The 121,896-nt window shown below is 41.4% G+C and overlaps 7 protein-coding genes across 21 annotated transcripts in view; 5 read left to right on the plus strand and 2 right to left on the minus strand.

Annotated features, from left to right (window-relative positions):
- Window positions 1-3,147, minus strand: part of ubr5 (ubiquitin protein ligase E3 component n-recognin 5) — a 43,680-nt gene extending 40,533 nt beyond the window's left edge. For 9 of the 10 annotated variants that reach the window (XM_023964132.1, XM_023964136.1, XM_023964138.1 and 6 more), the window contains exon 1: window positions 2,896-3,147. In XM_023964132.1, the coding sequence (XP_023819900.1) occupies window positions 2,896-2,957 (62 nt within the window). In that variant the 5' untranslated portion in view covers window positions 2,958-3,147. The remainder of the gene's footprint in view (window positions 1-2,895) is intronic. The other variant, XM_023964139.1, reaches the window with a different exon arrangement.
- A 13,002-nt stretch (window positions 3,148-16,149) lies between these two features.
- Window positions 16,150-20,768, plus strand: LOC101166161 (Krueppel-like factor 10). Its single transcript, XM_004077627.4, has 4 exons — window positions 16,150-16,310; window positions 19,122-19,275; window positions 19,356-20,148; window positions 20,236-20,768. The coding sequence occupies exons 1-4, from the start codon at window positions 16,288-16,290 to the stop codon at window positions 20,505-20,507; spliced, it is 1,242 nt and encodes a 413-aa protein (XP_004077675.2). The 5' UTR covers window positions 16,150-16,287; the 3' UTR covers window positions 20,508-20,768.
- A 91-nt stretch (window positions 20,769-20,859) lies between these two features.
- azin1 (antizyme inhibitor 1) lies at window positions 20,860-30,383 on the minus strand. 3 transcript variants are annotated; one of them, XM_011484902.3, is made up of 12 exons: window positions 30,205-30,383; window positions 28,555-28,673; window positions 27,518-27,729; window positions 27,194-27,367; window positions 25,523-25,695; window positions 24,509-24,643; window positions 24,215-24,296; window positions 23,194-23,268; window positions 22,638-22,803; window positions 22,193-22,308; window positions 21,869-22,086; window positions 20,860-21,794 (listed from the first exon to the last, which is right to left on the minus strand). In XM_011484902.3, the coding sequence occupies exons 3-12, from the start codon at window positions 27,617-27,619 to the stop codon at window positions 21,680-21,682; spliced, it is 1,356 nt and encodes a 451-aa protein (XP_011483204.1). In that variant the 5' UTR covers window positions 27,620-27,729; window positions 28,555-28,673; window positions 30,205-30,383; the 3' UTR covers window positions 20,860-21,679. The 3 variants fall into 3 exon arrangements, with proteins under 3 accessions (XP_011483204.1, XP_004077676.1, XP_011483203.1); XM_004077628.4 differs by lacking the exon at window positions 30,205-30,383 and adding an exon at window positions 29,240-29,499; XM_011484901.3 differs by lacking the exon at window positions 30,205-30,383 and adding an exon at window positions 29,240-29,499 and having other exon boundaries at window positions 28,551-28,673.
- A 5,558-nt stretch (window positions 30,384-35,941) lies between these two features.
- On the plus strand, window positions 35,942-45,166 carry atp6v1c1 (ATPase H+ transporting V1 subunit C1). Of its 2 annotated transcripts, none has more exons than XM_004077629.4 (13): window positions 35,942-36,099; window positions 36,508-36,669; window positions 37,104-37,171; window positions 37,930-38,015; window positions 39,029-39,123; window positions 39,251-39,342; window positions 39,410-39,508; window positions 39,604-39,672; window positions 39,824-39,916; window positions 40,291-40,384; window positions 41,585-41,682; window positions 42,577-42,703; window positions 44,614-45,166. In XM_004077629.4, exons 2-13 carry the CDS (start codon window positions 36,538-36,540, stop codon window positions 44,710-44,712), a joined length of 1,152 nt encoding a protein of 383 aa, XP_004077677.1. In that variant the 5' UTR covers window positions 35,942-36,099; window positions 36,508-36,537; the 3' UTR covers window positions 44,713-45,166. The 2 variants fall into 2 exon arrangements, with proteins under 2 accessions (XP_004077677.1, XP_020565609.1); XM_020709950.2 differs by having other exon boundaries at window positions 35,950-36,099; window positions 36,512-36,669.
- A 927-nt stretch (window positions 45,167-46,093) lies between these two features.
- spire1 (spire type actin nucleation factor 1) lies at window positions 46,094-93,980 on the plus strand. Of its 2 annotated transcripts, XM_023964198.1 has the most exons (17): window positions 46,094-46,644; window positions 52,860-52,888; window positions 60,757-60,993; window positions 63,174-63,299; window positions 75,283-75,351; window positions 75,532-75,696; window positions 79,000-79,086; window positions 79,876-80,005; window positions 85,897-85,947; window positions 86,612-86,775; window positions 87,034-87,127; window positions 87,274-87,416; window positions 87,777-87,914; window positions 88,561-88,631; window positions 89,476-89,503; window positions 89,688-89,962; window positions 90,868-93,980. In XM_023964198.1, the coding sequence occupies exons 1-17, from the start codon at window positions 46,323-46,325 to the stop codon at window positions 91,121-91,123; spliced, it is 2,385 nt and encodes a 794-aa protein (XP_023819966.1). In that variant the 5' UTR covers window positions 46,094-46,322; the 3' UTR covers window positions 91,124-93,980. The 2 variants fall into 2 exon arrangements, with proteins under 2 accessions (XP_023819966.1, XP_023819967.1); XM_023964199.1 differs by lacking the exon at window positions 85,897-85,947 and having other exon boundaries at window positions 46,095-46,644.
- A 3,388-nt stretch (window positions 93,981-97,368) lies between these two features.
- On the plus strand, window positions 97,369-100,833 carry iqcg (IQ motif containing G). Of its 2 annotated transcripts, none has more exons than XM_004077630.4 (10): window positions 97,369-97,510; window positions 97,713-97,845; window positions 97,927-97,961; window positions 98,209-98,298; window positions 98,403-98,487; window positions 98,555-98,695; window positions 98,784-98,858; window positions 100,201-100,332; window positions 100,403-100,492; window positions 100,574-100,833. In XM_004077630.4, the coding sequence occupies exons 2-10, from the start codon at window positions 97,717-97,719 to the stop codon at window positions 100,682-100,684; spliced, it is 888 nt and encodes a 295-aa protein (XP_004077678.1). In that variant the 5' UTR covers window positions 97,369-97,510; window positions 97,713-97,716; the 3' UTR covers window positions 100,685-100,833. The 2 variants fall into 2 exon arrangements, with proteins under 2 accessions (XP_004077678.1, XP_020565613.1); XM_020709954.2 differs by having other exon boundaries at window positions 97,716-97,845.
- Window positions 100,834-107,658: 6,825 nt separating this feature from the next.
- On the plus strand, window positions 107,659-121,427 carry LOC101165584 (E3 ubiquitin-protein ligase RNF144B). The gene is made up of 8 exons (XM_011484906.3): window positions 107,659-107,932; window positions 110,410-110,657; window positions 111,205-111,309; window positions 111,844-111,904; window positions 112,969-113,182; window positions 115,352-115,481; window positions 115,555-115,644; window positions 120,536-121,427. The coding sequence occupies exons 2-8, from the start codon at window positions 110,487-110,489 to the stop codon at window positions 120,680-120,682; spliced, it is 918 nt and encodes a 305-aa protein (XP_011483208.1). The 5' UTR covers window positions 107,659-107,932; window positions 110,410-110,486; the 3' UTR covers window positions 120,683-121,427.
- Window positions 121,428-121,896: the final 469 nt, after the last annotated feature.

Here is a 121,896-nt window from a genome sequence, read left to right on the forward strand (position 1 = left end):
TGTAGCTTAAAGGCTAAAATTGTGAAACTACACTGAAACACCCCCACCCAGTCTGTTTTTTTTTGTTTGTTTAAAAAAAACCACAAAAAAAAAGAGAGAAAATGAGTTGGTTCTGTTTCAGCCAACATATACTTAGAACTTGTCACACAACTGATCGGACGTTTCCGTTTTAAAAGATGAATCCAGTGGTATGTTCAAAGAGTAAAACCTATAATCATCGCTACTGTCCAATACAGAAGACGGATGTCTTCTGTATTGGACAGTCATACACCTACTTGTCAGTGTGTTGCTAGCAGCAATCCATCACTGTATTTAAATAGGTATCCAGCCATTATTTTACAGCTCTGTAACATGGGAGACATTTCCTTTTGCAGTGCTACAACTACACACTCAAAGGAAAAAGAAGAACTTTGTGTTGTCCTAATATTTTTAGTTCCTGGCCTCCATTTATTTTAACAATATTTATAGCTTTTCTGTGCTGGCTCTTGACACGATTATGTGGCATAAATTATTATCCAAACCCAGCTCACAGAAAATACCCTGATAAATAATTGCTACAGAAAAGCACCATCAAAACTTGCCTAATATTTCCCCACTAGAAAAAAAACAGGCCTGTGGCTGTAAAACACACAACCTGAAACTTGATTTAAATCACCCTGGAGGTCAAACCATTTCTGAAAGAAACAAAATCAAACAGAAATATGAATAAATAGAGCAGAACACAAACGGCTTCTTCACCACCACAAGAAATGTCATTTCAAAATGAAGCATTTTGTTTGGAAAAGGTTAATAACAAGAACGTATAAAGAATTATTACCAATTTTAAAATCAATCAAGTAATTAAATGCAGAGTGGTTTTGCCCAGATATAATCATAAGATGTCCTTTTGACATACAGAGCTTTTATTACTGGGATTCGTTCAGTTATCAGTACTCCAAGTTTCCACGAAATACATTTTTTTTCACTAAACAGAAAATTATTCCAGACTCCACAGAAATAAAGATCCCCTTAAGGTTCAGCTGAGACTTAAACATTTAAATCTTACTACTTAGAAAATAATTATGTTCTGCCTCATATAGTAGAACATGATTCTTCACTGGGAAAATGTACATAAACAAATCAACTTCAACAAGGATAATAAGTTTATAACACAAAATATTCGAAAACTAATTAGAATGTTATTCTGATAGGTTTTGAATTTCCCTGAATTTGAAATACTCCAAAAATATCTCCTGTCTCCTGGCAAAGGCCTGACAAAATGCTAACTCAATGTGACCTCAAGAGCCATTGTGATTTAAAATAAATAGAACACTTCAGAGTAAAGAACAGTAAACTGTGCAGCGAGGTAAAAGGAATCAGTCATTTACCACTTAAATGGAAGAACACTCTGCTCAATAAACTAGGTATCATTCACATGAACATACCATACAATGATAATTTTTTAAGTGTTTTTTGCTAAAACTATTGATGATCTTTAAGAAGAACTTTGGTTTTTCTTCCCTGAATGACTAACTGAGCTCGATCTATCCCTGTTTGAAGCAGAATCAGATGCCTGCTTTGACAACTGGAGATCACTGATGGCTGAAAGAGAGCAGAGGCCTCCAAGCAGCACATGGTGACAGCAGAATGCAACAGCAGGCATGACTGGCTGGAAATGCCATAACCTCTTTCAGGAACCAATGTTTCATACAACCATGTGGCTCTAGTGAGTCTGTAGAAAACAGCCTCCTAATTACCAAAAGTCAACTGACAGCCTGAAAGCTACTTAAAATTTAAATAATCTATACCCATGTCCTCTTAAATGTCTTTATTTTTAGTTCATTGTGAAAAGAAATTAAGACTCATAAACTGATGTTAAACAACATATTTTAGGTACATTTAAACCCAATTATTATTTAAATTAGATATAAACCTATATAATGAAATAAAGCCAAATAACAGGTCGCACGCAACGTCCTGGACCGTCCTTCCAAATACCAATGGCTGATAATCTTGCTTAAGCAACAAAACCCGAGTGTGTACATAGGAGAAAATACCAAGTTACTTATAACTGCTACGCGAAATAATAGCAACTTATTCAAGTCAAAGGCACAATTAACATGAAAAATTGGAACAAACGCATCGACCAACAAGATAGCTTGTAAATTATAATATAGCCGGATAAGAAGTCGATAACCAAATTATGTGACTATATCATGATCATGTACTATTAGCTAACGCAGTTTGGCCGCATCTTCAGGATAACAACAAGAGAAGACGATCATCATACATTCGAATATCATGGTGATCAAACGCGGCTGTAAGATTTAAGACTAAGAGGGGAAATTTAAAACAAAGACTCAAGTTCTAACATTTTCCTTTGTCAACGCATGGTAACGAATTACTAAGCTAGCTGCTCTCGGCTAGCTGACGTTAGCCACTTCATTGGTCATAATAATTAACAAGACAAACCGAAAAGAAAACACGGCACGTGGTAAAAGAGGAAATGTGTGATTTGTGACACAAAAAAAGGGGAATCCGGAAAAAAGTTACTTCTATGAAATACATTTTGCCCCTCTCACCCATCCCCCAACTCGCATTGTCTGTCTCAACATTGACTGCGAGCCAACCCTTCAAGAGAACCAAGAATGCAGCAGCTAGCTTTAGCCGTATAGACTGTTAACGGGTTAGCATGTAGCATGCTAACAACCGCTTGGAGCAGCAAGCTAACAAGGACCGTTCAAAATGCCGGGCCTTGTATCACCCCTGAAGAGGTCATTAAGATATGTTAAAACCAAGCGCACGTACATGACAATATCGTCATCTTGAACAATTTAAACTACAAAGATAATATAACTAATGTGGTTCATAAATATTTATTCTACTCGGTCTTTTCTGTGGGCTGCAACAAAATACCTGTCATTGAGCTGATCCTCGGTCCCGGGCAACGGGTGGACAACGAAGTGTATTGATGTCATGGGCTCACTCTAGAGTTATACACAGGCGAGTAGAAGAAATGGAAATTGTTATTCTTCGATTATTGTGCGTGCGTGATTTCATAAAAATCGTTTTAGGGCGAAAAATCCTTCAGAATCCCAGCCTCCTCAGCCACATGCCGCCATCTTAACTCCACCAAGCTCCTTGTGTGTGTTTGTGAGTGTGCGCGCGCGTGTTGATGAGCGCACATGCAGCCGCGCGGCTCTTCTGCTGCTGCTGCTGCTGCCGCTCCTGCTGCTGCTGCTGCCTGGAGTTTCGGCCACAAACAGGAAATGTGTTCAGCGGGATAGTCAGGGCAGAGGCTGAGCTAATGGGCGAAACTAATCTAAAGAGACGAATTCATAGACACTGGCAGGGCAGCTGTGTTCAGAAAGCTCTTTTCCGACGACACAAACTACGTCTTTACCGAGAACTGCAGCAGCATTCTCGAGAATTACTCAGAAGGGGGAAAAAATATACCAAAAAAGACTGGGAGGTCTGTATTTTATACAATAGGCGAGCAGAAAAGAACACATTTTGGATTTAAAACCAAAATTACAAGTTAGACCCGGGTCTGCAAACCTTTAACACAAGAACCATTTGGGTCGATTTCTCACTGGCTTATTAGAAAACTCTCAGACCCTGACTTCTATTTATGTTAATGTTACTTTTGTGATAAATACAATTGAAATTTAGACAGACACACAAAGGCAAAATATCATTGTTTTTTTTATGTGAAATAGTTTATAACTTTTGACAGAGGTTCACATGATATGCCCTTTAAAAGTAAAAGGCCCCCCTGTGTCACATAGGACCAACCCAGTGCAGCAAATGTAGTAGTAGGCAGTGATTTAAAAACATGTTTATTTTATTGTTTGTGGTGCTTCTCGCCGAGAAATGTGTAAATATTACGAACCAAAAGTAAATCAAAGCTAATTAAGTAACCGTCCATCCATCAATTTTCTTAACCCTTGTGCTATTTTGTCGGATCCAGATGACCCCACTCCCAACGTCAACGTCCCTTGGAGGCATGTTAACGTTGGGAGTGGGGTCATCTGGACCCCACAAGACAGTGCGCAGAACCTTTTATCTTGAATGATTTGTGATCTTCACTGGTGTCAATGGATTACATGAGATGCTCTCCACCTTTATCCACCTTTGTCATTGTTGGGATAACACGTCAATGTAAGGGTGGGGTCATCTGGACCCCCACAAGATAGAACAAGGGTTAACATGCTTTATCCCTTTTGGGGTTGCGGAGCTGCTGGAGCCTGTCCTCTCCACTGTGGGTGCGGTAAATCCTGGACAGATTGCCATTCTGTTGCAGGGGAACACAATCACACAATCACACACTCAAACTTAGGGACACTATAGAGCAGTGGTGGGCCAACAACGGCCCGGGGGCCATATGCTATGCCCTGTACACTATTTCATTTGTCGTGGCAAACTGAAATAAATTATACAGGTAATCATTGAAAATGTTTTATTTTCTCTGCCATTCTGGTGTCTCCCCATAGATCATGTTCTACAAATAGACTTCACCTTTGTTTAGATGCAGAAAGTTGTTCTCCAGTCATGTGGTGTTGGAAGCGTTGTTGTTTTTCCTACGTTCATTTGTGTTTTGATCATTCCAACACCACGTAAATGCACCCTAAGTTTGCTTTTTTCCCTGAGGGGACATCAACTTATTGGTGTAATTGGCACTAAAATGAGAATAAATGCCACACTTTTGAAATGAAATCCTAAAATGTTCTGTTTTAAAATATATATATATATTAATTTTTAATTAACAGTAAAGCATGTTTGTGTATCGATTCCATGTTATTTCTTTTATTTGAGAGGAAGATTATCAAAACACTCTACACATCTGCTCCTGGTCCAGTCTTTCAGTCAAATTTTAGAACCCTATATGTCCCACAAATCAAAAAGTTTGCCCACTCCTGCTTCAGAGTTACCAAATCACCTACAAATCGTGTTTTTCTTTCTTAATTTTACTTTGGGAGGAGGCTGGGGTGTCTAGACAGAGCCCACACAAGCTCAGGGAGAGTACACAAGCTCCACACAGGGGGGTCCTAGCTGGGATTTGGGCCTGGGCCCTTTGGGTGTGAGCCAAGGGCACTGACCACTGCGCCATCATGCAGCCCAAATTAAGTGACCCTTCCAATAATTTTCAAACTTTAAGGCACATCTAAAATCATTGAGTTTGTTCCAAAATAGAAAATCTGCCTCATAATCTGGTAAGCATGAATTCTGGTTTTGCTTACTGACCCTCCAACTGATTGTCTGTGGTATACAAGGCGCTTCAAATCTAGCCACAGGGGTTGCAAGCCAGTTGCCTCTGTGCCGGTCCCAAGCCCGGATAAATAGAGAGGGTTGCGTCAGGAAGGGCATCCGGCGTAAAAATTGCCAAAATAACCATGCGAATCATCCACAACACTTTAGACATACCGGATCGGTCGAGGCCCGGGTTAACAACGACCGCCACCGATGCTGTTAACCTACAGGGTGTCGGTGGAAATTTGACTACTGTTGGTCGAAGAAAGAGGGGAGGCAGAAGGGCCCGTGGCCAGAGAGAGAAGGGAAAAGGCAGGAACATAGGTTTGAGAATAGGGACTCTTAACGTTGGCACAATGACAGGGAAAGGCAGAGAGCTGGCAGACATGATGGAGAGAAGGAAGGTAGATGTACTGTGTGTGCAGGAGACAAGGTGGAAGGGCAGCAAGGCACGTAGTATTGGAGGAGGATACAAACTGTTCTATCATGGTGTTGATAGGAAGAGAAACGGGGTAGGTGTGATTCTGAAGGGGGAGTTTGTAAACAGTGTTCTAGAGGTGAAAAGAGTCTCAGACAGGATGATGAGCTTAAAGTTAGAAATCGAAGGGGTGATGGTGAATGTAGTCAGTGGGTATGCGCCACAGGTTGGCTGTGACTTAGAAGTGAAGGAGAGATTCTGGAGTGAGTTGGATGAGGTCATAGAGAGTTTTCCCAGAGGAGAGAGAGTTGTTATTGGAGCAGACTTTAATGGGCATGTTGGTGAGGGCAACAGAGGTGATGAGGAGGTGATGGGCAGGTTTGGTGTGAAGGAAAGGAATCTGGAGGGACAGATGGTGGTGGACTTTGCGAAGAGGATGGAAATGGCTGTAGTCAACACTTACTTCCAGAAGAGAGAGGAACATAGAGTGACATACAGAAGTGGAGGTAGGAGTACTCAGGTGGACTACATCCTATGTAGACGAGGTCATTTGAGAGAGGTTAATGACTGCAAAGTGGTGGTAGGAGAGAGTGTAGCCAGACAGCACCGCATGGTGGTGTGTAAGATGACTCTGGAGGTCAGGAAGAAGAAGAGACGGAAAACAGAAAAGAAGACCAAGTGGTGGAAGCTACAGAATGAAGAAACTTGTGAGGAATTTAGGCAGAAGTTGAGACAGGTCCTGGGTGGTCAGGATGAGCTTCCAGAGGACTGGGAAACTACAGCAGAGATTATCAGGGAAACAGGTAGGAAGGTGCTAGGTGTGTCATCTGGAAAGAGGAAAGACGGTAAAGAGACTTGGTGGTGGAATGAGGAAGTACAGGAATGCGTCCAGAGGAAGAGGTTGGCTAAAAAGAAGTGGGATGTAGAAAGGACTGAGGAAGGTAGACAGGAGTACAAGGAAGCGCAGCGTAGAGTGAAGAGAGAGGTGGCAAAGGCCAAACAGAAAGCTTACGATGAGCTATATGACAGGTTAGACACAAAGGAAGGAGAGAAGGACTTGTACAGGCTAGCCAGACAGAGAGACAGAGATGGGAAGGACGTGCAACAGATAAGGGTGATTAAGGACAGAGATGGAAAGGTGCTAACAACCCAGGAGAGTGTACAGAAAAGATGGAAGGAGTATTTTGAGGAGCTGATGAACGAGGAAAATGACAGGGAAAGAAGGGAGGAAGATGTGGTTGTTGTGGAGCAGGAAGTAGCAGAGATTGGAAAGGATGAGGTTAGGAAGGCTCTGAAAAGGATGAAGAGCGGAAAGGCCGTTGGTCCTGATGACGTACCTGTGGAGGTATGGAAGTGCTTAGGAGAGACAGCAGTGGAATTTCTAACGAGGTTGTTCAATAGGATTTTAGAGAGTGAGAAGATGCCTGAGGAATGGAGGAGAAGCGTTCTGATTCCGATCTTTAAGAACAAGGGTGACACGCAGAACTGCAGCAACTATAGAGGAATAAAGTTGATGAGCCACACAATGAAGCTGTGGGAAAGAGTAGTGGAAGCCAGGCTTAGGAAGAAGGTGGAGATCTGTGAGCAGCAGTATGGTTTCATGCCCCGTAAGAGCACCACTGATGCCATTTTTGCTTTGAGAATGTTGTTGGAAAAGTACAGAGAAGGTCAGAAGGAGCTGCATTGTGTGTTCGTAGATTTAGAGAAGGCGTATGACAGGGTGCCGAGGGAGGAGCTGTGGTACTGTATGAGGTCGTCTGGAGTGGCAGAGAAGTATGTCAGAGTAGTTCAGGACATGTATGAGAGAAGTATGACGGTGGTGAGATGTGCTGTAGGTCAGACAGAGGAGTTCAAGGTGGAGGTGGGACTACACCAAGGATCAGCTTTGAGTCCTTTTTTGTTTGCTATGCTGATGGACAGGCTGACAGACGAGGTAAGACAGGAATCTCCCTGGACAATGATGTTTGCGGATGACATTGTAATTTGCAGTGAGAGTAGAGAGCAGGTGGAGGAACAGCTAGAGAGGTGGAGGTTTGCTCTGGAAAGAAGAGGCATGAAGGTCAGTCGTAGTAAGACAGAATACATGTGTCTGAACGAGAGGGATCAAGGTAGAAGCGTTAGGTTACAGGGGGCTGAGGTGAAGAAGGTGCAGGAGTTTAAGTACTTGGGGTCAACAGTTCAGTGTGATGGGGAGTGTGGAAAAGAGGTGAAGAGGCGAGTGCAGGCAGGTTGGAGCGGGTGGAGGAAAGTGTCAGGAGTGTTGTGTGACAGAAGAGTGTCAGCAAGACTCAAAGGAAAGGTGTACAAGACAGTGGTGAGACCAGCTCTGCTCTATGGGTTAGAGACGGTAGCAGTGAGACAGAGACAAGAAGATGATTTGGAGGTAGCGGAGATGAAGATGTTGAGGTTCTCCTTAGGAGTGACCAGGTTAGACAGGATAAGGAACGAGTACATCAGAGGGACGGCTCATGTTGCCTGTGTCAGCGACAAAGTCAGAGAAGCCAGACTGAGATGGTTTGGACATGTTCAGAGGAGGGATAGTGGATATATTGGTAGAAGGATGTTGGAGATGGAGCTGCCTGGCAGGAGGGCAAGAGGACGGCCAAAGAGGAGATACATGGATGTCTTAACAGAGGACATGAAGTTGGCTAATGTTAGGGTAGAAGATGTCCATGATTGAGTGAGGTGGAAAAGGATGATTCGCTGTGGCGACCCCTGATGGGAAAAGCCGAAAGAGAAAGAAGAAAGAAGAAGATACAAGGCGCTTCACAATGTGTCAAACTGTTTTAGTTCACCTTATGATTTGTACTGTCCTTCAACTGTTTGTGAATGAGTTGAATAAAGTTTGAGTTGGTTTACTTTACTTTTTATTTTACTTTTTACTTTACAAATACTTTTTAAAATTAAAATCTTTTTATTTTTCTTTAACCAGAAAGTCACAAAGAGCCCCGATCTAGATGGTAAACTTTATTAGAGGAGAGCCATAGGACTGTGTCCACTGCCCTTTGGACCAAACATCACTTCAAAAATGTGTTTGATTAGTCAATGAAAATAAACAAGTCGCCAGAATATGTCAGAAAAAATAAATAAATGCAAACCCTTTAGGAAGTCTGGTGAAGTTTTTTGCTGCAGATCTTTGACAACAACCGGTGCCTTGAAAAATAAATAAAACTGAAGGATGTTAAAGAGGTTTACAGGCAGAACTAGAGATTGAATTTATTTACTATGCTGTAGAGAAAATGCAGTTAGAGCTTCAAATGTAAAAGAAAGAGTTGTAAAAAATCTGATATAAGTTGAACTTGTGACCAGTCCAGGAAGTTCCTAACAGGTAATGTAGTTCATTCTTTGAGTGGCAGTCAGAGCTCTGATCGCTGCTAGTTGGATGAACTATTTATAAAAAAGCTGATGTTTTAAAAATTAAGTGTGATTAACACAAAAGATATGATTATTAAGTAAATGTATCACGTCCCTTTCCAGTAATGTGATCACAGCATTCTAACCCTGTATTTGTTTACTGATTCAAAGGTTGCTTAAAGTAATTGTCCAGACCCGTCTAAAGTTCTCCGGAGACCATCTAGAATGATTCAGAGGAGGATTGGGAGGAGGTCGTGAGGTCAGATGAAATCAAGATGGAACTCTTTTGTATTAACATCACTCGCCATGTTTGTAGGGAGAAGAACACTCATGCTCTCATCCCAAGAACACCATGCCCACTGTGAAGCATGAAGGTGGAAACATCATGGTTTGGGGCTGTTTTTCTTCAAAGGGACAGGGCGACTGATCAGTATTAAGGAGGGATGCTGAAAAAAAAAAGAATTGCCAATGTGTCGCGATATTTTATTTGGCGATATTTGTGTCGATTTAAAATACTGTCAGGACGATATTTGTGTATTTATTTATGAGCTGACTCTTGTTTTCCACTTAAACCACCGACCGGTAGTTGGCAGCAGAGTGCACTGAGTCTCTTTAAACAGCTCTACACACAAAACAACAACAAGATCACAGTGAAGCAGCTTGATTTGTTATGAGACATGAACTACTTAGTTTTTACTTATGGCTACCGAACCAAAAACTCTGAGCCACTTTGCTGCTAGTATCATATAAAAACGCAGATTGCTGGGCCTTTTAGCTCAGATTAGAACCAGGGAAGCACTGCAGCTGTGCAGAGGCTAATGCACGGAGCATCAGTCAAAATACTGTCGGCAAAGCGGATTAAGGTTCTGCAGAACCTCACAGTAATAGATTCTAGTCCAGCAACTGAGTGATGTGTACAATGGTCTGAAAAAGGCAGAGATCGTGGCGATGACCGTTACCAGTTCACGTCAGGGTGTGAGACATATAAATAAGCATCTTTGCCACATTAAAATGTCTCCTTCATCCCGTCATGCTGCTGCATCACACTTGATTGTTTCTAGAAAGAATTGGTGTGTTTTTGTTTTTTTTCCTTTATTCTTGAAGCACCGTTCAGATTCCTGAACCGTTTAAAAGTACTGGAGAAGCTACATTTAGCAATATTGGAAATAAACATCACTTTATTTTCTCAATCATACTTTTGTAACCATATTGGTTAAGGCACATTCATTCTATTTTGTTTTCTTTTACTGAAAAGTATTTAGTTGTGGAAATTAGACGATGTTGACTGTTCCCTTTAAGAATAAATATATTTTAAGTTACCAAAATAAAAGCACCACGAATTTTCTTGGATAAAAGCAACTTACATATGAGATACAGTTGCAGTGCTTAACATTGTGATCATTAAATAAAATGAATTTTACCATTTTTATGACAATGAAAGGCGTATTAATATCAAGGTAGAGTTTTTCTAAATCGTACTCTTTAGAAAAAGAAAAAAATGTCCAGATACAAGATCGGGATACGTATTGTACTGTGGGACGCGTATCGGGATATGTATCATTTTGCCAGACTCTTGCCAATACACACCCCTAGTATTAAGGAAAGGATGAATAGAACCATGTATGGTTAGATTTTGGACAGAAACCTCCTTCCATCAGTGAGAACACTGACAATGAAACGTGGAGGACCTTCCAGCATGACAATAATCCCAAACACATCGTCCAGACAAAAACGAAGTGGCTATGTAAAACACATTACAAGGTTCTGGAGTGTTGAAACCAGTCCATGGACCACAGAGAATCTGTGGAGGGAGTTGAACCTCTGTTTTTTCCAGCAACAGCCCCAAAACACTTTACAGCTCTTGAAAAGATCTGCATGGAGGAATGGACCAAAGTAGCAGCCGTAGAAAACCTACAGGAAACCGTTGACCTTAGTCATACATGACAAAGCATTAAGGGGCCTACTGCACCTTTATACTACATTGTCTACACCATTTTTATAAATAAATTCTTTAAAAATCAATCAATGTGATTTCTGGATTATTTTTTACATTCTGTCTCTCAAAGTTGAAGCGTTGGTATGAGGAACATTACAGACCAAACTCAACTTTTTAATGGGTCAGCTTGCAGAAACACTGACAAATACTTTTAGCTCCATTGAGTTTTTGCCATCTATCAGCGTTCAATCCAGTAGATTCTCATTTTCAGCTCCAGGTTAATTGGACTCCTTTTATGGTCAAGTTTGTAAGATTTACATCTCCTTCCCATTTTCATATTTGTATAAAAGTATTTTTGCATAATTGACATCACAACATATTCTGTAATTTTTCATGCTCACAGCACAACTGTACTGTTCTCTAGTCCAAATAACAGAGACACGCCTCTTTCAAATCAAGCACCTCCCCTATCCTGGTCCTCGAGATCAACCACCCTGCCTGTATTCCAGCTCTCTCAGCAGTTCTTGAGTGAACTAATCAGCAGAAAGCAGTGCATAGAAACCTTAAAACAGGTAAGGCAGTCAGAGAACAGGGGTTGGGCAGTCCTGGGTTATGGTGTTTTTGTTAAAGTAACAACTAAATAAAGTTTTGTTCACTTTTTTCCATTTATATCATATATAAGAACAAAACTCTGAATTTGTCTAAACTGTATATTGTCAGACAGAGAAGTTGACGGCTTGGAATGAAGTGTTTTGTACCTTTCGCCTGATGACGCTTCAGTCACATTAGTCAAGAAGGCTAATGAGAGACTGCTCTGGTGACAGACCAGAAATCTGGCTGTTGAAGGATGCTTGGTGTAATGAATTACCGTATGTTGTGGGCCCTTTGTAATGTGCAGGAAGAAGAGGGCCATCAAGACCAAAGGGGGAGGAAGCTGGAGTGCCAGAGGAGAGCCCCACGCATGCAGGGAGCATCCTCACAGAGTATACCCAGTCAGGATTTGAACCAGAGCCTTTTTTTACTGTGAGACAACAGTGCTAACCACTACACCACCATGCAGCCCAATCATAGAGCATGGACAATCAAAACTGCTCCCACAGCTGGACTAATAGTCATCTTTTCTGTCAGATTTTATTTTTATGTTTTGCTGTTGTTGCTGTTCTTTATTTTGGTGTACAATCCATCCCGTGTAAATTAAAGATGTTTCAATGTAATCTTTGTATTGCCAAACAACTTCAGATAAAACTGAGCCTTGGCAATATTTTTTATATTTTTAAATATTTAATAATATGCACTGCTCTTTAAATAATATAATAAAAATAAAATACAGTAATACTTTTTTTTTTTAAAGCAGGCCTACATTTTAACAATCATTTGTTTTGAAGTTAAACGCAAATCAGAGCAGATTGTTAGTGATTAAATGCTGGGAATGTTTTCAATATCACCAGCAGGTGGTAGGTTTGATCTCAAAATGCATCAGTGCAGTCCTACTCCTGCACTGCACTGAGTGCATGACAGTGAACAGCCTGGAGATCAACTGACAAACACTGCGGATTGAAAGTCATATTTTCTGAAGTCTAAGCTGGAACTCAAAGCAGTTGAGCTGTAATTAAAATCTAAACTGCGTTTTTTTCTTTAACTTCAGCTCTATCAGCAAAAAGTAGTATATTTAGATGTACTATACGTACACTTAGTTTACACTAAAAGGGCAGTTTAGTTTCTATATACTATCTATATTATTGTAAACTTAAAACATACCAATTTAGTCTGAAGAAGTATTCAGTTTGTGTACTTCCTACACTACACAGACATGGTCTATAGTAGACTTGCAATACTTATACTCAAGTATACTTCATAAAAAAAACTTTAGGTTTACTACTTTTTACTAAGGGTTCACTTGTCTGTTACGTTTGTTCAAGAAAAATTTAAACTGGACTGAATACAAAGTGATTCTACTTAAGTCACTTGGCCTTAAACTACACAAAACTCCATGTCAGACTTGAGAAGAACTGAACAAAAGCAAAAATGCCACACACACACACACACACACACACACACACACACACACACACACACACCCCACACACACACACCCACACACACAAATCCATCAGACATTTTTGCCTTAAATCTATATATGTGCTAATGTAAACTTTTAATAAAATCTTAAAAGAACAGGGGGATGAAGAGATTCGATTCTCTGTTTTTAGGCTGTGAACTTCTTCTATTTGTAACACGTCAAAAAGGTGTCGATGTTCTGAATTCAGCACAAAGTTGAATGCAGCCAGGGTCATTGCCTCCACAAGAAAAAAAGTACCTTTATTTAGGACGGAAGTCAAACAAACCAAAGAAATATCCACAACTATTTTTAGATACCAGGGCACCAGGTTATCAAGTGACCTCTGCTGTTGATAGATATGAGAGCAAAAAAAGCCAGATAACTGGTTTGTCATTGGAACTGCTCTCAAGGAAAAAAATAGGGAGGCTTTAGTGGTAAAAGATGATTTTTTTTCCTGTTGGAAAAGTTTGTAGTGTGGTATTCTAATCTTCATTTTCATATTCTTCAGTAATTGAGCACCGGCTGCTGTCAGCCATGCCAGGAGTTACACAGACCGGGGTAACTTGATCAGTGGTTGCACAGTTAGTATTTAAAATAACACATCATAGTGCAGGCAATTAAATATCCTGGAGATTTGGGACAGTAGCTCTGGAAGCTGGCTCTTCACTCTGGGTGTCATGGATCCATGTATAACATGGGTCATTTTGTTCAGGGACACCTTTCATCTGTTCAAATGAATCCCTTTCTGCAGTATGAAGGATACGCTTTTGTTGCTACTTCCTTATCTGCTGTGGAGCGACATTAGCAACCCAGGTGAAGCCTCCAGTTGAGTGAAGATCTCTCTCTGTCAACAGCACAACATCATGGAAGGCTTGCCAAGTTGTGCTCACAAAAGCTTGGAAATGTCACAGGCACAGCCAGGCATGAGAACCCAGGTCCCCGATGGCGGATGGTTGCACAACTGAGCCGGTCTGATTGGCTGGAGAGCAGATTCATTTGCAGAACCAGAGATCGGGCTTGGCATGTATGATAACGAATTTGAGTTTTACAAGTTGTTTCCTTTGCAACTGACAGTAATGTATAATTTTGCTCAAGTATCCTTTTATTTGGTGCACAAACACAACAGAGAATGTCTAAAATAAAGTGGATTCATCGTTGGACATGTAGGAAGACAAGAGCTTTCTGGACCACTTTTGGGGGAACATCCTATTCTGGACGTGATCAGGTTCTCTGAGCATCTTTGTGTTTATTTGCCGACTGTGTGTGTGAAGCTGATTGTTTATTTTAGCGCTCTGCTCTGGGTGAGGTTTATACAGCTGAGACCTCATCCATGGAGCTGGCTGAGGGCATCCGGACCCCTTTCAACCCTGGTGCTTGAACCCTCTTTCGTTACCAAAGATGACACTCCTAAATACTCCCAACAAACAATATTCTTTTTGAAAAAACATATATTTATGATGAAATTCCTAAAGTTTTATTTTTTTAAATAGATAGGCACTTTGGAAACAGCATCAGTGTAAAAGAAAGTTTTACAGTGACATGGATCTTTGATTGTCAAACCCCTTCCCTTGGGCAAACTAACATGACGTGTTCAATCCCAAGAGTCAGGCTGTACCTGGATTCCCTCTCTACACCTACAGAGTTAGGTTTTTATTCATTTATTTTTAAGTAAAAACATTTTTTTAAATCCTCCTTAAGCAGTTCAGGCTAATTAAAATGAGCGTTTTTTAAAGATGTCACAGAACGAAAGGTAATGCTCACCTGGTGGAGATATCTGAAAAACCCCACACGCACGGGGAGAACATCCAAACTCCTGTAAAGACTCTAACATCAGTCAACAAAACCAAGTGTTTGTAAAGTTTTAACATTATCTCATGGGTAGAATTACTTTCTTACTTTAGGCTTCTAAAGTAACTGCGGTGGCCCTGAAGTGCAAATCACACCAAGAAATCACTCAACGCAAAAACATATTGAAGATCTCAACAACAATTTAAAAAAGCAGAACAAATGATAAAAAAAACACAAAAGTACATTTTAGAAATCAAAATAAAATTCCAAAAATCACAATACAATTCCACAAAACAGGAAATGCATTAAAAAATGAAATTTTTTAGAAAACTAAAGTATGTTCCATAAATCAAAATGAAATTTTTTAAATTGAAACAAAAGAAGAAATTAGATTGCTGATTGGATAATGATGTTAGTCCATGATGATGTTAGACATAAAGCGATTTAGAATTTTATCATCCAATCAGAGATGTCCCATAGTTCCTACCATTTCTGGTTTCATATTGTTTTTTTTACATTTCATTTCTGGAAATTAATTTTGTTTTCTGAAACGTTATTTTGTTTCTTATTTTTTTGATAATTGTGGTTTCTGGATTTTTACTTTTTTGTTTTGTTTTTAAATGTACATAACATTGGCCGTGTTAGGGGTGGTCGACCCTTTATTTAAATATTCCAGGTTTGATTCCTGCCTTGCCCGTCCATGTGTTGAAGTGTCCTTGGGCAAGACACTGAACCCCACCTTGCCTCTGGTGAAAGGTTGCCACCAGTGTTCGGCAGTGGAACACAGGCGTGTAAATGTTTGTGTGAATGGGACTGTGACTGTAAAGCGCTTTGGGCCTTCAAGGAAGATATAAAATGCTATACAAGTAAACGCCATTTACCATTTTATTATTTGCTTTGATATTCTAATTGTTGTTGTGATCTTTAGTGTGTTTCTGCGTTGAGTGATTTTGCTGGTATGATTTGCACTGCAGGCCCACATAAGCAGCTCTTGTGTTTGTTTTTTAAAGTTAAAATTCTGTCTCTGCATTTCAGGGGGTGTGGGGCTGGGCCCCCCCGTGTTTGGAGCTCTCAGAGACGCCCCTGCAAAGCACTCATGAAGATATGTCGGTGAAATAAAAAGGCAGAACAGATGTCCAAACGGTGAGTCTGCGCAGACAGGAGTATGTGACTCATCACAGATGACACAGGGACAGAGGCTGTGCGCGCGCGCGTGTGTGGGAGTGGGTGCGTGGTGCTCACACGGTCAGTGTGTTGTGTACCACGCAGCCTCCACGGTGTCTTCAGTCCCTGATCACGCAGCGGCTCCTCCTCTCATTGGTCAGCTCCTCTGCACACCTTTGTGCTCCATTGGTCCGTCTGTAGCACGCGCATGTGCCCCCCCCAGCATTTGATGAATGGAAGGAAACCAAACTGATTTGGATTTCAGATTTCTGTCATCTGTCAAACTTTGTCTCGAGAGCACGAGGGCTCAACTCGGACGACCCCCTTACCCTCACAATAATGTCACACTTTGACTTGAAGCCGTAAGTATTTGTTTACTTGTTTACTAGAAATGAATTTGTTTACAGGCTTTTATTGCATTTCCGGTTTCCGGTTTGACAAATTGACGGGATTAATAGTGAAGATGCTTAATGAATGACGTGCAGCTCCTTCAGATCATCACAGAGGAGGAAGATGCATGTGCTGTTGTGTGTACTCATGTGTGCTGTTGTATACCCATGTGTCCTGTTGTGTATCCAAACAGACACTGCTGTGTTTTCATTTTTGTCCTTTTCCGAACATGAACACAGAGAAAAAGCTTCATAATGTGTGAATGAAGCAGTTCTGACAGAACACGTGACCCATCCCTGCTCCTCCTGCCTCATACCAATGTTTTCTGCAGGGAGCAAAGTTCATGATTATAAAATGTTTCTGAGAAGACGGTCTATTATGTAACCTTATCAATAACTACAAAGTAAAATGGACTAAACTTAAAAAAAAATGGAAAACAATATTTGCTTTTTTAAAACAAAAACGTGTCCTTCCTGCACAACTTAAACATCTCAAAATGTCAACGTTTAAAGGCTTTGGCACATGTCTGAGCCTGAAACCCCCGAGTCTGTACAGGTAAAAATGAGGCTATATAGGAAATCATTATGTAAATGTATTTATAATTGTTATATTTTAATACAAAAACGTGCTTTAAAAGAAAATCAGTTCATGATTTTCTGAATGGTTTGAAACCTTTAAATCCAACTCCTACGAATCAATAACATGTAAATATTTGTATTTAATGTGATCAGTCATGATTTCTTTCCACTGTTCTGCACTTGCTTGAAGCTTCAAGCTGAAGCCTCATGTTTGCATTGTTGAGAGAACACCAGCATTATGGCAGAGGTGGAGGCTCCCATGCCCCACTTCAGCTCCCCTCTCAGTCTTTGGGGTTTTTGCACAGCTTTGCTTAAAAAACAAGGCCGGTCCATTTTCCCAGCAGCTTAAATCGGCTTCTTTTCCCCGAAGTGCTAAAAATACGGCCCTCGGTGCAACCAATACACTAAATGCCACATTGGAACCGGATTTCCAGCAACTTTTTTGATTTTGATCTGGAAGTTATTTTAGTTTTTCAGAAGAACGTCCGATTTTCATGATGGCACCAGACGGCGCCACCGCTCTGCCAAACAAACAAACAAACAAACAAACAGTTTTTGTAGCCGAAACAGACGTAAACAACAGAACAAGGACATTCCAAACAAAGCAACGTTTCAGAGAGAAAACTGAGGTTTTTGATAAGATGTGTCCTTAATCAGGAAAATCTTTAAACTGCTGCTCCAAAACTTGCTTAATGCCTCCTGAACAGTAGGTGAAAGGAGGATGTGGAATGGCTCATCGTGCTCTCCTCACATGCTGCTTCTCCTGCAGGCGATGGTGTCTTCCTAAACTGTGAAGGATGCAGAGGTTTTTAGGTGTGATTAGCATGTTCAGACCTGCCTGAGGTTGTTATGGTACTGAAAGACCCACTCCATGTTCTTGTGGCAGTTTTCACATGATGGAGGACATGTATGAAGAAAATTAAGATTCAATTTGCATTTGCATTGAGTAATTTAAATCATTGTGAATCAGGAGCGGATGAAAAGTATTGTATTTGTTACGTTAAAGAATCCACTGGACGAGCCACAAGCTCCCTGCTCCGCTCCATTCTGATGATCCACTTCCAATCAAACTGATCCATGAACGTCTTTGTTTTCCTCGTCTGAACTGGAATCTGGATCAGGACTGTACGGCTCGATGGCTCATGTTAGGTTGGGGTTGTGAGGGACTGTAAGCAGGCGGGAGATTCAAGATTCAAGTTTTATTGCCGTTTGCACATGCGGTACATCGGAATTTTTCTTTGGCATCTCTCATGTCAGGATAAGTTAAAAAAGGACAAAAGAAAAATTTGAAGAAGAAATAATAAAGAAAATAAAAATAAATAGAATAAAGTTAATAGTCAAAATTAGACAACAAATTTACATGGTGTAGAAAAAATATAAATATCAGTAAAATATGATAATGAATATTGCAGAGACCCAATCTGTACAGTAGCATTATTGCACATAGAATTATTGCACATATTATTGTTTATTGCACTTAGTAATGAGAGCATGCAAACAAAGGCATGGTGGGAAATTAGTGCAGGTTCACTCACGCCACTGTCCACAACTCAGAGGGGAATTTGTATTAAACCCCTGCCGCTCTGCAGAACCTATGGAAGTGTCCGAATTCCCTCACTACTCACTACATAGTGCACTATACAGCGCACTATGTAGTGCGTTCGCCATTTTGTAGTGCTGTCCGAATCTACAATTCCATTGCACTAGAAATTTCCCAGAAGTCCCTGTTAAAAACCAGTGCGCATTGATGCTCATTAGATCGGCGAATATAGACCACAATGCATTGCGTCGGAACATTTTTTACCAGAATTTAAATGTATTTTTTTGATAAACCTACAATGTTTTTATCTTCAGAAGACAGTAGATTCATAAGTAATCGTTGCAAAACACTCTAATTAATTAGATTTTAACTTTGATGAAATCGATGACGTCGTAGCCGCTTAAAAAAAAAAGGAGCGAGCTTGGTCTCCGAATTGCTTTTAAAACTCAGGGCACTACATGATGTCGCACTATATGGTTTTTTAGTGGTTAGGGTTTAGGGTGGGAGTTTGGACACAGCCTGTGTCCCAGAAACAACACAGTTTTTTAGATTTAGACTTAAAATGGCATCTTCATAACTAAAAGACCACTTGATGATCAGAGTGGGACTTTAATAAAAGAAGATGCTGCATCGTCCTCATGTCTGCTTTTGCTGGTTTGTCAAAGGCTGAGGGCGGCAGAGGCTCTGGTGTCCATAACCGAGCTCTGGAAGATTGGGAATACCAGGCTAAGACACTCTAGACCCCTAACTCCCTCATCGGACAGCTCCGAGGACGACTGGGCCTCACCTGTTTCTGCTTCACAGCAGGATCTTCCTTTTGTAAGTGAGCCAGAATGAGCATTTCGCTAAAACAATTCATCACTAATTGAATCTCACTAAGATTGTGCTTTTGCTTCCAGTGCATGACCCCTCCGCACAGCCCACCCTTCTTCCAGACCCCCGGGCCAGCATTCGTACAGATTCCGCAGCCCCCTGCAGAGGACACCGCTGTTCCCCGCAGGTTCCAGTGCACCAGCGTCATCCGACACACGGCACATGTGCAGCGCCTGGCCTGCAGCGCTCGACAGCCGTTGCAGGGAGGGAGGTCCGCTGCAGAGGACTCTCAAACGGCTGTAAACTCTTCAAATGAGTTCAGTAACAGACTCTCTGAGGAGAGCACCACCACAGAGAAAACGGTCCCAAATGCTTCACAGAGTTTAAAGGAAATGAAGACCCAGATGAGTCTGTTGGGCGATGAAGTACCTCCGTCTGTTCCAGCCTGTGGGGCTCTGGTTCTTCATGTTCCTGCCTTTTCTTCCTCCTCGAGTATTCTTCAGAAGCCAGCCGGGGCCTCAGAGAATCAGCAGCAGTCAGCGCTCACCTCCTCGCAGACACCAGATCAACAGCGTGGATCACAGGGGGGTTCCCCTCTGCAGGTCGTTGTTGTTGGAGCTCCGCTGGCAGAAAGCCCTGTAATGCTCCTAGTTCCTCCACCAGCTGCAACTTTATACGTTCAGCAAACACCAGCGACCTCTGGTGGCACCAAGTTTGTGGCTATTGCCCCGGCACCTTGTGGTTCCCCTTCAAAGCAGAGACCCAGCCCACAACAAATAGGGGTGGTGAGAGTCCGCAGACACGCTTGTCCCCAGGAAGACTGCGGGAAGACCTACTTCAAGAGCTCCCATCTCAAAGCCCACATCAGAACACACACAGGTGAGAGAAGAACTTTAGAGTTATGCATATTTATTCAAGTTTACCTGGACAAAACATCCACCTGCATCACTGTCTGTACCCCCACAGGTGAGAAACCCTTCAGATGCAAGTGGGAGGGCTGCAAGAGGCAGTTTGCTCGCTCCGATGAACTTTCCCGGCACCGTAGAACCCACACTGGAGAGAAAAAGTTCTCTTGCCCCGTGTGCCTGACCCGCTTCATGAGGAGCGACCACCTGGCCAAACACACACGACGTCACCTGTCTGCTAGAAAGACCCCCTGTTGGGCCTTTGGGATTAGCCAGTCTGTAGATCTGACTGCAGGCAGCCCGACTGTCTTCAGCCTCTCCGTGAGAAAATAGAATCTCTGAGGATTGCAGGTCCATTTTTTTTACACGGAGGTTCTGAACGCAGCTAAAGGGCTGAGCCTCACAGCCATTATGTAAAATCTATTTCTTTCACACCAAATTTGCTTTCAGATTTGAATCACTTCTTTCTCCTTCCCCTTCCATTAACAAAAAATACAAATGACAGATTATATTTCATAAAACATTTTATTTTAACATCTCCTTTGGAAGTTGACCTAAACACAAAGTGCCATTAAATGCAAGCTGTAAAAATAATAATTTGTCCGTTTTTTTGGTGACCCGCTGCTAGCTTGAGCATCTTAAGGGGAAAAAAATGTTTTTTTTCTAAAATGAAGCATTGAATCGGTCAAGTCAAAAGGGCTTTATTGATGTCATGAGCACAGCTACAGATTAGGAGCAGTTAAGAGCCTGATAGTTACTCAGAGACAAGTTTACAGATAACGCATGCAGCACCTATATAAGTATTCTTTTGAGTTGAAAGAAATGTTAAAAGTGTCACATTTATAGTCTTTAAATCTTGAATAGAGTCCTGCGGATTTCCAGCCCTGCAACACGGGGTCCCCTATTCTGTCAAGAGATCTGCTCTGCTGGCTGCAGTCACCCGATGGCCTCACCAACAAAGCTATGCTGGTTCAGCCGTCACCTTCAGCTTTTTCAACACAATCGTGACCTTGGTTTTCCAGAAAAAGCCTCAGTGTCGACTCTGAAGACAGAAAGATGAAGGAAATTCCCCTGCAGATTCTGCAACACTGTGGTACAAGTCCCATTGTCAGACACAAACAAGTACTATTGCAGCTTTTGCCACAGATAATAAATAACAGAACAAGTTCAAATCATAAATAGACATTTTGTGGCAAATGGTGTTATTTCAACATCATCTAAACAAAGAATCAGCATCTAACTTTACAAAAACGGCAGCAGCAAAGCTTTTTCTAAAGCCAAAGCAATAGTGGGAAGGTTTTTATTGCTGAAAGCATGTTTGGAGTCATCCGTGTTGTTGCAATACTAACAGATGGTGTCCAGGTCTTATCACGTGTTTTACATGGAAGTTCAGGTGAAGCAGGTCTAACATTGTGTGCACATTTGGTTGAATCCATCACTGCACATCAAGGGATGGTAGCAGCATGAACCAGCGACAGACACTGAAGCCTTCCTGCCCAGGTGACCTAAGCTGGCACCGACAGCGCAGCTCCAGTTTGGGAAGAATTGAAAAAGTAGGGGACCAACGAAAGGTTCTTTAGCGTGGTGTCATGCATGACACCCGTGTCCTGCATCTCAAACCTGCAGGGGAACATTGATCATCCGTTAGTGGAAGCAAAGCGACAGCATTTTCAAATGCATCTGAAAGCCCTCACCAGTCTCTGGAGAAGATGAAATAGAAGATGGGGGGCGGTGGTGAGTCCGTGGAGGCCAACAACGGCTGACCCAGACTGAAGGCCCCGGCATGTTTGAACACAAGCCAGTCTCCAATGTGAAGCTCGGGCAGCAAGCAGTGCTCCACCACCTGGTCCAGATCATCTCCTGAAGGACCCCACAGACTGCTGCTGAAGAGCGGAGCGTCCACCAACGTCTTCTGTTCACAAAGGACCACAGAAGGGTTTTTGAGCCCAGATGATCGGAGGAATAAAACGGAGTTCCTGCTTTGTTGTGTTAGAGCAGAGAAAACATTTGGAACTTGCCTTGTGAACAGATGGAGCCCCGATCGGTGTTTCGGAGAGTTTGCTGGAAAAGGATCCATACACCCCCTCGTTCAGGACGTACTGGATCTCTGGCTCCTCGTCGGGAGACGGCTCTTCTGCTCAGGAGAAAGGCTGTGACTACACTAAACGGCACTTTTAACCCTTGTGCTATCCTAGGCACTTTAACATTGGGAGTTGGGTCATCTAGACCCACTAGACAGTGCTCTGAACCTTTTTTCTTCAATGATTTGTGATCTTCACTGGTGTCCATGGATTACATGAAATCTTTCCACTTTTATCCACCTTTGTCATGGTAAGAATAACACGTCAATGTAAGGGTGGGGTCATCTAAGATACCACAAGGATTAACAGAGCTGCTGTTCCCATCACAGAAATGGGGTTAGTCACATGAAAGACTCACTCACTGCAGTACATCGTCACTGACCTCGTTCCTGGTCTTTGGCATCGCGGGCCACCACCTTCTTGGAGATGACGCTGACCGCCAGAGTGAAGGCAGAAGACACAAAGAAGCTGCCAGGCTCAGCAATGAGGGAGACTCCAGATGAAGAAGGGAAGTACAGGTCCACCACAGACATGACAGCACTGTGAATCTGAGGAGACAAAAAAAACAAAACATTCAATAGTCACATAACCAAGTTTTAAATCACGATCACTGTATCAAAATAATCTACACTTTGAGGAAGCAAAATCATGAGAGGATTTGCTATGGTTTACATTTTAAGGCAAAAAATGGCTTTCTGTTGTTACAAGTAGTTTAATCTTTTTATTTGTTCAAATCAATAGTTAGGATTCAAACTGGCAGCAGTGATCTTCAGCTGGCTTTCTGATCAAACTCCCACAAAAAGCTGCTCATAATCAAACGCCTCACTTTGGGGAGCAGTACAGACCCCAGTCAACACGTTAACTACAACATGAGCGCATACTGGTACGACTGGATCTGAGGCAGACTGATGTAAAAGAGCAGATCAACGGATAATGACCAGGTCCAGCTGTGCCTCAGCGCCGTTGAATCCACCTCCAATGTCCAAAATGTTCACGTTGAAGCCCATTTCCGCCTGTAACACACAAACGCACCCTTTCAGACACTGAATGTTAGCGACACACACACTTGCCCCCGAGTGTTATATGTAAGGCATAGTGCCCAACAAGGTGTCCGTTATCAGAAATGATAAAATGACATGCAGATGTGAACTATTCAAAGCTGAACGGGCGGCAGTTGCTTCCATTAATTTCTTATAGGGGACACCTCTTTGGGCATTATCCTGCTTATTCAATGGTCACTTATGAAAGAAATAAATATTCAATCAGTTAAATCAGTAATCAGATTTTATTTTAGGTTTAAATCTTTATTTTTTTTTTAACTAAAGCAAACTATTTGATTCGTGGTGTGACACGTCATGGTAATGCTCTGCAGCAGCAGAGAAGTGGTAGGCTGACCATCATTAAGGCATCAAAGCATCATTTCAGAGGTAACGATCTCCTCTTACCGTTGGTTTTTGTCCAAATGATGAAGCTAAAATTTGTTTCTAGAAAACAAGTAGTTTTCTAGATCACTTTCAGTGCAAGAAATATCCACATGATCAATAAATGTGGATCAACAGATCATTAATTAATAAGAGAATTATCCATAAACACTTATCTACTCTCTTTTAAGATATGAGGGAAACAAGACAAAGACACAAATTGAAGTCAACATTACCGTTGATGTTAAATTCCCTTCCTGTCATGTCCATCACAGAGACATGTGAAGGACGGAGGTCTTTTCTACTGTCCTGCTCTTGTGATAAACTGGAACAACGTCAGTCCACCTATGCTCCAAGTTTGGGTTTTTACGGTTACCAGCTGGCGTTTAGATCAGTGCAATAGTAGAGAACATTCAGACTATGTGATCGGACCTTCTTCTAAAATGATCATGATCACTTTTTAATGGAGACTCTGCAGCCAATCAGAATCGAGTATTCACCGTGGCATAAACAGAAGTAGATGGTTCTGATCGCTCACCCCCAGGTCATAAATGCAGCGGGCATCAGAGATGGCACGAAGGTAAACCTGGTCGTCCTCACAGGAGCTGGAAATGTTGGACCTGCAGAGAGAAGGAGGCGGTAAAGGTTCAAAGGATGCGCTTTAAGGAGCCAACGCAGTTTGTACAGAACTACTAGTCTTGTGTCTTATGTCACCCTTGTTTCAATTTAAAATGTAAAGAGTTCCAGATTCTTTTAGCACAAAGCAGAGATCTGACAGAAAAGGCCCCTCCCTGCTAACAGCACATGGTCGTACAGTTTATGCAGGTCTTACCGGACCCCCACCACCTGCACTCCAAGCTCCTTAGCTCTCTGCAGCAGACACCTGCTGTCCTTCAGAGAACAGCCAAAGGTCACACTCGTCCCCTCCTCTGGGTTGGAGGCCTCTGTGGAAACCTGCAGCAACAGCCTGATGCAACACAAAAAGAAACTCTGAAAACAGACCAACAACGAAAACACTGTTGCTTATTAAACCGTAATTCAATGACATCTTTGACCAGATTTACTTGATTACAGTAACAACGCTGATACTTTCAAAACTCATCAACACTAAGCGCCTTTCATTTAAAGCCAACAACCTTCAGTGTGGATTGATTCATTTGCTTCTATTTTAAGGGGGAGGTTACAGGGAGCAGAGCGGAGGTTTGCTCCGGAAAGGAGAGGAGTGAAGGTCAGCTGCAGGAAGACAGAAGCGGAACGGTGACGTAACAGAGACGAGAGGTGGAGAAGGAGGAGGATCTGAAGTTCACAGGGTTAACGGTCCAAAACAACAAAGAGTGTAGGAAAGAGGTGAAGATGTGTCTGCAAGCAGCCTGGAACAGGTGGAGGAAGGAGTGTCATCAAGAATGGAAGGAGGGATGTAGGAGACTGTGGTGAGAGCAGCCATGACAGGAGGCAGAGCTGGAGGTGGCCAGGATGGATCAGGAATGAGGAACATATCAGGAGAGATGTTTAGGACAAAGAGGAACCAGTAGAAACCATTTAGATGGTGTCTTAAGGACAAGGCCACAGTAAAAACATCTAGGCTTTGATAAGACACAGAAGAGAACAGTCTTCTCACTCAAAGGACAATCATTTTATGTCATGTCTGTGCCGGTCAGAGAAATATTTCAGGTTTGGTGAAGAAGGTGGGAGTATCACACAGAGACAAAAACCTGAGGTTGTAAAAGCTCCGAGAACAAAACAATGACTATCTGTGACAACAGGTCAAACGCAGAAGATCTCTAAAAAGGACTTTTGTTTCCATCTAAACACTAACATGCAACTCAAACTGTTATCTATCACCTACTTGGCTCCAGGGTGGCAGCGAGAAATCTTGCGCAGTTCCGCTTCGTTATCACACACCAGGAGGTCGATGCCATTGGTGGCAGCATATTTTATGTGGGACACCTGTTTACAAACACCACTGTAGATGATATCTTCAGGGGAAACCCCGTGACTCAGCACCAGTTCAAGGTCGGACTAAAACGCACAGAAAGGCAAAGAAAACACACTCAAGAACAGAGAAGTCATCAAACCATTTACAGAAAGCAGACTTTTGGATGTGCGATGCTAAATGTTGAATGCCATCCTTGGAAATGACTTCCAGCCTGTGGATCAGAACCATTGAGTGTTAAACTAAAGTGGGATTCTACACAGAGCAGCAAAACTAATTCAAGGAATGAATACCATTTTTAAAACATTTCTAATACCATCAAAAATCAATGGAAACGACAAGCTCCACTGAAATAATCCCTTCATCTTTGAGAGGGAACTGATCACAGTCGACTAGACGCAACAAAGATCCGCTGCAGAGAAGCTTTCTGTTTGACTCCCAACATGGCAGAGAGGGCATTCAGGCAGGTGCTGTGATGTCACGGGGATGATTATACCACAATACCTCTCTCTGTTTAAAATAAAGAAGCTTTCTTTGTGATAGGTTTTAGAGGATGACTAGTATTAGAGGTGTGACGATTAATTCATCCATTGATTGATTTATACAACCAGATCAACCTGTGTGAGGCAGGTTATTAATTAAACTTGATTTGATTTTTTTATTTTAAGCAATCAAAGCAAGAATAATGCACAAAACAATACAATCAGCATTCATACATTTACACAAAACGTATCCAACTTAGGATAATTTGACATTAAACTGAACCAAACCAATAAAAACTCGTTTCAAAATGAAATGAAATGATCTAAAATCGATAATGGAAAATATCATTTGGATCAAGACACAGTAGGTTTATTTTACTATAAAGTAAAAACAATCAAGTGCATCACAGCTGACAACACGCATGTGATGACATCAGCAAAAACTGATCAACCATCATTCCAGTCCAATGTGTGGAAACACTTAATTTAGTAAAGTCATGTGACCATCCAGTGTGCTAGAATGTTCTAAGAATGTTCTCTTTGTATTCTTTGGATGTGGAAAAACAACAGTGAACTGAACTTTAGGAAACTAAAATGTGAATGGATTTGACATTCATTCTTGTTTACTTGTTTATTTGGACACATATTTAATTTACACTTGACTATCTTGAATGTGGAAAAGTTCACCTGCACTGTTCAGTACCAGATATTTCTCTCTGAGTCTCTCTGGTTAAAGTTTTGGATAAAGATCAATTTCAGATCAAAGAATGAGATTGTTTCAAATGAATCAATGTCTACTATGAATCGGATTGTCATCCACAAATTATGATATGAAACGAATCCTTGCACCCCTGTTAAGTATCATTAATAATACATATCGTTTGCTAAATGATAAAAAATGTTTTGAGGCTGCACAAATGCAGAGTTCTTGTTTTTCTATTGAGAATTGTTGGGATTTCTCTCAATGCAAGTCTGTATGAAATCTGTATTTTAAACAACTACAAGTAGTTGGATAATTGGTCTATCTTTAAAATGAACATGCATTTTACACAAATGAATACTTTGGTTAACAGTATTCCAACCAGCCAATGGATGATGTTACCTTGTTGGAGCATGTGAATCCAGAGCCAAGGGAAGCAAGCAGTTCAATCACAGCTGGGCTGCTGTTGCATCTGACAGCGTAGTACGGTCGGATGAGGGGCATGCGGGTTCGCCAGCGAACATGCTGCCTCATTACAGCGCCCAGGTCTGCTACAAAGAACGCATTCTTCTCAGACTGGGATAGATTAGTAAACAGAAAGAAAGACAACTGTCAATACTCAGACCCCAGTGAGGCCAGAACACAGCATATCCTCCGTCTTTTCCAAACAATACGTATGAGCCGTGTGTTTTGATAGATTGCAGTTATTAAAGGGAAAGCCCTTACCACAGTTTGTTCATCAATGTAATTGTCAATCACGTCACAGAGGGCAGTGCCTCCATCGAGAAGCCCCACAGAATACTGAGGCTCATCTGCAATTCCCTTCATCCTCTCAGCCGTTTTCTTGGAATCCGACGGGCATAAAAAATGTGGATCGTCCTAAAAGACCTTATTTCCTGTTCCCTTGAGCCCCTGGGGTCCTGGAGCTATGCAACAAACTAAACAAGAGAAAAACAAACACAAAGTGACAATGGAGTCCCATTACATTAACAAGATGCCCGAGCCGTTTCAGAGCATTCTCTATCTGTTAACCTTGTACTCATTTATACGTGTTTGGCAGCATGGATTTGAAAAGGATTTCAGTTTAAAACATTATTTTAAGGAGACATCAGTGCAGAAAACCGATGTCAGCTTAAAAGCTAAACTGTTATAATAAATTCATCACCTGACAGCATAAAGTCCAGGCTGCATTTGCGTAACTATTAATGGTTATAACAATCGTCCTTAATGTTTTATTAGCTAAACAACTTTTCATTAAACTTTTAGTTAAACTTTTCATTAAACTTTTCATTGTATTATCTAACATACAATGCTGGCTGTGCTTTTGCCATAATTTGAGCTTCAATTGAATCTGAGGTCAAGTCTGACCTGGACTGCAAAAGCTAGAAATGTGCTTTGGGAGGGTGGTCGCTATGAGCAACACCACCAGATAGTTTGAAGAGAGAAATATATCCTTCCAATGCCTTCTTAAGGGATATTTTGAAACACAAAAATGTCCATGGCACATAACTGAAGAAAAGTGGTGCATTAAAATGCACAGAAGTCTAATTTTATTCATTTACTAAATCAAGCACAGACAAAAACCCTAAAAATAAAAGATGTGCCAAGCGCTGTCAAATTACTTTACATAAATAGATCTGAAGGCATCTCAAATAAACACAGACAGGTTCATTGGGGACATGTGGTCTGTGGTCTTCTAAAAAACAGTCCAGGGAGACAGCATTAAAGAAACCCCACTGAATCTGCGCTGTTGATTTACCCACATGGAGGGGTCCCGGGCTGAAGGCGTCCAGTATCAGCTCGGATCCCAAGGCGGCTCAGCGTTGAAGTCAAACGGCTCTCTGTAAAGAGCCGCCCCTAGATCTTCTGGGTAGTTGTACACCTGCAGAGGCGCAAATGAGCACAAGAATAAAACATAATAAAAACATACATCACATCCGGACAACAACACACTTCTACCGGAGGTACAAAAATAGAGAAAAATATCAGCTTTTCAGCAGCACACACACACACACACACACACAAAAAGTTATGATCTTTCACAGAAAAACTTCAAGAAAATCGTTTCTGCTCATCTGTTTTGGACAGTAATGCGTTTGATAAATGAAAACAGTTGACAAAAAAGTTGAAACATTATTTTCTGATGTGAAAAGTCAAATAAACACAGCAGTTTGTCACAACCGCAAATAAAGAATAAATTGACTTAATCTCAATGAGCGCATAATTATCTCACTAGCTTGTTCTATTTTAACCTTGTCTTGTCTTGACAGCTAGCGTTGGTTACATGCCAGGAAACCATTTATATTACTATTTAGCAAACATTACTTGCATAGCTGCAGTTTAGCTTGTTGTTTTAGTCAAAATCGTTACTATAAATTGCTATGTTATGGGGTTCACATGCTAAATAATAATGTGGAGCTAACAGCATCAATAGCTAGCATGACTTACGTTGGGAGAAGACGCGCGAGGACAGGGGACGGAGCGCTTTTTCTTTTTAGACGGAATTTTTAAAGAGTGGTGGGGCTACCAGAAGGGGAAAAAAATACTGCCATGGACCGCAACAACCAAGTCAGCGCCAACTGTGTGTTTCAGGGAGCAGGCTAATGCCGACCATGAGCTAACGGAGAACGATGGCAGAGCGGCGATAAGGCGCAGTCAGACGGACGGAGAATGTGACGGAGCCCTGAACGCACCAAACCTCCGGATGAGCAACGTAACGGTCCGGGTGGAAACCAGCCGTTTACGAATACACTTTTTAAATTCTAAGCTTAAGTGTTTTAAATTAAAAACTGAAGAGCATTAATTACTATTTAATTAAAAAAATACATCGACAAATTAATTAGGGTAAAATTACAGACATTTAAACTGCAGACACCTGCAGACTAACTTCCGGTGTGAGGATGATCTCGTTTAAAATTGAAAAGTTCCGACCTTTCTTAAAAACAGTTTTAGGTCCAAATCTCTTTGCCCCTTAACAACAAGAATAATCCTGCCTTTAAACTTAGTTTTTAAAAAATTAACTTAACTGTTGTATTAATCTTTATTTAATTAAATTATATCAATCCTTGAACACAGTTGCCTTTACACGGATTTTTACATTTTTTAGATTAAAAACTGCAACTTATTTTATTGACTTTAATGTTTACATTTGTTTCTTTTGCTAACACTAGTTGTTAGAAAAAAAATGTAATACCAGAAAAAGAAAAAAGGAAAAAAAGAAAGAAAATAATTTGCATTATGAACGTGTGAATAAAAACATCATTTTGGCAGTGAGACACGGCGCTTCTTTTATCATGTTTGTGGTTTTAAAACCTTTGGTGTACTTTTATCTGAACTTTATGAATGATCAAATCAATAACCTGCATCTAAAAACAAATATGACTTACAATGATCAATCAGTGTTCAGTCATTACCTGTGTTACGTCTTCATTGTATTCCCCATAACTCAGTGATGACAGCAAAAGCCTGTCCAAGGAAAAAGGCACAATTGTCCTTTTTTTCTGGTACAGCCAACAATCCTGTAGTTTCAGTGTTTGATGGATGAAATGACCCACATAGTTTTGGGTTGAAGCTCAGGCTCAGACTGGATGTCTCTGTCCTCCTGATGCAACTTTGAGAAGTTGGGACTCCCTCTTTTTTTTTAACAAGATGCATTTGCATGTCTCCCTCTTCAGCAGGGGAAGAGGAGGGTGCCAGGAAATGCTCAGCAACTGTTACTGTTTTTCTGTTCAGACTCCACAAAATGGCTATTCAGTTAATATGAGTTTATTATGAGTAGATGTTATAATGGTCCAAAAATTCATCTGTGGTTTTGTGTCACAAGCTCTGTTCTCATCTTTGATAAAGGAAAGTTAGTCTTTATTGGGAATATTGCAAAAGTCAAAAGATTTTTAGAGACAAACTTTTGTTTTTTATTAGAACCTTTTTTTGTAAAGAAGTACTTGGTCTGAAAAATTGTAAAAACAATCACTGCTGATTTAAACAGGTGGGGAGCTATTTAACACTGTAACCTTATCTGCAGCCCTTGTTTGCAGTAGCCCTCTATATTATATATATTTTTTCAGTTTAAATAATTTCTTGATTAAATGACATCATATTCTTGTTCTTTAGTGAAAGTTCACAATGTATTTCATTTCTTTAAGCCGCATATCTGAAATTTTTTAGATGGCTTGACAGGCTCTGAATGGTCCTTTGGGAAAAAAATACACAATAGCAATGTTTGTTTCACTAATACAAGTGTTGCTGAGGGCCCATTGTGACGGCTGCAGAAGCTGCGTCTTTCCTCAGAATGAAACAAAAACAGCTGTTCCGTGTTTTGTGCCGGCTTTCTCCAGCTATGCTCACGTAAGGCTAATCACACATAGCATCTGAAGTGGTTTCCAGTAAAGCGTGGCTTTTAATATCCATTGTTTGGATTATAATAGGCATCACAGCCACATACCACCCACAGTGCGGGCAAATACTCCAGTGACTGCATTGTGCGGCACACATTTTGTGTTTTTTGCAAACATTACAAACTGATGACATCAGCTCAATAATTTAGTCTAAAATATACTTTATGTCCAACAAAGATAAACGGCTTACAACAATAAGAAATATTAAAATAACATTTGATCAAGTCAACATGTGGACCTGCATATAAACTGGCGTTATGCAATGCTCTGGATTTGCCCCCTCTAAAGTGGTTTCTCCCCTGTTTGCCAGGGAATGCTGCTGGGTAGAAAGAATCCCCAAACAAACCTGTCCTCACACTGACCTGAATGTTAAGCAGTGAAAAATAAAAACAACAGAAAGCTCCTCAAAGAAACAGAAGCCAGAAACGAAACGAGAAAACCTATAAGCTATTCTGAAATAATCACATCCACAAAAACATAAACAGAAATTCTTCTTTTCCTTTAAAAAAAACACCCTTTAAATAAAAAAAAGAAAAAAAAGAACATTACTTATCCGTGGGTTCTCCATCATATGTCATGTAGCACAATAGTATCAAAGGGGTGGAGAAATATAGAAAGATATCCCATTCTGGTCAAACAATAATACATATAAAAAATGTGTTCATTTCACCTTTATTTCCTTTTTACAGAGACACATTTCTTACTTCAATCAAAACTTCCTCTACCTTTGAGTTATGAACTAAAAGTAAAAAGTGTAGGAAAATCAAAGCTGTTGTTGAAATTACAAACATGTATTTATTACTATAAAATGCAGCACTTTGACATGTGAAAATTGAGGAGATTTTTGCCAAATATTCCATAGTGTGAGTGCTGCCAGTCCATACAGTGTGTGGGCAGATCATCATGACCGGTTTAAATAGCAGGACTGCTCGCTGTGAGGAACCATCCCTCTGAAATGTAATAAAACACCTTTACGTTGCATTATTTTTCAATAAATCATTATTCCTCATGTCATTCTAAAATGTAGATAAGACAATGAAAGGGCCTACAACACACTTTTTAAAAGCCTCTTCTTAGGACTGATTACTTCATTCCAGATCGTTTTGTGATACACAAATAACAGGACATGTGAAAAAAACTCTGCTAATGGTCCCATTTTCTGTCATTGAAGTTGATGGGGCCAGGTTCAATTCCCAGCACAGCCTGCCGTCTGCACGATGCCCGACTGCACCGTGTGTGTCCCGATAACATCTCTGCAGACTGGCCTGTTGCCAGCCATGGGCAAACTCAGCCCCGTCGTTTGATGTCAAGGGTTGGCTCCAGACAGACCAAGCATTGTGTCTCAAACAATGAACCCCAGACCCACTGAACCATAAATATGTCCCTATGGGGGCGTTTCCCTCAGTTTCTGCACAGGAGACACCCATAGTCAGGAAGCCTGACCCAACTTATCTAACTTTAGCAACTTTGCAGCCTGAGGTGCTGCTGACTTAGCACCCATCAAGTTTAGTCTCTTTATCTAATGCAGGATGAAAGCTGGTGGGATGTGGAGCATGGCTCAAGTCCGGGGTGGAGGTCTTCAAATCCAGGATATTTAACAAACAAACATGTACTCTACTTGCAATGGCCTGCTTACTTTTCTCAATAGGTTTAAAGGTTGTCATATGGACTTGTTTTGTTTTTTGTCAAGTTGAAGACATTTCACCTCTTATCCAAAAGGCTTTGTCAATTCTGAAACTTTCAGAATTAACATTTCAAACAAGTCCAGATGACAACCTTTAAACCTACTACTGTGATGGAATCTACCTGGATGAATGAGAGTCTTCATAGACATGCTTACTTTTCTCAAAATGAAGTAATTTCAATGTCATTTCTGTCATGTAACAACTTAGTAGGGTTCATTTTTACAGAAACCTGTCCAGGTTGAGCCTAGAATCAGGTGAGCAGAGGAAGCTCAAGGTAAAAACTCATCTTAATTACTAATGAATCACAGAAGAGATGCATTTAAAGATTGGTAAAAGTTCCCTGAAAGTCATAAAAGCTAAATTAAAATGGTAAAATTTAAACTACCTCGTAGAAGACATACTCACAATAAGTTAGGGATAGTGTTTATTTCACGAGTGCTTTTCCTATTTGGTCTGAATTTTAATTAAATACTGTTACGATTAGTGCAGGGTAGCAGTATTGCCGCATTTTAGGTATTTAATGAGTGGTCGGTTGGTTTTTCGATGTCTCAGTGTCCTGTTTAGTCCTGACACCTTGTTGATATTTTTGAGTCCTATGCTTGTGGTGAGTTTTTGTGTCATTAAACATTTCGGTTCTCCAACTATTTGGATTCAAGTCCTCCCTGCTCCTGGGTTACTTCTTGCCTCAAGCTTTAACAAATACGTAAAAGTTACCTTTTAGTATTACTAATAATGAATAAGAAGAAATTAATAGTAAAGATAGGCCCAAATAACAAACATCAACCATGTCAGTGTTTCCACCATTTGCTGCAGTGACAGCGTGACAGCAGTGTCTCCTGCCCCTCACCAGGCTCATGTTGCTTTACTGAGGTATCCCGGTTTTCCACAAGTGATACATGCAATTCTCCCAGGTCACTTGGGGGAACCATCATCCAGTCTCTGCTTCAGCTGGTCCTAGACGTGCTCTGTGGGGTTCAGGTCAGAGGTCATTGCTGGCCAAACCATGTGAGCCACTCCCACATCCTGAAGTTCGGCCGTGACAATTCTTGCACCACGTGGTGGAGCATGATCATCCATGAACAGAAGGTTGGTGGTGTGCTGGTGGAATTGGAGGACGATGATGGTTTTGTGATATCTCTGAGGAAAGAACCTGCAGTGACTGGACCATCAACAATAACCAAATGGGTTTTATGTTGACCAGTGATGCCTGTCCAAATTGTTGCATCTCCTCCACCAAAGCTAACCTTGGGCACCAAGTTGACCTCGACGTATCGCTCACCTCGTCTTCTCCAGCAACGCTGACGACCATCATTTCTATGCAAGGTGACCCGACACTCATCAAAGAACAGGGTGGTAGACCATTGCTGCATTGTCCAGGTCACATTATTCTGTGTCTACTGTAAAGTGGACACCTGCAACAGTCGTCTTTCATTCCAGTCAAAGCGGTGGTCTTGGTTGTGAATGGTTTGTCTGGAAACCCTAGTCTCCCTCACATCTGGGAAACAGGCCTGGAGCCTGCAGTGTGGCGTTTGCTAAACCATGTCTGAGGGCAGAGGTCCTTACTGGTCATGGTTGTGATCTGTCGCTAACTCTGACAGTAGTTCTGGACCTTGAAGCAAGTCTGCTGATGACACTTTCAGACAAGTTCACCTGTGACATCTGACTGCCCACTACCAACCTGAAGCTGCGCTGTGGATAGATGGTGCTGCTCGTCCGGTAAGCGGCGTGGTGTGTTTATGGCTGTTTGAATGATGATCTTGGTGTGACTTACTGGCAAAATCAGGTTTTTATACCCAAAGAATGTTGACATTGATACCACATTGGAAATGTTTTTCTTTTAAAATGTTTGGTTTGGGCTCCAATAAGTTAGACACACTGAACACAGTGAGACAAGAATGTGGGAAACACTAAATTAGGTGTCTGTCACCACAATACCATAACCACCCTATCCCCAAAATTTGTGCAGTGAAACAAATGACATCCACTGAGGTTTTCACAATATCCCTAACTTACTGTGAGTGGTGTATCTTGGTTATAAGCAGTTTCTGCAGAAAGATGCACACAGAGCTTCTGCAAAGAGCAAAGAGCAAAAAGTCACCATAGTATGAGAAAAAGATTCCTCACTTGCGCAATATGAAAAGGGATGCAAGAAAAAAAACCCTACTGACAAAACACACAAAGAAAAACAATCAACCTTCCCAAAAAAATAAAATTAACCATGTAAAAGACAGAAACACAAAGTAGAGCCTAACCTAATAATTAAACCTTAACATCAAAGGACCACTCTGATCATTTTTTGATCTACTTTCATTTGTTATGCCGTTTTTGGCTAAAATCTAAAAACTTTTGTTGTTTTCCAGGACATAGTTTGAGAGTGGCAGGAGTTCATCAGAAATTCCCGTCTGAGTTGTGTGGGGGATCACTGGGGTGGAGCAACCCCGCTCCCCTACTATCCCCATTGTGGAGCGGGGCCATGAGCTTGTGGCCCACCCATTGTATTTACTATGTCACAAACAGCCACCTTTTTCAAACAGGGTTTTTTTTGCTCCCGAATCACGATGATTTGAATAAAGAAATACTCAAAACTGCAACTTTGAGCTTAATTTTCTTAAAATATGTCCTCCAGCATTAGAAATATGCCACAGGAACATGTTAAAAACACAATAAATACAAATTTCTCCAGAGCAGGACTTCAGAGCATTATTGACGTGAATCAAACTTGGTGAGCAACAATTGTAAAAAAAATAAAAAAAATATTTAAATAAGATAAGAAATAAAAGTCAAAGAGGGTAGACTTTCCAAACAAAATCTGTCAGGGTTGTGAAAGAATTAGAGATTGTCATAGGTTAAAAACTGAGGATAGATGGCACCTTTCCATTTTTTCTAAACATGAACTGCTCTGGCATGTTCTAATTGGCTGGACACACTTGTTCCAGGTAATCGGCCGTAAGTTATGCAGACACTCCAGCCCTGGAAGTTCTGTCATCTGCTCACGAACGAGGCTCAACGCGACGCTGCAGAGCCCGCGGCGGCCAGCAGAGGCCGCTGTTGGGTTCGTCGGCGCGTGAGAGAGAGGCCTTCCGGTTCCTCTCCAGCAGATCAGCTGACTCTGATGCTGCTGTCAGGAGACCTCACGATCAACTCTGAATGGCAGCTATGAAAATTATCAAGCCGTAAAACATTAAAGACACACATTTCGACACGTAACGCCCACGCCTTTGATATACGGGTGAGTGAAAGCGTTCGTGACGACCGACCGCCAGCTTTGTTGTTGTTGTCAGAGGAACTAGCTTAGGGGGCTAGCGTTAGCTAATCCCTGCTGGATGCTGCTTGACCTCAACCATCTTTTGCGGCTGTTGCTGTGTTTTTTTCTGAGGTGGTTCAGGATTTATTACGGCTTTGTAGCGTCCCTTGACTGTGATGAAATAGGCTGTATAACTGTAATAGACATTTAAAGGGGATCAAAAGGCTGCTTTAATCATGTCACCCAAAGTTCTGAACAGACATGGACACATTATTATCGCAGAACCACAAATATAGCTATAGCCTCGCCGTTAAGACACACGGTTCTGTGGATGACTAGGAGCGGGTCATCTAGAAGTGGCACCATCATCAACATAATCCATGTTTCCTTCAGGAAGTTTCTAGCTGCTCCACTTCTGCAAACATGACAGAGTTTTGGCTGATTTCCGCCCCGGGGGAGAAGACCTGCCAGCAGACGTGGGACAAAATGATGGCAGCCACCACACGGACCAACAACCTCTCCGTCAACCACAAGTTCAGCATCCCAGATCTGAAGGTACGTTTCCCGTTTCGCCACAGCCCTCACCTGTGGATCCGCCGTCAAGCTCGATCAGCTGGTCCGTCTGGAGAGCACTGTCTGCGCAGACCGGCCGCCTGCATGTTGAAGATGACAGTTTATCCAGCAAACCGCCCAGCTCCACGGCTCGATGACTCTGTGCAGAGGCTGCAGCCACCCCGCTGACCCGGCCTCCATGCCAGTCTGTCAAGTCATCGTGGAACAGTTAGCCATGCATGAACAGGTCTGAACAAAAAGGCGCCATCCTAAACCTACAAAGGCCCCTGGACGTCACTGTAGGCTGCCTGAGCCTCAGATGTTGCCAGTTAAAAAGAGACTCACTGATCCTACTTCAAAATTACATAAATCTCTGGACTTGCTGGCCATTAGTGGGAAAAATGACTTTTTGTTGTTTGTTTTTTGTCCCCAAACAGGTTGGAACTCTTGATGTCCTGGTTGGGCTTTCAGACGAGTTGGCCAAATTAGATTCCTTCGTTGAAAGGTATGGAACTTGGCTTTTCTGATTTCTGGAAGTTCATAGAAATCTTCCATGTTCTGGTCAGCATCTGTGATGGAGCCAGCTCTCTAACCTCTAATCCCTCCTGACCGTGCCACGACGAGGAATTTCACAGGGAGAGTCTGGTGGGCGCCGCTTTCTGAACGTGTCCACTTACAGTTGGGCGGGACGTTGGCCGCTCTTTCTTTAGTCCTATTTATGCAGCATGACTTAGATGGTGTTGTTGAGGAAATACTGACACACAGCTTTGCTCCTCTTCCTCTGCGGACATTCCCACCACTGTGGGAAAGAAAGAACAACTTTAACACGTTTGTGTGTCTGGACTCTGGCATCTGTCTAGTTTTATTTGGGGAGAGGGCAAAAAGTAAAAAAAAAAAACGGATTAAAAATGTCCTGAAACAATGTGTCAGATTGATTTAACACAATAAAAGAGGAACATTTGTTGTGAAACGACAAACTCTTTGTCTTGGCTTCACACTGAAGTCCTGCTTTGATGTGTCAGGAAAAACTGTTGAACTCTCTGTCATCTTCTGGTCTGGCCCGAAAATGACTGCATTAGGAGTGTGTGAATCCTTCTGATGTTGTGTTCTATTTGGAGGTGAGGAGCTGCAGAAGGGCCAGTGCAGCCTGCAGCCGCTGTGTGTGTGTGTGTGTGTGTGTGTGTGTGTGTGTGTGTGTGTGTGTGTGTGTGTGTGCAGCCTGCGGTGGCGTGACTTGACCTGCTGTCTCTTGACTGTTGACAGTGTGGTGAAGAAGGTGGCTCAGTACATGGCCGATGTGCTGGAGGACAGCAGAGACAAAGTGCAGGAGAACCTGCTGGCCAACGGAGGTCAGTTTGACACTCTGTGACCCAGGGTAGTTCAAGTAAATGGAAATAAAAGGTTTATGAATGAAATAATGGACCTGCGAAACACGGAAATGTGTTTTTTATAGAATTTAAAGGCTTTTCTTTGTTTTAAGTGTTTCCAAACAAATCTAAAGTAGTAGAGAGTTCAGCGTTCTTCTCCGAGACTTTAGCAGCTGCAGGAACGTTCTTATGTAGTGAACAGATTTCCTGCAGAGATGTTTAAAAAAAAAACTCAGAGTGGTTTATTATTAAAATAAGTTTAAAGCTCTCATGCTGTTCATAGTCAAAAGACTCTTAAAGTATAAAATTGCATCACAAAATCTAACTGCAAGTAAATTTGCTGCAGCAGGAGGATCCTGTTTGACACTGGATGTATTTTATTTTGAAAAGAACACGTAAATGCTGCTGTCAAAAATAGTAGAAGTTAAAATTGTTATACATAGAAAATGCAGCACTGTTTTAATTCAGTTATTGGAAAGATGTCAAAGCTGTGGTTCATAACTGAAGGGTTCCATAAATACACACATGTGAACATCCGACACACCCAACTGAATTCCTACACAATTCAGATTTCTATTCAAAAATATTGACAGATGTATCACTGCTTGTTTTATATATGTACATAGTTATAAATAATCATTTATTGGTTCTTAAACTGCTTTATATTAGCTTTAAGTGTGAAGTGGTTGTGCTCCACACATAGATACACATAATTGTTTGTGTTTGTGCGTGCCTTGTAGAATACATTTACTTTTTCCCCTTGAAATTATATCTATATATGAAATTACTTTTGCATTAAATTGTTTTCTGCTTTGACTATTATTAGTACTTTGTAGTATTCTTCCAAAATTACAAAGTTTGAGTTCAGATTATTTGCAATATTTAGGAATTGTGAACAAAGGGGAATCAATCAATCAATCAAACTTCATTTATAAATAAAAATGAACCTGAATGTACCGGATCAACGCCTTACTCGTGTTGTTTTCTGCCTGCAGTTGATCTTATCACCTACATCACAAGATTTCAATGGGACATGGCCAAATATCCAATCAAACAGTCACTCAAAAACATCTCTGAAATTATCTCTAAGGTGAGAAACAAATGATTAGATTTGTCTTCATTAAGTTTTCTTTTGTTTATTTAGGTTTAGCCTTATTTTGGTTTTAGCCAGATATTTCCTGTTCTATCATTTACCTGCTTTTTCATGTTTTTCACAGCAAGTCACCCAGATTGACAACGATTTGAAGGCCAGAGCTTCAGCCTATAACAACCTGAAAGGAAACCTGCAGAACTTGGAGCGGAAGAACGCGTAGGTGCTGCAGTCTGGCCAGATGTGTTTGCATATTTGTGTTGTTGTAACACCGATGTGCCACCAGGGGGAGCCTGCTGACCAGGAGCCTGGCCGACATAGTCAAGAAGGAGAACTTTGTTCTGGACTCGGAGTACCTGATCACTCTGCTGGTGGTGGTCCCGAAGTGAGCTCGCAGAATCCCGACCTGATTTAGTCTGAGATGGTTACACAAAGCTGCTGTACGTCGGTGACTTGCATCACGCCGTTCTGTCATTTTAGGACGTCGTACTCAGACTGGCAGAAAACGTATGAAACTCTGGCTGAGATGGTGGTGCCTCGATCCTCAAAGTGAGTCAGTGAATGGAGCCGTTTTTCTACCAAAGCACTGATTTTAATCCTCACCGGTGCTTCTATTTCTCCCCACAGATGAGTTTTGAAAGTATATTTTTTTCTTAGCTAACTTCTTTGCAGAACTAAAAAGGATTATTTGTGTGTTTAGTTTGCTGTATGAGGACAATGACAGCGGGCTCTTCAGTGTCACTCTCTTCAGGAAAGCCATCGATGACTTCAAACACAAAGCCAGGGAGAACAAGTGAGAGTTCAACCGTCACACAAAACGTCTGCTGAAGGTCTCAGAAGTCCAGAAACAAATCTGCTTCATCTGACTCTAGAATCCTCCCGTGTACATTCACGGAAAGTACCAGACACAGGAAAGTGTCTGATATAGATGTCAGGCATTCAAAGCTTGGATTTTTTCTTACATCTTTCCATTGACTCTGCAGAATTTGTTGCCTCTTTAAAATTGATCAGGTCAAAGACGAACTACATTGAATCTGCTTTTCTATCACGTCAAAGAAGGCTAAGACATCCGCGCTTCAGACGCTGTAGAGGAAAGCTGAGACATTTCTGCACCAAGAGCCGGTGTGTGTGTTTGTGGCTGAATGGAGGAGATCTGTTCCCTCACAGGTTCACAGTGAGAGACTTTCAGTACAACGAGGAGGAGATGAAGGCAGACAAGGAGGAGATGACGCGGCTCTCCACCGACAAGAAGAAGCAGTTTGTAAGTGGAGGGAGCAAAGGGGAAGTTTCACAATCGCCTTCAGATTTAAAGCGGTGCAGTCATGTGTTCTTTGCTTCCTGCATCATGCTTCTGTCACATCCTCTGGAGCTCCATTCTGATTTGGTCAGGAACGTTGCTTTAGATCCTTAGGATGACTCTGACGGATCCTGGAAGTCAGTTTTCTAGAACACTTTCTGTGTTCAGGAAGATGCATTTTAAGAAAATGTATCCAGTGTTCCCTCGGTATATCGCGGCTCATCGTTCTCAGTGTTGCTATTGTGCAGATTTTCTTTGTGCAGCTTCACCTGCTTTTTTTCCCCCAGTGCTTTATGTTCTGCATCCTGATTGGGTATAGACCTTGTCAATCCATCTCCTCTGTGCCGTGTCTCCTGTCCAGAATGTGTTCAGCTTGCCAGATTGTCATAATTCTCTTTATTTTCGTTCTTTAATCCTGGACGTATTTTTCTATGAAGGTTTGAACTTTAACAGTTTAAACCAGAGAGAAACGTGTGAAAATGTTCATGTCTGTCTGAGAAAAGTGGAAAAAGTTTGTAGTAAGGAGTTTTACAAACTTAAAACATCTAGAGTCCCACTTCCTAGATTCTACCTCCTGTGTTTTTTTTTTAGAACGTAACGCCCTGGATAAACGAAGGAACACTGTACATTAAATCAGGCTTTCTGTGCAAAACATTCCTACAGAGAAAGCATTATTCTTATTCCAAATTATACTTGAGACTTTTCTCATGGCTGCAATTATATTAGAGTAGACAAATTAGAATGTAAATGAACGGATCCTTTTATGGAGGACTGTTTTGTAAAAAACCTAAAAAGCTTCTTTTAATCCTGGAGAACTCAATCAATTTTGGCCACTGTTGCTTTAAATAAATAATAAAAGGCTTATTTTTTTTTGTTTTATGTGTTTATTGTGAATCCTTTGGCCTTTGTTAATTTTTGCTCCTCAATACAAACAAAAAAATGAATCCAGCTAACTTTAAAAACCCAGAAGAAAATTGTTCTTCTGTTCTCCAGGGTTAAAAAAAAAAGGAATAGTTGAAGCAATTGGGTTGTGAAGCCCAAACCACTCAGCCTTTTCTGTAAGCTAAAAGTTTTTCCACTTGAAAGCTTCTTTTGAATCAGATCAGCTGTCATTTTAGGAGAACTGACAGTTGATGATGAGGTCCATGCTCCTCCTCTCTGCAGGGTCCCCTCGTTCGGTGGCTCAAAGTGAACTTCAGTGAAGCCTTCATTGCGTGGATTCACATCAAAGCATTGCGGGTGTTTGTGGAATCGGTTCTGAGGTATTTATCCGTTCACCTGCACAGCTGTAGTCCAGTATGACTTGCTACTTTTTTTTTAGGAAACTGATCAATCTTCCAATGTCAAAGTTTATGATTTGGCTTTCTTTCTTTTAAATCCGTGGTCCCAAACCCCCGGGTTGTGGGACATTCGGTTCCCGGGCCGAAGATGAAAAAAACACGACATACATGTTACATGCAATTTTATATCTAATCTGATTCTGAAGGAAGTTTTATTTTGGAAAACTACTGGATTCTCTCCACCGCATTCACTAGTGGGTCACGTGTAGAAAATACATCCTCTACTTTCTTAAAGCGGCTCCGTCCACTAAGTTAAAACCCCCAAACTAGCAAAGTAAACAAAAAACAAACATTTTTGGAAAGTTTCTTTTCGCAGAAAGGATCCAGAGAGAAAACAGAAGAAGAGCCTGGACTTCAAAATAAAAGAGATCTGCATACAACAGAAAAAAACCCAAAAGTCTTTACTCTAAATACAGATTTATTGGGTAATTGTTTCCACAGACCATAATAATAACGCAGACTGTTCATTAACCGCCTGTTTAATGTTACCAGGATGCTGCTAATAAAGTTTTAATGGCCATTTTCCGGGCTTGGGACAGGCACAAGCACACTAGTTATGCACTGCCTCCTGAACACAGAGGATGATCCACCATATAATAAACTCAATTCATGCAAACAAATGACATTAAATGTACTTTTTAGTAGTAGTAGTTTAGTTCGACTCTTCTTTTAAAATCCAGAACACTTTTAACCGACCATCATGGCTTTTCCTAGAGGATATTCCACGTTTTCCATCAGTATTTCACTTACAACCTGTGAGATGAAATGAAAACACTGTCTCCCTTTCTGCTGCTGCCCTGGGCTCTTCTCCTCCAGATACGGACTGCCGGTGAACTTCCAGGCGATGCTCCTGCAGCCAAACAAGAAGACGATGAAGAAGCTGAGGGAGGTGCTGAACGACCTGTACAAACACCTGGACAGCAGCGCAGCAGCGATCATGGATGTGAGTGCTTCACTGCACTCCAAACAACACTTAAATGAGAGGATTTTACAGGGAATTGGATTAAGAGGAATCTGCTTCTAATCCTAAAACAGCAATTATTAAAACACTCTGTGGAGAATGTCTCTAATATATTTCCTAAAATATGGGAAACATTTAAAATGAAACACCAGGAGATTCTTGTAGTTGAGTTCATCCTGAGGTGGGATGGGATTGTTCAGTCAGCGGGAATCACTGAATGTGAGTGTAGAGGTTTCTTCATAAAACTTTCATCTTCATTAAATCTTCTTGTTTCGTTCGTTTTAATCCTGAACCCAGAGATGAAAGTTTAATGAAAAAAACTCTACATTAAGTAAAACAACTGAATTTATTCTAAATGAACAAGCTGAACAAAATAAACATTTCTGAAAAGTTCTTTTTTCCAGAAGATCAAAAGGAAATGTTAAAAATTGAAACACAAGAAGAGACTGGAAAAGGTCGGTACTATGGGACATCACTGATTGGAGGATGTATTTGAACACATGAGATAATCAATGTTTATATTTGGTACAGTAGCCTTTGTTTGTGACTCCACAGCTCAAACGTTTCCTGTAGTTTTTCACCAGGTTAGCACAAACTGCAGGAGGGATTTTGGCCCATTCCTCCACACAGATCTTCTCTAGATCAGTCAGGTTTCTGGGCTGTCTCTAAGAAACAGAATGAGCTTCGTCCAAAGATGTTCTTTTTTTTTTTAACTTGCCCTGTCCAACAGCTGAGCAAACAGATGAGAGCTGAAGGCCTCTTGTGTTGGACAGATTTTACTTTAACAACAGGGGTTATGAATCTTCTGACAAACCAGAGGTATGTCTGAATAAACCCCTTTTGTAATCGAGGCCAAACTTTATTCATTTTAATCATATTTGAAAATCTTTTGTGTTGGACGGAAAAGAAAAGGAGGGACGAAGAGAGAGGGATATTAGAGAGGGGGGGATAGGAGGGTGATTATAGGAGGGGGGGGTAAAACCATGTAGCAGCATAAAGTAACAAGTTGCTGGATGGTTATAATCATTACAGTGAGGTTCAGATGTAATACACGTCTATAAGGCTGGGGCCTGTCCACACATACACTCAAACACATACCTGATGGCTCCAAAAATATTAACATGTCAACATGTACACAATACAAATAATGTTCACACACGCATACTTATGCCTTCAAACCAACTAGTGTGAAATATTTCATTCAATCACGCAAACTATTAGTGCAAAGGTGAGCCTGTGACACCTGTGCTCAAGTTATTGTATATGTTATTCTTAAATGGATGATGGAATGTAAAAAGAAGGAAGGAGCGTGCCCAGTCATCCCCACACCAAGACCCCCACCATAGCAGCAGCGGTAGCTAGAAAACCCCCAATACCCACATAGTAGCAGAAAGAGAACAACCGCCCCCCGGGCAATCCCATTCGCCACCCAGGCCAGGGCCTGCAGGACTTTGGACAGCTCTTTGGTCTTGGCCATGTTAGTAGTTGGAGTCTTACTGGTTGTATGCCGTGGACAGGTGTCTTGATGCAGCTGACCACCTCAAACAGGTGCTTCTAGTTTAGGATAATAAAGGTGGACTATTTAAAGGTGGACTAACAGGTCTTTGAGGGTCAGAATTCAAGCTGAAATATAGGGGTTCAAATACTTATTTGCATACAGTAGCGTAAAAATAAACCATTAAAAAAAATCATTCAATGTAATTTTCAGACTTTTTTCAAATATTATGTGCCTCACATGTACCTAAGAAAATGCCAGACCCCACCATGATTTCTAAGTGGGAGAATTTGCAAAGGAACAGGGTGCTAAAATATTTATGTGCCTCATTGTTTGTGCTCAACAGTTCCTAATCGTTCTCCCACAAATATCTGAAGTGTTTTTTTTTCCTCCTCAGACTGCCATGGACATCCCAGGCCTGAACCTGAGCCAGCAGGAGTATTATCCCTACGTCTACTACAAGATCGACTGCAACCTGCTGGATTTCAAAGTGTAAACTCTGGCTGACCGTGGCGTTTTTCCCTCCTCCCCTCCTGCTTCTGTGGCGTCCATCAGCCCTTTCCTCACCCAACCGCTGCATGTTCATTCCTCGTGGTGAAAAGGCTCATCATCAAGCTTCCACCACTTTTCCAACCAAACATCACTGAAATGTTTTTGTTTACAGTCTTTGCTCTTTTGATGTGAAATGAAACAAAAGAATCATAATAATGAGATGTATATTTGCTGTCATTCTGCGTGTGTGTTCATAGCTTTGCTTGTGTTGCTGTTGACATGATGGGATACTGGTGCTCAGAGAACATGCTTCTGGGAGCACTGGGGACCACCGCCTGTGTTGTAAAGCAGAGGATCTTGTTTGAGTGTTCGTTCTGTGTATTTGCTGTTCAACAGATCTATATGTGAATACTGTGTAAAACCCCTAAATGAATAAATATGATTTAAATAAAGACGAAGCTGTGGCTTTTCTCTGATGTCATGCTAGAATCCGTCAGGTTTGTGCCTCAGCGCTTGCCGTGGAAATGGTGGAGAGCCCCGTGAGTGTGGTGCAGAGCTGTAGGTAGATTCTAGGAGAACTCAACTTTTGTCAGATATTACCTACAGCACCAGAATTTCTTCACTTTAAAGACAACTGCGTGACTTTCTAGCTTGGTTGCATCTTTCGTTTGTCAGGTTCTCGAAGAAAAATCCAAAATGAACCATTGAAAGCAAGCGAGTGATCCGCATCAGGCCCCCAAACTGGATTAGAACCAGCAGCTGCTCACTGTAAAGCACTAGTACCCATCAGACACTTGTATTCTCCGCTTTTTAGGGGTAAATTAAAGAATCATTTGGATCCAAACTCCCAATATGTCATACATTCGTTGGAAGATGTGATTATTATTAATGAACTTTAACTACTGTGTCTGCTGACTCTGAGCTTCTCAACTTTGTCTTTGCAGAATTTCAATTTTAACATGGTTATGGTTTTGCCACTTTCACCGTACCTTTCATTTATTTTGTTGGTTATGTTTTGTGTCTGTTTTTGGCTTTTTGGTAATTTTCTTTCTTTAGTTAATTGTGGATTTTTGCAGGCCTTCACATTATGGGGGGCGGTTACATCATTCAGGGGGCCCCGACTTGCCCAGGCCTATATCCGGCCATGCACATAAAGGTTTTGTGCTGTAATCAGACTTTTGTTTGGTCTGAATGAATATAATTCACTGTCTGATCTGGATCAGACAGTGAAGTTGAAGCTAAAAAGAGGATCAAAAACTTTCTGATTCTGCATTATGGACTTCTAGTGTGTTGAAATCCTCCTCCTGAGTGAATGTGAGGGAGCTTAATATATGCAGTCAAAACCTCCGTGAGGACCCAGATGGACTGAGGCCTGCAGGCTGCAGGAGGAGGAGGAGGAGGAGGTATAGAAGAACAGATCATGTGATGAAGGAGGAGAAGCTGAGGCTCTCACTGCGCAGACTCGGATCATCAGAGCCGGACTGACGCCTCAGCCTGACCTGGTGGAGCAGCCCCGCCAGGAGTGCAGCAGCATCGATGCCCCCGCGCCTCCTCCTCCTCTCGGGCCTGGAGCTGCTCTCATCTTCGCTCCTCCTGCGCTGAGAGAATGAAAGGATGGCGGAGCGGCGACCGACGGAGGCTGCCGCCGCGCGCCGGGAGGAGCAGCATCAGCATCCGCGGAGCGGCATGAGCTCCGCGGAGGAGGACCTGCCTTTGGAGGAGATTCTGCAGCTGTACAGCCAGCCCATCAACGAGGAGCAGGCATGGGCGGTGTGCTACCAGTGCTGCCGGACGCTGGCGACGGGACACCCGGACCGGAGGAGCGCGGCGGCCACCGGAGCCTCACCGGCGGCAGCTCCGCGCAGGATTTCAGGACCGCGGGATGTTCGGATCCAGAGGGACGGGTCTGTGAGGATGGACTACCAGGACTGTGAAGGTACGACACTGATCCAAAGCATCGCAGCTGAGTCCATCACCAGGACCTTATGGTGTTCTTTGGTAAAAAGGCCCAAAATCAACCGAAATGGAGGAGGAGAGCTTAAAAATCCTCTGTTATGGTTTATGGAGAATTACTGCGGTAATTGGGACTATTCAGGCAGCCAGAGTAAGCTCCTATTTAGGCTTTTTAAAATGTTGGTGCTCCAATCTAGATTGGTGGGTTTCAGTGCTTCAGTCCATCCACATGAGCTGCTGACAGGTAAACAAAGGAATGCCCCCCACTCCATCCCTGCTGGTGTCACCCCCGTCACCTCTCTGTCTGAATTCCCCTGTTTTCCTCCATCATCTGCTGCCACGTGGGCTCTCACCATGTGATCTGATCTGTTTGCCCCTTTGCCACCTCAGATCAGATCTGGGTGCTCCTTGGCTCAGCTGTTCAGAGCGTGTGACTACAGAATCCCCCCTGTACCTCTGGAGCCTCCTGCGGGGGCCTCACACAGCCGAAACCCCCAATGATTAGATGTGCTGCCTCATAATTGCCTCTTGATTCAAAGAGAAGCTTCTTCAATACGGTGTTTTTCTGTGGGGAAGCATTGGTTTCATTTGGAGCACAGCGGGTGGATTTTCTTGATGAGATGGTCTTTTCATTAAGGGCTGAAAGGAATCAAGCAGAAAAGATGGCTCTGGTGTGCAGCGTCCCTCCTGCCTCATTCTGCTGGTGTGTCTCTGAACCCAGACACTCAAACCAAAGGCTTGTTTCTATCAGCCTCATTGAACAATCTAAATTCATGCTCTATTATTTCTCTTTGGAATGGTTTACTTGATGGATTTGGGGTGTGTGCAATACTGCTGAGCCCGTTTTATTGCCTCGCTTTAAACAGCTGCCCCACGAGCTTTGTCTCATTAACCCAAAGGGGTAAATCTGAGCCTGACAGACGCAGCAGATGAGGTCTGATGCTGATTCTGGATGTGAGCAGCATCTTTGAGCTGCATGAATGGGCTATTTTTAGAGTCAAGGATGAGACCACTGGAGGAGGGGGAGTCTGGTCTTTCATTGCTTTGCATAGGAATTGTCACTTTGTATAATTATAGACATGACTAATGCATATCCAGTAAGTAGATGCAGTACAACTTCATGGTTTTGGTGTCTTCCCTCTGTCCTTCATGATACAGATAAGTGCCACTTCAGGAAGGTTGATTATCTGCAGCTTAGCTCCACGTCTAGAGCCATCAGAGACCTCTAATATCTTTACATTAGTGATTGTTCTGTGCCTTTATGAAAGCTTAGGTTTCACTGAAACCACATATCAACCCCACATCAGTTTATTCAATTTAACTATGAACTAATCCATACAAAAGCAATTAGGCAGAAGCTGCAAGACAACATTTTTAAGGCTTGTAAATGTTTTGATTTCAGATAACTGGAAAACTACAGTTAAACCTTCTTGTGTGTTGATTACATTTAGCTCATTCACGATTCTTTATATTTTATTTTTTATATGTTGACATTACAGCTTTCTAAATCCCTCACTTGAAGATACCTATAGATAAACTATTTGATCTCATCTTCAACTTTGTATTTATTTGTGACTTTAAACTGAAAACAATGATTTCTTTTTATTTCCAATAAATTACATTTGAATAACCTAAATGTAGGATGCTGAAAGTATGACTAACTCTTTTTAGTCATCTGTTGCCATGCAACCCTTCGGTTTAGCAAGAAGTCAAAAGTTCATTTTAACAGCAAAGTAATCTATTTATCAACTTTAAAATCAGAGTTGAACATCACTCTAGGCTATATTAGCAAGGTTTTTATAAGTTTAGAGCCCCATAGGGAAAAATCTAATCATCTAAAAACATTGGACCTACCAACAATATAATTCATATTTTATCTTTGTTCAGTCTATAAAACTAAGTTCCATCCAGATCCAAAGATCTTTGGATTGGTCCAGTAAGAGTTGAACAGACCTTTAACCCTTGTGCTATCCTATGACCCCTTACATTGACGTGTTCTCCCTACCATGACAAAGGTGGATAAAGGTGGAAAGATTTCATGTAATCCATGGACACCAGTGAAGATCACAAATCATTGAAGAAAAAAGGTTCAGAGCACTGTCTAGTGGGTCTAGATGACCCAACTCCCAATGTTAAAGTGGCTAGGATAGCACAAGGGTTACAGAATAAGAGATTGGTGTATCATCTGCATAAATAGTCAGTTTGAAAAAAAGACCTCATCTGCAGCATTTAAACACCACTCCAGTGAAAATGGGGTTTTAGTGTTGTTAACACGTTCTTGTAATTTTTTTCTGATGATGGAGGACAGATATATAAAGAAAATTCAGCTTATGATTGTGTTTCTGAGAATTTCTTTTCCCTAATCCGAGCGCAGCAACCGGAAGGGAAAGGGGGGTCGGGGTTAATGGTCCGGCCCACAATTTTCTAATGAACTCCTGCCACTCTGCAGAAATTATGCCCTAGAAAACAACACAGGTTTTCTTTGTTTTTAGCTAAAAATGGCGTAATCATATTTAAAAGACTACTGGGAACACTCTGAAAATAGATCAAAAGTAGTTTAGAGTGGGGCTAAAATAGATCCCTGAGGCACCCCTCAACCAGATTTAGATGCAGCTGAGTGGAGTGGCCGGAAATCAGTTCAGGACTCCGTAATGTATCATTGGCAGCTGACAGATGATGATCTGGCATATTTAGCAAGGGGTCATTCGTCATGTTCAGAGAGGAATTTGACTCTTTTCCTTCCAGTGCAAGAACAGATGAAACACTAGCAAACAATTAAAGTGTTTTGGTAAGTATTGTAAGTTGTTAAGAAATTGACAACATTTGAAAATGTATCCTGAAAATAAGTGCAAATGAAATCATCTACAGGCCCTGTTTTCACCAAAATCCACATCCATCCCGAAGAATTTCTGTGACTGTTGACGATTCATATTCAATTAAATCCCTTCATTGAGAAACCTTCCCCATGAATTATTTTTCAACAAGATGTTTTTGGTGAAGGTGGTATTTTTGATTTGACTGCAGCGTTCAGAAATGAGGCCGCTTACCCCACAGCAGCATGTCATTTAAATCTGCTGAGGCTGAGGTCATGCTGATGCTGCTGGGATGTTGCTCTGCTGCGTCGTCCAGGATAAAACCTCTCATTGTCAAAGGGGGTCATCTGTTAGCCTCCTGTCTGCTCATAAAGTAAAAGCTGGGCCGACTTGGCCTGGAGAAATATTTAAAAAGTGTCTGAACTTTGAAGGGAGAACATTCATGCTTCCTGAAGAAAGTATTAACTTCAATGGTCACATGAACTTCAAACTGATGAAACGATCAAAACCCAAACAGAGCTTTTATTCAAACTAAATTTCACTAGAAGAAGTAATACATGAAGACCGGCTGTATAGATTCGTATGCTTCCACGTACAGGTTCAACTCAAAAAATTACAATACCTGGAAAAAACTTGGCTTTTTTTGTCAGTTAATTCAAGAAGTGAAACTCATGTGTTATGTAAAATCATTACATTTATTTTGAAACAATTTAAACCTGCTTTTCTAGTAATATTGAGGATTACAGCTACAGACAATGAAATCCTAAAATCCAGTGTTTAGAATAATTATGTCCTAAAAAAATGAAGTTTTTGGCACAAATGTTCGGTGGTCCTGAAGTGCAAATCACACGACTGACAAATCACTCAACGCAAAAAAACACATTAAAAATAACAACAATACAAAAAAAACACAATATTACAGTGTAGAAATCAAAACGAAATTCTAGAAACAAAAACACTGTTCTAAAAAAATGAAATGAAATAAACATTTTTAGAAAAAACAAAATTTCCAGAAATCAAACAGAATAGTTAAAAAAACGAAACACAATAAGAAACCAGGAAAGGTAGATATTTAGGTTTCCTTATTTGTTTTTTATATTTTTAACATTTCAATTTAATTTCTTAAATCATTATTTTTGTTTTCCAAAATGTTTTCTTTATTTTTTACGGAAATCTGAAAAGGTAGGAATTACGGGAAAACGCTGATTGAATGATGAGGTTTGTCAATCATTTCAACAGAAAATTACCTGGCATATAGTGATTCTGGATATCATCTTCCAAGCAGTGATGTCTCATGGTACCTACCTTTTTCGGTTTCTTATTGTGTTTTATTTTTCAACATTTCATTTCGATTCATGGGAAATATTTTTGCATCTATAAATGTATTGTAACGGGGGAGAAGGGAAGTACCCAGGCGCAGAGAGGAGAGGAGGCAGGAGGATGCAGGGAATGGGGGTTTAATAACAAAAACTACAAGAAAACCAAAACCACTGCTTCAGCAGGCTAGAATACTCGAAATACAGAAACACTCAAAACCAGGGAACAGCACAATTACAAACTATGGACCAGCACAGGAGGAAGGGAATGACAAGACTTAAATACATGCAGACAAACGAGACACAGGTGGAAACACTCAGGAAGGATGGGGACCAAAGTAAAACTCAAAACTACAACAAACCAGGAAACACTACAAAATAAAACAGGAAGTAACTCAAAACATGCCAGAACAAAAAGGAAACAAACCACAAGGGCAAAGAAACAGAAACCGTGACATGTATTCATTTTGGGAGGAATTGTGCTTTGGCTTAGAATAAAATGTACTGTTGCTTTTTTACTATTTATTTTCCTTTTCAAATTGTTTTTGTCATCTTTAATGTGTTTTTGTGTTGTGTGATTTATTTTGATTGGCACTTCAGGACCATCGTACAAATGTCAATCAAACATTTTAAACGTTGGACATTGGGGCCAGCAGGCAGCACATACTTACATCAAGGCATCTGATTGGTCTGTTTATAACTTGGATAGCATGAACAACAGAAAAAATATGAAAAGAAATTATCAAGAATATGCTAAATGAAGGTATCAGAGGTTATTCTGACCAATAGAATGACTGAGTAATAGCTGTTTACTTCTCTTTTGAAGTCTATCGAATTTTGGCTTCTTGGAACCAGCAGGTACTTCCTGTTTGGAACGCCAGGGGGAGGAGTCATTCAGCCCAGTTTTCAGATACAGTCAATGCTCTGTACCACCACGGTCATTGGAGCTACTTCTGCATCTTTGGCAGTGTTGCCAGGTGCCAAGTCCTGCTGGAAAATAAAAATCAGCGTCTGCATACAGTTTTTCAAATAAAATTTCCTGGTAGATGTCTGCATTGACGGTGGACTTCAGAAGACCCAAAGGACACCAGTAGAAGATCAGTCTCCTAAACCATCACTGATTGCATAAAGTTTCACCCTGGGACCCATGCTGCACCTTTTCCTGTCACACTTTTTCCTCTCACTCAGTTTTCTGTAAATCGGCTTGAAAATAGCACTCTGTGAACAACCAGTTTATTGAGGAACAACCTGCAGAAGATTGTCCTCCTTGTGAAGGGTGTCGATGACTGTCTTCTGTGAGCAGTCTTTCTTATCATTGTGTTGGTACTGACCCAGACTGAGAGACCATTTTGAGGCTCAGGAAACCTTTGCAGGTGTTTTATCCTTTGTGCTATCTTGCTGGGTCCAGATGACCCCACCCTTACATTGACGTGTTCTCCCTACCATGACAAAGGTGGAAAGATTTCATGTAATCCATGGACACCAGTGAAGATCACAAAACATTGAAGAAAAAAGGCCAGCGCACTGTCTAGTGGGGTCCAGATGACCCCACTCCAACGTTAACGTGCCTTGGAGGCACGTTAACGTTGGAGTGGGGTCATCTGGACCCCACAAGATGGCACAAGTGTTAAGGCAATTAGCTGATTAGAATGTGAGACCATGAGCTTCCGACATTGACATTCTTTCACAATGTGCAAATGTACTGAGACACTGCATTTATTATCTAAAGGCCATAATCATCACAATTACATGAATTTAGGATTTGAACTATTTTAAATCTATGTGTATTCATCCTTTATAAAATAAGGCTTTTCTTATTTAATTAAAAATGGCACCCAATGGTTTAATCTCCCCGTTCCTTGACAGGTATATAGCGTATAACATTTGTTCAATGGAGTTGTCTTAACAGATACTACTGGGCATAGTGTATTACTGAGACTAAAAAAAGGCAAAATTTTGTTCAGTTGTTCATGTTTTTATGTTGAATTTCAACTGCATGTGTGTAATGTTTTTATGCATTTGTAAATCAGGCTGCTGCTTGTTCTGATGGTTGTCTTCTCTCCTTACAGGTAAACACAGTCCTTGCACAAGAGCCGAGGTGAGTAACTTCCCTCTAATTCTGCTGAATTGGTGACATTTCAGCATCAACACAGCAGTGCAATGTGAACATGTTTTTCCTTGTGTATCAGCCCGTGTGAATGCATCACTTGCAGGCTTTTATGGATCACATTAAGGTCTATATATCTGTATCTGAACAAGCAAACGTAGAAAAATTTACTGACTTTATGTCTTATAAACTCTGCTGTGATGCCTGTGGCTGCTTTTGTTGGCTTTGATTTACTTTAACTATCATGAGGGAAGATGCTGAATTTGGTAAAATGGAAATGGAGACACCAATTAGAGAAATGTTAATAACAAAAATAAAATCTACACACTTGTTTGTACATTGCAATACAAACCTACATTTATTTAAGTACCAGCATTTTTTTAATCAATTAAACTTTATTGTACTGATGTGACTTTGATGGCTGCTGGACGCTTCTGAATTTGCACTGAGACATTCCAAATGCTTTTGGCTTTTACTTCTTCCTTCCTGTTCCTGCTTTATTTTCTAGTGCTCATTCTGGTAGTATTTTCTACATCTTTATTTGTTTGTTTATGCATTTTGCTTTTATGTGTTGCTCCGCAACTATTTCTTAAACATTAATGACTGTTGTTATGTCATGAAAACATGTAGAGATGGTTTTTGCTTGGTTGTAATCCATGTCATGTTTAAAAAGGTTTTCTTAAACTAGAATGACTGTTTTACCGTGATGAAAAAGCATCATGGTGATAGTAATGGTGATAGGGCTGCAGGGTGGTGTAGTGGTTAGAGAAACCAACTAGAGTCACAGTATGACAGCACCCTTGCCTGACAGCAAGAAAGCTCTGGTTCGTTTACCTTTCTGTGTGGAATTTGCATGTTCCTCTCATGCATGTGTGGATTTTCTCCAGCTTCCTCCTACAGCCCCAAATCACGCTTCATAGGTTAATTGGTGTCTCAAAATTTCCCCTGTTCTGAAATTGGATGGTTGATGATGACGACATGGTTGGTGTTCTACAATTAGCGTGTAAAAACAGAGCAGAACAGATTCGTTTGGCAAAACTTCTTAGCTTTTGATTTTGTCATACATTTTAAGAATTGGGGGGGGGGGGGGGGGGGGGGGGGGGGCTTCACGGTGCCACAGTGGTTAGCGCTCCTGCCTCACAGCAAGAAGGCCTGGCTGGGGGACCTGAACCAGAACATCAATGGGGGACCTTTCTGTGTGGAGTTTGCATGTTCTCCCCATGTATGCGTGGGTTTTCTCTGGGGACTCTGGCTTCCTCCCACCATCCAAAAACAGGCTTCATAGATTCATCGGTTACTCTAAACTGTCCATAAGAGTGAATGTGAGTGTGACTTGGTGTGTGATTTGTGGCCCTCCGACAAACTGGTGACCTATCCAGTGTGTACCCAGCCTTCGCCCATGAGTGGCCGGGATAGGCTCCAGCAACCCCGTGATCCCAAAGGGAACAAACGGTACAGAAGATGTACGTTTTAAGGATTGGCAATAGAACTTTACCACATTTTAATTACATGACCGTGGAAGCGCTTTGGTTATTGCAAAATTCTGAGCAGGGATCGTCTTTATCCAGTTGGCCAAATCGGACATAATGTTTGCAGCTACATGGGGTTAAATGAAGCAAACATCTGGCTTTTGGTGAGAGAGTTAGATGTTCCATTTATTGCAGCAGTCTGCAGGAGGATCTGGTTCGTGTGTCACAGAGCAAAAAAACAGCAGATGGAGAATTGTTGAGTAACTTGAGATCAAACAGTGGAGTGCAGGAGCAGTGAGTGTGAACTGCATAGTCTTATAAACCCTTGCTAAGCAGCTTTGCATTTGAAATCTCACAATACACTTTGTGACAGTCGGGCGGAACAACGTCTGTAAAATTGTTTGATGTTTGATGGCATTCTAGTCGTTCGGCTGGCACACATCATGGAATCAAGCCGAGGCTGCATGAACAGGAGCACGTGTGCAGTCATGGCTAACACGTTATCCCCACATGGCTAAAATCTGTGTGAATTCCTGCAGATAATCCAGCTGTGAATGTCAGATGATGCATCATTCACAGTTAGTGCATCTGCTGTCAGCCACAGCACCGTTGCTCTGGTTGTTTGCAATCACTGTGTTCATTCTGTGGGCTTGTTTCAGCAGTGGGTGTGTGCAGGCAGGCCTGCTCCATGTGCTGCAGTGCACACTCAGATTTGTGGATTATGCTTTATCGCATATGCTTCATCCTCTGTCAAAGTTTAACTATGCATGCCTGCTTCCCTTTAACGCTGCTGCAGGGATTAGAGTTTGAGTCTGCCTGTAATAAGACACAATAATAGGTTAGTCTTAAACCAAATCCACTTTCAGACATTCCAGCATAAAGCGGGACAAAGCAGGGCTTGAAATGTAACCTGGAATGAAGACGGTGGAAACATATTCCAGTTTTAACAGTGATTGTTGATTTAGATTGTTGGCAGACCTAAACTGAAGGAGCATTCATTCTAAAAGACATGCTCTGGTTAAAGTCCCACTTAAAAAAAATAGAAAATGAAGTAAAAAATAAAGAAAAGATGAAGCTTAATATTGCACTTCTGAGTATTCTGTTATTCACATTGTTGTGAATCGGGAGGAAATAAACTTTTTGTGACGTATGGCTCATAAACTCCCTGCTCTGAGCTCTCAGCAATGGTTAGGGAAAGGGGGGCGGGGTTGCTAAGTGCCAACAATCCCGCCCACAACTCAGAGACAACTTTCTAATAAACTACTGCAGAAACTATGTCCTAGAAAACAACACAGGTTTTTTGATTTCTGCTAAAAACAGCACAATCATAATTAAAAGACCACCGGGAACACTTTGAAAATAGATCAAAAGATGATCGGGGTGGGACTTTATTAGAATATAATTTGGCAGAAAAGCATGTGAGTAAGGCTCATCAGTTCAGGAAAAAATATGACGAAAGGTGTGAGCAATTCAAACTAATAATGTGAATCTATCAAGTGGAGGGGCTGAATGTGGTTTTAGTTACTGAGAAATAATAATATATGCGATAGATGTCACTAGGATCCATAGAGCTGTCAATGATTTAAATTTAGGAAAAAACTACCTAGAATCAATGTCAGATCTCTCATATATAGAGATTTCAGATCTCTCTCTCTCTCTCTCTCTCTCTCTCTCTCTATATATAGGGTTTATATCCATTTTAGTTTTTGAGCTTGACTTATTTTTTGCTTGTTTGGAAAAAAATTAAAGCTATTGTGGTTTATTTTGAAAGTGAATGCATGTTAACACTGCATGTCTTATGGAATCTTGCAACATTCCAAACAGATAAAAACAAACTTTGTGGCTGTCATTCAGAGTGTAAAAGCTCAGCTGAGATGACAATGTTGTTAGGTAAAACATGTAATTGTTCTCTTTTAGCTGGCATGATTGCTTTCCATGACAGCAGTCCTGACTCTGCAGCTCAGAGGGTGGATGTGCTTCCTGCTCGGATGATGTTTGCTAACCTGCAGGCATAGACGTGCTGCCCCGGCATGCGCATCACACTCCTTTTCCTCCTTGTGCTTTGTTTCTTATCCCCGCCCTTTCTCTCTTCCATCCCATCATTCTGCATGGCTGCCTTAAAGCCTGGGAACCAGAGGGGATTTTTCATGTAAAGTGGAGATGTGTTTTCCTCTGCCTCACAGTCATGGGAGCGCTCTCATATGCTGCAGTTGGAGCAGAATGTTCTCATAAACACGTGTGTGGAGGTCAGGAGTCCGTTCCTGTTGTGCTTTGCTGAAGACATTTGGCTCATGTTGGTTTAAATGAGTTGTTTTAATAAAAATAAATAAGGTAATTGTTGTGTTAAGACAAAGTTTCTGCTTTCTTTTTCCCACAGTAATGTCTAAGGAAAAAAAGGATAATCTTAGGATTACAAGTTCACCGCCAGAGATTTTCACGTTCCTATGATAACAGTGTGCAATACCTTCAAGAAGCTCTTAGTCTATGGCTCTGAAGCTAAACTCCACGGATGTGGATGGAAAAGCAAAATGAGTTAAAAAATGACAGCAAACAATAGTTGGAATGGTGGATGAAAGAATTTAGATGAACTTCCAGATAAATACAAGCTGATCTGCTGATCTCCCTTCAAGTTCAATTCCTCAACCTAAGGCTTGGGAGTATTTTAGCTATTCCAGGACTTTATTCTTCTGTACAGAGATCTCTGATGTTGTTCCTGGAATCTGCTGGTGCTTTTCTCTGGTTCACAGCCCCTAGTTCCAGTTACCACAGGGTCTGCTGTTGGCCTCACCTCCACATTGTTTGCAGCTCTTCAAATTAGTCCATTGTTGTTTCTCGTTTTTGTCACGGTCCTTCTTCCTGAATTGGATCACTGTGCGCCGGCGAAAAAACGGCAGACCTATACGGGCACACAGGCAGACCGCACAAATATCACGATTGTAGATCACTCGGAGATCCTATAAGCCTTATGGCATAATGGGGAAAATGTTCAGCCACATTTTCTTCTACAGGCATGCTGTGGGCGACAGGTCGTAGTGAACATTTATACAACATGCAGGGGTACGTTAGCGGAAGTAGGTGAGACATAGGCGTGATTTTCCATTTTTTTAGCTACCACAAACACTGCACACTGCACGTGTAGCCTATTAGTGCTGTTCAGGTTGTCAGGACTCAGGGCTGGACTCAGATGCAGAGTTTAAGAGCTTTAATCTGATTGCTATGGCTATGGCACAGGGTACAACCAAACAAACTGGCACCGGACAAAGGGAGACTCAGACAATTTAAGACACGAGGAAGGGAAACACAGGTGGAAACAATCAGGGTAGATTAAACAGTCACACCTGTAGGGAACAGACAAGGGCAGGAAGTAACAAGGCATGAAACGACAGGAGAGCTTGTGTTTCAAAATAAAACAGGAAGTACAACATGAGACCACAGAGGTGACAGACATTGACCAAAAGTGCACAACTCAGGACATAAGATTAGACTGACGGGACATGACACAGGTGAAAAGTGTGTGGCCTTTGTGTGTAGCCTGGCTGTTAGAATTTTGGAAATTAGACAATCAGAGCTTAATTTGTGTGTACATCCTTTATGTGTCCTATGGATACTTATGTATCACGTGCACACTTGGTGCGCGCAGCATTTGCGCGCGGTCAGTAAGGAGCCAGCACGCATATATCACTAATGACTAGAATGTAGAAAAAGGACACTATACTACAGAACCACCTTTTTGTCGTAGGTGTGTGTAACTTACATTATTCTTACAAATGCTTCACAATACACTTACCACATGCATGACAATGGTACACTCCATTTTCATAATGTCCCTTAAGGTGACTGCACGGTCTTCAAGACAACTGCAGGACCATCCTGCACTCCTCTGAAGGGTCAACTCTATGACCCTCCACGGGCCCAGACAACCCAAAAACCCACAGCACCTATACAGGTGCTTGTGACTATGGCATAAACATTAACAGGACGAGGCAGCAGCTCAGTTTTATGCAGCAATGAAACCAGGAGCTTCAGTTCTCTGAAAGATACAGTGAAACGGAAACAGCTTTGATTATTGATAACTTAAACATGTGATCAATTAAAGAGCAGAGCACAAATGGATCAGAAATCAGAGAACTTGAATAAAAATCCTGACTAAAATCAAACCTAAGTAAAAACAAAAAACCTTGTTTTCCACACTCCTGATGATGTCTAACAAATTTTATTGATTACATTGTTCAATTCCAGACATAAAATTGTTCTTTGTCATGGGTGTGACAGGATTTATGGGTCCTCAACTCTTTCAATCTGGTTTTTGAAGATTTTTTTTTAACTATAATGACTCATGTGATTATATCATTGTATTTGTGCTTTTTTGTTGATATTGTTTGACACTGAATTTGCCTGAGAATGAATTGTGGTAACGTATATACAGTAAATGTACCTGTCCTGCTTTTACATACAGTACAGACCAAAAGTTTGGACACACCTTTTCATTCAGAGTTTTCTTTATTTTCATGACGTGGAATTATATACATAACAAAAAAGTGTGAAACAACTGAAAATGTCATATTCTAGGTTCTTCAAAGTAGCCACCTTTTGATTTGATTACTGCTTTGCACACTCTTGGCATTCTCTTGATGAACTTCAAGTCACCTGAAATGGTCTCCAACAGTCTTGAAGGAGTTCCCAGAGATGCTTAGCACTTGTTGGCCCTTTTGCCTTCACTCTGCGGTCCAGCTCACCCCAAACCATCTCCATTGGGTTCAGGTCCGGTGACTGTGGAGGCCAGGTCATCTGGTGCAGCCCCCCATCACTCTCCCTCTTGGTCAAATAGCCTTTACACAGCCTTGAGGTGTGTTTGGGGTCATTGACCTGTTGAAAAATAAATGATGGTCCAACTAAACGCAAACCGGATGGAATAGCATGACGCTGCAAGATGCTGTGGTAGCCATGCTGGTTCAGTATGCCTTCAATTTGGAATAAATCCCCAACAGTGTCACCAGCAAAGCACCCCTACACCATCACACCTCCTCCATGCTTCACTGTGGGAACCAGGCATGTAGAGTCCATCTGTTCACCTTTTCTGTGTCGCACAGAGACCAAAAATCTATAATTTGGACTCATCAGATCAAAGCACAGATTTCCACTGGTCTAATGTCCATTCCTTGTGTTCTTTAGCCCAAACAAGTCTCTTCTGCTTGTTGCCTTTCTTTAGCAGCGGTTTCCTAGCAGATATTCTACCATGCAGGCCTGATTCACACAGTCTCCTTGTAACAGTTGTTGTAGAGATGTGTCTGCTGCTAGAACTCTGTGTGCCATTGACCTGCTCTCTAATCTGAGCTGCTGTTAACCTGCCATTTCTGAGGCTGGTGACTCGGATGAACTTATCCTCTCCAGCAGAGGTGACTCTGGGGAGGTCCGCATGTTAGCCAGTTTCTTTGTAGCGCTTCATTTCTTTTGCAGACCTTAATTTCTTAAAGTAATGATGGCCACTCGTTTTTCTGTACTTAGCTGCTTTTTTCTTGCCATAATACAAATTGTAACAGTCTATTCAGTAGGACTATCAGCTGTGTATCAACCTGACTTCTGCACAACACAACTGATGGTCCCAACCCCATTTATAAGGCAAGAAATAACACCTATTAAACCTGACAGGGCACACCTGTGAAGTGAAAAACATTTCAGGTGACTACCTCTAGAAGCTCATCAAGAGAATGCCAAGAGTGTGCAAAGCAGTAATCAAAGCAAAAGGGGGCTACTTTGAAGAACCAACAATATGACATATTTTCAGTTGTTTCACACTTTTTTGTTATGTATATAATTCCACATGTGATAATTCACATGTGGCTTCAGTGTGAATCTACAATTTTCACAGTCATGAAAATACAGAAAACTCTTTGAATGAGAAGGTGTGTCCAAACTTTTGGTCTGTACTGTATGAGCAGGCAAAACTCTAAATAAAAATATTTTTATATTGAACTCCTTAAAGTGTCAGAAGTGTTGTTGTTGGTTTGTCATCAGCTGGGTTGATAAAGAAAACCTGTTTTGCTTAAAATGCTGCACTATCATCTGTTTTGTGAAGATTTGTGCGTTTGTAGAAGAAACAATCTTAAAATAGAACCGTGGGTTAATCTCCTCATGTATATTCATAATGTAGTAGGTCTGGCTTCAGCAGGTCTAAATGGTCATCCTGTTTTACACATGCACACCGCTGTGACCCAATCAGAACTTGGGCCACAGTGGCCTTGAATTATGGCCCATAAACCCTGGACTGACTTTAAAGTGGACTACTCCATGACTTTCAAAGTTATACACCTGCTGCTGTAACTGTGACGTAAAATCAGTTTGCAAGGTGATTTGTTTGTAACATTTTATTTATCTCTTGTGCACTTTTAGGTGATCGAGTCTTTGGGCATCATGATCTACAAAGCTCTGGACTACGGTCTGAAGGAGAATGAGGAAAGGGAGCTGAGTCCTCCTCTGGAGCAGCTCATTGACATCATGACCAACATGGTTGTGGCTGAGAAGGAGGCCTGTCCCGATGAGGGCTATGAAGCCACAGAGGAAGAGGACGAGGCTGAAGATGACCCAAACATCATCACTGCTGCTCGCAGCTACAGCGATATCCTGAAGGTAAATTAGGGGTTATTTCTGGTCTGGTTTCTGTTCAGTAACTAATAATCATCTGGTTTCATCTCTGCTCCACCACTGTTTCCAGTGGTGGAAAACAGCCCAGAAAGTGATAGCAGACACACCACTCTATTCGTGAGATGTGAAAAAATAAATATAAGGCCCATTTCTGTCAAAATTGGTTAACATAAAAGGATAACGAAATAAAAACAGTTAAGTTAATCATTGCTGCAGTAAAAAAGCTCAAATTAAATTTACGTCAGTAGGATCAGTATACCCAACTTTCTTTCTTTTTTGATTCTTCTTTCTTTCTTTTTAACTATCGCTACGGCCGACTACCAGTTGGCCTACTTTACCTACGGGTCAGCTGTCTTGATTTTGTTACATTTCCCTGTCGCTGCTCGCCGGCGGGCAGACCAGAAACTGAAGGGAACCAGGATACTTTTGCCTCCTGTGTCGGGGGCCAGGGCGGTTAGGTTCACCTTCACTTCCGGGTTGGGGCTTTTATTTTGTTAGGTTCCGGTTCGGTGTTCTGTTGTGCTTCTGTGGACTTGACGTCTTCATCGCCAGCACCTGTTTACTCACCTGTTGTCAATCACTGTTGTGTGTGTATATATACCTTCCGTTCCTCCTCACTTATCACCGGATCGTTCTCTTATGACTGTTACTAGTTTACAAGTCTCAGAAGCTTTCTCAGGATTAAAATCCTTGTGTTTCTCAACTTCTGTCGTCCTGCATCTTGTGTCCACATCTTCGTTCCTTGACATCCTGCTTGAGTTTTTCTTATTTTTTTTTCATCATTGTCTTGTTATCATCTTTATTTATTTTTTTTTTTTTTACAAACTAGACTTTTTTTTTACACCTACTAAAAGGGATGTCTGCTGCTCAGTACTTCCAGGTCCGGTGCATTGTTTATTCGATCAGCAGTTCTCTCTTGGCAACAAAGACTGCGGCAGGAGATCAGTATAATCTGTTTTTATTCAGCAGAGCGATGGTACCAGAGATTATTTCCCCTTCAGGGGATCAATAACATTCTAAAAGTTTTGTCCGAATTCCCACCCTCAGCCCTAAAAATGAAAAAAACTATATAGTGCGGGACTATGTAGTGCCCTGTATTTTAAAAGCAATTCGAACACCGTGGTCACTACTTTGTGAATATGACGTCATCTATTTCACGAAGTGAAAATCTAATTGATATGAGTGTTTTCGGATGAGCATTTATGCATCTACTGAAGATGAAAATGTTGATAGTTTATAAAAAAAAATTATTCTCAAAAATTGTTCAAATGCAATGCATTGTGGTCTATATTTGCCAATCTAGTGAGAATCGATGCACGCTGATTTTTTTCGAGACTTCTGGGATATTTCTAGGGATCTTGATTTTGGAGTTGTAGATTTGGACAGCACTACAAAATGGCCAATGCACTATATAGTGCACTTAGTGAGTAGTGAAGGAATTCGGACATAGCCTCGATGTAGATGCCTGTGACCCTGTGACCTATTTTTGACAGTTTACAGGGGAAATTTCGTATTCAAGAAAAGCAAGAGTCATTTTCACAACAGAAAAATTATATTTAAAACAGACATGTCAAACGTAAAACTAAATGTTGTATTCATATATTTTATCTTAAGATGTAGGATTAATTTGTGCACAATTTTGTATTTATGCATATGTTTCTTATTGACAGTTATCTCACCCCATACACAAACAGTATTGCATTCATTAGTGCAACAGATTTTAGAGTTTAAGTTACTTTAAAATGACTATAAAGCAAACCATGTATTGAAATGTCATTTTCTAACGTTGTATAGTAAATTGAAACGCAAGTTAAAACGCAAATTAAAGTGAAAATTGCAAAATGGATTGTCATCTGAATTATGTCATCAAAAACCCATGACAATTTAAAATGCAATTGATTTTGTTTTTAGTTTATATTTTATGTTCAAAACTGTCATATTCAGTTTTAATAATGAAATCTAAATTGCTAAATGTATTTCCATATTCCAAGCCTGAATTCCATATTGAATTGTCAATTGAAAAATGCATTTTCAAATTGCATGATCAAATTGCAAATTGAATTGTCTATTGAGATTAGCATATTACTTTGAATAAGGACTCAAAAACTTCCATACGTCCATGTTTCGTTTGGTGTACCGAAAATGCATCACGCTCCTCATTACAGCTTTGTACGGCTCACTTGCCCAGCCCCTCGGATGCCCCCAGCCACTACCAGGCTGTTTGCCGAGCACTCTACACAGAAACCAGAGAGCTCAGAACTTTCCTGCAGAAGATCAAGAGTGCCAAAGAGGTGAGTTTTCGGAGCTTTCACCATCTTCCCCATAGCTGGTAGACTTGAATTAGTTGTAGTCTTTTAAAAAAAAAAACTTCCATAAACTTTGTTATTATTCTTTGTTTCAAAAAATGTCCCTTCAAATAAAAATGTTTTCATCAAACATGGTCTAACCTACACTTAGTCATCTTCTCTTGTAGGACCTTTTTCCAGTTTACGACGGTAAGACATGATTTTATTCAGCTGGTTTTCGTCTTATTCTTCTATACTTTGGAGATCTGTGAGGTGACTACAGCTGTGAATTAATGCTGGTTGCTGTTAATTCTGGAAAGAGGAATTAAGATTTCCTTAACAAGAAAGTTTCAGGAGATTTTTGGAAATGTCTTTTTACAATAACGAATCACAGTCTCCTCACATGAGTGTCTTCATGTTTCAATACGATACTCTGGAACCCGTCTCCAACTGAATCCAGGACTGTGACATTCCAGATGTGCACAGCAAGTACGTGACCCCCAGCAGTGTTAGAGCCGAAGCCCAGCGAGGGGGGTGGAAGACAAAGTCAGACGGAGCAAGTTCGGGCTGAGCTGGGTCATGCAGCGCAGAGGCAGGTTGACAGGGGACAGCAGACAGGTTGCCAGCCAGGAGCGCTGACTAATGACTGACATTCTGGCAGAAAGGTGGTGGTGGTGAGCAGGACGTTATAAAGGCAGCTGCACGGTGAAAAGCATGAGATCGATTGCAGGGCAGACAAGAAGAGCTGGATCCTGACAATTTTAGTCATAATTTGCATTCAAGCTCTTTTAGCTCTGTTTCTGCTCCTTCGTTGGTCACATGTTTTAGTTAATAATATTCAGCTGTTTCTGCTTCACTTTTACTTTCAGAGAACTAAAGGTTGTGGTTTCGTTATGGTTTAACTCTAGTCCAGGGGTCTGCAATCTGAGTGCTCTGGAGCCACATGCTGCTCTTTTATTCCTCCATTTTGGCTCTTTGGCTCTGAAGAAAATTGCAAACAATCTGAAAAAGTCATTGTTTTGATAATTATTTCTTAGTTAATCGAGTTTTTCATTTAGGTTAACATGTCAGATAACTGAGTAACATTATGGTAAAGGTTTTTAGTTTACTGTGAGAGTGGTTTATTCTTTTTTTATTTATACAATATTTGTTTGATCATTTTATACATATTTTTTTAAATGGATTTTACACCCATGTTCTGGTGTTTATAGTTAATAATAATAGGAGAAAAGCAATGAAGGTGCTCCAAATAAGCTAAAGCTGTTATACAGAACAAAATAATTTTGCTATAATGTAATTGTTCTAAATAGCTAAAAAGCTACATTTAATAAATGAATGGCTTAATGGCAGAAAAACATAAATAAAAGGTATTTTCTAAATAGCGAAGTGGGACTTGCGCAATGCACGGGCCGTTGAAGGTTGCAGACAGACCCCTGCTCTAGTCTAACTATCACAGCCCATTGAAATCCATCCTTCTTGGTCCGTGGAGGACCTGTTCTGACTTCAGCACAGGTCACATTCTGATGTCCTGACCGTAAACTGGCCTCATGGCGAGCGTGGAGGACAGGGATTGGCTCTCAGGGTTTGGCTGGGTGACAGGTTGCAGTGGTGCTCTGTGAAGGGACTATTCCATCACTGCATGTCACACTTAGATAGCAACAGAAGTAAATAGGTGGACTTTTAAATCTGGACAATATGACTCATTAATCAGGTTTGATTCACATATGCCTGCATTGTTGTGCTCTTTATAACAATTCATGTTCATTTTGCTACTCAATAGGTATGAGGCCAGAACAGTCTCATAATTCAGAATTGCACACAGTCTGTCACAAATGCACACACTCCAATTCACAACTGTAATTTTATGCAAACGTGCAATCTATATTTGGATATGCACACTAAAGGTTTCACAAATGCACACGTTGTGTTTCAGACGTGCACACTAAATGGTTTACAAATGCACAGGAAGTGTTTCATAGATATCCGCCCTGTTTCTAACAAATGTGCATGGTGCATTTCACAAAAACACAATACATTTTTCAAAAAAATCACAATAAATGTTTCACAAATGCACATTAGATGCTTCACAAACATAATTTTTAGGTACACTTGTAATATGATCATATGAATTGCAGAATGTGCATTTACAAACCCCCTCTCATTTGTGAATCTCACCACATTAGTAAGATAAATTCCTGCGTTGAATTTTGAGACTCTCCTGATGCAGCAGGCCAACAAATGTCATCATTGGCTAATGAATCTGTCAATCAAACCCATCAGCAAAGCAAAACTGTGTTCGTTTTCAGTCAATCGAATGACCCCTTAGATTTTTTCGACACTTTCACACTTATGGCGGAACTGCTCAGCAGTTGAAGGCACACAGCAAGCATGTTGGAAACAGGGTACATATGTATGAAACCCTTACTGTGGATTTGTGAAACCTTTGGGGTGCATTTCCATATTTTATATTGCACATTTGCATAAAATTACAGTTGTGAATCGGAGTGTGTGCATTTGTGACACAGACTGCATGCAATTTACAATTATGAGACTATTTTGGCCTCGTAATTAGGTCTTCAACATTTTTACATAAGGTGATTTTTTATATTTTTTAAAGATGTAACAAAAAGGTTAAACCTAAAATCCCATTTAGACTGCTCCCTAACCACTAAGAGTGTTGACTTTTATTTCTGGGCAGAGCTGGCTTTTACCTTTAATCCACACAGTAAGGTGGAGCCCAGGAGGCCCTCTGGACATTTCTCCTCAGGAGCCATTATCTGTAGGTTGGAATGTTTCTCACAAGGAGCAGTGCATGTGCTCGTCCTCAGGGTCTCTTCCTGCAGAGCTGCTGCTCTTTCAGAAATTCCTCTGAATGAACATAGAGGAGTCGGCCGGTTGCATAACTTGCAGAGAAAGGAGCTTTATAATGGAGGAAGTTAGGGACTGCGGTCATTGTACTCACTGAAGTGAACAGCATTGTTGAAAACGACTTTCCTGCTGTTGACAAAACTTTTAAATCTAGAATGAGTTGATAGATGAGTGAGTAGAAATAAGACAAATATAAATTCAGTGGAAAAAAAGGTTAAAACAATAATAAAAACACTTGATGGGCCTAAACCACGAAAATCATTTTTTTGAGCTTTAAGGTGTATTATAATGTTCATTCCTCAATATAAACAACCCCAAAGCAGTAATTTGATCTGTTCACACATTTCTAAGTATTCCTCTAAAAATCTAAACTCTGAGCAACAGCCCTCCCAACGAATCCACAAAAACCAGTGGGTTCTCACATTGTGATGTCACAAAGTGACAAACAGCTCCTCCCAGGAAGTACTGCCAGCTCCGCCCCCAGGCTAACACGCACACACCCACTTTCCCAATGGAGCTAGCAGTGATTGGCAAAATGCTTTCATTTTCAATTCACAAAATTCCCATCCATCTTTGCGAAAAACGGATGTTGTTTGTTTTTGTGGGAGAAACGCAGACACGCTGCTGAGGTCGGCTCTAGGTTGACGTCAGGAAATGGGCGGCGCGCAGAAGTAGCGAGAGGCGGAGCCTCAGAGATAAAGTTCTTACTTCTGGGTACTGAACTGTGAAAATAACTCATATTTCATTTAAAGAATTGTTCTTTAGTGTGCCAAAGGTCATATATTATCTTAGATATAGTTAAGAAAAGCCTGACAAAGGGCCTTTAATAAATATTTCCCAAATATTTCCCACAGTGGGAACTGTACACTCCTACTGTTGCAAGAACAAATTTTCTCACTATTGGATGAAAATTCTTGTTCTTAGTCTTGTAAATCATAGCTGTAAACTAATCTTATATTTGACTTTTGGACATATAAATGCAAAGATTGGAAGAATATAACGTTTTTCAATTGTACTTTGTTCGTTTTCTGTCAGGCAATGGTGGTGTAGGACCCAAAATGCAGGAGACCAGGATTGCTGACTGAAACAGAGCTATTTAATAAGCAAACTGCATCATGACAAAACCATGGGAGAGATAAAAATATGACAAGACAGAACTGAGCAGAGCAGAACTGATGACCTGACACTGAGGAACTGAAAACCTGACAGATCAGTGTCACTGGTTACACTTATCCTTCAAATACTTTCACAGATTTTCAAGCATCAATATATTTATTTTTTATTTTTAACAGAATTACATTATAGTGGTGTTTACTTTGTTTCTAAACAAACCAGATCAACTCTGGTTGGAGAAAAGCTGGATAGAAAGCATTTCCTGCAGGGAGCAAATGAAGTGTCAACACTCCCTTTATTAAAACATCATATATAATTGAAAAAAACAATAAGGAATCACGAAGTATAGAGGAAAAACAATGGAGTCAACAAGAAAGAAAACCAAGGAAGAAAACAAGCTTAGCTGTGATAAAGCAGCAGGAAGTCAAACTGGAATTGCAGTTCATTTGACAAGCATTTGATTTCTGAAAGCAATCACACAGAAGCTTCTAAAAGAGTGCTTCACAAAAAATAGAAATGTTATATGTTGACATCACAGCAAACATGTCTGGACCCATTTTAAATGACTCAAGAAGTTCTTTAGGTTGGAGTTAAAAAGATTTTGCCCCCAAAACTTATTATTTAAGAGAGAGTCAAACGGGGAAAGTTGGAAATTCTCAATAAGTTACCACCAGGTGGCGTTTGAGTGAGAATTCTAATATGTCATACATGACCTCAATGTGACAAACATCTGGGCACTCCAGTAGTTCTAACAGCAACAGCAACTTTTGCAGCGCCTTCTACGGGTCAATTGGCATCAAACTTGTTAAGCTGATTCGTCATGTAGTAACTAGTGTTTTAAATGTAATGAGGTCGGGTTGATTTGTTGAGTTGGAGCATCTTAAAGTTGAAGACCACACCTCCCATGTTTGCATGACGTTTTTTAGGAAAAAAAGGTTGAGGATTTATCAATACCATTGGATTGACAGATTTTTTGTAGCCTGCTGTCAAGTGGAGGTTGTGAGTTGTTGTCAGAAAAACATTGACTCAGAGCAACTTGGACTGCTTACCAACGTCATCTGGTGGCATCCATGTTTAAACCAAAAATGGCAATGCGATTGACTTTATTTGGTTGGAGCCAGAAGTGGACCATTTTCCACGGGTGACACTCACTCGGTCCAGTTCTCATATACAGTGTTTCCACGCTATCGTGGTTAACCTTTGGCGGTTTCTCAGATTTTTTTCAGTGCAATTGTTTTGAAGTGCACTGTGTTCTGTTTTTTGTTATTGTTGAGCTTGGCAATCAGTTATGCCGTGTCTCCTGTGCAGAATGCAATCAGTTAGCCCAGAATGACTTGAATCTTTGATTGCGATCAGATCTTAATTTTCATTCTGAAATCCTGGACTCATTTTTCAATGAAGGTTTGAACTTTAAGGGTTTAAACAAGATAGAAAAGCGTGGAAATGTTCATGTCTGGCTGAGAAAAGTGTAGAAGGAGTGTAATAGCCTAAAACATCTACAATCCTACCTCCCTGATTTTTCCTGGATATTTTTTGAACGCAACCGCCGTGACAAACGAGGGAACACCATACAGTCAGTGAGTCCGACAGAAGTGGGTGGTCCAATATAAAAAACGTTTTTTTAGCATCTAAGAAATCTTAGGGAAAGAATTTGATTCTACAACATAGAGATTTAGGCCCCTAAAACGTGTTGTAGTATAACTGTTAGTGGTGTGCATCTGTGTTTTGTATAGGGTTCTATTACATTGGACATCAAGGATGCCACTGTTCATTGTGCTTTTGGATTATAAAGATTTTTTTTCTGTTCTCTGCTTCAAAAGACACCCTAAACTTTCTCCTATGTCCTTAGAAAGTCACCTGTCTTTATCATTTTAAACTTGACTCAAACCAGTACTGTCATTTCTGTATGTTCAGACAGTTAATTGTGAGAGTTAAGACTCACAGCTTTAGGTTTGTTTGGCTCTGTAGCAGCTTAACCAAAGCTACTATAGAGCCAGCTTTAGTTAAACTGGGGTACAAAATTCTAAAGTTATTGGTCACCAAATGACCAATAACTGGGTCCAAGTCCTTTTTAAGATAGAGACTTTTAAAGTTTGGTCTCGTTCATTTCCTGTGAAAAACAATGTATTTTTTTCTGTAATATGTCTTCCAAGTGGAGCTTTACAAACTGGAAGTTAGTGACGCATGCTGATGACTGCTTTTGTGGAGAAGACATAGTGGGACAAAAAAGGTTTGGAATAAAATATGATAAAGAAGTACAACAACAAACTGCTTTCAGGAATCAGACAATAAAATATAGGAAAGAAGTAGGACGTCAAACCGTGATTGATTTCAGCAATCAGACAAATATAAGCATACCATCTGTGTTTTTTTTAAATCCTCAATGGAAAGTTGAGGTAAAGAGAATACTTTGTCATGAATTCTTTGTACTCGGATAGATCTACAACCCATTAGATTGTGTAGCTGGAACGGCAACTTCCTGGAAATTAAGCCCCTTATTCTTTCCCACTCAAAATTCCTTGGATTGCAACATTCACTAGCTGTGCGATAAAGTCCAGGACTCATATTGGAAATCAAATCCTCTGACTGTGTAATAGCTTATCTAATATTTTTGTTCATTAAAAAAATGGGTGAACAAAGCATTGAATTCAAATATTTCATTCAATTTGATTCAATTTAATTTTATTTGTATAGCCCAAAATCACAACAACAGTCGTCTCAATGGGCTTCGTACTGGGAATTGTAAAGTAAACATAAAAACAGAAGGATCATGAATTCACATAATTCAATAGGAAAATACTGAAGTGAACTAACTTAAACAGATTAAACCAAACTGGACATCCCAGCCATTAGACCCTACCTCTCAGTACGGAAAAACTCCTAAAAAAAAAAAAAAAAAACGGTTCCGGAAAAAATAAGAAACCTCAGGGGTGTCCACATGAAGGAGGGATCCTACCCCAGGACGAGGGAGGATTTAGTTGAAACCATTTTACCTTATAAAATGGAACATTGATGTAAGAAATCAAATATTTACAGAAAATAAATCAAATATTTACGGAGCCTGTGTGCTGACATTAAAAAACTAAAATATATCTCGTTCCCACAGATTAATATCTTTTTCCCACAAATTAATCAGTCATCTTGTTCGCACAAAATAATATTCCATTCCCACGAAATACTATTTCGTTCCCTTGAAATAATTAAGTTGTGCGAACGAAATAGTATCTTGTTCCCACAAAATAATATTCCGTTCCCACGCATTAATTAATGCATGCGAACGAAGTAATTATTTACGTGATAAGTCATTCATAAACAAGGATTGCTCCTTCGCCTACCGGACATAGCTCCTAGCTTCATAAATATGGATGTGAGCAATAGTTGGATTTACAGCAGATACCTTCACATTTCTGTCTGTGTGTGTCTCATTACATGGCATTGAAGACACGGAGGATGTTTAGAGATCAGATTTATTTATTTTAAAAAGATCTACAAAAGCATCATACTCGTTAGCGGTCACTTTACATCCGAAGGCTAGAAGGCTACATGCTACGTATCCCATCATGCATCACGCATCATGACCAGCCAATCATTTGCCTTGTCTGTTGTTACACTACAGTCATAGGGACACAGTGATTGGTCGAGATGCATTATGGGGAAAACGTGATGTCCGATGGGACACGTAGCCTACGGATGTAAAGCGATTGCTAACGAGCATGTTAATAAAGGACAAGTCCTGAATATTATTATTCCTATGTGACCCTAAACTGCAATATCCCATACCGCATTTCGGCATTTGGCTGTCCGAATGCCGGCATGACAAGTAAAAGAGCTCTGCGGCAGAGCTAGGTGCTATGTCTGGAGAATCGCTGCGGTATGGCGAAGCAGCAAGCTTGGGCATCTTAAATCTTATAATATTTTTCTTATATTCATTGAGACAATAATACATTCATTCTTGTTTTTCTTTTTCCTTTCTATAACGAATTTGGGTCACAGAGACACGGAAGTTACCACTGAAAGCAGCTTTTGCGGCAGGATGGAGTGCATATCCGTGATTATGAATGACTTATGACGTGAACAATTTTTGCGTTAGCACGGATTCCTTAATTCGAGGGAACGAAATAGTATGTTGTGGGAACGGAATATTATTTCGTGCGAACAAGATATTAATTTGTGGGAACAAGATCTATTTTATTTTTTAATGTCAGGACAGGGGCTCAGTAAATATTTACTGTTTAAAAGGCTTTTTTTTTATTATTACTATTTTTTTTAGTAAAAAATAAATAAATAAAAGGGAGTTTTTTAGTATTATTGACATCATCATTGACTTCCCTATTGCACTATTAATAAAATGTCCTTTGAAGTAGGAAGAGCATACTTGGCTTTTGTTTTGCAGGACTTTCTTAGAAAATAGATGGAAAACAGCAAAGGTCTTGCTATGTGTTTGAAAATTTTGTTTTATTTGCTGTTCCTAGAGAAAATTAGAAGACGACAATACATTTTCAAGTAAAAAATTAAAAAAAAACTGCAAATTCCAATGCAGAAGTTGGAAACCTGTCATAGATTTTCTGCCTTAAAGCATTAAATGATTCATTTAGGAATTTCGGATTACATGCTTTTAACCCTGAAACTGTCTTTTTTTCAGACAGATTAGCAGTGCCATTGAGATAAACCTATTGATTGTTAAAAATAAACTTATGAGCAGCTTTGACACACTGACCTGTGATTTAGTTATCTGCATGATTTTGACCTTCTGTAACCCGTCAGTCGGAAAAGCTGTCCTCTGAAAGCGAGATAGAGGATTGTGGTGGGTCTACAGTCAGCTGGCCAGGCTCTTGTGACCATTTCATCGAACTTTAAGCTGTGACGTCTCCCTGCAAATGTCAGCCGGAGGGAAGGTATTTGCTGTTTGACTCTTTTGTGTCGTCCTTGTCTCATTTGCGATCTTTGACATCAGCAGTGCAGATAAACACAGAAATGCCCTGTTGATGCACAGCTGAGGAATGCAGATGCACCTCGGGTCTTTTGGGTTGTTTATCTGTGAGCACAATCATGTGCAAAGCTTTTATTGTTGTAACATTTTTCTACTTTAAACAATGTGTTTAATTGCCAGAAATAAAGAAAAGTAGAATAAAATGTAGCATATGTGCAGTGGGAAGATTTCTTACTGTACAGGGACATGTTTTAGTTTATTCCTCCTACAGGGACATAAAAAGGTGTGGGAATAAACGTTTAATCATATTACAGACAGCTTGCCAAGCCTGAAGAAATATGAGAAAAAAAAGTCAGACTCCAATGAGTATGCTGAATGAAAAGATTAGGAGAGTAACCTTGAAAACACTAAAAAAAAACTGTACAAACCACAAAACCTCTGGAACGTTGAGACAAAAATAAAAATCTCTTTGTTCAAATCAGTTTCATTCAATCTGTTTTTTGTTTTGTTTTCTTTAATGTCATGAATGCAGATATATAAATAAAATTAAATTTGTTTTCTTTAATGTAATACATGAATCGCACTGCACGAAACAGAGGCATGGAGAACCAAATGATGAATAATGATCAAGAATAGAGAAGAGAAGGAGGGTAGAAGTAGATGAGAAGAGAGGACGGAACCCCAGTGCACCATAGTTACCCCAGCTTCAACTTCCAGCAGCCTACTACCAACTAATTGTTATTAAGTTTAATTTAAACACATTAACTTTAGGTTAAGTAATCTCAGAAAACTAGCTAGTCTGACAATAAGCCTGTCCAAAGAGGAATGTTTTAAGCCTAACTTTGAATGTGGAAAGTGTGTCGGCCTCTTGCTGGGAGTTTATTCCATAAGACAGGGGCTTGGTGGCTAAACGCTCTACCTCCAACCGTACTTTGACTAATTCTAGGAACCACAAGCAGTCCTGCGTTTTGGGAGTGAAGTGTTCTGTTTGGGTGGTAAGGGACTATGAGGTCCTTAATATAGGACGGGGCCAGTCCATGTAAGGCCTTATAGGTTAACAGGAGGATCTTGAACTTGATTCTAGAATCAACTGGGAGCCAATGGAGTGAAACTAACACAGGAGTGATGTGATCTCTTCTGCTGGTTCCAGCTAACAATCTAGCTGCTGCATTCTGAACAAGCTGGAGACTTCTTAAGGAACTCTTAGGACACGCCGCTAACAAAGAGTCACAGTAATCCAGTCTAGACGTAACAAACGCATGGATGAGTTTTTCAGCATCACTCTTAGAAAGTATATTTTTGATCTTAGCAATATTCCGCAGGGGAAAAATATGTGACATATGTGAGCCTTAAATGATAAATCCTGGTCAAATAAAACCCCTAGGTTTCTAACTGTCGAATTTTACACCATCCAGGGAGACTATCTGAGCAGACAGAGCATCTCTGAGGATTTTAGGACCTAGTATAATGACCTCAGTTTTTTCTGGGTTCAAGATGTTCAATTGGAAGAATCTGAAACATTTCTTTGTACCATTGGGAAACTGTGGGAGGCTTCTCTCTGATCCATTGCAGAAGAACAGATCGTCTCGCTAGGAGCAAGAGTTTTTTCAACAATATCAACTCTGCAGCAGTTACAGTAAGCTTCTTCGGAGGTATATTCAAAAGGAAAAGGGCTGGATCTAGTTTTATTGTTTTGAGTAGTATTGCGGTAAGTTCTTTTGCAACGTTTTTCCAGAATTTAGATATTAATGGACACAGCCAGAAACAATGATAGTAGGTTCCTGTCTGGGTTTTTTTCATTTGATGCCTATATTGGGGATCTGGGGGTTGATTTTATGTAAAAGATAAGGGGTGCATTGTAGTCTGTGTAATATTCTGTACTGGTTTTCTCTCAGCCTGTTGCACAACGATAATTTATTTACAGATTCAAAGGCTTTGTACCACAGTCCGTCATCTAAATCAATCCCAAGATCGTTTTCTCACAGCACTCTAGATCTAGAGTCTTCGAAGTTATCACATAAAATCACTTTTCATAAAAGACGGAGATGAACTTCTTGTTAGCAGCTGAAGAAATAAGGTCCAACGTGAAGCTTTCTATTCAATCCGTTTTTAAAAATTATTTTCTTATTAGTCATGAAGCACAAATTTTCAAGCAACACACTACACACAAAATATGAAAAATAAAATTAAAATAACTACAATTCTTAGAATTCACCATATTCAGTAGATTTTTATGATCCAGCTCAATCCATGGCACTCCAAGAATGGTTTTCCTCGACTTTTAATAGAAGTCTGTATATGTGGTGTAATCCATGTAAGGAAGAAGCATGGATAAAATAACTATTAAATAAGCCAAAAAGCAAAGTGCAGAGAATCTCAAATGTTGACTTGATGCATTCACACAGTTAGGCACAAACAGGCTGATGTTGTAATAAAGCAAAAAAAAAAAAAACAAGAATTTTTGAATGATGCATAATTAAGAGAGTAAAACTTCCTAAACTCTATGTGAAAGTCCTTTTTTTTTTGCTTGCAAAATCTGTCTAATGGACTTTTAACGTATGCGCCACCAATGTCTACCATTTATACCGCGTATACAACGTACATATCACGTTAAAATGATGTAATATCATGCAATGAATTGCATATAAACAGTGCAATGATCAAAATGATCAAACAAAGTTCATGTTTTCTGCTGATTTATGTGTTCTTTGCGTGGTTTATTCATACTTCTTCTGTGGTTTTAACATGGTTTGTGATACATCAGTGAATATTTCAGGTAAAAACATACCTTTTCTCACTTTTTCCACATATATTCACGTATGAACAATTTTCATCAGTGCAATATGTGCAGGATGTAAGTAGTGGCTGTGTGGCACAGCCTTAAGCAAAACGTACAGCTCTAAGACAGTTTGAATTAGCATCCTACAGAGGTTAAGGATTCAGTAAAACTCGTTTGTTAATTTGTGTATTCTTTTACAGATGTGTGATATATGCTGCCTTTAAACAGAGACTGTTTTTTAGAATTATACAGACTCTCTGGGCAGCTGTGATTGACTTTTCCATCATGTTATACTGCAGAACCTCCGTAAGATGGAGACCTCAGAGGAGCCTGTGCGTGACCTGAATGAGCTCCAGAATGCAGACTGGGTGAGTTTTACATTTCTGACCTCACTGATGCAGTTTATTCATTTAAATAGGATGTTCGTACAGGTTATGTTGAATGACGTTGCCAAGAGTTAGAGATGATTCTGAGATTGGAGGACTTCTCCATAAACTAATTCTGAGCTCAGTAGCCATCAGTAAAACCAGCCCCCCCTTTTTTTTTAGGCTCGGTTCTGGGTCCAAGTGATGAGGGACCTTCGTGAAGGAGTCAAGCTAAAGAAGGTGCAGGAGCGACAGTACAACCCTCTGCCCACCGAGTATCAGTTGACTCCCTATGAGATGCTCATGGACGACATCCGGTTCAAACGCTACAAGCTGCGCAAAGTCATGGTCAGTGTTGAAGATACGTTTGATCATTCTTCTCTGAAGTTCTGTAGATGAATTCCTAAAAACCCTCTTGGACTCCTTCCTCTTACAACCGCTTGTCAGGGCAATGGGGAGGGGGGGTCACTCCCCTTGGCAGTGGCCCCCCTCCCATGGTTGCCGTATGGAATTGGGCCCCTCCCCTCTCTGTTTTAATTGCACCTTAGATATGTAGAACCCTTGGTATTGGGGGTGCTTGTACATCACTGCCAGCAAGCAGGAGATGTTTCTCAGCCCCCCACCCGCCAATTTTAGCTGCACCCTTTATCACACACACCCCTTACGCCTCAACAATATACACTCCAACACGCACACACAAGCAAACAGCACATACCTTACACAAGGAAGGAGGGACCTCTGATCATCTGTCTCCAACCCAATCCCTGGTGGGGGGAACCGGGCCCTCAGCAACGGGGGCCGTGTCTGGCTTCCTGGGCCGGGCTGACCTCTCTCCTCGTGGGGAGAGGGATCCCATGTGTTCTCCAGCAAGACCATGAACTGGGGATCATATCACACCTGAGCTGGGGGGTGTCCTTGTCTCTGTGGTGTGGGTTCTGGCCCTTGCCCTCGAGGGCTGGCCCCTCCAAAATTCCAACTGTGGGTGAGCCTGGTCAGCCCATGTTTACTATGTTCTTCAGAGACCCTCACCTCTCTTGGGCGTGCTCCTCATGGGCAGAGGTGGGCGGCCCATGTCTTGCTCTCTCCCCAACCTCCCGCAGGGTGGGCGGGTGGTTGCTTGGCGTGTGGAGGGGGTCTTCCTTGGGGGGCCCTGGTTCGTCCCTGGGGTTGGGGAAGGGGTGTTGCCCGAAGCTCCCGGGTGGGGTGGGCTGCCCGTCTGGGGCTGGGGGGGGCTCTCTGGGGGTGGGGTCCTGGGCTGGACCACTGGCTAGGCTGGGGCCTGCACTCTACGTGTTCCTGTGCCTTCCTGCTCATTGGCGTTAGGGGTCCCTGCGGTGGTCCTACTAGTCCTGGTCCGGTGTCTGGCTGGACTGCCCGGCAGGCGGATTCCCTCTATCTGCTAAACAGTACCGGTGTGTGGGGCCCCTGGGTACTGTTACCGCTTTGGCGGGATGTCTTGGTGTGTGGACAGGCGGGCACTCTCCCTCTTTTTACATCCACCTCAGCTGAACATAAACACTCACCTGAGCACAGGTGTCAGCTCACCTTTGCACAATAGGTATGTGTGACAGAATGAAATGCTTTACATGTGTTGGTTTGTGTACATATGTGTGTGTGAACTGTAGTTGTGTTGAGTACATGTTGACATGATTGTATGTGAAGAAATTTTTTACACCAGACAGTAATGATGATAATCCTCTTCAAACACGGCCTGCGACTAATGATGACGTCACACAATTTGATTGGCTGTACGTTGGTCCGATGATGTGTAAGATAGTGATTGGTCCGGACAAATTACAGTACGGCCACAGAAGAAGAAATTGGTAGCTACGTTGTAAACAAACCAAGCTCTGACAGACTTTTATTATTGGTATGATTTTTACTAAGTGCATGTTTGCTTAAGGTTTTTAAATCCGTGCGGCCAGTGGGTTTTTCTTGGCCGAACTGACCCGGAAGATGGATTAGGATTAGGTTAATATGTGCTGACAACATTTAGCCGTGGATGAACTTAAACTGGAATTACATCAGCCTTTATTTTGTCTGGACCCGACTGGTAACACAAATTCACATGATTGGTTCCACGGTTTCTCAAGACTGTTCATTTGCCCGTCCCAAAGCCCGCCCTCTGTCTTGAGATACATATCTCCCGAGAGACACAGTTCTCCTGAGTCCGGAAGGCGTTGGCTTTGATTCTGTGGCGTCGGTTTTGGTTCTGTGGCTTTGGTTCTGTGGTTTTGGCTTTGGTTCTTTGGCGTTGGCTTTGGTTCTGTGGCTTTGGTTCTGTGGCGTTGGCTTTGGTTCTGTGGCTTTGGTTCTGTGGCGTTGGCTTTGGTTCTGTGGCTTTGGTTCTTTGATGTTGGCTTTGGTTCTTTGGAGTTGGCTTTGGTTCTGTGGCTTTGGCTTTGGTTCTGTGATGTTGACTTTGGTTCTGTGGCGTTGGCCTTGGTTCTGTGGTGTTGGCCTTGGTTCTGTGGCGTTGGCTTTGGTTCTGTGGTGTTGGCCTTGGTTCTGTGGCGTTGGCTTTGGTTCTGTGGCGTTGGCCTTGGTTCTGTAGCATTGGCTTTGGTTCTGTGGCTTTGGCTTTGGTTCTGTGGCGTTGGCTTTGGTTCTGTGGCTTTGGCTTTGGTTCTGTGGCGTTGGCCTTGTTTCTGTGGCGTTGACTTTGGTTCTGTGGCGTTGGCTTTGGTTCTGTGGCGTTGGCTTTGGTTCTGTGGCGTTGGCTTTGGCGTTGGCTTTGGGGTGATCTTTGACATAGGCCTTGGCTTTGATCGGTGAGTCCTTCATGGAAGTAGACAAACCGAAAATGGCTGGAGAGCGTGATGGACTAAAACAGGTTGACTGATTGGATGCCGAAACAGGTGTGAGAGTCCGGTTCCTCAAGCAGGTGTGCGGGGACGTCCCCGACACCTGACACGCTCACGCAGAACAGCCGGACGGACTGCGGTCGGAAGCCTCCTCGTTGTGCACACCGGAACAAAGAACCCTCCCCTGCCTGCAATAGTTCCATACTCACCTTGTAAAAAAAACGGATCTGTGAGGGGAGGCTGTGGAGCCGGTGGAGATGTGAAGTGATGAATAGAACTCCTGAGTTTGACAGATACTTAACCCCCATGCACTTTGTCACCTGTGGAGTTTGGGGACACCACTGTTTGACTTTGGCCTGATTGATTCTTCATCACGTCAAGACATATTCATGGACCGCTATGATCTTAAGAGAGGAATGAGCTCAAACACACTTACTTAGGATCTCCTGGAAGAAAGATAATGAGCCCCTCTGACTGGACATCAGTCTGTGACCTGCAGGTAAACCTTCTACAGATGAGTGAGCATAAAATCCAGCTGGACTTCAAAGGGCCTTCAAAAATTACCTGAAGAGTGGAAGTTGTTATAGCTGAAAGGAAAGAACCAGAGCAAAGTCTGTGTCTGAATGACCACATAGTTTAAGTCTCTGTTGGTCCAAAGGTCAAGAGTCTCACTACAATACTGATTATTGCCTAGCTTTCTTTCAAATAGGAGAAAGTGTTGGTAAGGTGCACCATCCATCTTGGAAACGAGTTCTTCACTTCACACATCTCTACAAAATCAGGTCACAAATGAGAAACTCTATTTCATTTCTTTCCTGGTTAAATATTTTCTTTGTTTTTGTGTTAGGTCAATGGAGACATCCCACCGAGACTGAAGAGGAGCGCTCATGAGGTCATTCTGGACTTCATCAGGTCCAGACCTCCTCTGAACCCTGTGAGTGGGAGGCGATCCAGTCAAACCTCATGAGTGTATAGAGCTTTATTTGTATTTCATCCTAACGTTGTGTGGTCAAATGTCACACAGAAAGGTTAAAAAGTTTTGGAAACAAACTGTAGCAGTGAAAAATGAATATTTTATTACAGTTTATATACGTTTTTATAAATATATACAATATTTTCTGCACTATAGGCCACACCGAATTATAAGGCACACCGTCGGTGAATGGTCTAATTTTGAACTTTTGTCATATGTAAGTCAGAGTTAAGTCCTTCAGACTTTTTAACTGCTTTCACAGTAACTCTATGACTTGTTTGTATAAGGTACACGTTAGAAGCGTTAGCATATTCACAATACCTCGACCTCCACCTTGTTTTCAAGACGTAAAAACCAGTCTCATACTACTAAAATGATTTATACTGTGACCATGCTAACTCCCAACCTTGTTGGTAACACAAAAAAACCACAGACACTGCTAAATTTTAGCCACGTTAGTGTATTTACAACAACTCCCAAATTTGTTTGTAAAACCAAAAACAGACTGACATTTTGATTGAGCTCTTACATCTCCCAAAATCACTCTAACATCGGTAAACGGAACCAGAATTAATGAAGGTATTCTGGATTATAAGGCGCGCTGTTGTTGTGTACCCCTTATGGTGTGGAAAATAGGGGATCTACATTGGAGCAAGGCTTTTTTGAAACTGCTTTTTCATTCATGTGTCATAAGCGTGTCTGTGTCACGCAGAGCTGTGCTCTACTCATTTCATACCCTCTAACCCCCAGGTTTCGGCTCGAAAACTGAAGCCTCAGGCGCAACCTCCCCCCACTCTACATGAGCGGATCCTCAAGGAGATCAAGTCAGAGAGGAAACTTCGGCCGGTGTCGCCTGATGAAGTCCGCAGGGGCAGGCTGGGTAAGAAAACTGTAAATATAAAACTTTAGAGCGAGTCGCATCACAGCCATCCAGCAGCCGGGCTGCTTGAGCTTTGTGTTGATGCTTGTGTCTGTGTTAATATTTGTGTTGCTGCTGACCTGCACTCAGGTGACCTGCTTATTGTGGCCTTTCTTGAACAATCTGGTTTCTTAAATGTCATGCAAGCCATAAGCCTGGTTTATGTAGTGAAACAATTGAAATGGATGAACCCTGTGGTCACTGATACAAACTGGGATAATTTGAAGATTTCTAGCAACGAATTTTGAAAACCCTACCTTTCCAAAGATGGTCAATCGCACCTGTCATTGCTGGCTCCATTTTAATCTTAAGCATAAAACAAATTTTCCTTTACAGTTATATTAGATATCAAACACGACCACATGAGAGCAAAGAGTTCAGTGACAGTAACAGTGTAGGTTTTTTAATGGAGACTGAATTGATTGTGTAAAAGCCATTTAACAAAAACCAGGCGACCTGACCTGGCTCCAGCTTACAACTCTTACACTCACCTTTCAAAACACAAGAGAAAGCAGAATAAAGAATAAAAGGCCTGTTGATGTTCCTGGGAGGCAGTGGAGAAGTGGAAACCTTGCCAGGGCATTTAAACCTGGAAGCCGATTCCTCCAGAGACAAGTTTCCCCTCAGAAAGGATGTGAACACAATCAAAGACAGCCATGCTTTACCACTGACTCTGGCCTTTTCGTGCTGCTTTTATAAAACATTTGAGGTTGATTCTTTCTGGTGGAATGCAGTCAGATTGTTTTCTCTTGTCAGTGAAGTCAATGACTTCTTAAAACTCATAAATATGAACATTTTATAAAGACTATCTATGAAACCACTGTGTTCTAATTATGAAAACTTGGATGGTTTATAAAAAATAAATATGAATACATTTTTTTCGTGGTTGTGGTCTACATTGTCAATCTAGTGAGCATTGATGCACACTGGTTTTTCGCAGAGACTTCTGGGTAATTTCTAGGGCACTTGATTATGGAATTGTAGATTCAGACAGCTCTACAAAATGAGTATTGAAGGAATCCGGACACAACCTCAGAGTTGCTGGATCAGGTCAAGTCTTTCTGTTTTCTAGCGTGCTGCAGCTGGTCACCTGCTTCTGTATGTCGTCTCAAAAAACACACAACACTTACGGTAGCTTAACAAGCCCAGTGCAAACGTTTGTATGTCTGCTTTTGTGTTTGTGGATGGTTGGCTACTGTCCACGGAGAGATGGGGAACACTGACCATTAAAATCAGGAGTGAAATACTGTGCTATGCTATCAAAAATTAGGACTGTGTTTTATAAAATATTAAAATATAGTTTTAAATGACTGTAAATGAATAAACATGCACAAAATTTGCGTTTTTTTGTCAACTGTCTAAATTACAGATTGACGTTGGGGATGTCCATTATGAAGAGTAAAATACTTTTTTTACTTTGAGACTTTATGGAGCTCTTCATTCACACACTGCAGGTCCTCGGGGTCAGTTTAGGTTGTTTGCTCTGACGTTTGTCTACTTGTTTACTGTACATTTGAATTAATGTCTGCCATCCGTCTGATGGAAGTACGGTATCAAATTACTTTCAACTACAACTACAGCTGTTGCATATGTGGACACAGACTGGGATGGTACTGTTAACTGTTTGTCAATTAGACACCTAACAAGGTTGAATGATGCTACATAGATGACTATTTGTTACATTATCAGACGCACCATTATATAAAATCTGATGTTGTTCAGGACCTTGTATGAAAACATACTGGATATAGTTTCAAACGGTTTTGAGTTCCAGCAGGAGTAGGTAGGTAGAAAATGTCAGTTTGACATTCAATACAAAGACATAAAGACAGATTTTAGACAATCAAATCTGTTAAAGTTCAAACATGGATGCATCTGGAGTGTGTTATTGCCTTAAAGTAGTCAAACACAACTTTAGTGGGTATGACCCAAGGTTCCACTAGTTAACGCAAGCGTGGGCAACAAGGAATGCATCCCTGCTTGCATTAAAACATAGCCTGTCCTGGCATCTTCTGAATGACTAAACACACTTGATCCATGTAATCATCAGTGGGTAGGGCAAGGATATTTGGAAAGCATGAGCAGCTGAGGCCTTGAATGTCCGAACACCAACCGAACTGGTTCTTGGAAATCTGTGCCTTTCTAGATTTGTGTGAAATAAGACCACATGACATTTACATTTAGTTATTTAGCAGATTATCTTTTCTAAAAGTAATAAACAAGTAATACATTTTACTTTTCTTTTTTTTTTTACTTTAATTGCTGCCTTCATGGTCCAGACTGAGGTTACATGTATCTTTTCTGTTTTGCTAAAGCAGAGAGCTATTGACTGATCTATGATATTACAGAAAATCTATTCAATCTACAAGATCAGTTCAAATCAGTTAATTTTACCTACAAAGGGCTAAATCATAACCACTGTGCCACAGAAGTCAGGGATTTCAGTGCTAAAAACCATGTTTCACTGCCAATATGTACATTTTGTGCATATTGCACGGATGAAAATTGGTCATACGTGAATATACGAAGAAAAAGTGAGAAAAGGTGTGGTCTTCACGTGAAATTATCACAGATGTATCACAAATTAACCATGTTACAACCACGCCAAAAGTAAAAACAAACCACTCAAAGAACACGTAAATTAACGTAGAACATGGACCGTGCGTGATTATTGCACTGTTTATATGCAATTCATTAGTGATTTGTGCATTAATTAAGTAATTTCAACGTGATATGTTCACCTTATACGTGATATAAAAGTTATACATCGGTGATACATGCATGAAAAGTCCATTAGACATACATTCAGTCGAGGAAACCCACAAATTTTCGTCTGTATCGTGCAAAAATAACACATAACTGCGTAAGATTTACATAATAGAAACTGTGTTTAACACACATAAATTGCATAATTCTCAACCGACCAAAAATTTTTTAAAGCTCAGAACCGAATTCACGTAAAGACCCGTCGGCCGAGACTCTCGATGGACATATCGATGAATGACAAACACAAAAACAATTATGAATTACATATATTACACATATATCACAAAAGACCAAAATTTCAAACGTGCAAAATGCACAAACTGTAGGCAGTAGCTGTGTGACACGGCCTTAATATCAATACAACGATGATGTTCTGGAGCTTTGTTTCTTCTAAAACTGAAGATCTGCTGGTAAAATGGGTTCAGGAATACCTTGAGGAATCTGTGAAGATGCTGCAGACCTTCCAACAGGATCACAGTTAAGACTGGCATAATCGTTATAGAAAACTCTCAGAACACAAACACAAACGTCAGTCTACAACTCATGAAGAATGGACTAAGAATCCTCAGAAGGCACAATGTCCTGTATGTCAGATTTTTAATTAGCTTTCTAAAAAATAGGTGACTTGTTTCTTTTTTGTTCTTATTGTAGTCCTGCTTTCAGTGAAAAGATGCTCGCATAACTTTGGTCCAACCCTTACTGCTTACAGAAATTAAACATCCAGTCAAATTAATTGAGAAAAGCTCCATTAGGGTCTTCAGCGCCGGCCAGCATCCCAAATATTTAGGATCTTCTGCTTGTAAGAGATGTTTTCTTACTGATGTTTGTCTACGTTTTCTTCAAAAGAATTAAGGAACTTTATATCTCAAATCAGTAAGAATGAGGTATTTTTACTGCAGATGGGGAGAAGCTTATTGCTCAGACCGTAAGCCTTTCTGTCTAAAAGGAAAAGATTGAACTCAGCTCTCTGGCTTGTCTCATCGCCTCATTGGCAGTTTGGGGCTTTGAATGGACTTCACTACTGCACTGTTGAAAGAAACACTGATTCCAGTGTCAATTCAGGAAAAGTGGAGCTTTAAATGTTAAAAGTTCACCCTGTAATTATATTTGAAAAACATCCTCCCTTTGAACGCACTGCTCCTTGCTTTTGTGAATCTTTGGAGCGTTCATTGGAAGGAAGGAGTTGTCCTGGTTTCTGGACAGAAAGGGTTCACATGAACCGTCTTAAGCAGGGTTCTCCTTTCACATCTAATCCTCCTTATATAACTGCTGAACAAACACTCTGGTTGTTAAATCCAAAACACTCGGGAAGAGTGTCACCTTTGCTAAGCGCATAGGTCTGCAGAAACACGCTTCTAGTTATGTAATCGAGGAAAGAAAAGGAGCACCCCGGAAAGCATGAACCATGTTTCACCAACGTTCTACAAAAGAGTCTTTCATGTGGCACAGAGACTTTGAGGAGTTGGATCCGATAAGTGTGCAGAACAGCATGTTCTGCAATACACAGAGAAGTTAACACCCTCCATCCACGCACACAATTGCACACACACTTCAGGTCACCTGTTCATCACAGGCAATGACACGAGACTTGACTGTATGTGAGAACTGGAGCGAGTGCGTGTGACATCATCCATAGAAAACAACTCATTTACAGCTCAAACAAGTCAATTCAGTCGCCATTTTTTCACAATACGGACGCTGCCATGTTGGAGCCAGACATCCTCGGTCAGCAGTGATTGGTCCGAGTCGGTCTAAGTCATCATTTCTATGGCAACCACTCTCGCCATTCAGGAGTAAGCTTGTTGGAAGTCCACTCACTTTTTACTTGATGAGTGGACCAACCTGTCAATCAAACCTTTTGAATGTTTAACACAAGACCACCTACTTTTATTGAGGCATCTGAATGGTCAGATTATAACTTGAATAACTTGTGATAAAGAAAAAATATCCTGAACAGAAAGGGGGATTATCAAGAACATGTTCAAAAGGTATCAGAGTATGAATGGTTATTCTGATCAATTGACTGACTGAGTAACATCTGTTTATTTCTACAGAGAAGTCTATGAGGTTTTGGTGGGCAGCGAGTACTTCCTGTTTATAACGCCAGAAGGGAGGAGTCACTCAGTCCAGTTCTCTTATACAGTCCATGAATGAGAGTCAGTGTTCTGACAGTTTAGCACAACAAACCTCAGCCCCGCTTCTAGATCTGTGTTCTTGTATGACGTGGGTGGCCACATTCTGCCAAGGTCAGTGTGAACGTAGCATCATGACTCAGGTTTAAGTCTGTAACCAGATTAAGTTTCAAGGGTTAAAAAAACTTTTCCAAAAACTCTTTACTTTAAAAGACTTTATGTCAGGAGTGGGTACAGTTACCAGGGCTTTCAGTCCCGGTTCTTGAGATCTACAGCCCTTCCTGTTTTCTAGTTACAATAGAAAATTTGCTGACTCAGGTGTCTCCTTATGGTGATTGGCACACCTGATCCAGGTAATCAGTCAGGGTGGTAGATGTCGAGGACCAGGGTTGAGTAACCCTGAGTTACACTGTCTGACCGAAGACTTTTATTTTGTCAGCTCGTCTCTGCTGGTTGAAAAGGAACAGAAAAGCTTTAGAGTTTTTAAAACAGTTTAAACAGGATGCAGATCAGACTAAGTCAACTAACACAGTGACCTGGTTCTGTATTTAAATAAAATCTTTAAAAAATGCAGTCATTATCCTGTTGCTCTGCTCCAATCCAGTGTTTCTCTCCGAAGAGGTTTTACTTGATTTAAGTCTTGTATTGATAATCTTTATATTTTTGTCATTTTCTGTGTTTCTGTGGGGAAATCTGTGTTTTTGATAGTCTGTCTATGTCTGTAACATAAAAAAAAAACATTTTTCAGTCGCAATAAGTCAGTGCTGCACCAAATCAAAGACGGTGGATCTGAGAATTCAAACTTTTGAGCTTCTATAATTCTCATCTAGAAGCATGGAAATGTCAGATAACTAACAAAGCATTGCCAACAAGTATTCCCTTCTTTCTGGAGATAACTCTCATTTACCTGCTGAGTCAACAGAGACACTGAATGATGGAAGTGTTCCCTTTCAGGTTTTGGCAAAACGCGCAGTATGCCACAGGATTTGTTCCGTACAGGATTAGGTAAAGTATGAGCCACGCTGTGGACTGGAAGGCCTTGTAAAACTTTGACCTCATGCCTTCTTTCCCTTCCTGGCTGCTAACTAATATGGCTCCAAGCTAAATACTAGCAGAAAACAAGAATATAGTGTAACCCACTGTCTTTATGATCAGCTGAAGCTCTTGTGATGCAGGTTCTTAGAAAGTCATAACCTGCATTTCTGAAATTTGGCGGTTTATCTTCCTTCAGCAGAATTAGCCTGTGTCCTCCTCTAATAAAGGATTTCCCAGAATCCCCCTCTGCAGGTCATTTTGTTGCTTAAAACCTTAAAGCACTTTCCCATAAATCCTGCCTGAATCAGATGTCTTGGCTGAACATCCCTGATGGTTTCCTCTCTGTCGACTTCTTTGGAGTTACTATTTCAATTTCAGATCATTTTTTTCCTGTGAAACAGAGCATTATGGATGAAGCTCTTTATAGGAATTATTTAATAAGTTTTCCATTATCTACTTTCCACGCTGCTCTTCCCCTCCAACTCCCTCTTTAACCCCGAGATGAATCTCAAACCATCCTCCTCTGTGTCAAACAGCATCCTCTCAAGTGTGAGGAAGCAGCAGAGGAGGTCTTTTGGGTTCTGTATCTCTGCTTTTTCCTCTGAAAGACTGTCTTCTGCGTGCCTCTGCACAGATGGGTTCAGCCCCTACATGGGCAGGAGGACGTCCAGCTCTCTGTCCCTCACCAATGGCTCAGCATCTCCCAGAGTGCAGCCCTCCGGTTCTCAGTCGGTTCCTCAGAGGAAGAGGCTCCTGAAGGCTCCCAGCCTGGCTGAGCTGGACAGCTCCGACTCCGACGTGAGTGTCTTTGGCCTCTTCTCTGAGCTAGCAGGTCATTCTGGAACAGGAAAGAAAGGACTACAGGGCCGCTGAAACTCATCCCATTTTAAAATCAACATAATGTGAGCTGCTGTGGTTCATTTAGAACACTGACTTTCTTTCATTGGCAGATCCCAGCTGACTGCTTTCATGTCTTTTCTTCAACGACCTTTGAAACTAAAGATTTTTGCTGCAAACAATCAGTGGATTTCTGATGATTGTTTTTTTTACATTTAGGATGAACTTCCTTCCCCCAAATCAGGAAGCAGCTCCAGTGTTGCAACATCTTTGATGGACGACACGTCCCCAGAGTCTGCAGTGGGGAAGAAAAGTGAGTGACAAGTGTTTCTCTCTTTGAAGCTCAAGCAAAAATTACAGGAAAAGTTTCTGCTGTGGAGCCATCCTGGAAGAACGAGAATCTTCACAGATACCTCAGCAAAATGTTTTTTTTTTAAATTCTCTACGAATCAACATCAGCTCCACCCAAGTTCCTGCCCATCTCCTCCACACCTCAACCGGAGAGGAGACAGACCCCCCAGAGGAGACACTCCATTGAAAAAGAGACGCCCACTGATGTGCGGCAGTTTCAGCCGCCGTCCAAGCAGAACTCCAAGTCTCTGGTGAGTCTGGCTCCCGGGAACCCTAAAAAACAGGAAATGGAAGCTTAATATGCTAAGAATAGGTTTTAAACATCCAGTTAAGGCTGAGTCAAAAGGAGTAGGAATCCTGCTGCTGCTGCTGTTTTTGAGCTTGTGCAGCTGCAGTCAAGATTCATAAGGATTCATAATTGAGTTATGAAGAAACAGAGATAAAAGCTGAGAGGTCAGAGACTCAAGAGGAGGAGAAACTGAAAATGTGGTTGACTGTGACAAGTTAAAGGCGTAGGATGCAGTAAAACGGCTCTTTGGAGTGCAGTTTTCTAAATGTACTTAACTAAATGTGTGTAACTGTGACAAGAGGGCTGTGTGTTGTTTCTGCAGGAGGAGTTCTCCTTCCCTGTGGAGTGTCTGTCTCTGACCGTGGAGGAGGTGATGCACATCCGACAGGTTTTGGTGAAAGCAGAGCTGGAGAAGTTCCAGCAGTACAGAGACGTCTACCACGCCATGAAGAAGGGAAAGGTCATTGGAAGTTCGCTTTGCTTCTTCATGCCATATCAATCAATCAATCAATCAATTTTATTTCTAAAGCACTTTTCATATAAAAGAATAACGCAAAGTGCTTTACATTAAAACAAAACAAAAGAAATAATACAAAAACAAGCACTCTGTGAACAGCCGCATAGACAGCCAAATGCAGCATCACAGGCGGGGACCGCTCCACCACAGCTAAGCAGTGATGCAGGTCCCCATCCTGAGCCCCAGTGGCTGAACAGAGGGAGAGGTCCCAACTGAGGGAGCACCGGAAATAGAAATGAAAATAAAACTAAGAATGACAATGTAAACATATTGATAAGAGCAAGTAACAATAAAACACTGCAATAAGGTAAATTAAAATAACAGATTAAAAATCTAATGGATAAATAAATAAAATACAAAATAAATACATGAAAATAAATAACTACGGTAACTGAATGAATAAATAAAATTAAACAGAATTAGTAAAAAATTAGCTAAAAGTCAGGTTAAAAAGATGAGTCTTTAGCCTTTTCTTAAAAACTCCAATGAGCATAAGCACCTTCCTTCTGATAGAAATAAGTTTATTTTTTTTGTGTTGATCCTGGTCTGTGAATTTATGAAGATTTTGTGTGTGTACTTTTTATTGCAGCTTTGCTTCTGTTGTCGAACCAAGAGGTTTTCTTTCTTCACCTGGTCCTACACCTGCCAGTTCTGCAAAAAGTAAACCACCTATCATCTCTTTACCGCCATGTTTAGTCTTGTTTTTGTCTATCTAAGGCAGTCTTTCACAGTCACTATACCTACATTTTCCACGTATGAAGTTTCGGTCTTTTGTGAAACATGCTTGGTGTAGGTATCGGTAAATTTCCAGGTGTTTCTCGCGTTCGTCTATCAAGGGTTTCGGCCAACGGGTCTTTACATAAATTCAGTTTTGAGCCGTTTCACAATTTTTGGTTGGTTGAGAATTATGCAGTTTATGCATATTTTACACAGTTTCTACGCAATTATTGCATAAATATTACAAAATTGTGTGCGATATTTTTGAGACACATATGCAAATTTGTGGCTTTCCACGACCGTTTGTGTGTCTACCAGACATTTCACGCATGTACCACCAATTTAAAACTTTTATGTTGCGTATACGGCGCACAGATCACTTTAAAATTATGTAATTGAGGCACAAATCACCAATTAATTTGGGTTTTACATTGGTTGACGTGCTCTTCGCGTGGTTTATTCATACTTTTTCCATAATTTTAACGGGGTTCATTCGTGATCTGTGAAAATTTCACGGACAGACCACAACGTTTCTCATTTGTTCCACATTTATTTACATATGGCCAATTTTCATCAGTGCAATATGCACAAAATGTACGATCATCTTTTAATCTATTTCCAAAACGTTCCAAGTGGTCTTTTAGTTACAATAATTCAGTTTTTAGCCAAAATCAAAAAATCCAGTGTAATTTTCTAGGACATAGTTTCTGCAGAGTTCCTCAGAAATAATTATCATAACAGTTTTGGATATTTGACCTTCATTTTCCTCTGCTCTTCCTGTTTTCAGGCCAGTGTGTTCTCAGTGCTGTAAGAAGGTATGTTGGCTCTTCTTCATTTTTATGTTTAGAATTTTACTAAAATAATTATTCTTTTGGTTTGTTTGTATTCAAATGACTCTTAATTTTCAGCTAAACCAATAGCTGGATTTCCTACACCGAAGCTTCTTCCGTCACGTCAGTGCTGTTGTCTTTTAACATCCATGTGTTTGTTCTCTGAAAGATGCGGCTGCCTTCCAAACCATACTCCAGTCTGCCTATCTACTCCATTGGCTCCACCAACACTCTCCCCCGAGACAGAGTCGGCGCCATGGCCGCTGTGGGGCAGGGACTCTTCGTGGCCCCAGAGCCGGGGCAGTCAGCAGCAGCGGCATCCCCAGCTTCAACAGGAGCAGCCAAAGGAGCGTCTAAAGCAGCAGGAAAAGCAAGAGGAGCTGCTAAACCCGATAAATCCTCCGAGGGCTCGCAGCGCCACAGCATTCACAAGACCATGGCCAGGTGAGAGACCCCCCACTTTGGCACAACGCACTGACCTCAAGTGCTGCTGGTTCTGCAGCAGAACCGTAAATGAACCACAACAACAACTGGCCTGTGTTTAGATTTGTTTGGTGCTCTCAGATGATGAATCCCGTCTGCTTCTCAACCACTGACATCTAGTGGAGAAATATCTGCATCAAGGCAGTTTTTCTATGGTCAAATCAAGCACCACTGTCTGCAGTGAACTCTGAATTATTCTAATTATTCTGTCGCTGCACGGACCAGATTCTTACTTCACTTTGGAGCAAAATGTCACCTCTGTTGATTGCTCAAAAACTCCCCAAAGTTTGCATGCAGCACCCAGTGAAAATGACTTTTGGAGATATTGAATGAATTTTAAAATATGTGCGTAAGTTGTTTATATATTGAAATACTTTTTTTAATGTACGCTATTTTTTCCAGTGTATTGCAATATATAATTCTTTCGCAAAGGACCACCAAAGTTTTGTTGACCTTTAACCTGGGAAAGAGCCTGCGATCTTGAATTTTCTAAAAACAAGATCACCTTTACTACCTATAACAAATTTAATCTCTAAATTGGGGAATTCAAACTTGTTTTTACTGAAATATTTGGAAAATGTAATACTTGTGTCTTTGGCTCAGGCTGAACGAAACGATATGACATACACTATGAACATATTAGCCCTTGTGCTATCTTGTGGGGTCCAGATGACCCCACTCCGCATTGGGAGTGGGGTCATCTGGACCCCACAAGATAGCAGAAGGGTTAGGAATGTGTTAGGGTTTTTGGGCATGGTGAACAAAAAAAACAAGGAAATCCAAACCTTTTTCTTTTGCCGATTGTCCTTAAAAGTACACAGACGAGTCAAACTCCCTGATTTCCTGCGGCTGAAATTCTGTTGCAGGCTTTCCAAGCACAGCTCTCTGAAGTCTCATGAAGAGCTGGAGCTTCCGTCGGAGCTGACGGAGGACTGGGCCACCATGGAGGTGTGCGTGGACTGCAAGAAGTTCATCTCTGACATAATCTCCTCCAGCAAGCACAGCCTGTCTCTGGCCACCAAGAGGGCTCGACTAAAGCGCAAGACGCAGTCCTTCTACATGTCGTCCCCTAAAGGCAGGGAGGAGTACCGGCCCTCTGAGCGAACAATCAAGGAAATCTGAAGCTGCAAAAACTGCTGACGGCGCATCTCTGACGGCCCGCTTTGGTCCAGACCGCAGAGCACAGCAGCCTCAAACAGCAGCGGGCTGCAGGGGCAGATGCATGAACACTGCCTGATGCACAGACTGCTCTGTGATGGGTTCAAGTTCTGCATCTATCAGTGTGCACACACATCAGTTTGAACTGGATAAGGAAGAAAAAAAACCAGAGTTTTGAACACTATCTTTGATTTCATTTATTTTTTTACTGTGTACTTTTATGGGTGCAGAATTTAGCCACACTTGCCAATCATTTGTTTATTTATAATTTTATTTACTGTTTATGTTTCAATTTAAATGAATTAAATGTAACCAACGTTGCTCTGTCCTCCCTTTACACTCCTGGATGAAAATGAGAGCACCTCTCATGTAAACTCCTCAGCATCCAGACAGAGTTTATACAGCTAAGCCCAGGTCCTGGCAGGACTTCTCCTTCACAAATGTCATTTATTTGAAAAACTATCCTGACCTCAGTGGACATTTGACTGAACTCAGCATCCAAAGCAGATGCCATGGGGACCGACGTCCACATTTAAAGACCGTGTCACACAGCCACTAAGTACATTTTGGGCCTATCGCACAGATGAAAATTGGTCATCCGCGAATTTATTTGGAAAAAGTGAGAAACGTTGTGGGCAATATGGGAAAATTTCACAGATGGATCAGGAATGAACCACGTTAAAACCATTGAAGTATGAATAAACCACACAACGCAGAACATGAACCGTGTGTGATTATTGCGCTGTTTATACGCAATTTATTTATGATCTGTGCGTCAATTACATAATTTTAACGCATGTTTGTCGTATACGTGACATAAAAGTCATACGTCGTTGGTACATGCGTGAAAAGTCCATCAGACTTAGGTGGAACGGTCGTGGAAAGCCACAAACTTATGTATGCATCTCTTAAAAATCACGCACACTTGCACAAGATTTACGTAATAATTGCGTATAAACTACGTGAATTACGCATAGACTGTGTGATTCTCAACTGACCCAAAATTTTGAACTGCTTAAAACCGAATTCACATAAAGACCCGTCGGCTTAAACCCTTGAGTCACATCTGCACACATCGATGATCGACGAACACAAGAAACACTTATGTACATAGATCATGCATGTATCACGAAAAACCAAAATTTCAGATGTGCAAAATGCTTAAAATGTAGGCTGTGACTGTGTGACACGGCATTGAATAAAGCACAAAACAGAGGAGACCCCAACGCTCACTGACCTTTGTATGATGCTGTGCTTGTTTTATAACTCATAATTTAGTTTTTTACATGCATGCAGGTTTGGTAAATGATGGATTTCTTGAAAATTGGATTTCTGCTGAGGATGCTCAGACTCTTTGCAGCACCTGTAAGCACAGCTAAAAGCTTATTTCAGATAGATTTCAAGGAGCCTATTTTTTAACCCCTTAAATTTAGACCATGAATCTATCAACTTATTATGCTAATCGGTGCCAAATAACCCCCCCAGTTTCTCCGTTCTGCAGAAGTGTTGCAGTCATCTCCCACTCAGTAAAGCTCATATTGTAATTTTAACAAGTAAAATGTGTAAAATCCAAATTCAAAAGTAGATTTAGGAGGTTTCCCTTTAAATTTGGTACGTTGATTCACTGCACTTTGACGGCCGGGATAAACTCCCAGAAGGCATCATTTCATAGGAAGTGTATCAGACGTGCAGCACAGGCTGAGCTGCTTTTTAGGAACAGAAAATGTTCCGTCAGTGCTGTAGTCTCATCAGTAACCATTGTAAATCATAGAGACAAAAGGATTTTGTGAGTTAACAGGTGGATGTTGTTTTGCCTTTTCAAAATGTGATTTAACTTTAATCATGTCTTAACTTTTGCTCACAGATTTGTGTTGTGGAGTCATGAAAGTTATAGCAAGATGCCTCCGATGGTAAAACTGTTCAACACTCAAGGAAAAGTCTTTTTCAGATGCCTTTAAACGTTCTGTTCGTCATCTGAAGCGTCACTCTCATCTGCATTCATATTTTTACTGTTAACATTCTTCATCTTCCTTTTAAGATACTTCTGCCTTAAAAGTTGCCTTTTTGGACACGTTTCTGTTGAGCCGGTTCATGTTTTGTCTCTGATGCTGGGGGGGGGGGAGCTCTCCCTGCAGGCAGACGGGGACAGACAGATTCATGCATGTACTGCAGCGGAGCTGGTATTCAGTCTGCCGTGAACCTTTAACGCCCTGCAGAGAGAAGCAAATGGTGACTACAGAAATAAACTTTAATGCAATAATTCTTGTGGTTTGTTTTAACTGTTCAAATTTAAAATAAATCTTAGAAGTCCTGAAAATGTTCTGTTTTTGTCTGAGTTAGCGTGTTTAAGATCATCTAAGAGACATTTGGGTTGGTCTGATATACATTTACATGTTAAAAATTGAAAGATTTATTTATTTAGCAACAAACCAATGTCCGTTTTGTTAGGGAAACCTGGAAGGTCTCTAAAAGGTGTTGAAAAAAATGTTAGTATAAGAACAGTTTACTCTGTTTCTTCATGGCTGGGGTCCCAGTTCAGCGACTGCTGTTTTTTTCTTTTATGTTTTTTTTTTTTTGTATAAATATTAATTTACATTTTTATGACTTTGTATAACTCTATTATTATTGTGGCTGGCAGCTGTTACTGCAAGGACAACATTGTTTTTGTAGATGGAAAAAAACTAAAAAAGATACAAAAAGCCCTTAAATGTCCTCAAAGGAAAGGAATAAGCCCAAACAGACATGAACAGAAGCTTTGCTTCCACTGAAATAGCGATAATAAATTTGCCTAATGGAAAAACGACAATTAAAAAAAAAAAAACGGGCATTTATCGGAAAAAAAGTGTTTGCGCTTGGTGGAGGAGGTTTTTGAGGTGTATGGAAATTGACATATTTCTCAAGACTGGAATGGAAACACTTTTTTAGAATTAAATGAGTCACATGACCAACAGCCGGATGGCGATGCGCTTTTTGGTGGGGACTGGCTGCCCAGCGGGCGCCACAGCATCACACAGCTCATCAAAAGTCATGTGGAATTGTTGGATCCACTGCTCCTCTGTGAAATCAATAACCACCATTTTCCAAAATCCCTTCATCCGTAGCCCCTCCCACGTGTAAGGAGCTCACGCTCCATAGCCTGAAGAAGACGCTGACGTCTCCTTTGTTAGATGATGATGAGCGCACGTGCCGTGGCAGAAATCTGAATGTATCTGCTGTCAATCAAAGGATTGTTCACATCCATCACCATGTTTTTGAATGAATTATCATGTGATTCGGTTTGTGTTTATTCACATAATTATGATTTAATGGAAACAGTATAATTGTGAAATTGTGTTTTTTCGACATCTCTAGAATTTTGACAAAGTTTTGCGCATATGTGTCATGGAAACGCAGCTAGTGTGTAGTACAAAAATGCACACAAAGACACTTTCAAGGTGGTAGCAAATTTGTCTAAAGTTCAATCAGAATGTTTATTTTTACGTTTCTTCTTTTTTACTCTGCCTTTGAACAAAACTTTGGCCCCCGCTAAATGCTCGAAATCTCACTCAACTCATTGGAACACGCCTGGAACCGGTCGAAAATGCATTTTGGGCATACCCCCCCAAAGAAACGATGACCTCACAGCGGGCGAAACTGTAAAAAAATGAATTGGCCAAAATCGCTTCTGCAGCTGGAAAAAAACATTTCTAAATCCACAAACAGAACCAAAACACACGTGTCGGGGAAATCCAGAGGAAGTTTTGAAATTATTATGGGATGGCCACTTGATCTACGGCTTGGCGGCCATTATATGGCAAAGTTTGAGATTTGGCAATTTTCAGGAAACTTTTGTTTGACCAATCTTCACATGTCGCCAAGATTAAGTCTACAACCAACACAGACGTTTTGTTGGCCTTACCCTCGGGGAGAAGCCGCCATCTTGAATCAGAGCAAAACAACGACTTTAGTACCTGCTAAAAAATTAAGACTCCTCCAAGGGATTTAAGTGTGTTGCATCCTAAATCCTCCAGCAACTTCTCGAGCCACGGTAGCTGGAGAGTTACCGTGGAAAAAATGTTGGAATTAGAAGTTGTAGATTTTAAACGGCTTGGCGAGCTCGCAACTGTTGCGATCATGGCTAGCTCGCCCATTTCCGAATGTCGTAAACATGCAATACATAATTCCCTGGCTCAAGCTATACAAAAGGATTTAACATACCATATGACAATATTAGCAGTGTAGACGTGGCAAACAAAAAAACCTTTGCTGAAATTTCTGCTGACTCAGCAGAAAAAATTCAGACTTTTTCCTTTGGGCAAAAATTTGAAAACATTCTGGAAAATCCAAAATCATTATTTGATCCTGGATCCAAAACATGATGGATATTATGAAAATGTATTTCACACCATAAGTGAAATAATGCAATTGAAATTGATTTGTTTGAAGGCAACTAAAGCAGACGTAGACTGGGATTGTTTTTCCTCAAGTGCATAGTCAGCTGTGGAAGAGTTAGGTTTTTAATGGTTTTCTGTCAGCAGTGATGCTGCTGCAGGGGTCTGGTAGACAGGAGAAGCAGGGGGCTGCAGGGTTAGTGGGACCTGGAGTTGCTGGTCTGGACTCCTGGGTCAAAAAGGGCGGCAGCTTCACAGAAGGATCTCTTGGTTCAGGCTCGTCAAGTCTTTCAGTCAAGACATTGTGAAGGACCAAAAACTAAAAGTCATGACTTGTTGACTTAATAAATGAACTCCAAATAGAAACTGACGTAAAACAGAGAAAAAACAAAATGTGGAAAGATCTAAAGCAGGCCTACTTGATGATCTGGCCAAAAAACAAAATCCAAGCTCCTCTAAAGAGAGAGAACCGCGGTGCAGCTGAGTTGATTTAGAACAGAAACTGGTATGAAGCACAGTGAGAGAAAACTACTTAACATGAATTCATCATAAGAAATTGAACGCTTTTGGATGATCTTGATATTTAATCATTTCATTGTGTCATGATCTATGCAAAACAGAAAAATGATTGAATCATTTACTAGTGTATGTGCAGGTATGCGTATTTTCCAATCAATGTTATGACTAATTATCCTATGTTTGATATACTCTTGTATAAATATGCATTTCAGTTGTTTTTCCTGTTTTGGTATTATTTTTGCTTTGATTGCTTTAAATAAACCTTTTCCAAATCCAATGATCAAATACACAATAAAACTAAAGACGCACCGATCTTCAGAGTTGGACAGAAAGCCATGCTTTTTTTGTTTGTGTGTTGGTTTTGTTTTTTGTTTTTTGACAGAAAGCCATGCTGATGCATCCTTCAAAGGGGGTTACTGCCGCCATCTGGTGGAAGCATTTAATGAATTGAAAGTGAAAAAGTATTTATTAATTATTATTTTAACTTTACAGTTTTTTTGTCAAAACTAATTGGTACACCAATTTAAGACAGAGTATCAAATCCACCATTAAAAAAAATAAAAAAACTCAAACTAAAATAAAAAAAAGGTTTTAAAAGTGTGAGAAAAAAGTTAAAGTCCAAACTTTATGAGAATAATTTTGTAAATTTACTATTTAAAAAAATTCGTAATTTTACATTACTCAACTTATGATTTTATTTTATATAAAGTTGTAATTTAATGACAGTGAAGCTGTAGATTATTTGCCCAAAATAAAAAGTAAAGCAGATTCTGCAATCCTGGCGGCCAAAACTGCAGAAAACGACCGGTGTAGGTACCGTAACCACAACGGAAGGAGCTCCTCTACATACCGGAAGCGGAAGTTGATTTTCTCCAAAGATTCTTGAGTGTGATGTCCACGTGATTTCACAGAATATCTGCAATTTACTGTAAATCAAACAAGTAAAGTTTGATTGTCCGTTGAAACAAATTAAAAGCTTTGTATGATTTGTTATCGAAAAGCATGACTTTTCCTTGTAAATATTTTTGAAGCATAAATTTACACAGATTTATTTTTGTAAATTGTTGATTTAAAAAAATAAATGTACGACTTTATTCTCGTAATATTTCGACTTAAAATATATTTAAAGTAAATATTTGACTTTTTGTCATAACTTATTTAGTCGTCACATCTGTTTATTTTTCTTCTTTTATCATTTTTTCCCCTTATTAATTTAACAATTCAGAATACAGTTTTATTTTTTTCTTTCAAAAACAACAACAACATAAACTAAATGACATTCGGGTCCTGTTACCTTGAGAGGGCGCTCTGGCACGTGCCTGAGTGCGTCTCGTTACCATGGTAACACAGTCAAATGAGTCAGAGCTACTATTGAGCTCTTCTTTTATTTGATCCTGATCGTTTTGTTTTAACCTAGACCAACGTTGGAAGCGCTGCAGACATCAGTCACAAGAAAACAGACGTAGGTCACTGATTTTTTTTCCACATTTTAACAAGGAGAAAATGAAAAACAAGCGCAGAGTTAGCTAGTAGTAGCAGCAGCAGCAGCTCTCGTCCGTGGTTGTAGATGATAATTTAAATGTGAACTTTAAACACGCTACCTTATCGTCTGAGAGTCTGGGGTTAGCGTAAGCGTGAAAACACACATTTGTGCGTCTGTGCAGCAGGATGTCTTTGTCAGAGATCCAGAGTCTTCGTGTTGCAGCGGCTCTCGAACATTTTGCACATCGCCTGCAGACGCTGGAGCACAGCATCCTACTGAAGATCAGCGTGGAGATAGACGCAGCACCTGCACAGGTGAGCTCTGTTCCCGCCAACTGAAATGACACAGTGAACGTGAAGGCTGGGACTCTAAATCCTATTTGCTACTGTGTGCAGGAAAGATCCAGCCTGATCAAGCTGGTGACAGAGTGGTGAGTAAACACGCCTTCGATTGAAAATAAAAAAGAAACCATGACAGATAAAACAGCATAAATAAGCTTAGAGGGTATGTTCATTTTATTGAATGTGTAATATGTGGTTTCAAATGTAAGCCAGGTCATTATTATGTCAAACCTGTTATTTTTCAGTGCCAAATTTGAGTGCCAGTTCAATGCCACATTAAGCAGTTGTCAATCAAATGCCATGTTTGATGACACTGTTGTTTTTTTAATTTTGCAGCAAACGAATGTCACAGGAGATATCTCATCTGTGCCATGAGGTTGAGAAGAGACAAAGCTTCTGCTCTCTGCAGCTTTTCTCAGAGAAAATGTTTGTTGTTCCTTTTTTGTTTTTTAAAATATTTTTTCTTAATTTAACCACATTTTATGAATGGTTCAATTCATAAAACAACACAATGTTTTCTCTCCACGCAGACGGGACAAAATTGAACTGGAGGACAGAAAAACGACTGTAATGAGACAACAGCAGGAAATACAAGAAAAAACTAAAGAAATAAAAGTGAGAATCTTCTAATGGCTGCCATTTATTGTTTATCATTTATGGTGACTCGTCGTTTGTCTTTTAGAAACTGAAATTGCAGCAGAAAAAGTTGGCATTGCAGGTCAATGCAAAGAAGACGATGAGTGAAGAGAAAAACCACAAGAAGTGTGAGCAGATCCAGGAGGAGACGCTGCAGACTGGCTCTCTGCAGGAAGAGGAGCTGGAGGTGCATTATGGGATCATCTTACGCTGGGTTATCATGTACTCAACTGGATTATTTCTTAATTTTGTCTTCTCGTTTGTTTATTCTTCAGTTTGTGAGGGAACGGCTGAGGGAGGAGGAGCGAGTACACACAGAGTCCCAGAAGTTTCTGCTGGACCAGAACCAGGTCAGTCCAGACTGCATCATGCATTGATGTTAGCTCCAGTCACAGGGAATGGATTTCTGGACTGGAGCAAAGAAATGGATCTATTTGTACAGAATTTAACAAACGAGTGTCACTAAATGTTTCACTTATTGTCTTCAAACTCTGGTAACTATCTGAGGTCATGCGTGACGACATACTATCAGTCTCCAGGAGTGATTTAGTCACAAGATTCTTTTCCACTTTGCCTCAAAAGTCAACTAATCAACATTTGGTTGTTTTTTCAGTGTTTATCTTTTTTCTACAAAGCACCTTGTTGTATGTCATGTTTTTTTTAGATATATACACCATCTTTTATAATCTCACCAGCCACTTAATTAGGTACACCTGTTCAACTGCCCTTTAACATTAATTTCTAATCAGCCAATCACATGGCAGCAACTCAGTACATTTATGCATGTAGACATGGTCAAGACGATCTGCGACCGAGCATCAGAATGAGAAAGAAAGGTGATTGAAGTGACTTTGAACTTGGCATTGTTGTTGGTGCCAGACGGTCTGGTCTGAGTATTTCAGAAAGTGCTGATCTACTGGGATTTTCACCCACAACCATCTCTAGGGTTGACAGAGAATGGTCGGAAAAAGAGAAAATATCCAGTGAGCTGCAGTTCTGTGGGTGGAAATGCCTTGTTGATGCCAGAGGTTAGAGGAGAATGTACAGAGTGTTTCCAACTGATAGAAAGACAATAGGAACTCAAAGAACCACTGGTTACAACTGAGGTCTGCAGAAGAGCATCTCTGAACACACAACACATCCAACCTGGAGGCAGATAGGCTACAGCAGCAGAAGACCACACAACAGAAGAACAGGAAACTGAGGCCACAATTCATACAGACTCACCAAAACTGGACAACAGAAGAATCGAAAAACTTTGTCTGGTCTGATGAGTCTCCATTTCTGCTGCAACATTTGGCATTACAACATGAAAGCATGGATCCATGCTGCCTTGTATCAACGGTTCAGGCTGGTGGTGGTGGTTTCATGGTGTGGGGGATATTTTCTTAGCACACTTTGAACCCCTCAGTACCAATTGACCATGGTTCCAGCACAACAGTCTACCTGGGTATTGTTGCTGACCATGTCCATCCCTCTCTGACCACAGCGAACCATCTTCTGATGGCTATGTCCAGCTGGATAAGGCGCCATGTCATGAAGCTGGAATCAATGAGTTCACTAGACTCAAATGGCATCCACAGTCTCCAAATCTCAACCCAGTAGATCACCTTTGGGATGTGGTGGAACGGGAGATTGGCATCATGGATGTGCAGCTACTAAAGCAGCTCATTTAGTGTTATTTGTGTTCAGGAGGTGCAGAAGGAGCTGCACATGCGGAAGGAGCAGACGCAGCAGTCGCTGAATGAGAAGAAGCAGCAGCTTTATGACGTCTCCAGAAAGAAAACACTGGCCTTAGATAAACTGATGGAGATGAGGAGGATGGTGAGCTTGGGCGTCCAGCAGCAGCCTGTGCTGCACAGATTTCTCCTAAATAAGCGTTTGCTGCTTTCAGGTCAGGGAGATGGAACAGCTGGTCATGGAGGACAAGGTGGAGCAGCAGAGGCTGCAGAAAGAGCAGGCAAAAGTAACTGCTGCTACCAAGGTAACACAATCCAGTGAGAGTGCAGAATTCAGGAGCCTCAGCGATGATGCATTTGTGCTGACTCACACACATCTGGCCCAGGTCCAGGCCTGGTGGAGGGGCTGCATGGTCCGCCGAGGCCTGGGCCCCTTCAGGAAAACAGAAGACAACGTGAAGGACAAGAAGAAGAAGAAGAAAGGAAAGAAGAAGTGACTTTTCTTCAATTCCTCTTTTATTCAAATGTCATTATTCACTAATTGACAAAGAAAGAAAAATCCGTCTTTCCTGTGAAAACCTCATGTCTGTCAATAACAAAAACCTTCACCAAAAACAGTCTGCTAGAATAAATACCAGAAAGAAATTATTGTTTCTGACCATAGGCCATACAAGTCCTCATGAGTTTCCCTGGATATAATAGACAATAAAAAAATAAACTTTTATGTTTTAACAACATATCATTTCCAGCTGATCCAGCAGCTTTTCACAAACATTTCACAGAAGACCCAGTTTTGAGAAATACTTAGAGGAAAGTTACATCTGCTTTCTGGGATTTGACAGCAGCAGACCTGTGGTCAGGTCCTGACATTAGTCACAAAAACCACAAACAAAGGGACGTCTGACGTCTTCATAAACTCTGCTGATCATAAATAGTAAATATTTTTCTTTGTCCAGCATTAAAACAATAACACGTGTACAGGAAGTTTAAAAAATGAACAAAAAAACAGACGATATTCAAAACATTCAGAAGGAGCTTTTTTGTACATTTGCAAAGATGACAGTGTTTCTGAGCGTTTCCGTCTCAGTCTGAAGCCTGGTTCGTCTCAGTCTAAAGCCTGGCTTGTCTCAGTCTAAAGCCTGGCTTGTCTCATTCTAAAGCCTGGCTTGTCTCAGTCTAAATCCTGGCTTGTCTCAGTCTAAAGCCTGGCTTGTCTCATTCTAAAGCCTGGCTTGTCTCAGTCTAAAGCCTGGCTTGTCTCATTCTAAAGCCTGGCTTGTCTCATTCTAAAGCCTGGCTTGTCTCAGTCTAAAGCCTGGTTCGTCTCAGTCTAAAGCCTGGCTCGTCTCAGTCTAAAGCCTGGCTCGTCTCAGTCTAAAGCCTGGCTTGTCTCAGTCTAAAGCCTGGCTTGTCTCAGTCTAAATCCTGGCTTGTCTCAGTCTAAAGCCTGGCTCATTTCAGTGTGCATGTGGTTGTTGTCTCCGATGATGACATGGTTGAGATGCGAGCCCTCAATGCTGATGTTGAGCTGCTCTTGTGGTGGTAAAGCAGGACAAACCGGAGGATGAGGAGGAGGAGGAAGGCTTTGTGTTGCAGTCTGATCTTTCTGGCTGCAGCCACACTTCACCATAGCTGCAACAGGAAAATAGTTAGATTGTAGACAAATGCAAAAGATGGGTGGAGAAAAAAAACCCTTTTCAAAATCTCTTAAAAAGTGCCGTTTTTTCCTTTTGGTGGGACTAACCGTGCTTCTGGAGCTCAGGCTCCTGCATCAGAGGCCGGCGTTCTGCCGCTGCAGACGGGCCGGAATCCCCGATGACGCAATCAATGAGGGTGGAGTTGCTGATGTTGACTATCAGGATGGTGGGTGGGACACTCTGGACTGCCGGTGAGTGGTCTAAAGGGACAATAAATGTGACATCATGGCAGGGGTGAATTCCAGTATGTTGAAGTTCCTGATTGAAGTAAAGGCTTTGCTTTTCAGTACTTTCTACAAAGTGTACAGATACAAGTAACCATCTGACATGAATCCTTGGTTTTATTAGAACTTGTGTATTTTTGACGTCAAGATAACCAAACTAATCTCAGTTATTATACCATCATAAACCGTACTGTACCTCGTTTGTTTTCCTCCGGCTCCAGCTGACGGGTTTGATCTGTAAATAAACATGTGACTGGTGAAAAACCAAAGCCCTTAACAAAAATGTGCAAAACAAAGAAGCACAGTGGGGCGGCGCTTTTACCTGCACAGCATGAGATGTTTCCACAGGGCGCACACTGAAAGGGCAGGCAGAAGAGCTGGCAGGCGGAGGTGCAGGTCCTCCAGGCAAAGTTCTCCATCAGACCAACGACCCTGTGCGCTCCGGAGGCTTTAAGGGAAACCACCTGTGTTTGCAATGGATTCGTACAAAGATGTTACAAACCATCAAACACATAGCGCTACTCAAACACATAAAAAAGAAAATGCAATAGAATGAGTGAGATCTGAACAAATCTAGTAAAAGGGGAAAGTTTTATCTCATTAAATTATAAGTGTGGGGGTTCACCTCCAGGAATTTGCAGGTGTGGATAAAATATTCAGTAATGAAAATCTATGCGTTGATCACCAGGTCGAAATAGCAGGAAGGGGTGGGGGGACTTTAGAGATGAAGGTGAACCACCTGTCATTTAGCTCGGTGGCCTCTTGGGGGGAGGGGGGGGGTTCCTCAAGGAAAAAAACCCCCAGCAAAACTAAAGTATTGGAGCGACACGGATCCATGAACGTGACTCGTTCGCACAGACAGAGCCGCCGGTAGACGGTGAGAGCCGGCGGAGTTCAGGTGAAACGTCTTACCTGAGTGATGAGAAAGTTCTTCATGGTTGACTGATCTTCTGGGTGTGGGGCTCGCTCCTCTTCTCGCCTTTAATATGCAGCGAGGTGGGAAAACCCCGGCGCATGCGCACTCGGAGCTGTAGTTGCGGTCAGGTCCCGCGCGCCTACTCGGTGTCTCGTGACAAGCATAGAATGCCAACGCAAAAGTAACGGTAACGTTAGAGTCCTGTGTGGGAAATGAACGGAAGCTGCATCTCTTTATCACACAACAGCTGCCCACAACAGGGCCCACTCAGTCCCGGCAGATGTGACCTTCACTGCACCTCGTATATTTCACCTTCAATAGTGAATAACAATATAACGTAAAAGCTTAGTTAAAAACAGGTGAGGTCTGGGGGGAAAAATGCAAAAAAACTTTTCCATTAAGTCACCAGAGATGTTATGATTGTGATACATGGTAGAACTGACACTTTTACTTTCAGTTTGCGGTTTGAGCAGCCCTGCAGGTCAATAACAGAAGAAGAATGACTCAGAATTTACAGCAAACAAACGCTAAAAACAAAAGCAGGAAGTCCCACCAAAGAGTAAAGTGAGGAACGATCAGACGCTCTGCTATGTCAACCTTCTCTGAGTTCCACTCACGGGTTCAAATATCAATGGATTTGACTTTGTTTAGATAGATAGATAGATAGATAGATAGATAGATAGATAGATAGATAGATAGATAGATAGATAGATAGATAGATAGATAGATAGATAGATAGATAGATAGATAGATAGATAGATAGATAGATAGATAGAACAGACAAAACGCATGACAGTAACAAGAGTGTGCAAAAAATAAATACAATAATCAACTACAAAATAAAATAATAAATAATTCAGAAAGGTGAATGTGACACAGGTATCTCCCTATGAAACAGGCTAAAGTTTGTTTTTATTCACTCTGACTGTCCAGACACTATAATATAGAATTTCATGTTCCCTTCATCAGGCCATGTCCTCAATACAATTATACCAGAATCATATCAGCTTTGTGTTCCAATGAAAGAATCAGAAAATTAGGATAATTAAGAAATGATCAAAGCTGCCCTGCATTCACATTGTCAGAAAAGTCGGAAATAATCCCTCATGATGAGCTCAAAAGAGGTTGCATTGAGGTAAACAATGTATCTGGGTCAAACATTTCAAAGCTGAGATTGTTTTTATTAAGGTTTAAAAACTCTTGTCAGTGGAAATAAGTTACAGTTCAAGTGATTTGGTTGTTAAGAACCTGAAGTTTCTTCCTGTTGTATTTCAATTGCATCGGTTAGTTCAAAAGGGGCCCAAGTCCAAGAGGTTTGTTTTTCCAGGAAATGATTTTAATTGCATAGCTTAAAGGGAGGCTACACCAAATGATTAATACTTTGCCCAGATTTAGCACCAGTTCATAGCTTACAAATGCTATAATATAAAGCACCTCACTTTTATAATTACAGAAGACTAGAAAACTAAAGTCTCATGACTTGGGCCCTTCTTGAATTAAACAGGGGAGCTGCCATATTGGATAACTAGTGCTGCCATCTATGGGATAAAGCTAAAGCCATGACAGAGAGGCCCAAGTCCAGGAAGTTTGCACTCAATGCATTTTAAATGTCAAGCATAGTCAATACATTACAACGGACTAAGGACTTTTTTGCACGTAATCAGATAGCTTTTCCCTTGAAGACCATAGAACATATAATATAACTATTTGGAAAATATTGTGGACTTGGGCCCTTTTTGAACTAACTGATTCAAATGTTCAAAGAGTTTTGTTTAATGTCACTGTCTAGTGGGTCTAGATGAAAGTGGATTAAAGTGCCTAGGATAGCGCAAGCGTTACAGCAGAGAGGACAGGGTTTAAGCCACCATGAGGAGGAGGCAGACTGATGTGGAAGGTCAGCTGACCTGCAGCAGTGAAGGAGGCCTGTTCAAAATGTACTTGTTGATGCAATTGAGAGATTCAGTTCTTTTTGTTTTCCATTTTTCATTGGTTTGTGGGGTATTTAACATGAACCCACAACGTCATCAACCTATTTATCTAAAGAAGAGAATTTAGACTACTTCTAACTTGATTTATTTTATTTTTTTGACACCTTGGGTTTGGCATGATGACGTTTGGCCCATAAGCATGGTTTTAAAACTGCATGTGGGCGTCAGGACGAGAGATAAGCCTCTCCAGGAAAGCGTCCTGTAACTTTCAGGAGTTTCTGTAAAGCGTTGGGTCTTTCTGCACACATCTCCACGCCAACAGGCTCAGGAGACTGTTCTCTTTCTCAGACCTCTGAGTGTGTTCTCACTGGACCTGAGCAAAAGCCACAGTGTTGAGAAGCAAACTATGGATTTTTTTTATCGATCAATTCAACACCTGCGCTTTCCGAGGTTCCCGCAATGTCAGTGAAGCAATCCAGCTTTCACACATGGCCGGAATGGGAGCAGCTACAGTATAATGATAAGGATATGTTGTTGTTGTCATTCTTTCTTCTCTTCAAGAATCAAGGAGAATGAAACTTCATGTTCTTTTCTCTGCTATCCTAAGGAGAAAGCATCTGCAGGAGAGGAGACATCACCAGCACAATGATTCTAACTCATTAATCTATTTATCCAGTGTGTACACTATTTGAGAAAAAAACAGAAGAATATTTTTAGGAGATTTGTGGGAAAACTGTCTTCAGATCCTTTTTTTCCATTTTTTGTTTGGGCAGTAGACTAACGCAGCATATCGTTAACCCTTTAACCACCCATCCAAACAAAATCAACTGAAACACTTTTTTTATGCTGCTTATTACTGTGGGGGAGTAATATACAGAATCAATGTTTTTATTAATACGTTTTCTAAATCTGCTCTACCGTTTGGTTGAATAGTTAAAGGGTTAAGATGCTGCTGCTGCTCCTACATCAACATTCACACATGTTGGTGGGAGTGTAAGTGTGTGTGTTACACTGGATAATAGGGAACAATCACAAAACTATATCTATTTACAGGTGTTGTGATCGATGCATGTGGAGGGCTCACTCACTCCCCTTGGGCCCTGAATTTATTTATTTTCAATTGAAGGAGTAAACATGGCTTTACATTCGATGAATAAATAAAAAACAATTAACAGCCAGAAGGAACAAATACAGAACAACAGATGATGGTAAAAACAAAATAATTACAAATGTATTAATGCAAGATTATCTCATATATTTTACAGGTAGAGTTTTTTCTTAAATAACTTTTATTCAAGCTGTTTCAGAATTATTAGCAAAATAAAATTTAAGAAAACAAAACATCAAGAAAATCAAAACAAAACAGATGTTTTTCTGATATGCCTAAGAGTCAAACTAATTACAAAAAAAAAAAAAGAATTGCTGTAATCTAATTATTTTTGTCAGAAACGTTGAAACGTAATGAATTACAGTTCAAATTTTGGTAATTTTGGTGAGCAGCAGCCGGTCAAAGACCCGCCCCGGAGCCCGTGAAACTCTGTCAGCCGTTACATATTCTTTCACCCCGTTTCAACTTTATTTTTCTCTCAGCTGCATGTTGACGATCGATATCAGTTTGCTGTAAACGATTGACAGTCAATGGTTTGCGCTGGGCGGAAGGGGGAGGGGCGACAGATGCTGCGCAGCTGCACAAGAACCGCCAGGTTGGGAACCGCGCGTGCGCAATGGAGAGACAGGTGCAACAAGAAGTCTATTCAGCTTAAATTTGTTTAAAAGGAAAAAGCTCACCATTTATAAAGTGAAAAGTTGAATTATAAATAGTTTTTTTATCACTTCATTTTACATTTTATCTGGAGTGAAAAAATGAAAGCATATACATACAATAAAGATATATTAATAAAAAACAAATTTACTAAATCATTTTTGTGGATAACTTTATATTATTGTTGTTAACAAATGAATTTAAGCTACAAAAAAACCCGAAGAGCCGCTTGGGAGCCAAAGGAAACAGTCAGAAGGACTTTTTTGCATTTGAGGAGGAAAAGGAAACAGCTGGAGCCATCAATAGTTCTTTATGTTTTCAAAAGCCTTAGTTTCACACTTTATAGATATAAAAACTAAAGCTGTAACAGTTTTTTGTGTGCCACATCTCACTTTGAGCTGTAGACCACATGTGTTGTAACTTCGTGTCGTTTTTCACACTGCTGTCTGAATTCTAATCAGGTTATGTCTTTGACCATGTTGATACTCTGGACGAGGTCATTGATTTAAAAATATAGTTAAATGAAGGACAAGAGGATCTTGTTTGTGCTGATTTCCCTTGAGAATTTGTATGAGTGGAAAAACCAGTAAAGTAACGAGTAGTTACTTTTTGAAAGAAATAATGGGTAAAATAAAGTAATTACAATTTCATTCAATAACTAAAGAAAAGTAATCAATTGTTTTTAAGGTAATTTACCCAATAGTGAATGCACATAAATGCACCCTACATGGCTATACAGTATGTATAATTTTCCCAAATATTTTGATTATCTCATCTATTTGAAATTCTGTTAACATATTATATGCTTTCTCACATATACATTTTGATATATCCTAAGGATTTTATGTACATTTCAAGTTCAACCAAAACTAATTTTGGGCCCCGAATTTTTGGACCAAAGGATTTTAAGTGTCTGAGTTCCGAGGTGCACTTGAAGGCAGCACGGTCTCAGTGACGCAGCCAGCAGGAGCAGTCGCAAGCTCGGAGAGCACGCGCAGCTTCCTGGATGTAAGCAGGCAAGCAGGCGACCGAGTACAGGTTCGGTCGCGCGCTTGGGCCTGAGGGGCGCGCGCAGGGGGTCGGAGCGTGTTTTGGCAGCCTGGCAGGTGCGCTGCGGTGACCTGCGGGCTGACAGCTGCTTTCATCGATGAGTGGAGGCCGCAGGAACCACAGCGCGGCGGCTGCAGCCAGGTCTTCACGGTACAGCTCCACAGAGAGGTACGTGTCCACCTTTACCGAGTGTGGGACTAGACGCATCTGCGCAGCTTCTCGATCATGTTACAAGCAGGAGGGCTCAGCAGAATCTGGGACGAGACCTCTATGAGCTTAAGCACGCAGATCCTCTGACCTGAAAAACCAGTCTCTCCCTCCAGCTGCTCATCCACAACCAAGCGGCTGTCTGCGTGACAGCAGATCACCCCAACTATGATGCAGCCCCCTCCTTGTTTTAGGGCTAGGGTGCGCTCGTGCTGCGAAGTTTGCACCTAAAGAAGCAGCTGTGGGCGCACAGCGGAAAGAGCATCTGGAAATCACTGTGACGGCTCTGATGTTCCAGCTCCCCGAAGATCTGCTCAGATCCAGATCTCGGTGAGACAGAGGAGCCTCGGCTGGAACAGCTGGATGGTGAATTGAAGGCTGTAATTTTCTAGCCGCGGCTGTCAGCGCGCAGGCAGGACTCAACCTGTGGGAGGATGAGCTGCAGCGCTGCCTGACAGCTGGAGAAGCAGCCATGACGGCGCAGAAACCGAGCTGCTCAGCAGAAACGAGGACACTGCTGCTGCTGCTGCTGCTGCTGCTGCTGCTGCTGCTGCTGCTGCTGCTGCTACTGCTGCTGCTGCTGCTGCTACTGCTGCTGCTGCTGCTGCTGCTGCTGCTGCTGCTGCTGCTGCTGCTGCTGCTGCTGCCTATGCTGCTGCGACTGCTGCTGCTGCTGCTACTGCTGCTGCGACTGCTGCTGCTACTGCTGCTGCTGCTGCTGCTGCTGCTGCTGCTGCCTCTGCTACTGCTGCTGCTGCTGCTGCCTCTGCTACTGCTGTTACCTCTGCTGCTGCTGCTACTGCTGCTGCTGCTGCTGCTACTGCTGCTGCTGCTGCTGCCTCTGCTACTGCTGCTGCTGCTGCTGCTACTGCTGCTGCTGCTGCTGCCTCTGCCTCTGCTACTGCTGCTGCTGCTACTGCTGCTGCTGCTGCTGCCTCTGCTACTGCTGCTGCTGCTGCTGCTACTGCTGCTGCTGCTGCTGCTGCTGCCTCTCCTGCTGCTGCTGCTACTGCTGCTGCTGCTGCTACTGCTCCTGCTGCCTCTGCTACTGCTGCTGCCTCTGCTGCTGCTGCCTCTGCTGCTGCTGCCTCTCCTGCTGCTGCTGCTGCCTCTGCTGCTGCTGCCTCTCCTGCTGCTGCTGCTGCCTCTGCTGCTGCTGCCTCTGCTGGGTGGACCTACTGAGCTGCTGGAAGCAAAGAGAGTGTGACCCTAGTCTGGCTGCAGCCACCATTATCCACAGGATTAAGTCCAAATCCCAGATTATGGTGTTATTATTGCTTTTATTTGGACCGAGCCATTATTTTATTTTATTTTTGAAGGAGGTCTGCTGAAGTTTGTTCTACATGAGAGCAAGTATATTTTTAGCCCTTGCATAGTGTCAGGGAGGCAGGTAATGTTTGGCTTACAGCTCAAAATATCCCGTTTGTCTTCTCTCTCCATGTGGTTTTCCAGAGGTGTAGGTTGAAATCCCTTTGGTCCTTGATTAGCCGGGTTTCACATCAGAACTGTTTTGAGTTCAAGAACTCAACAAACAAAACGGCTCTGTGTAAAGTTTGAAGGTAAACAAATGATGGTTATGCCATGAAATCCTCTTTTTTTATAAATTCCATCTCCAGTCGGGTCCAGATTTAGCCAGATCCACTATGGGGTGCAGGTAGAATATGAGGGGGGGGGGGGGTGGCACGTCTTGGGGTGTCATATCCCTAACATGCACAGAAAACCATGTTATCACATCAGTCATCTATCCACATATCTGTGTCTTATAAGTTTTATGTGCAATGCTCTTGCTGACACTGCAGTGCCCAGGCTTGGGACAGGCACCAGCAGGACACTGTTTGTGCCTGTTGAGGCTTTTTTGTTCTGATTTTTTTTAGATTTTTGGATGTTTGAAATTGTATTTCTTGGGCTAGTGGGAGAGCATGGAAATAGAGAGCTCTCAGCAACAGGATTTTCGTTCTTTTTCTGTCCGTTCTTTCTGTCCATCATTATGTTTATTTAGTGTTTTTAAGTTTTTTTTTTGTAATTCTTTGTCTTTAGTTAGCTTTGGATTTTTTTGCGGGCCATCACATTTAGGGGGGCAGTTACAGCATTAAAGGATGGGGGCATTGCCCTCCCTTGCCCATGCTTATATCCGGCCATGTCTCCGGTAGTTTATTCATGCAGGTCAAACCGAGCCGCTGTTCTGTTCTGTTCTCTTAACATTTTTGGTAGGAAGTTCCACACTGAGACAAGGCCAGTTCTTTAGGTGAAGTTCTCAGGGACTCTGCGTGGAACACAGCCTGCCAACATGACATTCCAGAAGGGAGAGACAACAAAGCCAGCCTGTGCAGGGAGCAGAGGAGTCATTAGCTGCAAGAGCAGCAATTAGAAGAACTGACAGGTTCCAGACGTTTCTTAAGCCACAAGCAGAGAAAAACAAGTCTCATTTCTGCTTTTAGGATAATGGAAACTCCGCATCTTCCGCCGAGAGCCTAGACGGAGCCGGATTCCTCTGTTTTTGCTGCCCCGCCCCACCATGGCCGGCAGAAGCCCCCCACAGCACCGGGACGTCCAGGAGCTGGTGACGAATGAGGGTGGAGCCGGCCCCCAGAGTGGCGCCGAGGTTTTCTGCAAGCTGTGCTTGAGCCAGCGTCCAGCTGCTGCAGCCAAGGAGCTGCAGAGCTGCAAGTGCACGTTCTGCGGCACGGTGGGTCATCTGCTGCTGCCGGCCTGTTTCTAATCTCCGAGGTCTCCAGTTGACTCAGCTCACCAACTCTCAATTATCGATAAGTAGATTGTTTGTGCCGCCTCATTTCCTTCTCCAGTGACTTCAGTGAACAACCCTAAAACAGATGCTGTTCTTATGTTTCCAAACTAGTGAAACATTTAGGCTTTTTTCTCTTATGACTGGAAGTTTTTGTTGATCCATCACCGGCGTTCCGTCATGGAGATGACTCCCGCTCTGCCCCAGGTTTCATTTTCACTTTTGCCCGTTTTAGGGCGAAAAGTGACATTCCGATTCTTCCTCTTTTGCACCTCAAACTGTCTGTCTTTGTGCAACAGCTGCTGAGTTCCTCACACACACATTTCCAGATGTCATAGTTGAAGGAACATGTGACTTTTGACATGCTGATCACGCCTTTGCAGCGCTGACGTTCGTTTTTTTCATCCTCCTAATCTTCAGGAATGTGTGGTTTCTGCAGCGTGCATGTGTGTGGCGCTGCTCCGTCACATGTCCTCTCTCCTCTCTCCAGTGTTTGCAGCAGTATGTTGAGTTGGCGATAAAGGAGGGTGGGGGAACCCCCATCACCTGCCCGGATATGGCCTGCCAGAAGAGCGGCGTGCTGCTGGACTCGGAGGTATGCCCTGTTCCAACGCCGTCCCACGTCAGGCTCAAGGGAAATCCTGAAGACGTCTGCAGCTTTTCTGCACTGATCGTGGATTATTCCCTCAAGTCTGCGTTTGCTTCACACCCTGTGTGCTGCAACAATCTTTAAGTGTTATATTGATTCTTGTCTTTGAAGCTTCTGTGTGGTAACGGGTGATGCATAAATGTAGATGTGTGTCTTTCAGAGTAAATTCCTGAGGATTTCAGTGGTAAAAAAAAATTAGGTTTTATTTTATCTGTGTTTGTCTTTCTGTCTCTTTGTAGATGAAGAAGTGAAAAAAAACAAACTTCTAGACCTTTTAAATCTTCATTTTCTTTTATTTTGAAAAGATGAGTTAGACGTTTAAGATGCTAAATCTTCCATAACTGGTCTTTTGAAGTGCTGCAAACATATTGATCGATTGGTGTCTTAAAGGCGGTTGTGCTTTGATCTTTTTGAATCCAAAGACCCATAATGCAGTTGTACCATGACTTCCGTCTGCCTGAAACTTCTCTTTGACTGCAGGTCGCCAGTTTGGCTGCGGCCGATCAGGTGAGCCTTTACCAGCGGCTGAAGTTTGAGAGAGGTAAGTGCTGTTGGTTGTCATAGATACGAGTCACTCAGTGAGCTTCCCGCTCTGCCTGGGTCAAACGCTAAACTGTTGCCCTGAAATGTAAGGAAAGGTAACTGAGAACAGACGGGAAACTCACTTGACTGTTTCTGTTTTGGTAAAATAGCAGCACAGCAACTATCTTAGCAGTGCAGAAACTCACTGTAATTACTCAAATATTTCCCTGTGGTATTTATTATAGACTGTATAATGAAGAAACACTGTCAAGACAGTATTTATTGTTGTTGGAAGCATAAAACAGTTCAAAGTACAGGCTTTGTACTGCTGCAGGCTGTTTCCTCGCTGTTGTAAAAGTGAGTTTAGAGAAGCTGGACTAATGTTGTGGGGCTTTTAGTTTAATTTAATTAAAAAAAACATTCAGTTGTCTGTCTATTAAACTCATTTGTAGTTATTTATGTAACTTTTTGTTGTTATTTCTGAAGGAAAATGCAGAAGCAGTTTGTACATGTGTGAGTGTGTGATGAGCGTTTCTGCAGTGAGACAGATTATTGACAGGTGGACAAAGGTATAATTCTTCCAGGAGCCAATGTTTTCCTAAATTCAGCTCATGCATCCTTCTAAACGTCTACAAAACGCTGAGACACCATTCAGAAGTGGCTGTACAAGCACGACTTGTCGGCATACCGTTAGTTCCAAACCACAACTTTTCTTTGCTGCACGGCAGTGGAGGGGTGGTGGTTTGGGCCTTGAGTTGAGCTAAAGTGTTAAAGCTAAAGTGCTAAAGCGTATAGGCCATGTTCAGTTGGAGCAGTTTACAGGCTTCTCCAACAGGAACAGCACTCTCCTACACCAAAGGTCCTCCAATGATGTCACAGAATCAAAAATACAATCTTCTTTAGTGGATTTAAGAGGTTTCCTTTTTTTTCTCCCTCAAAGATAAAATCCGTTGCCCTGGATTTCAGTCTGCCAAGCCTCAAATTTCAAAATCCACTCTAAGATGATATTTCTGATGGACTTGGCTTTGTAGTCAGTCGTGTAGTGGTTTTGAAGTCTACCTCTTTGTTTCTTCTCGCTTCCAGGAGTGAAGCTGGACCCCAGCAAAGCCTGGTGCCCGGTGCTGGAGTGTCAGGCGGTGTGCAGCGTGCCGCCCAGCTCAGAGGGTCGACCTGCCGCCGCGCCCTGCCCGGCCTGCCGCGCGGTGTTCTGCTCCGGCTGCAGAGAGCTGTGGCGGGACGGCCACGTGTGCCCGGAGCTGCAGCCCATGATCGTGGCCTCCCCGTCAGATGAAAGCAGGTCAGTCAGTCCTCGGTCAGCGGCTTGGCTGGCGGTCAAACGGCTTTGAAACTGACACCGTGTTAAAAGCAGGAGGTGGTTTTAGAGCAGAGGAGAGCAGCAGAGAGATTCACACAGTGGAAAACTAAAGTGGTCCGCAGAAATTCCAACAGGTTTTAGAAATCAGTAGCAGTCGGTATTAGGTATGGAAAATCTCTGCATCCACCTGCTCTCTTTCATGGTGAATCGCGGGGTTATTTAAGCCCCCCCCCCCAGCTGTCACCAGTATTCAGTCCAGCAGGACAGAGTGGTCTCGCTTGGACTTCAGCGCTCCAAGCTGACGCTCCGCCACATGACCTGATGTCATCCTGGATGCTCCGTTGTTTTGGAATTTCATTGCTTCTCTGCCAAAGAGGGGAGGAGGCGGAGAGAGGAGGTGGCGAGGAGGCGGAGACAGGAGGTGGCGAGGAGGCGGAGAGAGGAGCTGGCGAGGGCACGGATCAGCTCACCGTGCTGGTTGTTCTCAAACACCGCTTTTAGCAGCTCACGCTAATGCAGTGTTAGGTATAAGGTGATCAATTACTTGACTTTAGTTGTTGGGTGAAATTGTAATTACATTAATTTACTCATTACTTATTTCAAAAAGTAACTACTAGTTACTTTACTTTTTCACTCATACAAATTCTCAAAGAAAAACAGCACAAACAAGATCCTCTTGTCCTTCATTTATTTTTAAATCAATGACCTCGTCCAGAGTATCAACATGGTGGAAGACATAACCTGACTTTATTAGAACTCAGACAACAGTGAACAATTTCAAAAATAAGTTACAACACGTGGTCTTTGGCACAGCTCAAAGTGAGATGAGGGGAAAAAAACTGTTACAGCTTTAGTCTTCACATCTATGAAATGTGAAACTAAGTCTGTTAAAAGCACAGAGAAATATTGAATGCTCCAACAGTTTCTTTCTCTTCCCCAAATGCAAAAAAAGTTCTTCTATCTGGAGGGGGCGGGGCTAGAAGCGGCTCGTCAGGTTGTTTTGTAGCTCAAATTCATTCATTAGCAATAATCATGTAGAATTATCCACAAAATGAATTAGTGTAAATGTTTGTTTTCATTTATTCACTCCAGATAAAATGTAAAAATAAAGTGATCAAATATTTAAAAAACAGCAATTTACATTTCAACTTTTTAGCTTTTGAATGTTCAGATTTTTCCTCTTAAACCAATTTAAAGTGAAACAGCTTTTTGTAACATCTGTCGTACGTGTGCGTCGCTTCTGTGCCGCTGTTAGTGTAGCGCACTATGGCCCCTCCCCCTTCTGCCCAGCGCAAACCCACTGACTGTCAATCCTTCACACTCAATGCTGCAAACTGATATTGACTGATCAAATGCAGCTGAGAGAGAAAAATAAAGCAGAAAAGGGTAAAAGAATACATGAGGGCTTCCAGGAAGGAGCTGGCTCCAAAGAGCGGCTCTTAGAGCTGCTTCCATGTTGATGGGGCGGGTCTCTGCTCTGCTGCTCCCCCGCTGCTCCTCGGGGAGGCGAGTCGGACCCTCAGAGATGAGAAGTCTCCTCGCAGCATCTCCTTCTTTCATTGGATTTTGAATTGAAGCAATGTGACTGCAGCAATGAGGGCATGTCTGTACTTTGACCGATCCCCAACTCTGCATTGGTGTGCACGAATGCACCAGTTAGTCCATTTAGACAAAATGAATCTCCATTTTGTTTTATTTAACCAAGAGAAAATGTCAGAGCCTACAAAACCTAAGGAATGAGGGTTTCTGTACTCTAGTAGTTTTAACTAATTAACTGAAATTTGAACTGTAATTTGTTACGTTCCTTCATTACTGACACAAGTTACAGAACAGTAATACGTTACTTTGTAATCTATTACCCCCAACACTGCACTAGTTTAAATATTTGCCTTGAAACTTTTAAGGCTTTCAGACTGAAATGAAAGCCCCTTCCTCTTCTCCCCCCTCCTCTCATTGTTGGTGTTTTCATGTTCCTCCTGCTGCAGTTTAGGGAGTAGATTTTACTTCACATTTTGAACGTTCTTCTCTCAGACGTTTCTCACCTAAAAATAACAAACCCCAGTTCAAGTGCAGGCCTTAGTGCATCTGATGGAGTCTGTGAGCTGAGACTGCCGTCAATTCCCGCTCCTAACCGTGAGTTTGCCCCAACAGGGACTCGGATGCTTCCATCAAGCAGTGCCCCATGTGCGGCGTCTACATCGAGAGGAACCAAGGCTGCGCACAGATGCTGTGCAAAAGCTGCAAGCACACGTTCTGTTGGTACTGTCTGCAGAACCTGGATGTGAGTCCGTCTGAGCTCTCACGTCATCCATGCTTTGCAGCCAAACCCGCTGACGCACACGCTTTACCTGCAGGGCGACATCTTCCTGAGACACTACGATAAAGGGCCGTGCAGAAACAAGCTGGGCCACTCCAGGGCTTCTGTGATGTGGAACCGAACGCAGGTGAGCTCAGCCTGCAGGGCCCCAAATCTGTGGGGAAAATGTCTTCAAGTTGCTGTCCTTTCAGCAGGATCAGCTGGTTATTAATTATTCATGAGCAAACACAGAGTTCAGGGTCTTACTTTTGTGTCCTACTTAAAAAGTCAAAGTCCCATTACATGTCAAGCACTTAGGTGTGCGACAATAGCTGTCTGCATTTGACCCCTCCCCTGGGGGAGGGGTGAGCTGCAGACACAGCCACACTCATGAACCATTTAGTGGTTGAACCCCCCCACCCTTAATGTTGGGTGTCAAGCAGGGAGGGATTGGAGTGCCATTTTTAGAGTCTTTGGTATAATTTGGCCTGGGCACACACTGCGTAAGTGTTTGCTTCAGCGCGTGTAAAAACCAAGATGTGAGGAAATAAAGCATTTAGGCACATTCATCATGATGCTTCGTCACACGGTAATGTGTAAATTCTGCCAATTTTTTTCCCTTCAAATTTAAAGCACAGTTCAGACTCCTGAACCATTTTAAAAGTAAAAGCTCGGCACTGGAACCAGATAAACTCCAAATTGTACCCACTCTAACTTTTCGCTGAAAAAGGCTGATTGTTGGAGATTATGAGAATAAATGAGCGAAGCAACAATGCACAAAGTACATTTAAGCTGTGGAATGAAATATACAGCACTTTGTTTTTTATACTGAAAAATATTCTGTTGTGGAAACCAGACAAAGTGGAATGTTGCAAAAAATTCATTTATTTACCAAAATAAAAGCACTAGGAATTTGCTTCAGGAAGAATTACTTGTATGTGAGTTGCAGTCCTTTATGCCCTGACAATAAAATATAAATGTATTTTATACAGTTTAATTTATGTAAAAGATACCACGGTTTGTGTATTGGTCATTGTCTGTCAACAGATTGGGGTATATTGTATATTGTTGGGATATATATTGCATTGTGTCCCCAGTGTCTTACCAGTACACAGCTCCAGTAAAGATTGTGACTTATTCCCAAAGGAAATACTTGTGTTTTCCACTAGTTTTCCTCAGAAATCTTAGATTTATGACAGAGCTAATCCAAGCGCTGATCTGAGGTTGCTCCCCAGGACGATTACAGCCGAACAGCAAACAGACGTGGTTTCTTCTCTGGAGTCCTTTTTGCACGATTAGGATCAAATTTGCTGTAACTGGACGTGCACAGCCGACTGTGCACCGAGTCAAAGTACAACAGCGCAGTTGTTGCTTGCAAAACAACTCATGACAGACTCGGCCACGCCCCCGTCCAACAGGTCCTTTAAGGTTTACTGTGTTTGTGTCGGGTTCCTTCTGCTGCTCACACATTCTGAGCTGTTGTGCACTGTGTCAGTTCAACACTTACTAATTTTAGATTCTAACTATTATGGGCTGTAATTGAGCCAAAATAGTGTAGGTGTGGGCATTTCCATTGTGTTGACTTCCCAGTGAAGAGCTGCTGTCAGTCTGCAGGTCCAGGGGGGTATTCCAAAAAGCAAAAGTTATGCTAGTTACCACGGTAAGTTTGAGGCTAAGGAAGTTGATAACCTCCGCTTTCAGTTTCAGAAATGGAGGTATGTTTCAGGGTATGTTAAGTTGCCATAGTAACTCATGCTCTGAAAAATAACCTGGTTTGGAGCAGGTTTAGTTAGTTTGTTTTCAGAGAGGTGAAGCAGCATGACGTGTCCATTTGAAGATGATTTAGTGGATGAAGAAGCTCAGATAATACTTTTTCCACCGTGAGAGGGTGATAAGACCACATATGGATGACTTAATATAAATATGACTTATTTATTTGCTTCAGTTAAGATAAATCATTTTTTTAGTTAAGTCAGCTTAAAAATAACACGTAGTTATCAGATAGTTATTTTACTTTCATTCAAATTAATTCAATTAAGTAGGGTGCTGCTTTTAGATCGGCACCGCAAGGAATTGTGGGATACCGTTCCCTTTGCCTGTCTGGATGGATTTGGGTTTAAGTGTGGGTTTTTGCGCAAATGTGTTTAGTTGTTTAGCTGTTTTACTGTGTTTTGTATAGGTCTTTTGTCCAGTTATGTTTAATTCTTTCTGTACCATGAGTGAGAGGGAGGGAGAGGATGATGAGTTTATATAGCACCCATACTGCTATGTGGAATAATGTTAAAATCAGAGAAATAGTAAATGATGTTGTGTTTCATGTTGTGAATCCATTTTGTTTCTTTCTTTTTATTGTGATAAAAATGAGAATATCTGCAGGCTCAAACGTAGACATATGAGAGTTGAAGAAGTATAAATGAAGATGGCAAAAACATTTAATTGAATTGGAGTAAAATGACATTTAGTTAGATAAATATGTAAATTAAGTGGTCGGGATAGGCTCTGGCAGCCCCGTGTTCCCGAAAGGGAAAAACGGTATAGAAAATGAATGAATGACAAAAAAAAGTAAATTTGAGTCGTAAAAAAATATTGAGTTGGGTAGACGTAATGTATTAGGTTGAAAAAAATTTAACTCAATTAATTGTTACCAACTGAAGTAATTCATCTAAGTTGGATAAGTTATACATATATATGCGTCACAATGAAAATAAAATCAGAAACTTGTGCGTTTACTTTGTCTGTTCTTTTTCTCCAAGCAGAAACTCTTTCTTTAGCTGATACAGCTGTATTACTTTTTTGATGGACGTATAATCTTCATACGCCGTCTTTAAAATCTCAGACTCCGTTTCTCTGAAGTATAGCGCTCTCTTTTGTTCTCCACGCGTTTCCATGGTGACTCTGGAAATCGGCGATCTATTGAGAATGTCTTTATGTACCTGCTGTGCACGCGCATTAACCCAGGGTTACCAAGTCGAGCGTAATTACGCCAACTCATATCCGGTCTTTTGGAACCGACATACCCAGAGTAAGCAAGTTCAGGCGGATTTCAGCCAGAGCTCAGGGTTAAAGTCAGGGTAGTTTAAACATGCTTCCTGGAATACCTCCCTGAGGGTTTGTTTGTGCTTAACCCATAAGAACCCATGGGGACATCAGTGTAACAGAAAAATACCAGAAATGTGTTTTGTGGTCCACGTGTGGTGTATTCTACATTATTTCAGAATTTTTCATGAAATATGGGTCTGGGTTCTTATAGGTTAAAGCTTCCTGGCCATCACAAACCTGTTTAAACTGGAGACATGTGATGTCATGCTGCCAAAACACTGTTGACACAGACTGAACTGTCTCTGCTCTCAGAGCACTTCAAAAGGATCCAGACAGTGGTTTAACAGGAAACGGGACTGTTTGACCATGGAGAACAAAACATTTCTGTCATACTTCTTACTTTGTGAAGATGTTTTACTCCATTCTGTCTGCTTTCTCATTCATTCTCTGTCCAGTTTTTAAACTAAAGAAGAGTTAGTCACTTCTTTAAGTTGTCTTTCATAGGGAAATGTTTCTTAACAGGACCAACCTGATAGAAATTTGAATTTTTGACGAAGACACTGCACATGCAGTATGAGTCGCACCAGGGGAAAAAATTGTACAAGTCGCAGGAGCCAACAAATGCCTAGTAAAGAAAAGAAAATAAACATCATAAAGTTCAGGGGGAGAACAATCAGATTCTGGGTTTTTTCGGACGGTGCTTCTTCTTCTTCTGTCAGTAACAAATGCTGATACACATTGTAGGCAACTAGTTGTTAGAGCGGTGGAAAGGGAATTTATAAGCATATTTTAAGTTTTTAATAAAATCACAAATAAATCGACCAGGAACCACTCTTGGACCCATCTTTGGAGGTGGTCCCTTTGCGTTTCCAATCGGACTGAGCGTTCTGAGATTCCTCGGTCTGAATACAATTCCTTCTCGGAGCGGAACAACTGAACCAAAATGGCCACCATAGCCGGTAAACAGAGATCCGCAGACAAACGTGGAGCAACGATGAGACACAGCAACTCACTGAAATGTGCTTGGATGATTGCAGACTCACTAGAACAACTTTCAACATGATCCACGTTGCTTCTCACATTGTTTTCCCGACAATCTATATGTCAATTACACTTCTTAGTGTACCTTCTTAGCCGTTGTCTCCTCAGTAACCGCCTTGCAGCACGCCTCCCCCAAACCAAAGCAACGAGTAAAGAGTGTTGTCCCTGACGTTGATACAGACGTTCAAAGTTGGTCGCTGAAATATATAATTTGAAAAAGTCACCTGTCCTGACAGGGACTGCAAAGTGCAGGACTTTCATGATTGTTTCTCTCGTTGCTTTGCCCCGCCCTTGTAATTCCTGGCCAATGACTGAACAGATCTTCAGTCACATGGTTTGTTTGCAAGCTTTGGTTTGAAACAGAAATGTCAGGTTGAAAGGCAGTCTGAACACAGACTAAACACAAGGTTAAGGACTCGAGCCGGATCAAATCAAGCAGACTCGATCCAGTCTGAAAACACCCAAATATGGTAGCCAGAACTGAAAATGAAACCCCAATTCTTTGCTGCATTGACAAGATGTCCTGAAAAACCCTGGGACACAGCAGAATGAAAACATTCCTCCTTAAAGGTGTATTATTAAGGTAGAAATCACAGAGTGGGAAGTAAAGAGGACCATAGTGTTTTTCCAGGTTCTTTAGTTGATTCTAAAATCACATCAAGGAGAAAAATTGTAAGAAAAACAAACGTCTATATAGAGCAAGTACAAGCTAAAAAGATTTTGATAAAATCCAGTTTTTTTTTATCTCAGTGACACTTTGAAAATGCTTTTGGATAATATAAACTGGTATACGTTCTGCTGAGTAGAAATTATACAAATGCACCCATTTAGATTTTTTTTTTGCAGGGCAGAGATTCCTCGTGTCCCGATGTGTATCTGTGAAGATCTTTTGCTAGTGTTTGCTGTTAGCCAACACAACATGTTGATTGGTGGATGTGTGCGGCTGTGTGTTCCCTCAGGTGGTGGGCATCCTGGTGGGAGTCAGCATCGTTGTGTTGGTGACCTCCCCGCTCCTGCTGATGGCCTCCCCCTGCATCCTGTGCTGCGTGTGCAAGCCCTGTAGCAGGAAAAAGAAGAGGAAGAAGGACGGCGACTCCTCGCCATAGCTGCTCCCATCAGCCTGTCCACGATCGCTCCACTGACCTCGCAGGAGGCGAGGAGGGCGCTGGGTAAACAAGCCGGACAACTGCTCTCTTGTTTCTCAACACTGTGGCCTCTGAGCAGGTTCAACAAGGACGGACTGGAAGCTCAGACAGAGAGCTGCTCACAAATCTCTGCAGACTTTAAGGAGCTTCTGAATGGGTCAACAAACATGTGGAGGGAGATCGCAGGCCTTTCAGCTGGAAAGTTTTCCTGGACCGGGCTCTCACTCCACTTGCCGCTCACATCCAGTTCACAGTGCAACGCCCCTCTCATGTGCCAAACGTCATAATGCCAAACCGGAGGTGTAGGGTGCTTAAGTGCCTCGCTCCACAGTGCCAGGTGCTTGCTTCCATTTCTTTTGCCTTCCATTCTATCTTTATCTTATGCAAAAGTGAAGCATTATGAAAATGGATCAGGATCTCACAGGGCTAAAAAAACAAAAAGCATAACAATGCAAAAATGTCCTTTAGTGTAAAGACAGCACTTTAAGATGATCTAAACATGATAGGGCTTCAATGGTGCACAGAGAACGTTTGTTGTCTCCACCAGGCAGATGTCCCAGACCAAAGGCTCGCAAAGTTTTCTAAAACTATGTATGTATTTATGGATTTGAGTGTGTGTCATTTCTACGTTTCTGTTTGTTTCTACATCAGATCTTTTCTAAACGCTCCATTGTCAAAGGAAAATAAATGTGCTGACGAAGCGACACATGCTGCTGTGGGGACCAATCATTTCACGACACTTCACCTCCAAACAATGGAGCTCTGGAGTGAAAGACATGCAAACAGGGGCCATTTAGATGAAACTTCTACACTGAAGAAGCTAAAGGACAAGAGTGTCATGGAACACAAAAGAGAAGTTTTTTTTTAAAAAGGGCTAGAGGACTCCTCTGATATTTAACAGACTACTAACAAATGCAATCTGTGGTGTTGCCAGCGTGCACTTTCATCAGCACAGCAGGTCCATGCATGTAGTCCAGCAGGAAACTTCCCAGTTTCTTCACCTCTGAGTTCTGAAAAGATCACTGCAAAATTCTGAATCACAGCAACTGAGCTCACAATCAACACAATGTTCGTGTCTGATTCACGTAATGTCTGATTGAGTCAAACATTTACGGGGCTTTGTATTTATTGATTTTTCTTGAAAAGAGCAGAGCTCTTTGCTTTCATTAGGATTT

This window comes from Oryzias latipes, chromosome 16, assembly GCF_002234675.1.
Source record: "Oryzias latipes chromosome 16, ASM223467v1".
NCBI lineage: Eukaryota > Metazoa > Chordata > Actinopteri > Beloniformes > Adrianichthyidae > Oryzias > Oryzias latipes.

Bases quoted from the DNA above. Each gene is read 5' to 3' on its own strand.
- LOC101166161 (XM_004077627.4), top strand. From the start codon at position 16,288: ATGTCACACTTTGACTTGAAGCC. The intron at 16,311-19,121 runs GTAAGTATTTGT...GGTTTGTCAAAG, and splicing joins TCACACTTTGACTTGAAGCC to GCTGAGGGCGGCAGAGGCTC. The intron at 20,149-20,235 runs GTGAGAGAAGAA...GTACCCCCACAG, and splicing joins CCACATCAGAACACACACAG to GTGAGAAACCCTTCAGATGC.
- azin1 (XM_011484902.3), bottom strand. From the start codon at position 27,619: ATGAAGGGAATTGCAGATGAGCCTCAGTATTCTGTGGGGCTTCTCGAT. The intron at 24,297-24,508 runs GTAAGACCTGCA...TTCTCTCTGCAG, and splicing joins GTGCAGGTGGTGGGGGTCCG to GTCCAACATTTCCAGCTCCT. The intron at 22,804-23,193 runs GTCATTATCCGT...TTGTCTCCTCAG, and splicing joins CTGAGGCACAGCTGGACCTG to ATTCACAGTGCTGTCATGTC.
- atp6v1c1 (XM_004077629.4), top strand. From the start codon at position 36,538: ATGACAGAGTTTTGGCTGATTTCCGCCCCGGGGGAGAAGACCTGCCAG. The intron at 39,343-39,409 runs GTAGGTGCTGCA...ATGTGCCACCAG, and splicing joins AACTTGGAGCGGAAGAACGC to GGGGAGCCTGCTGACCAGGA. The intron at 39,917-40,290 runs GTGAGAGTTCAA...GTTCCCTCACAG, and splicing joins CACAAAGCCAGGGAGAACAA to GTTCACAGTGAGAGACTTTC.
- spire1 (XM_023964198.1), top strand. From the start codon at position 46,323: ATGGCGGAGCGGCGACCGACGGAGGCTGCCGCCGCGCGCCGGGAGGAG. The intron at 75,352-75,531 runs GTGAGTTTTACA...CTTTTTTTTTAG, and splicing joins AGCTCCAGAATGCAGACTGG to GCTCGGTTCTGGGTCCAAGT. The intron at 85,948-86,611 runs GTAAAGTATGAG...GCCTCTGCACAG, and splicing joins TTTGTTCCGTACAGGATTAG to ATGGGTTCAGCCCCTACATG.
- iqcg (XM_004077630.4), top strand. From the start codon at position 97,717: ATGTCTTTGTCAGAGATCCAGAGTCTTCGTGTTGCAGCGGCTCTCGAA. The intron at 97,962-98,208 runs GTGAGTAAACAC...TTAATTTTGCAG, and splicing joins ATCAAGCTGGTGACAGAGTG to CAAACGAATGTCACAGGAGA. The intron at 100,333-100,402 runs GTGAGCTTGGGC...TGCTGCTTTCAG, and splicing joins TGATGGAGATGAGGAGGATG to GTCAGGGAGATGGAACAGCT.
- LOC101165584 (XM_011484906.3), top strand. From the start codon at position 110,487: ATGGCCGGCAGAAGCCCCCCACAGCACCGGGACGTCCAGGAGCTGGTG. The intron at 110,658-111,204 runs GTGGGTCATCTG...TCCTCTCTCCAG, and splicing joins AGTGCACGTTCTGCGGCACG to TGTTTGCAGCAGTATGTTGA. The intron at 111,905-112,968 runs GTAAGTGCTGTT...TCTCGCTTCCAG, and splicing joins GCGGCTGAAGTTTGAGAGAG to GAGTGAAGCTGGACCCCAGC.